Consider the following 140,891-nt stretch of genomic DNA (forward strand, 5'->3'; position numbering starts at 1 on the left):
TATTACACAAATATACAAAGCTTGAAGATGGAAAACATGACATTACTGCATCATCCACTTCCTCCATAAAGGTGTATGAGCTTCCCTCACAGAGACAGGATGATGAAGTTGTTATAACTTTTTTAAAAAGCTGTTGAGAACTTCACCTTGATGAGATGAAAGCATGTTTAATTCAGTTTAAAGAAAGCCCTTGGATGAGGAGTGAAGACATGTTATATATGCCTCCCCTACCCAAGATGACAGCTTTATTTATTATTAGACCTTGGTTAGCTAATGTTTCAGACTCGAGCCTGAAATGCTGGGGCGGGGCCTGAAGAGAGCGGTGTATAAACGAAACCCCGCAAACCTCAATGAAATAAAGCACTTTTGTAAAGAAGAGTGGGCTGAAATTCTACACAAGTAGAGGGAAGACTTATAAACTCATATAGAACAATTGTTTCAGATTTTACTGTGTGTAAATGCCTTTGACCTGCCAGGGTGGCAGATTACAATTGGTTTGGTAACATCTTATATATTTGCATGTTTGTTCTGCATTTGTACCTTTTCGAATAAGATCAATATTAAATCTATGGTCAAAGGAAACAACGTAGACTGAGTTAATTTTGATTTTCTGATGTTTTCCAAAGAAAAAGTCATCCCATCAAAAAGTGTGAAAGCTGCTACACAACACATCTCATTATATATAGCTTATGTACTTGCTCTTTATGAGTGAAACTCATAACAGAAAAATTGAAGATGAGATTTGCAACAATGCTTTAAAAGTCTCAGTTCCTAGAAAAGACACTGAAAAAGATGAAGATGAAGATTTATTTCCTATATAATGTATCTTGAAAAATCTACTGTGAGCCCTGTTCTGAGTTTAATGCCTCTTTTTCTGAGCTGAACTCGTTAACAACAGTTTCAAGAAAGGAAAATTCAATAGACGAGGAGGCTTTATTTCGCCTTTGCTTCCTGCGAGGTTGCGAAAACCCATAACGTAATTCCTTTGACAGCAGAACGCCACAGGCAGCCCAGCAGGGGAAACACGACAGAACAGTTCAAGAGCGTATGGATGAAATTTAATCCACACTCTTCACTTCCTCCAGTATGCAGGCTGATTTACAGCCAAGTGCACTTGGCTACAGTCTCCGGAGGAAGTGCAGTAAACCAAGCTGGAGAACACACTAGCATCCAAACAGTGTTTCAGTGGCTTTGCTTCTGTCCTGCACATTTTTAAGTGACCACTCAGGGAAAAGTTTAATGCTTTGCTCAGCAGGTTTTGGGAAGCTGCTGCTGGTGGTCTTTTGAGAAATGACCTCTAAGAGATGATGACAAATGTGACTAATATGTTCATTCAGATGGGGAAACCTTGAGCAGCTGGCCATGAAGAAAAAAGTCTTTGTTGGAATTAAGATGACAAAGTTTGAAAGTTATTAGGACACACAAATCTGATGCCTCACTGTGAAGAGAAAAGATTAAGCATTATGAAAGACTAAAAATACTTCTTTATTTTTGATTTCCCCATTGCTGTATATTTATGAATTAAGTAGGTACTTTATAGAACTTTGGGTTTGTTTCTTAGAGAATTGCCTAAAGGAGTGATTCCTACTTCCCGTTATGCATCTTAATAGCATTTTTCTCTTCATTACTACCTACTAAAACCCCACATCAATCAAACTCTGTGAGACTGTCCTAGTTTTAAAACATTTCTGCAACACTTCCAGGACTTGTCTTTAGATTTATGAAGTTTTATGTTAAAATAATTCAAAGTAAGAATGTTAAGAAGGTTTTGAAACTTTTCCAACTTCACTATACCGGCAAACATCATATCCTGTCACCTGTCAATCTGCTGGACACAAACGCCATCCTTTTGACCTGCTAGTCCTTTTACCTAAGTACTCCATATATATTGAAAAAGGGTATTTCACTAGCTGGGCCCACGTCCTCATTTTAGTTTTGACAGCGTTTTAGTAGGTAAAAGTGAATGCTTTGACATGAATTGAGCTGCGGTTTGGGGAAGGCCTCGAAGGGGACTGGCGATGGCTCCCGGGCCTGGCAGATCCACATGTACTAAATAGAAGTGAAGAAGTTGAAGAATGGAGAAGAAGGAGGGAGGGAAGGTGGGGCACATAAACGAGAATGATCGGCTTGCAGAACTGGGGGAACCTATATACATAACAGCCGGAAGGAGCGTGTTTGGAGACGTGGTCCTGCTCCTGAAATTCATACATTCATAATCTCCAATCTGTCACTAGAATGTATGTTTGTGTTACACTACACCATGTATTGCTATCTTTAAAGAAATGTTAATACTGAGATGGTGGTGCATTAGTGACATAAGTTGATGTTATCATAAATTAGTGAATCCTTTCAGAAGCATGAATGTAGTGTAATATGATTTTTTTTCAAACAGTATTTTAAAAAACCCATTTTTTGTTTTGTTAGTCCTTTTTGTGCGATTTCTCCCATTTCTCTGTATTTTACTGGTATGCAAAGTCCTCTGCTTTAGCCAAGGTGTAATCTATCAGAAGCATCTTCAATCCACTGGGATTCTGGAGGCTCTGTTGCTAAAATAAATAGTAATAATCATTAATTTAAAATATATATATATGATTAAAATATATATATAATTTTGGGGGGTATTCATATGGAAAAATAAAAAAGCCAATCTTTGTGTCAGTTTAAATAATCTCTTTTGGACACAGTTGGAATTATAACATTATCTCCTCACATATTTAAACTGTGGCACAGCAAAAAAGCCACAAAACCACATTAATTTTTGGCTCAATGTGTAAGAGAGCATCAATTCTCGTAATTCGTTTTTTTTAGCCAGAAAATAAATTCGACATGTAAACTTGCAAAGAGTTTGAAAATATTTTGCATCATCCAAACTCATGATGAGAATTCTCTTGAAAACGTCCTTGAAGAACTGAGCCATTAAGTCAGTGTGAACAAAGAAAATGAAAATCTCTACTGTATATCTGAGATGTTTTGTTAAAACATATGACTGGCCACTCTGTTAGGTACACCTGTTCAGCTGCTCCTTAACTTAGATATAATCAGCTAAATATGCATTTAGGCATGTAGCCATGGTCAAGATGAATTACTGGAGCTGAAACAGAGTAAAAAAAAGCTTTTCTGATGACAGAGGAGAATGGCCAGACTGTGTCCAGACTCAATCCAAAAAACATTTTCTGGATTGAGTCTGGATTTCTGCTGTGATGGTCTCGTTGTTAGGGTCATAATTTAGTGTAAACAACACAAAAGTGTGGATCCATCCCATCTTGTAGCACCAGTTTGCAGGTGGTGGTCAGGGCTGGACTGGGACAAAAAATCGGCCCGGGCATTTTGACTAGAGACCGGCCCACCAGGTATTATGGGAAAAACCATAAAGCCTTTAAATGAAAACAAACGTCGTTGTGACAGTGATGTACACTGTCTTGTTGGTATATATGTATCAATCTAGAACTTAATTTAAACCTACACCATCCTCCCTATTCTGGTATTCTAAACAGTACTTAGCCGAAACCCAAAGACTGCTTGGTCGAGTTAACCTCCTGAACTATCTACAACACATGGAGGAAACCTGAAATTAAGACAGAGAAGACTAGAGGTGAGACGTGACCATTATTGAATATTAAAAATAATAAATGACAGATTTAGTGATATTTTCATAAACTATTTATCTACCACATCAATAAACAGCATGGCAGGGCAAAATATTTTTTCTAACATGGCAACCTTTAAAAAGTGAAAGGAGACAGAAAGAAAGGTGAGAAAGAATAAAACTTCCTCACTCAAAACTTACCATCAAAACTTAATTTTGATGGTATTTTACACACAGTACTGGTACAGAATCTAGAAAATGTGGGAAAATACTGGTATCATATACAGTACTTACTTCTGAAGAAATTATATTGGGACCCTGAAAAAATTACAATATGTACAATAATGGATTTCTATACATTTGACAGCAGATGAAAACTTTGGTTGTATGATTCAGATAATTATTTGTTAAAAGCTAGAAATTTTAAATGAGAATAAGAAAGAAACATATTTTTGTGCCCCCTTTCCCTGTTAATGCCCTACCTGGCCCCCTGGCATAACTTTGCTAGACCCGCCCCTGCACACACACTCAGAAATTAAAGTACAGAAATGTACCTATAGGGGTACAATGGCTTGTCACTGGGGTGGTACCCTCTAAGGTACCGTTCTGTACCCTAAACTGTGGGTACTGATTTGTACCCTTGTAATTTGTACTTTTTACACGTCAAACCTGTACTTTAAAGGACAAAGTTGTACCCTTAGTATAAAGTACAAAAAGAACCCCTAAAAGGAGTACAAAAATGTCTTTCTAAAGGTTCAGTATCTACACACAGATTTCTATATTTTTCCTCTCAAGATTTGAAAAATTGAAGATACAAAGTCAAAAATACTTGTCACATTTATTACCTTCTTAAATACAGACTGTTATCAACAGAGTATGTGTCATAAGCTGCAACATCAATTTCCTGTCCAGGTTTTAGCAACGTCCATTCACTATCAACTCTAACACTGTATGAATGAAAATGGTTGTCATATAACAGAGGAATGAGAATTTTTCCACAAAAGACCCACATTGTGTCAATATTAAATATGTACTTAATTTGCCAGAACAGAGGAATCTTCTCTGAATGCAGTACATCAATGACAAACACATCTCTTACACAGTATTTGACACTGTTCACAATTACTTCTGACACACGCTGGAAAGCTTTCTTAGGTCTTAGCACTATCAACTTCAGAAAAGCCACAATAGACTGTCAGTGCTTGTTGCAGTTCCAGTGGTAATGACAAAAATGGTGTAGTCACACTTTTTCCAAAAACATTTTCAAATTCACCAAGTAAACTTTTGTTAGAAAACTCCCAGCACTGTCTGAACTGATGTCTGTTGCTCAAAGTTGTAGCAATGTTCATAAAATTTCTACAATTATGGACAACATTTTGAAATACTGGTGCTTACTTTCAAATCTCATACACCATAACAAACGAGAGGGCCGAACATTTCAATCAGTCTTGCATAGTGGATTAAATAATGACACTCTGGTGTAACAGAAGAACAGCAGTCACTGAGTCCACAAGTTATATCAAAATTGGCATCATGGGAATGAATAAGTCCTATGTGCTGAATAAGCTTTATCAAACTAAAGGTTCTTCTGCCACATTTGGAGCACTGATATGGCTGCTGAGGCATGGTGGTCAATACAGAAGATTTATTTGTCTGGTGACTGTGATTGGCAGAGGCCGGTCCTCACCCTCATCTATTTTCACAATGTACTTTTTGGAGAAAAATCAGGGTGTTCTTCAGATGTTTTGGGTAAGCAAGGTTGAAGACAAAATACAAGCAGAAAGAAGAGATGATTCCTTCAAAAATACACGAGGTTCTGCACACTTCACTGCCATCCAACTTCACAATGTTTGAGCGCTTCTGGAGAACACTGGTTTCAGTCTTCATGAAGTAGCTGAACAGTTGGATAGGGGGTTTTAGGATGAACCTTTGAAGTCAAAAGAGAAGGTAGAGGAAAGCAATATCTTAGTCTCTTAACAAAAGATACATTTGTTTTCCTTTATATAGACTAAATATTTTAATACACACACCTCTCCAAGTATGACAAAGAGATCCAGTTTCTCCTTGAAGACGTATGGCAGGAATAAAAGTGCAGCCCTGTGTCAAGATCTGCCAAAAAAAAAACAAAACCCCCACAATATCACCCATGCATTTTATCTGGCATTTCCAGTTACCTATAAAATTATATAAAATGGAAGCCTTGAAGTTAAAAAAAAAAGCAAATACCTGGTAGGTCATCAGTGAGAGCCTCCTCTCTTGCATCAAGGTAGAGCTGGTAGAGTGGGGTTTTCCTCGTGTAAGGTCAATCACCTTTGCTGCAACACATGAGAGCCCTTCACGAAATCGCTGGCTTACATTACCCGTTGTTGGTTGGATCCACCCGAGTTCGTTGCACAGCTACAGAAAAAATTCATTTTCAGTACAAAATAACAGTGTATGAAAATGAAATAATCTAAAGTTGATATTAATTATGTATGGTGCTGCATAATTATTTTTTATAGAATTTAACAACAATACTGTAAGAAGTTACATGAACATACACAAAAAAAGGAAAGAGGGACAGATGAAGAAAGCAAGGTCAAGGGCAAATAAAATTTACTACTATAAACATGTTAAATGTGACAGCTATTTCCAAGTTCAATTCAGCTTTCTGACTTACACCAGTAGGCATCCCTAAGAAGGGGTACTTCTTCAACACATCCTCCACAGGCATACCATCTGCAATTTCTTTTTGCCGCTAAGCAAACGTTTGCTGCATACGGTTATGAACCACCATGGTATCTGGTTGCATCTTCTGATATTGGCACTGTAAGACCTTTAAGTGGGCGTCTATGGATAATAAATCCTCTCCTTGGACGCATGGTCCCTTGAAAGAAAGCAAGAGTGAGAAGAGAAAGTCAAAAAGATTAGAAACCCAACATAAGACTAAATATACAATTAGAGCTGACACGATCTGTGCATCACAAAGAACTTGTATCGGTTAAAGTTAACCGATACCATGAACCAATATTTAAAATATGGAAACTCTGAAATAATTTCACATAAAATCTTAATTGTTAACTTGAAATTTTAGTTTTGAGTCATATTTAAAAAATTTTTTTTATTTTTTTAGTCTAGTTCACCCTCTTTAGCGCCTTCCAATTAATAATTTTTTTGTGAGGTAGAAGTATTAGCACTGGTACTTTGTATTAGCAAGTGCTCTAATCCAAGTATTGGTATTGTTTCGGTTTGAAAAAGGGGTACAGTTGCATCCCTAATCCTTAGTTTTAGATGTAATAACAGATGCAAGAACATTTTATAGCTCAAGATGTCCCTCACACCAACCTGACAAACATTTCTCTGACTTGTTCGTTGACATTTATTAGGCTGCCCTCTCCTCGTAGAACCAAACTTCTCCTTACCACTGTCGACTAGTGGTGCCCGCTCTGATTTGAATTTACGCCTCAAAGACATATGCCATGTGTGCTTGTTGAACAGAAACATAAGTTACTGTAAAACAATCTACACAAAATACACCCAACAAAGAATCAGTAAACATACTTCATACAAACCTACTGAGAGGCTACAGATTGTCTTACTAACAAAACAAGATCGAAAAAAGCTTCACTTTACTTTGTAATCTTGAAGGAACCTTGTGCAAATTTTAAATTTAACTTACATAACCATTTCCCTCACGATCCTTGAGGAAAGGATACTTCATTACCAGCGTCTTCACAGCTTGCACATATTCAGAATTTGTGGGATACCTGTAATATCAGAAGAAACATAAGTGTTAGAGCAACTGCTGACAAACAAACTTTATCAAGTGTCAGTTATTGTTTCTTAGTAATGTAGCGTTTATTTTCAATATGACAGATTCAGCTTTTTCTAAAGCAACAAGCTAACATTACCCTGATTAACTTACATAGTATACTGTGCCACAGCTTCATATAGAACTCTGATTATTGTGTGTCTGTCCCTTGGATTTTTATGGCACGGTTCTTTGTTGTCCAGTTTTAGTTGCAGATTTTTGGGAAATCTTGGAATTTCAAAAGAGGCTGGCAGTCTCAAAGTATTTTCATTGCTGTGAAAACAGTTAAGTGTTTGATTTATTGCATGAATTGAAGTATAAAACACTACAGTAACAATACATATGGTAGAAACAATGATCATATTAACTAAATCCTAAAAGTGCATAACGGCCAACATGTATGCTTCAGACATACTAACTTCATTATAAATAAGAAAATACCTTATTGAAGTTGGCGAAGTAGATGGTTGCCAGTCTTCTGGAGAGACAGTCTGTAGAGTCAGCGTCACTGAAGATTCCTTCATCCTTGACACAAATTGGTTGAATTTAACCTGCTTTTTGAAGGATCCTTGGAAAAGGTATGCAACCATAGTCTCAGTAAGACCGCAGTCAACTGTGTCACCATCAACCTCATTGTCTGCAAGATAAATGGTAGTACAAACTCTAAATTCCATGTAAGGATATTTATCACCACATTTTTACATGGGTAAAAACCGTATATCACACACATTAAAACCTTTTGTACAACTTCTTTCAGTTCAAAGAAATATTCATTAAAAAAAAAATCAGTAAATTAAATAAAATAAACCAAATTTTTAGAGTGAATCCTCTCGATATGCAAAGTTTTCATTTTTAAATTTAGATGTTTGTTTGGGACTACTGGACACAGGAGAGCAGAGTCTGAGCATGCTTTTGTGCCCTTTCAAGTTTGGAAGAAAAAAAAGACTAGAATGCTGTAATTTGTTAATATTCACTACTAAGGTGACTCCTTTCTCCAGATTTCCGACAGTTTCTGCCGTCTGTTCTTTCAGACCGATTACTTATAGCGATAACACCCGCAGGACTGTATTACAAGCTCAGATTACATGCTGAAAAAGTTCCCACATTGCTTAAAACGCGACTATCAAACCCCAGCTGCGACACCCTTGTTATATTTTAAACAAATGCGGCGTCAAGATATTTCCTTTAAACGTTATATTCTGCCGCCCATGTGTGTTGATGGCCTTGGAATGGATGTAAAAACGTGATTTTATTAAACCATTAATACACTAACGGTAAACTGCATTCAGCTACAGACTGTGGCCGAACCACATATATAAGTTCAAACTTATACAAATACTATGTGTACACATTTTTCATTTTTCAGAACTGTGTCCTCAACTTTACACATGAAACGTTTGTAAAAAGACATAATTTGAGCTAAGAGAGTGCCGAAACTAGCTAAATTGCTAATATACGTTAAGCTAGGCTAAACCAATAATTAGTAATTACGCTACATTTTTCTTTAAATAAAACTTACCTCTGAAACGCTGAGCTTCAGCTTCGGTGACATCTAAGCCCCACTCTTGTATTTTTGTTAAGAGTTCCTCGGTTGAAAGTGAACAGAGCACACCAGGACTTGCAAGTTCGTAATCCATCTCCGTCCGTTGATAAAACAAAAATGGCACCTGCTGCATTTTACAGAAAGTTCTAGAATCCACCAGCTATTCGTTGAGTTTCTTCTTCTACTTTTTGTTTGATGTTGTGAGGATGGGCTCAACTCGCACTCAGAGTTCAATTAGGGTGCTTTTTTGCAATTCATCCAAATAGTTATACTTTAAAAAAATCACTCTTAAAAAAAATGTTTAAATGCATTTTTACTTTTTTTCTTTCAAATAAATTCATTGTTCTTAAAGCAGCTTTAAAAAATAAAGGGGTTCAGGGAATACAAAAACAACAACAGCAATGAAAATAATAAAAATAAAATAAAACACTAAAATATATGCTTAAATCAATACAGTTGCAAATAAATTACTGTCAAAAAGAATTTAAAAAAAAACCTCTAATCAAAAAAGAGCTTAATCAACCTGTACTTTATCTTTTGAAAGAATGGGTACAAATAAGTACTTTTCACAATTAAGGAACATGTATGTACCTTTCAGACGCTAAAAAAGGTACAGATAGTTACCCCGAGGTCCAATATTTGTCCTTAGACTGTCTTAATGTCATTTTTGTACCTTGGGGCACAGTAATGTACCCCTTCCGTACCCCTATTTCTGACTGTGCAGTTACCAGCTGTCAGCTACATAGAAGAAGGATCCTGGTGTTATTTGTCTCTCAGAAACAGTTCATAACTTCCCTTCAACCCTTCATCCTTCCAGCAAACATCAGCTGATACTAGAAATTAATATTAAATAAATTCTAACAACAGCTCATCAAGTTTGAAGGTGCTTCTGTTGTTTAACGCGACCTCCGCAGGTTTGCTCTTTCTGACGCAGAGAGAAAAGCCGATCAGCTGATCGGGACAAATCGCGTTGCTTTTCACCTCAACTTTAAAGTTCGACCTCCTCGGCTGTAGTCGGTCCAGCCCAGAGTCGATCATGACCAACTGGCCAATACACCACTATTCATTTATACCGTTGAAAAAAATAAAAGAAATAAAACCCCATCGGCCCATAAAAACGAAAAATCACGAGCGGCCCACCGGGCAAATGCCCGGTATGCCCGATGGCCAGTCCAGCTATGGTGGTGGTGGTGCACTATTTAAACACCACACCTGGGTGTTGTTGCTGACAATCTTCATGCCTTTATGACCACACTGAACCCATCTCCTGGACTCTACTTCCTGCAGGATAACACACCATGTTACAGAGGTCAAATCATCTCAAACTGGTTTCTTGAGCATGACAATGAGCTCAGTAAAGCAGTTTGAAATGGCCTCCACAGCCACTAGATCTCAATCAAACAGAGCAACATGGTGGAACAGGATATTCAGGATGTCAATATGAACCAAACTCACTGAAGAATGTTTCCAGCACCTCGTTGAACTGCAATGAAAAATCATCAGTGGGTGTATATGTGGCTCTGTCATTGTCTGAGGTTTATAGAGAAAAAAACTGTTAAGTTCAAATAAAAGTTAAATTGGATTTAAAGCATCTTGAAACCTACATTTATATTGATTTAAGCTATTTATTTCAATTTCCATTCATTGAGCTCTTCCCTCTTTTTATTTTCTATTAAACTGAGATTTTTCTTTAATGTCATTTTTTAACTTTCAGAGCTTGTTCCTTTCGAGTAATTGTTTTCATTTTATTGAAAAAAGCTGCTGTAATTATGATTTCCCAACTTCTAGAAAAAATAATGTATTTCTTTTTTTGTTTGTTTGTTTAGAAATGAGGAAGATTTCTGGAACTCTTATTGCTAGAAGAATTTAATGCATCACTTTTCAGCACCAACCAATAAATAAATAAAATAAAATAATACACCTGCTTATTGTGTGAGGCAGCAGGCAGCTGTGGGCCCCTCATACACACCTCCGTGTTCCTGTGTCGCAGCAGGCCTTTGATCAGGTAATTGCCCCTCGGCCGGAGTTTGCATCCCCCATATGTCTCTATGGCGACCACCTCTTCAGCATCCATCTGTGAGCCGCCTTCACACCTCTTTTAAGATGGACTTATATGTTATGAAGCCACAAGTGAAGTAACGCCTTTTCCACTTAAGCTGCAACCTATTTGTGAAATCTTACATATGATGATTGGTGTGTGTTTATTTTTTGTCTCCTCTTTCTGTGGGTTTCTCCATACATCCGGCACATGCAAAAGCTCTCACACACACACACACACACACAAACACACACACACACACACAATGGTGAAATACATTTTTTCAGACTGCAATAGGGAGGCTTTTGTTTCATTCTGAACGCTTTGATGTAACACCCATACATGCATGACATGACATGATCAGAATGCAGGTAACGCTCATAAGGAGCCATCTGATGACTAAGGAGTCTGTGTGAAGATGCTATGCGGAGGGTGACATGTTTCACATGGAATGGATTAAATCCTGTAAGGAAGTGAGGTGTTTTTTAGATAGATTTAAATGCACAGCTGAGATTTGACCCTTTAAATATTCATTTTTAAGACCACTTTCCTCTTTAATGCCTGCAGGATCACATTTCATTTCTATCCATTCCTGCTCTTGTAGAAAGAAATTCTCTAATTAGAGACACCCTTTCGTCAATTAAAATATTCTCATTATATTTAGCATTAATTTTTGGCCACATTTCCCAGAAATTCAGTTTCATCTATCTAATTTCCTGTGGGATTGATGTTAATAAAGTATTCTCATTCTGATTTAAGATTTTTTTTTTTTATTTAATAAACACCAAATTTGCATGACTCTGTAATGAGTCAGCCTCCAATTGGTCAGCAATGGATGCAGAGGTAATTTAGTCACATTAGTCACAGACAGATGGATTTTAAAAAAAATCTATTCCACATGTGGAAGCTGCAAAGTCACATCCTTAACTGTTGACAGCTTCTGCTGGGAAAAGTGTCTCGTTATGCATCTTGCTTCAGGGCACTGCAGTAGATATTTTATGCCCTCATTTGCATGCGCATGCATAGGTAGTTTGCAGAAGCTGGGTGACAGTTATCACCAGAGACAATGAAAATCCTTCAGAAGTTGAAAGTTATGTTAATGTGACCAAATCCCTTTCTGTTTTGCTAATTGCCACATCATTGCATCCATTATTAAAGTATGTAATTACGGTGTAGCAGAGCAACATCATAGATAAATTTCATTGTCCCTAATTTAATGTCCAAAAATAGTTGTTGTATTTTTAATTTTTTTTTTTTTACATTTTCTGAAATATATTTTTTTTAATTTATTTAACAGACCCCACAAAAAGCTTCATATTCTTCTTCTTTCTTCTTTTTTTTTATACAGCAACAAATTACAAAAACCATCCACTTAATGTTGTAATATAAACCATCGGATTCAAATAGCCCTGAAATTTCGACCGGCACCTGAGGAAAGCATCAAATTTCTAAAAGCTGGAATCACTATATTATTGATTTTTTTATGCCTATTTGTTAATTTTCAATATCCACAGCTTAGCTACTGGAAAAGTGGATTCACATTTTCCCATCAATTCAATAAATTCTTCCTGGCCCAGAATTTAAAAGTGTTAAAATAACGACTTCGTGGGGGGAAGTATTTAAAAAAATGTTTTTTTTAATTGGACATCAAAGAACAGGATGAGCAACATGGAGCTTGAATCAAACGATCAGAGCTTTATCTATGCATAGGCTACAGACATCTCTGGAGATATTTAACGATGGTGATGAGCGGCAATAATCATTGTGAGCCCTCAGTTCTTGTTTCAGAACAATCTGTTCCCAGGCTGTTGGTCTCTTTTCACCTGGATGTCTCCAGATCAGCCCTCAGGGATCCGATGAGTCTACGGTGGTGTCCCGGGCGCACACGCACGCGCAAACTTGAACCATCACGGTCTGCAAAAGTGACACTTGATGATTTTCTTGAAAGCGCTCTGAAAGTCTTTGTTGAAGTACGCATAAATGATGGGGTTGAGTAAGGAGTTGGAGTAGCCCAGCCAGTTAATGACATCCTCCAGCCAGCGGGGCATGTAGCACGACTCCTGGCAGAAAGGCATGACCAGGGCGACGATGAAGAAAGGCAACCAGCAGAGGATGAACGTGCCCATGATGATGCCCAGAGTCTTCACCGTTTTGCGCTCCCGTGCCAGCGCTATCTTCCTCTTCGCTTCCGTCGCCTTCTCATGCCTGCTCTCGAAGAGCGGCACGGAGCTCGGAGTGTTGGGCAGCGGCAGGTTGCCTTTAGAGTTGCTGTGAACTTCGATGATCTCCAGAGACTCGCCGTCTTCCGCGTGTCTCACCGCGCCGTTGACGCTCGGCAGCGGCCGGGGCTCCACACTCCTTTTCCAGCTCTTGGCCTGCGTATCTCCTTGGACCTTCTTATGGAACAAGGCGGGAGAGAGCGCCAGGCAGGAGTCGGACACTTTCTTCTTCTCCGTTTTACGCACCGTCCTCCTGATGCGGAACCGGGCCGCTTTGAATATCCGCCCGTATAAAACCAACATCAGAGTTAGTGGGATGTAAAAAGCCCCGAATGTGGAGTATATTGTGTACCAGGGGTCTTGCCTTATCTTACACTGCTTGGGGTTCGCCCTGTCCTCTGCCATGCTGCTGGGTTGTGAGCGCATGATCAGCATAGGCGGCACGGAGATGGAGAACCCTACCAGCCAAGTGACGCTTATGAGGACTGCGGCTCTCCTCGGGGTCCTCTTCTTCATATAGTCTATGGGCTCTGTTATGGCCCAGTATCTGTCCAGAGCGATGGCGCACAGGTGCAGGATGGACGACGTGCAGCAGAGCACATCCAGTGAGATGAAGATGTCGCACGGAATCTGCCCGAGAGTCCACCGATTCAAGACCTGGTAGAGCGCCGCCATGGGCAGCACCAGCACCGACACCATCAGGTCCGTGACGGCAAGAGAGCCGATCAGATAATTGGCGACATTCTGGAGAGAGCGCTCCAGCGCGATGGCTGCAACCACGCACGCGTTCCCAAATATTGCGCACAGGATGAGCGCGCCGAGCAGGAAGGATGTGACCACTTGATAGCTGAGTTTCACCTCCTCGTCTTCTTGTTGTGGAGCTTTGTTTGAAGAGTTGTCGAGTTGAAGCCAGGCGGTCGTGTTGTTTGTGCCCTCCATTGTTGGGCCACTTCGATGCCACTGGAGAAGTTTTATTCTGCAGAGCGCACGGCACGGGAAGACCGTGTAGAGCGCATAGCGGTCAGCTGAACTGCCGAGAAGTGCAGAGAGGCTGTAAACTGTGAGTGTCGGCTCCTGGCGAAGAATGATGCTGTGGTTTTATACCGGTGATGGAAAATGCGTCATTTCTGTGTGAGGCTGTAACAGAGGCATGGCTATGTCTGTTTAGTCCACAGCGCAGGCAGTGAAGGTGTAGGAGCAGTGAAACAAACACAGTGAACACTTTAATAGTTTCATTTTATTCCGTGGTCTCTAGACTGCAAGTGGATTAAGTGTTTTTTGTTTATTAAAGTTGTACTGAAAAAAGTGGATTTGCTCATTTTTGCAAGGTCTAAAATTAAAATAAAATTTTAAAAATTTAAATCCATTTCAGTTATTGTTTCAATTCGATATGAGTTGATATGAAATATGTTTTTCTTCTTGTTTAATTCATTCGTATTTGGCCGTCGTCTGCTTTCAGCACCACGATCAGCGCAATACAGTCAACCTAAGATGTCACACTGCCACCGGGCGTAGACTCACTGTCACAACACATAAACACTTATGACATTTTATTATCTTGAGCTTCGGACGCCTTCAACATAAAATAAAATAAGATTGTTGTATTAATATGACATTATATTATTTTCATTCAGTAGCTCAATGTTGAGAATGGAAAATATGGATACGTCAACAATATAACAAGTACTGCTTTGCTGCAGCTCCTCGACCTTTAATGACAGCCTAAAATCTTTGAGTAATTCCATAATATTTCCTTTATTTGAGTTGGGGAAAAATATGCCATTAAGTTAAATAAATATTTACAAGTCATGAACATTTAGCTGGATCTTTGACAGACATAAACATTGGACAGCCAAATTCACTTTAACAGGGGAGCATTTTCCCTATAAATCACTTTGCTGTTCAATTAAAGGCAAAATTAAAAATTAAAGGCTTTTGTGTGTCCTGTTGAACTTACACACTTTGTCCACAAATCAGAGGTTATAAACTCAGATGCCCAACAGCAAAACTACATGCAAAACTGAGTGCAGTTCCTGTATAATTAATAAACTCATACAATGTGTCACTTTCACAGGTTACACAACATCAAGTAAACAAGAATAAACATCCTGCTTTTAACCATAAATGGCCTGCATTAGTATACAACCATTTGCACTCACTGGCCATTTTATTAGGAACACACATGGCAGGAACAATGCTTTTACCCATGCAGACATGGTCAAGGTGACCACCTGAAGATCAAACTGAGCATCAGAATGGCCCATAAATGCAATTTAAGTGACTGTGAATTGTGGAAACGGTGTTTCTTAGGTGTACTAAGCTTGATCTGGTTGGTTTTGAGTTTTGTGGGTTTATGATTCTTTGGGGGTTTGAGTATTGATTTATGATCAAGCTTTCTATCATTTTTTCTTTTGAATTTGTTGTTATTGCTTCTTGCTTTTGAGTTTCTTTTTTTAGGCTTCTAGTTCTTTGTTAATCGCTTGATGTGATGTTAGGTCTCTTTTGTGCCCATTCTGTCTCTGTGTTTTGTCCTTATTGTGTGTCACATGAAGTCAGCTTTGTCTCTTTGTTTACCTTTCTGTCTTTGTGTCAGGTTTTGTGGTTTGAGTCCGTGTCTCAGCATCAGCTTCTGTTTGATTTTGATAATCTCTTGTGATTTGTATTTAGTTCTTCTTCACTTGTCTCTTCTTCTGTGGATTAGCATCAGCTGTGCTCCCACCTGTTTCCTCTTACCTCATTACCTGGTGTGTAGCGTGTGAGTCTCCCCTTATCCTTTCTTACATCCTCCCTCTATGCTGTATGCTTCGGTTCCCTGTATTTTCAAGTTTTCCATGTGTTTTGCTCCGGCATTGCTCCATGTATGCCCCATTTCTAGGGTTTACAGGGAATGGTTCAAAAAAGAGAAAATGCTTTGTTCATGCAAGAGATTGAAGAAGAATGGCCAAATTGCTTCAAGCTGATAAGAAAAAAAACAATAACTCATGTAACCACAGTATGCAGAAGAGTGTCTCTGAATCCACTCAAAGCTTGAACCGGATGAGCTACAGCAGTGGCCAGCTAAGGACAGGAAAGTGAGGCTTTAAAACTGGAACGTGTTGCATCACCTGCTCTGTTGAGTCTTCTGCTGGGACATTCACAGGGTAGGTCAGAATTTTGCATCAACAACATGAAAGCATGAATCCATGCTGCCTTCTATTACAGCTCCGCGCTGGAGATGATGATGTATTTTCTCAGCATAATTTGGGCACTTATGAAAAATAAGAGGGTAGCATAGTATGCAAAGGAGAGAGATTTTTTCATTGTGCACAAGTGGATTAATGAAGTCACCACATACGAGAACAGTTGGAGTCACAGACCAAGTGCAGAAATTCACAGAAATTTCCTTTTTTTTTTTTTTTTAAATCAAAAAAGGAAACTAGTATTTCTCAAAATCTGATTTCCATAATTGGCATCCTCAGTCACACTCTTTTCCTCTATTGCTGCTGCTGGACTAAGCTTGATCGTTGTGTGCACTGTAGTGTGGTCATCACCAAACGTAAGAATCCCTATTTTTTTTTACTCATGTAAAAACATATTAGTTGATTTCATCTCAAGGCACGCAATGACCTTACTGGACTCCCAAGACCAACCCATAAAAGAAACATAACACTGTATTTAGCTATTAAACACAATCAGTTTTGTTTTTTTGATTTACAAATTAAATAAATTGTTAAAGAATAAATTAACATCCTGCAAGTCTGGTAACTGCTTATTTTTTCCTCAGGCTCAGAGTACAGGTATTACAATAATAACACCACTTTTGAAAGTGTGTCATAATATAATAAACGTCCAGAGTCTCAGTAAACTTGTCTTTCAGTGACTCAGGCAACTAGTAATATTTTTTAACGAAACTAAAAGATACTTCAACTAAAGATCTGTCCTCTGTATTTTCTGTTTTTCTTATTTTTTTTTTTAGGTTTCCAAGTTCTCAGTTAATTTTATTCAAGTCTAGTATTTATTTGTACAGTATTTAACTAATCGTTCTTTTCACACGTGTTTTTTGTTTTTAGTTTAGTTTTAGTTAACTACAATAACTTTGCTCAAGCTTAATAAACACTGAAGTTGAAGCGACAGCAGAGACCTGCTGTGCTTTTCTTTACGGTCCTTTTTGGCCCAATAGACGTCCCGTTGAGCGCTTTTCATGACGTCACCGAGCTATTTAAACTCCGAAAGCTGAGAAATACTTTAATTTGTTTTCGTAGCGTACCCGTGTTTACCGAACAAAGATGTCCATCTTAAAGGTAAGCTTAGTTTATAACAGTTGTCGAAATGTTCTTCGTTGTATTTAATCCGAAGCCGCTGTCGGTTAATACGGCTCAGTAGCTAACTAGCGGCACATTTTGTTGTTTTATTTGAATTTTTTACTTTATATGTTGCTCCTATGTCACTGAAACTGTTAACTTTAAAGCGAACGTTAAGCGAAAAGAGAAATAACCCGTAATGTCACCCTCGTAGTTTAAACATCGATGGTGAGAAGTTTGGGTGTCCCAGGCTGACTGGTGATCTTTGTGTTGCCGTTCACAGACCCGTTATTTTCATGTGTGTTGTGCACGCCAGCGTGCTTGTAGAGTATCCTTTCTTCTTTTAGCGACTATTTAAAGGTTCTTTGGAGCCGCAAAACACATGTAAGCGTTGAAAAATAACGTTCAATAAGAAATACTTACTACCACTAAAGTTTGGAAATTGCTGTGGTACAGCAGCCAAAACATAAAAAAGCCATGGCTCAATATAGCAAACATTATAACAGAGCTACATAAAATAAAAAAAATAAAATAAAAAATACACTAAAGGTCATTTATACACAGTGTTGGGAAGGTTACTTTTAAAATGTATTCCGTTACGTTACTCAATGAGAGTATTCTGAATACTTTGGATTACTTAATATATTATCATGCTGTTTACAACTACCTGAATGTACTATTGCTGTGATTTATTACTGTTACTGAAGGTCCGCGGCTCCGAACAGTAGTAAAGGGACCTCGGGCTAATACAGTGGGTTCCGTGTGGGCTGGTAGCCGAAAACTAGCTTTACTTTGTTGTCTGGGTCAACTTTGCTTGCCAGAGACAGAGAGAGGCGTTGAAAGGCTGCTCCAACGGAACTTATTTTTTCCGGAGGAAAACACGAACACAGTGTACAGTTGAGTCTTAATAGCTTACTTACAAATGGGCTCGTCAGGCACTCTTCTTGGCTGCAGTGGTTATTATTATATTTACATGCTTCCAGCTCCCGTTTTTGCTCCGTGACAGCTCGGACTTTTCCTTTCTCTCCCTCCCTCGCTCACAGACACATAACGTGTATGGCAGTCCATTCTCGCTGCAGCACGGACTACACTGCCCATCAGGCTACATTCTTTAGGGCCATGCCTGTAGCATTCTGCCTTTTAGCTTAGCACAACAACAACAACAAAAAAGCGCTCTCTCACCCAGGAAACACGCAGAGAGAGAGCGTAACCTTGTAACTATGACAACCGTAACGCTGGCCTGGAACAACAGAACGTAGCTGTCAAACAAACCCAAACAATCCTGACCCGCGACAATATGAAACAGGAAAGTACCGCCGTGTAATCCATTTATTTCAACAAAGTAACTGTATTCTGAATACCACCTTTTTAAACGGTAACTGTAACGAAATACAGTTACTCATATTTTGTATTCTAAATACGTAACGGCGGTACATGTATTCCGTTACTCCCCAACACTGTTTATACAAGAGCTAAATAAACACCTCTAAATAAGACACAATAAGGAGCTAAAATCTAGCATAAGCAGCAGTTATTGTGCTATGAGGTGGTAAAGATACTTTCTGTAGTTTTCAACTTCATGTCCAGTAGGTGGTGTAGAGGTGGTGTAGGTTATTAGAATCAATAGCTGTTCATCACCACACCCACACATTATTTTTTATCATCAAAATGAAACGGCTGTGGACCAGATGTAAAGCCTATATCTATTTGCATGTGTAGGCTACTTCCAAAGGGAGTAGCTTTCAATTGATTTGAGCCACTTCAGATCTTATCTGGATCCACATCAGCAAGCGATTGAACTAACTGATTTCCAGCCTCCAACTTTTGACCCAGAAATCTCTGTACATGTGGTTTTCCTAATGCCTATAGAGCATCTGGAGGAGAGATGGGAGAAGGACTCATCAAACAACCAATTGTTTGTATTCACAGCTGATTATTCCAGCTGACTGTCAGTTTGAATGTCCAAATATTTTTGTCATTAGTTTTGTTTTGGGTTTTTTGTCCTTTATTTGAGAGCCAGAACCAGTGCTGGGGAGTTCATCATTGTGTATTGACAGCCTTTGTCACCATGAACAGATGGAGGACCCGCTGCAGGAAAGTATGGAGAGATCCGTGCTGCGCTGCAGGAAGTGTCGGAAAAGCGTCATAGACTCAACATGTTTGTTCACGGTAACAGTTCATTTTTCAATCCTGAATGTGTTTTCTTTCAGTAACTTGATAGTTTACTTTTGGAGATGTTTCATGGTATTTGGTTGGGAAATTAATGTGTGATGGAAGCTAAAACAAAAGGCATAAAAAAGCAAATTTGGCCCTCTTTAATGCTGCTTCAGTTTATTGAGGGTTATGGACAAGACCTCAGACTAATAGAGCTCTAGTCCACAGATGTACAGAGGAGTTCATGGTTGACTCAATAACTGCAAGGTGCTCAGGTCTGCTAAACAAGTTAAGTCATCACCTCCTCTATCACTGGACTGTAGAAAGTCGTGTGAAAACATCCTTTCTCACATGGCACTAACTGGTTATCAGTACCTGATAAGCTGTTTTTTCATGGAAACTGTCTCAGCTGTGTGTGTTTTTGGTTTTTTGGTTTTTGCTTTGGAGCAGATTCCAGCCGCAGATGAAGCCTCTGCTGATGTTTGCAGTATTTGGCACCTCGATGTTGACACACTGCCAGAGTGGATTTTGACCTCAGTTCACCAAGTAAGTGTGACCAGTGTGAACAAGGATAATGTGTCAACAGTTTTGTAAAGTTGCGTTCACTGTTAGTACTGGAAGAGAAGCAAGAAACTAAAAAAAGTTAATCATTAAGCTTTGTTCCTTTGGTGTTCCCAGACCCAGTGGACTGCTGGGAAACTAAACTGCCAGAATTGTAGAGCTCGCCTGGGTGGCTTCAACTTCATTAATCACAGTCAGTGTCCCTGTGGCACTGACGCCTCCATTCACTTCAGCAAAAGCCGCCTGGATTACGACCACAAGCACTCCATCCTGATCGTCCAGCCTTTAAGGCCGAGGCTCAACGGGGGACAGATGGATGTTTCTCAGAATCACCAGGAGATGGCTGACTTTAACACGACTACACTGGATAGATTTCAGGATAACTGTGCTGCTGCATTGCCTCTTGAGAGTCCTATTCAGGCCTCAAATCCACAAACTGATGCAAGAACTCCTGTAGAAAGAGAAAATTCTCTCTGGGAGAGTGTGCCAGCTTCCGGTGGTCGTGATTTTTACCCTGTTGTCGTCTCACATCCTGCAAGCCAGCAGCTTCACACAGATGGTGAAGCCTCATCTGTTTCTGAGGGTACGCAGCCGCCTCTGGATCAGCAGCTCCTGCAAACTGAGGAGGATGTCGAGTCTTCTGGAGAGACTGCAGCTCTCTGCGACGAGGTTTCTGATCCTACTCTGTTTCTCAGAAGGAGATGGATCTCTGACAGTGTCTCTGATCATGATGAAGAACCAGTGGTATGTTCTCTCTCTTTTTTTTTTTTTTTTTTTTTTTTTTTTCTTTGTTGATTTATTGTAAACAGTCTTTAACCTGCTAGACCACATGATGTCTGATTACGAGTGAGTAGAGAGTAGTAAAAGTAATGGTCAAGTGAATTCTCCACGATTCTTTTAGTGATTTTCATCCCAAAACCACACTTAGTATTTCCAGTGTTCAGAATGCATCTGAATTTGGGAGGGGGGAGCGAAACCTTGCCATGTTTATTTCCCATTTTCAGTCTAACCTAGCAGCCAAGAGAGTGTAAGGGCACGGTTAACCTCATTCTCATACAGCAATGTATGCTGTAGCCTACCATAGCTGGTGGGCAGATATCTACCAAACTGGGCAGCACACTGGTCCAATAGGTTTGTCACCTACAGCAAGAAGGTCCTGGTTTCAAATCCACTGATTGGGACCTCTGTGTGAGGTTTGCATGATTTCCCCATGTCTGTGTGCTCTGGCTTCCTCCCACACTCCATAGACCGGCACGTTGGGTTAAACTGTGATCCTAACTTGGCTGTAAGTGAATGTGAGTGCAACTGGTTGTTTTTCTCTCAGAGTTAGCTCTGTGACAGATTGATGACCCTGTGTTCCCAACATCTTGTCCCATGATAGCTTGAAAAGGCTCCAGCCCAAACTTGTGGTTAAAGTGTCTGCTTGCATACCAGTGAAGAAACATTTCAGTAGCTGGTAGATTTTGTTTGAGCTGCTAAATAAGTGACATATGTGTGTTATTTTCTCAGCCTCCAACCTCTGTGGGCTCCCCACCCTCAAACAGCCTTAGCAAAAGAGAGAAGAATCATCTGAAGAGTATGAGGCGGAAACAAAGGAGGAGAGAGAGATGGCTGCAACACCAGAAGGAGAAAGCACTGGTGAGAGAGCAAAGTTCACACTGAGTTAGTGTCAGTATGAAGGATGCAATCAAGTGGCAGCTGCTGTGGCTGAAAAAGGAAGCCAACATAGAAATGCTGAAAACTGCAGCTTCTCCAATGATTCCTTGATTTTAGCTCAAAAAGCAAGACAGTCACCATTATCATGATAAAATCCCTCAAAACGTTACAGCATTAAAAATATATTTGGCACAGAAAGGGGACTTTGGCCTCTGTGGGTAGTTTTCCCTTCGTGACAACTCTATTTTAAGACTGAAACTTGAGTTTGTGGCTGCTTTATCTTATTTTATTGTATTTTTTTTTTTACTTTTTATTTTGTACTTTTTTCCAAATTTATAGTACATACAAACAAAAATAAGAGAAAGGAACACAAAAGAAACAAACAAACAGAATGAAACAAACATAATCTGTGGGGTGAAGAAAAAACAAATTATACACATGTAAAGAGAGGGGGGACTCCTGCCAGCCGGGGTATGCCCAAAGTACCGTCCAATCGATCCCATCCCAAAAACACCATCCACCCCGCCCCTTACATCCACACAAAGACAGCACGACAGGGCCCGATGTCTGGTCCTCTCCGCGACAGGTCCAGTTCCATCCGCAGTCATAACATATTTGAACCCAGAGCGGGAAATATCAGGGCCCCGTTCTCTCAGGGCCCATGTGGCTGCTTTATTTGATGAGGCTGTAAGCTGTCAGCGGGGTTTCAACTCTGTGTTTGTATGTTGACTTTTAGAAGCGTTTTAATAAAATGATCTGATTTGGCTTGCTGTGTACAGATGGAAGGCCAAATGCATGAAGGCTGTGCTTCAGTTGTGGTTAGCAAAACTCTGGTTTCCCTGTGATCTGCAAAAGTCTGTGAACTGAAGCGACATGGTAAAGAAGAGTGTGCCAAAATTCCTCCACAATGATGTGAGAGACTGAGTCATCCAGAAAGTCATTACTTAAAGTTCCTTTTAAAGGTAGTTCTAGATTGCTGTTGAATCATGGGGTGTAGTTTTTCAAGTGACTGTCTGGAGTCCTGTGAAAACTTCAAACATAACTGTATCCGTAAGTGTAGAAAAGCACTATATAAGAACCAGTGCAGTTACATATGCATGTATTTTAAATAATGAGCAGGACTTAAATTATTATAGATAGAAGATCCAAAATGTAATTTGGGGAGTTTCTCCTCCAAAAGTATGCTTTTAGAAGCATTTTTTCCCTCCGCTGTTTGGGACCAGAAAATAAAAACTCTTTATGTCCAGGCTGAACGTGTGAGAGTTTTGCTGCTGGATGATGAGGACGATGAGGAGGAGGTGCACCAGGAGGACAGGGAGAACCTCACCTGTGCCGTCTGTCTAGATGTCTACTTCAGTCCTCACAGAAGTCAGGCCTGTGGTCACATATTCTGCGAGCCATGTCTTCGCGCGCACGCCATGAACTGCGGAAAGGACAAGACCACCTGCCCTCTCTGCCGGGATGTCATCTTATACACCAACTTACAAACCGGTGTGTTAATTAGCTGGATCTTTCTGATCAGAATAGCAAACATTTTCTTCAAACATGTTCTTTATTTGTCCCCTGTTCTGTTGTCTTCTTCAGAGCTTGATCAAAGGGCAAAAACCCTTTTCCCAAAACTTTACAAGGCTCGCAAGCGTGAATTTGAGGCTTCCCCATGTGCGTCATGGCCTCTGCCTGAAGGTGAGAAGCTTTGCTGTTTAGTTTCATTTGTTTCTATTTGACTAGGAAGTGTTTCCATTGTAATATTGTGACAGAAAAGTCTGGATTATCCCGTTTCTGTGAAGGGTGACAAAAGCAAAAATCTCCTTGCTTTAGTGTCTGTAGGGTATTTTTTTTTTTTTTTCCTTTACACAGCTGTTTGTAAACTGCTAAAACGATAACTGAAACTGGAGTTAAAATCAATATAGTTTGCAACACAGGCAGAGCATTCTTCCACTTAAAAGCTTTTAGTCTCTTACTGTGGATTGATAATTCAATTCAGTTTTATTTATACAGCACCAAATCACAACAGCAGTCACCCCAAGCTGCTACATATTGTAAAACAGACCCTACAATAATACTGCCTGTGATAACTGTGTTCAATCGGTGTGCTTTTGACAACCAGAGAAAGAAGCATCAGAACTTAACGTTTTGGAATGGGACCACTTTTGATTTGACAACAGATATTTATGTCTTTGGGAAATATATTTTCTTATTTCTTCAAATGTAACATACTTATGTACACTTAGGAGGAGACGACACAAACTGAACAGTGTGTGGAGCAGTCTGAAGCCTGAGCCTCTGGTTTCTCGATCGGGGCATAAAACCATAATTTTGTTTGTTTTGAGATCACGATTCTTTACTACTGTTATGCTCTTCTTTTTTTTTTTCTTTTTTTTTTCCCCCTTGAGCTTTAATTAAAATTTAAATGAAATCTCAAAACTTCAATAAATAAATGAACTAAACCTTTCACAGCAGCCTGGCAGCGAGTAAATCTGGACTTTCATGGAGAAGCGAGTAAAAGAAAAGTTTGCTGAAAGACAAAAGGAGTAAATTATTGAACAGAATACAGTTCGGTTCAGTCATGTTGTTTTAATACTTGTTATAAGTCCAAATTAATTACTCGGATAACCTCTGTTATTTTTGAATATTCAGACATGCCATGTCTAATGTGAGTATCTAACACTGCAACAGTAATATAACCTAAAATAAGGAAAAAACCTGAGTCCCATTTTTAAAAAAAAAGAAAAAAAAAAAGAAAGACCTTGAATCCTTTATGTAGAGCTCCTTATGTTATTACAGATCAAAAGTAAAGGAAATGAACTCATGAGGGAACTCGTCACAACTGAAAGTTGTGAATAGACTCATGCAGAATTGCTGGATGAAGGTTTCTGGCTGAGGAAACGATGAGTAGTGTGTTTATCTGCCAACTGAATTGCATATTTTCATATGTTTGTGGTCATCTAAAAGCTAATCATTGTTTTACAGGTTTAATGTTCTTCCACTTTAAAATTTCCCTCGGGATGAATAAAGTATGATCAATCAATCAAATTCTGCTCTTACCAAAGGTTTTCATGTGTTTGGAGTAGTTTTGATTTAAAAAATGTAACACTTTGGAAAATATGAAACTTGTCTTTCTGTTGTTTAAAAGAATAACATTTCGAACCTCTGCACAAATGACATTACACACAAATTTTGATTGGTCACTAAACGTGGAACATTTCATGTCTTCCTCATTAGGTGTCAGCGACGAAGATTTTCCCGTGCTTCATTTTTACGGAGCGCAATCGGACCACATTTCGTTCAAGATATTTTTTGTTATCAGCTACATCCTGTGCTGTTTCCTGGTTCTAGCGTTCCTCTGGTTTGTCCTATTCTTCTACTGTTTTAGACCTTATGGTCCAATTCCATCATGTTTTGCAGGTTACGCCTGTTGAATCGCATGTCTGATGTTAATACTGTCTGGGAATACCTCGGAAACAACAGAGGGCATGTGAGACATTTGTGATTAGGGATTAATAACTACCTAATTACTTTAAAAATGTTCAGTCTGATGATATTTCTTTGTTTGTTTTTTTTGTTTTTGTTTTTTGGTCCTGCTAACACAACAAAGCACAGAACTGCAAAACTGAGCTTCTTGTGCCATGTTCACTAAGGTCCCTTGACAGCTATTTGAATTTTGAATGCCATATTTCTTAAATCCAAAGGTGAGGCATCACCTGAAGTCGACCGTATCAATGTTTTTATTTTTTTCAAACATCTGCTGAAAATTCAGTTTCATAGGTCTTTAATTTCTGTCCGTCATGTTTCACAACAAATGCTTGTATGGATGTGAAAAAATGGAATGTAAGTACATATCCTAGCTGTGTGTTTGCACCTTGACTTATGTACACTTCATCCAAACTGTGAAGCACTTTGTGTTTTCAAAAGTGCCATCCAAAGATCTTGCTACTGTTCTGTTTTCTGTATTAAATGTACAGAGACGCGCTGCTTCTGTTAAATGCAATCCATACCAGGAGTCTCAATAAAGGCATGCTGGCTGGTTTTTGGTTGAAAATTTGTTTTTATTTTTGGTTTTAAACTTATTGGAAAATGCTAAACTATAATAACTCTGCTTGGCACACCTGATTTGGGCAGTTTCTCTCATTCTTCTCAGAACCTCTCAAGCTCTGTCAGGTTGGACAGGGAACGCTGGTGCACAGCCGTTTTCAGATTTTTACAGAGTTGTTCAATCGAGTTATTCTGGGCTCTGACTGGGCCACTTAGGAGTGTTCACAGAGCCCTCCTTTGTCTCTCTTTACCCAGCTAAATCAGCAAACACCTGGTCAGGAGCAGGTTTTAAATTGTGGTTGAAAAATGGCTGAAGCACCATGTAAATAAATTATTAAAATTCTCTTCTGTCACAATGTCGTCCTTTAGTAAAACCACTATATAAAGCACTATACAAAGCAAATTAATGCATGCAACTAAGCATTGCGTACATGTTCTTATACTTTACTTTGTCAGCAGATACTGATTTAGATTAGAGTCAAGTCCTAAATCACCAGATTAATCCTTTTTTGTCCCAGTAGACTCTTATTTGCAACACATCTGCATTTTACTATCACATTTGTTTTATTCATTACAGATTTTTACCGTCATCCAATTGTGAGCCTGATTGGTGTAGGCAGTACTCTGAGAGCATTTTGGTGAGAAGTCACATGACCTTGATATTTGAGGATACATGGCGCCTGCAGCAGAGAGCCTGGTTTAACAGAAAAAGTTGATAACCACCATAATGATGCCAGTTATTTCAGACTGGGGTCTGAGGTTGCGTAGAGCTAGCTTAAAGCACAGGAAGCTGTAATCTAGCCATCAAGTGTCTGTATTTTGAAGCCTAGTTTCTTTACATACACTGACATAGCAGCACAAAAAATGGATGAAGTTACATGATTAATTGGTTTTGTAAGTCATAATTTCAAGCCTTAAGATGCATTTATGCTGACAAGGTCTTGGTTTCTTAAAGAAAAGGAGTTACCGATTTTCTGATGTTGCTGTTATTTCCAGCACTCCTTTTTTATTAGGGTGGCAAACTGGGGACTAAAATGAACATAGCTTTGTACTTTACACAAGTTTTCAAGTGTTGTTTTGTAGTGAATATCTTCATTTAAACCAGGGATGTCAAACCAACTTAATGCCATAGGCCACATGCAACAAACTTCTGTGACCAGACCAGTGAAAGGGAGATGGGCTGCTGCCACCACAGTCCACTTCGCACACGCCCCTGACTGATATGCATAAGTAGGTAATGAGTTTAAATATCGTGCATCTCGTGGAAGAAATCATATCGTTTGTCCTGTATGCACAGAAACGGTTAATTTTCAGTCGGAGGGTGACGACTTGTTTTGCCGTTGGCTCTCTCTGTATCCTCCGCACACGTGAGCGTGGGGCGGAAGACTGAGGAGCCTCCCTGTCGGCCTTCAGGAGGGGCTGAAGGTGACTCTCCGCTCGGCTGGGATGCGGAGGGAGCTGCTGGGGGATCTTTTCTGATCCTGTTCCGGGGAACAGTCACGCACCGCTGCGGGAGGAGGCTTTAGGCATTAAGCGGGGAGAAAAAAAGAAAAGCCCACACCCAGCAGCGTCTGCGTGTCGTCTTCTTCTCCACAGAGGACACAGCAGCCACCAGAAAAGAGAGAGCATCCCTCGCTGCGTCTGGCTCGGCTCCGGTGGTGGGTGTGCATGCATGTGTTCTGCACCGTACGGGCGGAAAAAACGCCCAAGATCCACAGGGAGCATCTTTCCGCTCGGTAAAGCGGCGCAGACGGAGACGGATCGCCGGGAGAGCACTGAGGGGGCTGTGGACGACAGCAGGATGGTGGGTATGAAATAAGGATCGTAATCATGTCTGTTAGTGATTAACTTGAGCTCAGCTCTGCACCAAAGGACCGATTCATGCGTGTAAATCCGACTTTTTCACGTGCAGCGGCATTGGCGCATAATGGATAAAAAGCGTCGCGATGAGCCGCATTAAGACTGTTTGTTGTATTTGAAATCACACACAGTAATATCGTGTCCTTCCTGATCGCGTGATGGTTTGTTTTCCTTAAGACTGTGCAGGAATTCAACACCCTCGTAGCGCTGTACCGGGAGCAGGTCATCTCCGTCGGGGAGATCTCCGCCGACTGTCCTTCTCTGCGGGCTCAGATGCACCACACACGGTCCAAAGGATGCTCCATGGCCCGGGCTGCGCACCAGGACCTCGCCGTCATCTCTGTTTCGGGGTTAGACAGAAGTTTGGATGATAATATTTTTAAGAAGAAACTGTGGCTCCCTCATTTATTGAATTTGTTCTTGTCTTTGTTTTTAAGTTTATTAGCTAAAGTTTTTTCAGGTAGAACAGATGAGCATCAAAGAGTATTTTAAATTAAATCAGTAAAGCAACAATTTTGGAAAAAGGAGTCAATGATAGATTTTATCCACTGTCATACATATAGACATATTTTTTTTTTATTAAGTGAAGGTTAAATATGCTAGATACTAGGTGTTCCCAATCAGGGATACATACTAGAGAGATACTAGTCAATCAGTTAGGTAAACGACTACAACTGATGAGTTAGCTTTGAGCAAAAAAAGGTTACAGTTAATGCAAAATAAGACTTAGAATATAGACAAAATAAATTAATTTGTGACTGAAATAGACAAATAATGACCAAAATCTGAATAAAAGGTTGAAAAACCATGATTAGAAAAATATTACATGCATTAAACATTAGTTTAGCATAAAGTTAACAACAGAAGAACTTGTCTAAATTATGAAGGAAAAGTTATAGATGATTCTTGATATGAGACCACAAAAAGCTGCAAAAAACCCAAATAAATTGTTAAAATACAGTAAAATATAAGCAGAACTTATTTAGCTAAAAGTTTGTCTAGCAGTTTAGTTATTACCTATTGGTGTGGAATAACAGTTGAAACTATTGACTATGAGTGTCTGATTCTACTCTCCTTAATACTGCAGTCCAGAGGACGGGGAGATCCATCCCGAGATCTGTCGGCTCTTCATCCAGCTGCAGTGCTGCCTGGAGATGTTCATAACGGAGATGCTCAAGTCGATGTGCCTGCTGGGGGTGCTGCAGCTACACAGAAAAAGTACAGTGACAGTAGTGAACACACAGTGTGGTGATGCCGAATTGCTGAGTAAAGATAAAAAATAAAAGCTGCCTGTGGCCAGGTGTTTGATCGTCTGCAAGGTAGTATTTAAAAGCTTTAAAAATCAAGTGTTACTCCAAACTGATTTTCACATTTCACTTTCAGATAACAAGAATATTATTATTGTTGTTTTAACCACTTTCCAAGTGCAATATGCTGCTACCATGAATATTATGGGGGTTTTTTTTGTTTTGGCTGTGTTTGTATACTAGATGAAATTGGATATATATGCCCAATAAAACAGCTCGATGAGATGCAGACTTTATAACCCAAAATCCAAAAAAGATCTGAGTGGATGTTTGTGGTTCGACTTATAAATATTTCTGACATATATGGAGGAAAAAGTTCAGTGTTTTCCAGGCAGTTGTGCAGCATGTCTTGCATTTTGTGCTAATGGCTCAGTCACACGAGAGTAAGAGTAGAACACCGGCCTCCTTGTGACTAGTATATCGCCAGGTGGTTGCTTGGTGATTGCAGTGACTATTCTTCACTTTCATCAACCAGTTGCAAGTCGTTGCTTGTCCAGAGGTGACACATTCACCTTCTGGGGGACCACTTTCGTGCACAGGTCACCTCGTGGGAGCTGCTGTCTCCAACCAATCTCAGTCCGATTTCTGAATGATCACTGTGTAACAGCAGCTTTGATCAGACCCTTTGTCACTGTGCAGTTAAGTTGCCATCCTGCAGCAACTACATCACTACTTGTACACTACAGTGAATTTCTGCACCCGATATGCTTTGAAGACAGCAGTCACTGTGAGTGGTTGCAGATGTGGTCCTCATCTATGAAGCAAAGGCAGCTAGCTCAAGCTCATTGCCCACATTGTTAAGCTAATTTGTTTGTGCTGCAGACTCCAGCTGCTGTTTTCTATAGGGTGACTGCATCATAAGAGAAAATCCTTTTGAAAAAATATTATTTGGTAAATTATTAAAATTGAATGCAGTTCATTTACATTTAGTCAGGAATTCAGATTGACCTGCTGTACTGGACCCTCATCTAGGAATATTTTCTTGTGATCTGTCATTCATTTCTAGTTCACTTGGTAATTGGTTCAAACTGCATTAATTCTTTGTCCAAAAGTGCTGTTTTCTGCTTAAAACACATTTGCAGAATACTTGTTTTGTTTGCTTATAGTTATTAAAACTAATTATGCTGAACATCAGTAGTTGATAGCTAAGGGCATAATGCAGTAAAATATATCATATACTATTTTTATATACACAGTTTTCCCCAGCTCACTGGGGCTTTAGGGGTGACTGCACAGGTTTTGTCCAAGTACAATAAATCTTCCTGTTACTTCTAAAAACTGTTTGGCTTAATGAAAAACTAATTAAAACTCTAAAAGTTCATTTACTGAAACCTCACTGTTGGGCACCAGAAATTCTTATATGCAGGAAAACTCCTGATGTATTTAAATGTTATATGTAAATAGCTGTTGAATAAACGTCACAACTTTCCCATTTGAGATTGCAGTGAAGCTGTCATTTTGTGTTTAAACAGTAGGGGGCAGCAGAGTGCTGTATTCACATTCATTACATTTTAAAAACAGAATTTAAAGAAAATGTTAAAAGGAAGAAATCATTTTTGTTAAACATTAAAACTAAAATATTAAATTTTCTTGAAATCATGAATTGCTTTCAGATGTAAGTGTTTTATAGTGTGTCAGGTTTCTTTGTCAATCGTGTTTGAGTGCCGCTGTATTTCTGCGTTTCTGAAGGAACAGACTCGGAGCCAAAGCTGGATTTCAGACTGGACGAGAGCTCAGATGTTCCCATCCTGGAGGACCGATCCTCCTCTCCCATCGACTTTCCTCAGGAGCTGTGGCTGGTGGGAAATGATATTGAAAACATAGAGAGGTACACTCACGGCACTTGCTTTTAAATTTCTATTCTGAAAATGTTTTACCAGTATAAACTCTATTGTTGTGCAGGATTATCTAAACTACTCATAAAACACTGCTGGTTCTTTGTGTGCAGAGATATGCGAGAGATGCGAAATCTACTCAGCAAACTCAGGGAGACGATGCCCTTGCCACTGAAAAATCAAGGTATGTAACATTTGTTATAGGTAAAATATATGTAATAGAGTTGATAAAGAAGAATGGAAATCAGAAAAGTCCTTAAAAACGTTTCTCCAGAAGGCATTTGGCTTGTCTATGTGGGCAGCTGCAACTTTCAGAAGGTGGAGATTTTGGAGCAGGGTAGCTTCTTGTTTTTGGTCGGCACCCTCTCAGTCCATGGTGATGTAAAACTAGCTTCACTGTGGACAGTGACTCTGGTGTTCTAGCAAATTTCAGTTCATGGTAAGTTTGAGCCTTGTTGGTTCCTGGGTTTTTTTTAAAATGTTGGTTCCTAGTTGTTTAGAAAAGGTTCCAGATACCTGGGAACTTGGATATGACATCACTCCTGGGCTAGCACCTACAACTGGTAGTTTCTCTAGAAACTAGAAGAATGAGGGCAAACAGGAGATGTTTTGGGCCTTAGCAAGGTAGAGCCATTCAGGTATCACTAGCAATACAACATAATATTTGTGGTTTTGCACTGCTCCAGCAAAATCAGCAGCAGCAATTTTTGGAAGCTTGGTCAGCTTTGATAGCCTGGTCAGTGTTCCTGTGTCAGTGCTCTGTGAGGGAGGGAGGGAGGGAGGGAGTCATAAATAAACAACAGTGGCAGTACAGATCAAAGGTCTTCTTTTCTTGGAGGGCAACTCAGGGTTGCCGGGGGTTACTTCGACTTTCCAAGTGGGAAATGCGAGTTGGTGTTCTAGATTCAAATACCAACTGGCAACTTTGAAATTCTGACTTATTCAGGAATGCAGAACAAGAGACTTTGCCAAGTTGTGTAAGTCTACAGTTCTCTTTCTTAGATAGTCATTGAATCCCTTGGACTTTCCCAATCAATACTCTCTTGATTAAGTATTGGTCAATCAAGAGAGTGCTGTCCTTTTTATGCTGGCAAAGAGAAACTACCAGTTGTAGTCGGTCATGATCACTGACTGACTGACTGATAACTAAGAATTTGTTACCCAACACTGTAAATAAACAACAGTCGACTTTCGACGACAGCAATCAATACTCTTGATTAAGTATTGGTCAATCAAGAGAGTGCTGTTTTATGCTGGCAAAGAGAAACTACCAGTTGTAGTCGGTCATGATCACTGACTGACTGACTGATAGAAGTTGTCCTACGACGACAGCTTTCAGACACCTGTAATGCCGTGCTGAGATGCATTCCCAGGTGATTTAACCGCCATTCAAACACTGAACCATGTGACCATACCAACATAATGGGAGGGTTGGGCACCAACTCAGAAATTTCCTGACAATATGCAAACATGCCCTGACATGTTTGGGTATGTAGGAGTGACCTCCAAGGTGACAGTCGGACTACAGTTTGAAGTTGGAATTTTTGAGTTCCCAACCAACCCCAACTTAACAATCCAAGCTGGTGCAGAGCATGTAAACAGTAGTAAAACTGTAAAAATTGTAATCTGTACTGTTACTGTCATGTATCTATGATTTGCCACATGGAGAGCATTGACCAGGCAAAATAAATCCTGTGTTTTCTTTTTTGTGATGTAACTCACAAGTTCTGATATTTAGGAGGTGACCTCTGATGGTGGACTTTCTCTGGCTGTGATGGAAACAAGATAACATGTTTGTTTGTTGCAGATGACAGCAGCTTGTTGAATTTGACTCCTCACCCACTGATAAGACAGAGGAAGAGACGCTTCCCTGGACTCTGCTGCATGGTGTCCGGCTAAGAGTTTGACAGTAAAGGACTTTGATTTCAATTTGCTTTATTCAATAATGTCTATTTATTTAGAGGCACTCTAAAATTATTTAATCCCATCCTTCATTTTTTTAACCAATATCTGAAATTGTAATCTTGCAGTATGTGTTACCAGGCTCTATTTGTCCTCGTCATCTTGATATTTACTGTTTCAGACTTCTCAGCTCATGTGTTCAGGCAGCTTTGGTGCTTAAAGTTTCAGGATTGATTTTTCAAATGTATCTTATTAAGACATTTATCTTCTAAGCTCTATATATCTGAGACTGGGTAGGCTAACTGTTGGTAATATTGCTTTGCCATTCTCAGATTCAGGTTCCATCTTGTTGGGCTTTAAATACAGAGATATTTTTCTGGTTCTTTTTAAAGGTGCTATTTATGACATACAGAACCACTGGGTGATGTATTAGAGCACCAGCAGGTCAGCCCAAAACAAAGGGCCCACCGTCAGCCACACCCTGCTCCGTTTAGATTTTTTTTAACAACCTGAAAGTGTGCACTTGAAAAAAAAAACAGAAAGGAAATCAGCAACAGCCACTATCAGATGCTAACAAGGTAAAATACACAGATGAAATAGAGAAAATACACAGGAACTCTGTGTTTCTGTTTCACTAACACCGCACAGAGCAGAGGAGAAAGCAGAAAAAACATGTCCTAAATTTAGTAAATGTCATGAATAAAATCTTTTTTTTTAGTTATTTGGTTTATTAGAGCACTTAATACTGCACTTTGGTCAGTATTCACCTTGTGCTGCCATCAGAGTGTTGGCAAATTAATAACTTAAAGATTGTTGCATAGAATCAATTTACACTTGCTAAATATCGTGTACGTTATTTTTCAGTTCTTAAAATATAGCATGATGGCATGCTGAAAGGCTTTAAAACAGTTTCATGCTGTACAGTTATTTTTATAATTAGTGTTGTAGAATTAAAGAAGTATTTTCCTGGGGATAAAGTACAAAATTGAAACTTTAGTTATCTACTATAAGCCCAAAATTTGGAAATTGTTTTAACCCCTTTTTATTTTTGTAATAATGGTAATAATGTGGAAACCATTAAAGGTAACACAGGATATGAACCCTTATCACCCAGATGAAAGTCCCTTAATTGACCTAGCTGGCTAAAAGTGCACTAGTTCTCCTAAAAAAGACCCATGATTGGCCAAAGTCATCAATGGTTAGACTTTCTAAAGCCTGCAATTAGAGTCCAGAGTAGGTGAAGAAGCCTAGTTCCCCCTCAGACCATTTGAATTACAATATAAAGAAAGTTTATTATGGATTGTGTTATTACTGGGGTCCAACATGTTGTCTACCAAAGCTTAAAAGTGGGACATCTTTGATTTTTGTGTTTTGTTTGTTTGTTTTTTGGGAATTTTCTTCCCAATCTTTGTGTTTTTACATAGCGAAAGCTAACAAATGTACATATTCAGGCTATGCACAGGCAAAGTCAGTTTTCAGCTATCTCTTGTGTGCTTGTGTCAAACTGCCATGGTTGAATGTGTCACAGTGTGAGACTGGTGAGTCTCTGTATACCTGTGTGGTGTAGGTTAAACAATTCATCTACAGTCTTATGGCGCATAAACATAACTAGCTCCTACAATATTTGCATTCCTCCTACTGTAGAAGCTAAAGGATTTAGAATTTATTCAACTATGTGTATGTAGGCTTAAAATAAGCTTTAGATCAGGAAAGAATGAGCTGTTTAGCACACAACCTGAATTTTGCCTTGTAGATTTCATCAGCCTCTTTGTTTTTTTTCCCCCAATGTGTGTATATATGTTGACGCTGACAGTGTTTTTCTAGGTGAGTAACTTCCAGCAGATGATGGTTTTATATTGGCTTTGGTGGTGTTTTCAGCAGGGGCAAGTCAAATGTTCCATAGACAAACACTTTAAAGCTGCCATAATGGTTACTCAAGACCCTGGAAGATGAATACTAATAATTTTCCTGACTTTATCACTGTTTTCAGTTTTACAGTTACATTAATATCAAGAAAAAGCCCAAATCAAACATATTAAAATGTACAAACTATCTAAATGGGAAGCACGCAACAAGAAATGTTATGTTTGGAAGCGTGTCCAGGGAATAAAGCCAGTTGATGTCCATGAACTTTTGTCTAGCCCCATTCTCTGGCAAAGTCACTATTACCCTATAGTAACACTGTAAAATTAGAACAAAGTGTTACTCTAGTTTCAAGAAAATCCATCCATCTGTTTTCTGACACTTATCTGTGTTTGGGTCAGGGGAGCAGCGTTATAAGCAGAGATGATAAGACTTCCGTCTCTCCAGCTACTTCCTTCAGCTTTTCTGAGGGGACACAGATTCATTCCCAAGCTGGAAGAGACATCTCTCCAACATGTCCTCAGTATTGCCCTGGGCAAGGGTAGGGACGTAAATCAGCCAGGAAATAAACAGCTTTGCTTTCAAAGTAAAGAAATACATCATAAAATAAAAAATTAAAAGTAAATCATTTTGTCATTTTGCCCTTCATCCTAGTAAAACAACAAGACTACTGAATCCAGTTTTGTCTAAGAATAATGTCTTTTAATATCTTGAAAAAATATCAACCTTCCCTTCATAATATTATAGTTATTTTCCTAGCTGTTGCACTAAGCTAAGCTAAGCTGTCAAGGATGTATTTCATTCAGTAATCTGGGATGTTATGCACACCGAAGCCTCTAGGGGACACTAGCATTATCAGTCTTAAAGAATATTTTTGACGGGAAGAAAATATTAAAAAAGCCGCACACACAAACACGCAGACAAAATCCATATGAAGCATTTTACTACAGCCATTTTCCTCGCTGAATGTAACGGTCATATGTGTTGTAAATTAGTGTTTGTGCTATTTATTACTTTAATGTAACATTGGTGGTGTTTCAATTGAGGAATGCGTCGTTTTATTTTTGTCAGGCATGTGTTTGACTTGTGTGTATTTACCGTGTCCTGCAATGTAGAGAAACACAGCTAAACCTATGTACAGCCAATAGGACATTTTATAATATGAATAAAGTTTTATATACAAGATGCTTTTCTGTTTATTTTTTAACCTAAAATGTTTTAATATTTTGGGCAGCAGACCAGTTTGCTTTTTTTCTATGAATGAGACGATGAGGTGGTAAGTATGACTCCAAGTTCTTAGATTACCTACAAGCTGAAATCCAGATGTGCTTAGCTTAGTTTGGCATAAAGAAACTTGCTAACATAAGAAAATATGTGTCTAGATGTTTGTCAGTGAGCCAATTATCAATTTTTTATCAGTTTACTACACCAGTAAAAATCTCCTTCTGAACCACCTCTAACAGTGCGAGAGAACAGGCTAAAGGGTCTTCAGCCAGGAGCCACCTCTCCCTGCTGGTTCGCTCCATACCGTTCATTTCATTGACTAAGATCATTGTCCCACAACTTATCATTCCTCTGGATCCAGAGCCTAAAACTCCCCTGCTCTGCCTCCTACACGATATCTTGAATAGCTCGTCTCCTACTCTTGCGACCAGGGCTGGACTGGGACAAAAAATTGGCCCGGGCATTTTGACTAGAGACCGGCCCACCAGGTATTATGGGAAAAACCATAAAGCCTTTAAATGAAAACAAACGTCGTTGTGACAGTGATGTACACTGTCTTGTTGGTATATATGTATCAATCTAGAACTTAATTTAAACCTACACCATCCTCCCTATTCTGGTATTCTAAACAGTACTTAGCCGAAACCCAAAGACTGCTTGGTCGAGTTAACCTCCTGAACTATCTACAACACATGGAGGAAACCTGAAATTAAGACAGAGAAGACTAGAGGTGAGATGTGACCATTATTGAATATTAAAAATAATAAATGACAGATTTAGTGATATTTTCATAAACTATTTATCTACCACATCAATAAACAGCATGGCAGGGCAAAATATTTTTTCTAACATGGCAACCTTTAAAAAGTGAAAGGAGACAGAAAGAAAGGTGAGAAAGAATAAAACTTCCTCACTCAAAACTTACCATCAAAACTTAATTTTGATGGTATTTTACACAGTACTGGTACAGAATCTAGAAAATGTGGGAAAATACTGGTATCATATACAGTACTTACTTCTGAAGAAATTATATTGGGACCCTGAAAAAAAATTACAATATGTACAATAATGGATTTCTATACATTTGACAGCAGATGAAAACTTTGGTTGTATGATTCAGATAATTATTTGTTAAAAGCTAGAAATTTTAAATGAGAATAAGAAAGAAACATATTTTTTGTGCCCCCCTTTCCCTGTTAATGCCCTACCTGGCCCCTGGCATAACTTTGCTAGACCGCCCCTGCACAGTTACCAGCTGTCAGCTACATAGAAGAAGGATCCTGGTGTTATTTGTCTCTCAGAAACAGTTCATAACTTCCTTCAACCCTTCATCCTTCCAGCAAACATCAGCTGATACTAGAAATTAATATTAAATAAATTCTAACAACAGCTCATCAAGTTTGAAGGTGCTTCTGTTGTTTAACGCGACCTCCGCAGGTTTGCTCTTTCTGACGCAGAGAGAAAAGCCGATCAGCTGATCGGGACAAATCGCGTTGCTTTTCACCTCAACTTTAAAGTTCGACCTCCTCGGCTGTAGTCGGTCCAGCCCAGAGTCGATCATGACCAACTGGCCAATACACCACTATTCATTTATACCGTTGAAAAAAATAAAAGAAATAAAACCCCATCGGCCCATAAAAACGAAAAATCACGAGCGGCCCACCGGGCAAATGCCCGGTATGCCCGATGGCCAGTCCAGCTATGCTTGCGACCCGTGACTCCAAGAGATTTCAGGAACTTCTGTGTGGATCTTCCAATGAAACGTCTCCATCCATCTTCCACCGGGAAGATCAATGCTCTCCACTCTGCTTGTTAGCTTGTTGCCAGGAGCTCTTCTCTCAAAAGCTGCCTCTTACAGAAAACTCAGCTGTGCCACGGACCAAACCATGATGTCTGGATGCAATGATGTTATGGTGATCTCTCTGGGGAACTTCAGCTGGCTGCCAAGGGCTGCTGTCATTTGCCAATGACCTCCAAATGACAGAAAGGACCTTAACCCTAGAACACTATCGCTGGGTGATTTACACCCGGGCAAATACATTTACATGATTTCTCTCTCCTGCAGCTGTTTGCGTGTGGAGGAGCATGTGCCTTCACCAGGGAAGTCTCAAATTTCCCAGGAATGGGTGGACCAAAGACCAGCTTTCCAGAGTCATTATTTTGTTTTAGGAGGGTTTTTTTTTTCATTTTGTTAGACATGGCACAGTTGAAAGTAAAAGAAGAACACTCTAATTTGTTATGTGTTGTCATATTTTGATATATTTGATTACTTTTTATTGGTTATATTATATCGGGTAAAAATCACCAGGCATTAGTGATTGTGTTACTATTTATTAGAGATGGACCGATCCGATATTACGTATCGGTCGGATACTGACCTAAATTACTGGATCGGATATCGGTGAAAAATAAAAAATGTAATCCGATCCATTAAATATCAAAAAAGCATCTCACAAAACTTGCAACACAGCGTAACTCGGCTCATAACCGTAGCACGTTGCAGCAGTATGCGTCATGTGATAGAGCAGCTGTGTGTATTTGTAGCCTCCTACCAAACCAGCATTTCATCTCCGAGGAAGTTATCCCAGAGAGAAGTAAAGCAAGTGTGTAAGTTCATCTCTGAATGTTTGTAAAGCATTCCTACGTTAAGCTTAACAACCGATATATGGAGCAACTGCCTCTCTCTCTCTCTCCCTCTCCTGCCGCTACTTCAATCATGAAACTGCTTAATGATCAGCTGATCGGCTTTTCTGTTGCGTCCGTCTCTCTTCTTTGTTTTTGGCCCACTTTGCACCAGAAAGAGGAAACCAGCGGCTGAACAACAGCAGCACGTTTAAGCTTGATAAGCTTTATTTAATATTACTTTCTACACCTGGATCCTTTTCTATGTAGCTGACGGCTGGTAACTGTGCAGGGGCGGATCTAGCAAAGTTTAGCCAGGGGGGCCGATAGGGCATGAACAGGGAAAAGGGGGCACAAAGACATACTTTTCTTTCTTATTCTCATTTAAAATACGTAGCTTTTAATAAATAATTATCTGAATCTTACACCCAAAGTTTTAATCTGATGTAAAATGTATAGAAGTCCATTACTATATATAGTAACTCTTAAGTCTATATACCCTAGTAAGCTATAGTACTTTTTCCTTTGGGAAGGTACCATCTGTGAATTCTGCAATTCTGTTGGAGAAAGATGTTGAATCTATTTAATTATTCTTGAAAAATAATTTGTTTCTGTGCATTTTTTTTTCACCCTGCATCAAATTAAAGTTGATTACATCGATTAAGCATCATGAGGTGGAGGGTGGGTGGTTCCCTGTTTTTTTTTTTTTTGCTGGGAGTTTGCAACCCTATTAGTTAGTTTGCTTAATATTTCTGCTAAGTACTCTTTAAAATACCAGAATAGGGAGGATGGAGTAGGTTTAAGTTAGGTTTTAAGTTAGGTAAGGTTTATTAGATTGATCAGTGTTGCTGAACTATGAAATATTTTGGGTGCAGTGTATTTTTTACACACAGGTATAACAGAATAGCTTTAGTGTTGTTGTTTATTTAAACTTGAGTATGAACTTATACAAAATGCAGCAAGATATTAAAAAAAAAACAGTTTTTCCACCAGTCAAGTCTGTCCCGTATTCAGCAAGTGAAAATAAAATAAACAATAAAAGGTGAATCAAATGGACCATTACGGCAAGGCTGGGATGGTCCATTTGGTAAAGTAAACCGTTGGGCATCTTTCTTCGCCTTTTAGACAATAATTCTGATGGCAAAAGAACCAAACGGGACAGGTTTAAAAAAAAAAAAAAAAAAAAACAAAAAAAAAAAAAACAGTTTTATTGATTAAAAAACACACAATATCGGATTCATATCGGTATCGGCAGATATCCAAATTTATGATATCGGTATCGGTATCGGACATAAAAAAGTGGTATCCGATCCAGTAATTTAGGTCAGTATCGGACCGATACCGATACGTAATATCGGATCGGTCCATCTCTACTCCTGATGCAGTTTCTTATTCACACATTATGTCCTTAGACAGCACTCTGCATTTAATCATTAAATATTATTATTAATGATAACTAATTAAGTAATTGGCCCTTTGATAGTATGTTTTTTGTCCTCTGCCCCAACCGGCCATGACAGATGGCCGCCCCTCCATGAGCCTAGTTCTGCTGGAGGTTTCTTCCTGAAAGAAAGGAAGTTTTATCTTTCCCACTTTTGCCAAGTGCTTCCTCAAAGGGTTTCAGGTCAATGCTGGGGTTTTTCTCTCCATTAATGTACTGCCTTTACCTTACAGTACAAGGCACCTTTAGGTAACTGCTGTTGTGATTTGAGGCTATATAAATAAAACGGAGTTTGTAGTTTTTAGAGTTTGTAGACACATTAATTTTATTTTAAATTGTTCAGTTATCTCAGCTAAAAAACAACAGTATAGCCCAATAACTGAGTGGCACAACTGGGGCAAATACTTCACAGTGCTGTACACAATGCAATAATAATAATGGTATCTTATCAGATTATCTAAGGTTGTGTGATGAGGCAGTTTGAGGATGTCCTTGCTGACACTGGGTGCGAGGTGGGTACATCAAGGAAAAGTCGCCAGCCCATTGCAGGCCTAACAAGGAGAAGGAGAGAGAAACTACCCAGTATAGGTGTCTTTAGACTGTGGGAGAAAATCAAAGTACCCAGAAGAAACCCACATTGGAAAAAGGAGCACATGCAAACTCCACGATGAAAGGCCCCTGCCATCAAGCACTGCATCATCATAGTGCCCAAAACCCACCACATATGAAGAAAGAGTTAATTTGCATATTAACAATTTTAACAGTTAATTTAGTCTTTTTTTTCCTGTTATATCAGAAATTTTACTTTGTTGGCCGAGGATTCAATCCCAGTTTTTCCCTGTGCACATTTAGTAATACCTTTTCATTGTAATGAATTAAACTTCTCCAATTATACAGCTGAAAAAAATGTATAAAGTTCTGTTGTTGCATTTTGGTTTCTCTTATAGTGTTGCACAAGAACTATGTTTGGTACCAGATTGTGAAAACACTTGGACAACTAAAGAAAGTGTGGGAAGACAAGCGTACTCCCCCCTTCGCTATCTATATCTGTCGAGTGTCAAGCACCGAACATCTGGTTTATGTCTGAGCAGCTGGGAAACTCCAGAGCTTTTTACTTCCCGTAACAATGAGGACTTTATGTGCGCTGATTATTGTGGTTATTTTTTTAAGTAGTTTAAAGTTTTTGAGCTCTGATTGGTCAAAGTAAGTCCAAATATCGAGCAGGGAGGTTTTGGGGGGTTTTTTTATTCCTGCTTTCAGGACCCTCAGAGTCACATTCAGCTCTGCCTGCAGTGCAGAGAACATTTATTCCACTTACACTTAACTTTACCTAAACATTCAGCCAAACAGGTACTCTACAGAATTGCACTTGCTGAACAGGACATCAGTGGTGAGTCTGATTTTTTTTTTCATGTTTTTAAAGAAATGCATTTTTAAAAAAAGGGAAACTACATTCTGCTGAAAGCTCGCAATTCACCAATTCACACCTGCTTGCTTTGTTCTTTTATTTCTTTATAGTTTTCACTTACTTCAGTCTTATGTTATATTCATATAATGTGTAAACCACTGTGTATAAAATATGATAAAGCATGCATTTTCCTACAAGAAAAAAAGCTTCTCACTTGCATTAAAAAGGAATTTTGTGCAATTGCAAAACACCACAAATGCTATTTACCTGAATGAATAAAAGGAGATTGGGGGCTTTCAATAATGAGCTGGGAATTACATTATCTTCAGTGGAGGTGAAACCACTTTGAGTTCCCATGATGGCTCCCTCCAGCAGCTTGACCCTGCTGCTGCTCCTGAGCTGCATATCAACTGGTCTGGGCTGTTTCTGCGACCGATACTCCTGGAGCTCCTGGTCTGCATGCTCCAGCACCTGCAACCATGGCACACAGAACAGAGTGAGGTGAGAAACCAGAAACACGAGCGTGCTAGCACACAGAGCCCAGACAGTTAAACCGATATAGACGCAGGCGATAGGTGAGAAAAATGTATGATGCTGAGAAGAAACGCAGGTGAGATGCAGCATAGATAAACAGGTGGGACACTCTACAGAGCGCATATGTAATGCCTATTTAATACAGAATGGATAAAATGGCATGCACAAGTGGCCTTTTTAGGATTTTTTTCAGAAGTTTTGCTTTTTCTTGTTTGCTGTTAAAGCCAAAGTAATTGTGCAACACTGTAAATCAAAAATGAATCCCTTTCCTCTCCCATTTTCAACTGCTGTAGTGAAATGCACATGATGCCAGCAGATGCTGCATCTAAAAGGATTTCATACTTTTTTGACAGGCAGTTTCAGCATGACGAATATTTCTGGAAGAGCAGCTGCTTTCAGTTATGTCAGCAATACGACAGCAGAGCTTGCAACCAGCACGCCTGTCCAATCAACTGCCTGCTCACTGATTTCGGGCCGTGGTCCGACTGCTCGCCCTGTGCCAAGAAACAGGCAAGGAACACACAATCACGGTGTAAAACAGTGACTCTCCTCTTAACTCCACATTTTCTCCACAAATTTCTAAACAGCCACATTATTGTCCACATAAGGAGGAGTAATGCTATATAAATGATGAAATGAGCACTTGCTAATGCCTTACTAATACCTTGATAATGTGTAATAGTGTGACATTTTTATAAAGTGCTGATTTGAGAGTTAGATGGGAGAAACAAATTCATTTATAATGGAGGAAACTTAAAATCTAATCTAATATGACCACAATGATCACCGGCCTCATTCTCGTGTCACTGGCACAGTTTCGGACCCGGTCCGTCCAGAGGCCGGCTCAGTTCGGTGGATCTGACTGCAGCCCCGAGCTGACAGAGGAGAGGCAATGCTATCCATCCACAGAGTGCAGGATAGAGTCTGTCAACTGCAGGGACAACTTCAAGTGTGATAACGGTTAGTGGTATATTAACATAAATGATATCTATACATAAATGTTTCACAGTAACAGAAACAGCTTTACACTCTTCCTGCTGCAGGGCGCTGCATTAACTCGACACTGACGTGCAACAGACAGAACGACTGCGGGGATAACTCCGACGAGAGGGACTGCGGCGAGTTCACTGTTGTGTGTCCTGTAGAGAAGAGAGTGGCTCCGGGATCTGACCTGGTGGGGAACGGGTAAGCTAAAGGTCAAAAGGTCACGACTGAGATCCTGACTCATGTCTGTCCTCTTGCATTCCTCCCTCCTGTGTTCATATATTATGTTCCTCCTCCTCAGTGCTCCAGTCGTATTTCTACTTGTAAACAGATAATTACTGTTTTGTTTGTGAGGTTTAGAGGCTGATATCAAGCTATGAAAGCAATTCAAATATGAAAACAAAACATCTGATGACTTGAATTTTTTGGTTCATACATAATATAGAAGCATAATATTTAAAAAAATATTACAGATAAATAAAATCCTTGAAGACTAAATGTTTAAATCTTCATGATAATAGTGAATATCATAAAAACATTTATAAACACAAGACTCTGACATAAATATGCAGACAATGCTTTCAGTGCTTTTTATTACACTTTATTCCAGTTTATTTATTCAGAAATTTCAACATAAGCCAATAATGACAACGGCCTGTGGATGTACTGTTAGACTTTAAAATGTAATTTTTTCTTACAGGTGAATTAGATTTGACTTTTCCCCGATTTGTGTTTGTGAAGGTTTGATGTTCTGGCCCAGGAGCCGAGGGGAGCAGTGCTGGATAACATGTTCATGGGAGGAACCTGCGTCATTGAGAGGCCTCCGAGCACGTTACTCTACCACCGAGTTCCTCACAACTTTGAAACTTTGAAGATCAAGGTAGGTCTTGGTATTGGAGTCTCGCATTCATATGGAGCTGTTGTCACTTGCATGTAAACAATCACCAATGACAGTCTTTATAAAGTCATTTTACTTGTGTCACTAAAGTGGATGCAATAGAGTCACATCCTACCCAACTGGCACGTAATGCAAACCAGCAGCAGCCTGATCAAGCTAACATAAGCACTGCCAGCTGCATCAGGCAGCCACCTTAAGACAACAGCATTGTCAATGTAATCTTTCAAAAGTGGAAAAGCTGAAGTGTTCCCAGCAACTTCCACACTTGTTAGCACCTAAGGAAGCTCACATTGAGTTGTACACAACACTGCTTGACATACTTTTATATATACTACTTGTGCTGCATATTGTCATGATATGACGAACGACCATTGAGCAGCAAGGCTAGCAAGGCTTCAATCACTGCAGCCAGACACACGAGTTAATGCAGCCTGTTCTTGTATTTTATTAATCAAAGCTTTAATTTACTAAGCTAAACCCAGCAGTTCTGTGGAGCATTAGTGACATATGCCAGTAGCCCTATCTGGGTAATTGGTAGCCCTTTATACCGTGCTGCTGATGAGCCACACTTTTCTCAAAACCTTCAGGGGTGTTTCCACACTCCAAAAAGGCAGTTAAGCCACACAACCATTTGTTTATATATGATTTTTAATTAAAGCTATCACCCAAAAGTATCCATAATAAATACATTTGCATTAAAACTGTATAACCCTAGAAATCCCAAGTAACACCTAAAACCCCCATGTGACTCTCCCACCAAACTTCCTACTTGAACTTTACCAGAACCTTTAAATAGTGTTCAGACCCCCGGGGACACATTTGCTCAAACACATTGCAGAAGGCAGAGGAGCAAACAGGTGAGTGACCGCTGCACCACAAATCCGCTTACACTAAGATCCACATTCATAATAATTGCACAAATGCAGTACCCACACTTTTCTAAACTACATAATAATCAACTACATTTGTGACAAATACTGTCTCTTTAACTTACAGCATCTGTCCACCGTACGCCAAGTAGCTGCTCAAGTGCCACAGACAGAATCACACAAATCATTAAAATGTTCAATAAATAATCAGTAAATATTTAAGATCTCTAATGTGTACGTAAGTTTCTTGATGTGCAAATGGTTTCCTAAAGTGAAGAGTGCTAACTAAAATGCAAATTACCCCCAAAAGGCATCTGCTAATCTCTAAAACAAAAAGTATAAATTATTCTAGACAAATAACGAAACGCCTCTTTATTACATGTAGACATTATAAATGATGTACAGTATTTTTTGGCACTTATTAAAAAGCACTTTTTGTTTAAACATTGTTTGAAACATTCAATCAAACCACCGCTGTGCTGAGCCCCACGAAAACATAACAAAATGTGTTTTAAATGGAAAGGATGGTGCATTGAACACCCTGCTATGTTACCCAAGAGTTGCACCAGTGCACCGCCTGTTTTATATGGCAGGGTTTGAAAAGTCCCAGATAACAGATGTAGTTGTGGTTGTTTAGGTTGGAGAGCCAGAGGACTTCAACACTGAGCCTCAGCCGCTGCACACCGAGTCCATCGATTTGAAAACCTCCCAATCGACGCCTGGCAGCAGCACGCAATCTCAAGACTCGTTTTTCTTCCCAATCTTTTTCTTCACTGCATCGTCTAAGTCGCACTCCAGTTCTAAAAGTGAAGCTTTTGAAGCTTCAAAGAAGAAGGTGAGTCCAGCAAACACTGGATGCACTCACAAATTTGATGTCACATTCACATTATGTTTTCCCTCATTTTCTAATCATAGATGTAACATTAGAAGGAGAAAGAAAAGACACGATGTTTACATTGTATAAAAAATGTCTGCATTGGTAGGGTCTGAAACACAGTCCCCACAAAGATAAACAGGTCAACATATATTTCTTTCTTTATCTCTATTTTTTTCCTCATGATCTTTTCTTCTTATATATTTCCTGGATGTTCTTCTCTAGGACTCCAAGTTTATCAGAGTAAACCAAGTCCTTCCTGTGTCAACATTCAAGATTCGGGACCCGGGGGACCTCGTCCTGTCACAGCCTTTCTTACAGTTCCTTCACGCCCTTCCTCTCGACTACAACTACGCCCTCTACAGGGAAATCTTTCAGCGCTTCGGGACACACTACTACAGCTCAGGGACACTGGGAGGCCACTATGATCTGCTGTACCAGTACAGCAGAGAGGAGCTCAAGAGTTCAGGTACAACAGCACAGCCTGGTGGACAAAATGGAAAATGCAGCACTGGGCACATGCAGTAAACTGAAAATTTAGATAAACACTAAAAACTGGAAAGAAAAAAAATGAAGGAAACATTCAAACAACACACTATAACACAAAGTCAGTTAAAGTTCAGGGATATCAGATCTGTCCAATTAGAAAGCATAAACCACTGTGAGGACATTTCACCTTCGGTGCAACAATGAGACATGACATGTCCTTGTAATTTCGGGTAGCTTGTGTCAGTATCTTCAGCCTATTCAGCTTGTCCAGCTCTTCCGAGATGACAGGTGTTAGGTTTGGTTTCTCCCAGCACAGTCTCAAAAGTGTCGAGGAGATACCTGTAGAGCACCGATGAAAGACCAGGACCAATATCTGCTCCTTTGTGCAAACAGGAGCAGGAGGAACACAACCAGAGCTTGACACAATGACTTCCACGTGGTTATTTGTGAATTTTTCTGACCAGTCTGTCAGAAACATCCTTCGATGGATCCTGTGCTCACAGCCCAGCACCGTACCTCTTGACAGGCATTTGCCAGAGAATGCCAGAAGCATTTTTGAGCAAGTCTGTTTTTTTATGTCTGGTTAAACGAGGCTGAGCAATTCCTCCAGTTTTACTTCACTTCCATCCTGACCTTTGTCTTTATATTCTCAACATATAGGGGAATGGGGGAAATACGCTTTGACCTGTTAATAGAATAGAATAGAATGCCTTTATTGTCACTATACAGTTGTACAATGAGATACAGTTAACTCCTCAGAAACACTTTGGATGTTGACTTTGACGTTGTATATCATATCATATCAACTTAACTCGTCCAAAGATGATCATCCAGAGGTTTGGTTCAGAAACTGAGGGTCTACAACATAAAATACACAACAGCTTGTTTTCATTTCCTGCATTTCTGCATTTCTTGCTCTTTTTCTCTCATGCAGGTGTAACTGAGGAGAGCGTGATAGACTGCCTGGGCCGAGAGACCACCTGGACTATCATCCTCTACACAGAACACAGGCGTGAAAACCGATGCTCTAACAACCGGATGACTCAGAAATATGAAGGTAACATTAATACTATATTTCTGCCTCACGGCCTCAAAGGAGAGCATTGATTTAGTTTCTACTGTGTTATCTTCTTCACTCTTTCCCTACACATTTCTTTTGTCCAGGCTCATATGTTCAGGCATCGGAGAAGTCTTTCTCCATGGTGAAAGGAGGTCGAGCTAGAGAGGCAGCAGCTCTGGCCTGGGAGAGGCAGGGCGCCACTCCGGATAAAATATCCTTCAAGAACTGGGCGAAGTCTGTCCTCGAAAACCCCGCTGTCGTCGATTACAAGGTTAACTGTAGTATTCTTTCTTCTATCTCAGAAATAACCTTCTACAAAAAATCTTGCACTTACGTCTGAGTCGGTTTGTCCAGCTGCTTCCCCTCATAGATCTGGTTCGAGGAATTCCTTGCGCTGCCACAAAAAGGAGGCACCTGAGGAAGGCCCTGCAGCAGTACATGCAGGAGTTTGATCCCTGCAAGTGCGCTCCCTGTCCCAACAATGCCAGGCCTGTTCTGTCGGGCACAGAGTGCAAGTGCGTTTGCCAGACTGGCACCTATGGAGCCAACTGTGAAATACGGGCTCCTGATTACACTTCAGGTATATCTGGTGCTCACCTGGTTCACGTTATAAAAACACAGTTCCTGTGTGATGTGGAAATACTCTGAATTTAAAGTGTCCTTAATGATATAGCATTGATATAACAGTGGGTTATTTCATAGTGTTCATTAAAGTGAAAGCCTGGGGGAGGAACTGCCTCTGTGGCGGCTGGTTTTCATAAACAGTGTTCTGTAGCGCTTGCCTGAAGGCAGCAGTTTGAACAATTTGGGATGATCTGAACCGATGGGCCTCTCTGCAGACTTGATTGTCCATTGCAGTCTGGCTGTGTCCTGCTTCGTGACAGAGCCGAACCAGACAGTGACTGATGTGCACAGGACAGACTGGATGATGGCAGTGTAGAAGATGACCAGCTCCTCCTGTGGCAAGTTGAACTTCTTGAGTTGCTGCAGGAGGTACAACCTCTGGTGGGCCTTCTTCCAGATAGTCTATATATGAGGACCACTTCAAATCCAGTGAAAAGATGGAGTCTAGGAATCTGAAGTGGTCGGAGTAGGTGCTGTATTATTCCGAAAGTCCACCGTCATGTCCACAGTCTTGAGCGAGTTCAGCTCCAGGTGGTTCTCAATGCATCACTGGACCAGGTGGTCTAATGCGGATTGCTCTGGACATCCAGGACTTTAGGAGTTTCACAGATGGTCCTTCTGAGGTGCAGGGATTAGTGTAGATTTAATAGATTTGTATAGTCAGTGCTTAAACTCTGTAAAATAAAACTCTATGGGATGTATGGATAAATGAAGCTTATAAGCTAAAACGCTTTGAGAGGTTAGTGAGACTAGAAAAGCACGGTGTGACTGCCTGTCCAGTCCACAACATGACAAAGATCCTGATCAGTAACGGGGCTAAAAATTAGGACTTTTTTTTGTTTCTGGTTTTTATTTGTAGACCAAGTTCTGCTAGTCAGTCACATTTTTTTCAGGCACAAGGTTTCTTGTAGCTACCCTTTTGATTTTATTAAGTCCTGGATATCTATTCTAATAAGCCCCTCATTTTCTTAGGATCAACTTCTTATTGTGAAGTTTGAATAATAGTTCAGGAACTGCTAGCGAGTCTCAAAACCTTGAAGCAAACACAGTTCAGATGAAACACAGATTCTAATCAGGTTTTACTAATATTCACACTGGAAACATTATCTGCTTTGCTACATCCACAGAGGCGGTGGATGGTTTGTGGAGCTGCTGGGGCTCGTGGAGCAGCTGCGGAGCCTCCATGAAGAGACATCGGACGAGGCGGTGCAATAACCCCGCCCCTCTCAAAGGAGGGCAGCCCTGCAGTGGTCCAGACAGACAGGAGGAGGCCTGTCACATCTCCATCTTCACAAAGTACTATTTTTATTTTATATTTCAGTATAAGGAAATTCAAAGTTCTGTCAGCCTTATATTTTCACTGGTTTTACCCTGGTGCATATGAGGATACACTGCTGCTCCTGTACAACAGCTGATTGTTTTATTTTGACTATTTAGAATTACTGGTGGCTCTGATTTGTGTCTCTCGTTCAGACAGGAGACCTGTGACAATGATGACGACTTCACGATAGGCTGGAGGGACGAGCTGCCGCCTGGTGTGCAGGGATGTCTGCGGCCAAAGAGCCCTGAGAACAGCTTCCTCCGGGTAAAACCCGACACACAAGCTGAAATGTGTCAGATTATGACATATGCTCTATATAGATGCTCATAACTGCATTACATTGTTTTGTGACAGAAAGCGAAGCAGTATTATACCTTTGGTGAGGACGAGGAGTTTGAGTGTTTCACTGGGTTCGATCTCGACGGTTTTCAGTACATCAACTGCCTTCCTGATGGAAGCTGGAGTCAAATAAGTGGGAGATGCATCAGTAAGTCTGTTTTCCCATTAAACCAGTCCACAGTTATCTTGGTGGTTCGCCACAATTGTCCTTAATGCACAAAAAAGTGACGAACTGCGTAAGGATTAGCTGCGCCTGACATCTATGTCATCCTGTAACCTTTAGGGAAGATTTGCCTTCCCCCTGACATCCCTGATGACACAAGTCTGTCTCCCAGCAAAGATGAGTACAGAGTGGGTGAAGTGGTGCGTTTGAATTGCAATGAGGCGGGACTGCAGCCGCTGCCGCGAGGTTCCTACAAGTGTGGCGACAGTCTCACCTGGGAGCCCCCGATACCTGCTGAACTGCGCTGCACTAATGGTACACTACACTGCTGGAGAAAACAGTGACCCTACTGGTCAAATTCTGATTTCTGACCTGCACCTTTTATTCATGTGTATTATTCATTAGATAAAACTCTGACTGGTTGGAGATACTCACCAGTCACTGAGAGCAGGTGGAGATGGTTTTAATGAATAAAATGGCAGCTAAAGCTAAAGCTTCTGAAGCTTTAGCTATTTGACAAGATTTCATTAAAAAACAAAACAAGTTCCAGGAAGCGGCCTTTAAAAGTAAAAAATGTTATCTGATTTGAGTTTGGCAGAGGTTCCATTCAAGATCAGCTTCTCAGTTTTGTGCACCCACAGTGAAAAGCACAATGTTCAGTAGTAAACAATGAAAAAACTGGAGGTTTTCCATTATTTAATGGAATACCAACAATTCTATTGTTCAGATTATTAACTTACTTTGGCATACATAGAGAAACAGTGATTAAAGGCTGTAAAACCAACAGAAATACAGTTAAACATCCAGAATTTATGCCCTCCTCCTCTGCAATTTTTACATTTTCCAAAACCACCCAATCAGATAGATTGGAAACTTTGGCAGGATATTCCCAATGTAAATAAATGGTCAGAAGATTGTGCCATAAACTGATTTTCAGTATTTGTCTAAAACTGACTGTCAAACATATCTCTCATGAATTATATAAAGACATTTTGAGCCAGAAAGAACATGCCAAACACAAGGTAGAAGTTGTAATGAGTTTTTGGCAAGGTGAATTTTATTTAGCTATCCTTTATTTATCCATGTCTGGAGGCTCATTGAAAACATTGGAGGAATTCCAGGCAATTAGCTACAAACCGCAGCAGCGCTGGTGTCCATCTGGTCATTTCCCAGAGGAGAACCTTGAACAGCAAATTGGCTAAATTTAAAGATTTTGGATTTTTGTGGACCTGTTATCAGAACTTTTTATCTCAGATTTCAAATGAGAAACACATGTGTAAATGAGCAGTTTTGTTAAAAATCTGGCATATTTACATCATAATTTTTACACTTTGGTCCTTCTTGTTTTTACTTCAGAATAGTTTAATCTGCTATAAATGATCATATCCATTAACCTGCTGACAGTTTCTGTGGACAATACTTTGTTTCTGCTGTTTGTGTGTATGTGCTGTGTGTAGAGGAACCATTTGTTCCTGATGTTCAGTGTGGTCCAGGACAGGTGCTACAGAACTCACGCTGTGTCTGTGTCCCACGGGAGAGCTGCCTGTAAGTATTTATGAATGAACTGGTCACATTTGAATGGATTTTTCCATATTTAATGTTTAGGTCTTCTTAATTTTTGAATGTTATGTACTTTTACTTTTACAACAATCCTCTTTGAATGTTTGAAATGTGATTGACAGCACTGTGTGTGTGTGTGTGTGTGTGTGTGTGTGTGTGTGTGTGTGTGTGTGTGTGTGTGTGTGTGTGTGTGTGTAGGTCACAGCCGGAGAATCTCTGCATCCTGAACGTAGACCTCGGCGTCGCAGTGTCAATGTCGCTATGCTCCTTCCAAGCTGGTCGTTGCCACGGTGACCCACTGTTCTTCGTCAGCAAAGCTGCGTGCAACGCGGGCACTTTGGACAAATTACAGTGGGCCATGTTTAGGGCCAACATGTCCTCTAAGAGCTCTGTTCAGGAGCCTTGTGAACTTGACACTTGTTATGAGTGGGAGACCTGCTCTGGTGAGTTCACCTCACAGGGCTTTTAGTTTAACAGTATGTGGAAGCCTCTAGAGCACAAATAACTGACCTAACGTTAACTCACGTCTGTCCCGCAGTGTTTCAGAAGTGTGAGTGCAGAGCTGCTCGGGAGTGCCCCAGAGTGAAAAAGCACATGTTCTGCATAAAGCTGACCCGGCTCCAGAGGACTCGCAGCATGGACCTTTGCTCTATGGCCGCGCTCAAATGCTCAAAGTACGAGTTTGAAATTCTCAATGAAGGCCAATGTGAGTCGTGATGATGCTGTCAAAGCTTTTCTGCTGCATTATACTCAGCAGCATGAGTCATCTAACACTGAATGCTGTGTTTAAAACTGCATTCAGCACATATAGTTTTAGACCTTGTTGAGCAACACAAACATCAATTTAAAGACATAATAAACAACCACATGGTGCAAACTTTGACATAAAAATGATTTTCAAAAAATAAAGAATATTACACAGTTACAACATTTATATCTGGTAAAAGTAAAAAAGTGAAACTCCATTTCCAGGAAATGTTTATGAGGTTAAGTGCTTTTAAGGCTTGCATCATCATAACTTCCTGGTTGAAAAATATCTACTTCTTCAGTTTAAACATTGAGTGAACATGCCTGTGAAGTGTGAACACAAAATTTAGGGGGGGAAGTTAACAACATCTTCCAAAGGGGACCAATAGACTAGGCTGACCTGCTATCTGCAGGTTAGAGTGAAAAACACAGCGAGTTGCTATAATGCCCTCCGAGTTGCACGCCTCTCATTAGCCTGTGAATCTCAATAGCCTCACTTTAGTGATATTCTATAATGAATGAAGCAGTTTAAAAAACATCTGACTTATGTGTGAAGGAGGAAGAAAGCAGCAGCAGCCTGTCAGTCAAATCTAAATCCAGGTATTTTTACCCTTGCTAAATGTGCTTCACGTTCAAAAATAAAAACATAAAATTGTAACTTTGTTTGTTTTTATTTTTTTCCAGCAGTACTTTCTCATCCCTTGCCTTTTTTACACTGTACACACACTGCTCATTAATGTGAATATATCAAATGGCAGCAATTCCGTGCACTTAGGCATTCAGACATGCTGAGGTATCAGAATAACTATCAAAATCAGGAAGAATGTCGAATTAAGTGACTTTGAAAGTGGCTCAGACATGCAAGGATTTATAGAGAATAATAAAAAAAGATAGAAAATAGTTAGTGAAAAAAAAATGACTTGATGATGTCAGAGGTCAGAGGAGAATGGGCAGACTGTTTTGAGCTGAGAGGAAGTAACAGTAACTGAAATAACCGTTCACTGCAACGAAGGTATGAACAAGAGGATGTCTGCATGCACAACATGTCCAGCCTTCAATAAGCCACAGAAGACCACACCAGGTACCACTCCTGTCAGGTAAGAACAGGAAACTGAGGCTACAGTTCCACCAAAATTAGACAATAAAAGATAGAAAAAACTAGAGATGGCACGATACCACTTTTTTATGTCCGATACCAATATCATAAATTTGGATATCTGCCGATACCGATATGAATCCGATATTGTGTGTTTTTTAATCAATAAAACTGTTTTTTTAAAATATCTTGCTGCATTTTGTATAAGTTCATACTCAAGTTTAAATAAACAACAACACTAAAGCTATTCTGTTATACCTGTGTGTAAAAAATACACTGCACCCAAAATATTTCATAGTTCAGCAACACTGATCAATCTAATAAACCTTACCTAACTTAAAACCTAACTTAAACCTACTCCATCCTCCCTATTCTGGTATTTTAAAGAGTACTTAGCAGAAATATTAAGCAAACTAACTAATAGGGTTGCAAACTCCCAGCAAAAAAAAAAAAAAAAAAATAGGGAACCACCCCCCACCCTCCACCTCATGATGCTTAATCGATGTAATCAACTTTAATTTGATGCAGGGTGAAAAAAAAAATGCACAGAAACAAATTATTTTTCAAGAATAATTAAATAGATTCAACATCTTTCTCCAACAGAATTGCAGAATTCACAGATGGTACCTTCCCAAAGGAAAAAGTACTATAGCTTACTAGGGTATATTAGACTTAACAGTTACTATATGCAGTAATGGACTTCTATACATTTTACATCAGATTAAAACTTTGGGTGTAAGATTCAGATAATTATTTATTAAAAGCTAGACATTTTAAATGAGAATAAGAAAGAAAAGTATGTCTTTGTGCCCCCTTTTCCCTGTTAATGCCCTATCGGCCCCCCTGGCTAAACTTTGCTGGATCCGCCCCTGCACAGTTACCAGCTGTCAGCTACGTAGAAAAGGATCCTGGTGTAGAAAGTAATATTAAATAAATTCTAACAACAGCTTATCAAGGTTAAACGTGCTGCTGTTGTTCAGCCGCTGGTTTCTTCTTTCTGGTGCAAAGTGGGCCAAAAACAAAGAAGAGAGACGGACTTGTGACAGAAAAGCCGATCAGCTGATCATTAAGCAGTTTCACGATTGAAGTAGCGGCAGGAAGGGGAGGGAGAGAGAGAGGCAGTCGCTCCATATATCGGTTGTTAAGCTTAACGTGGGAATGCTTTACAAACATTCAGAGATGAACTTACACACTTGCTTTACTTCTCTCTGGGATAACTTCCTCGGAGATGAAATGCTGGTTTGGTAGCGAGGCTACAAATACACACAGCCGCTCTATCACATGAGGCATACTGCTGCAACGTGCTACGGTTATGAGCCGAGTTACGCTGTGTTGCAAGTTTTGTGAGATGCTTTTTTGATATTTAATGGATCGGATTACATTTTTTATTTTTCGCTGATATCCGATCCAGTAATTTAGGTCAGTATCGGACTGATACCGATACGTAATATCGGATCGGTCCATCTCTAGAAAAAACACAGCCTGATCTGATGAGTCTCGATTTCTGCTGAGACATTTGGATGGCTGGTTCAGAATTATGTGTAATGGCTCCACCAACAGCAAAAATAAGTCCTTTGATTGTATGACACAGTAACAAAAAAGTTTTATTAACTTTCCATATGTAACTAAAACAAGCTATTAGCTTACAACATTTCTGTGTATGTACAATGTCAAAGTGTTCAGAGATAAAAAGCCAAAAGCAGCATCTTTATTATTGGCAGGGATCAATCCTGATCACGGTGACCTGCTCTCCAGCACATCGCCTGGACCCCGCCTCACATTCAGTCATAGTCACGTTAACTCTGCCGTCACCAGAGGTGACGCAGAGTGGAGCAGAGTCTTTGGGGCATTCTGTTGCGTTCTTGCACACGCATTTTCTCTCTGATTCTGCAAATGAAAAGCACAATGGTTATATACAACATCCCGGTGCAGTCACATATATTCTTCTGTTTTTGGCTTTTATTTTGAGAAAAAAAACAACAACTTTTCTAGAGGAGACTCACCATGACAGATTGTTCCCGGCTGGCAGTCCTCGCAGGATGTAAACCTCTTCTCTGGCCACCGGCAGTTGCTGTCGCTAGTCAACACAAAGTTCTGGCCCATACACTGCAGAGCTCCGAGCTTACAGACATCTAGCACCATATTACGGTTTCCACGAAGTGTGGCACACAGCTGCAGAGAAGTCCTAAAAGAAGACAATACACAGAAACGGACAGAATTAAAATGAGGTTTTATAAATAGATGGAGTATTTCCAATTTGCTAAATACAGAAATTGACATCAACTTACGTGCACTGATTCGGCATTTTACAGACACACTCGTTCTTTCCCAGAGTCTCCCATAGTTTACATGTTAGGCCAGAAGGAGGAGAGGGAGCTGTGGGGGCTGAGGAAAGCATACAAAAAGCAGGATTCAACCATATATTAAAGGAGATATAACGTGACGTGACAAAAGGGTCCTAAAAATTGACTGCACCTTACCAGCCCACCACCAAAATGCAGCCAGAAAAAGTTATTGAGTAGAAAATACTGAACATATAACAGCTAGAGAGATAGAAGTCACCCTTAGAGAACAAATAAAGAAGAGCAAGATGAAATGTATTTTACCTGCTGTACAATGAGCATCGGCAGGAGAAGGAGACCACTGCAGACTGGGAGTGCAGATGATCTCCGACACCTCTCTGTCCATCATCGAGCCCTTGGGGCAGGACAGGGACACACTGTCTCCAATCTCATAGGCTTGTTTGGTTGGTGTGGCTACAACTAAACTGTTGAGGGAGGGAATCCCACATGTGGAACCTGGAACGGGAGGAGAAAGCTTTTGAGCATTAGGGAATGATAAATACAACAACACTGTACTTCCGAATTAGTTACTAACAATGGAAAAACTTAAAATATGGAGATCTTCAAGGTTTCACTCAGTTCTGGGACTTAATTTTACTCCATCTTACGAGGCTGTGTAGGATTTATGATCCTGCTGTGTGCCCTGTTCAGCAGGTAACTATGTCCAAAATTCAAGTGGATATAAAGCAGCAAGAGGGAGGTGTTAGAAATGAGGTAAAACCTGCTGGTTCCCACAAACTGTACATAAAAGATGGGCATCGCCACCAAAGATGTCACCCGTTTTTCTACTATGAAGCTTCCAACCACGGTTAAGGAGCATCTCTGACTGTTAGACTGCATGCTCACACGTTAACAAGTACTCTCATGACCTGGATTATCCTCCTTTCTGGCCCTAGAAATAACGATCATTTACAAAATGAACTTCCCCTTTTATTCAGTAAGACCTGAAAATAGCAACTGAGTCCTCGCAGTCATTAAACAAAAGTTTGCCTGTTTGCAACCAGAGGAGTCGCCCCCCGCTGGCCATTACAAAACAATGCAGGCTTCAGACGCTTCATTAATGTTGACAGCAATTTCCAAAATGTAATTCAATTATCAACGTCTTATTTGAATGATTACCCTCATTACAGATGAGAGAGAGAGAAAAAGATAGAGACTTGGGTGAGCTACAACTTTTCTGAACAGAAACCACCTGAGCCTGTCTGATGTTTTGTTCTGTAGGTTTTTTACTTTCAGTGGAAGTAGTTGCATTAAGTGACTTCATCCTCACTCTGAATGCCTGACTCCCAATCTGTCCAGCCAGAAACTCAAGGACTATTATTACTTAAAAAAAACACGGCACCTACAGCAGAATATAAAACAACAAAATGAAAGGAAAGTTTCTTTACTCTTTTCTGAGCAACCTTTGATTCATGACGAGCTGCTCAGATTTCACAGATATGTGTCACTGTGAAATGGGCTGCTACAATAGGAAAGAAAAGAAAGAAAAGACATCTGGTCGTATATTTATTTTGATAACTGACAAAAACGCCTAAGAAAATAATGGATGGACCAGTTGTTGAAGTGAGTGGACCCAGGTCCCTTTGAACCACGCACAACACCAATAATTTCTGACTCTTTTATCATCTAATCAGATATCAAGAAATATTCATCTGAAGAAAATATCGTGGTGTCTCAACCAACAGATAAGGCAAAGCTTTGACTTGGAAATCACCTCTGCATTATCTCAGTAAGTAACAAAGCTGGGTGTAGCCCTATAGGTAATATCCAGTTCCCTCTTTTGCTTTCTCACAGACTGTTTACCTTAGTGCATCCTGCCTAATTGTGACTATTGAAATAAATTTAATCTGACTACAAAAAGAAGCCTCAAAGCTCCAGAAATTTCTGCACAGGAGCACAAAATGCTCATGTGCCAAGGTGTGAAGTAATGAAGTACAAATATGTTGTTGCTATACTTAAGTGGAATTGTCAGGTACCTGAACTTTACTTTTTGCCACCTCTGCTCATGTGAAGGAATCCATTCATAAATACTGAAGAATTCCCTCTGGACCAGAGCACTCATAAATGACCACATGGCACACAAAAATCACTCCATGACTCCAGACTCCTGAGTCCTGGCTTCTTAGCCAGTGGCTACATTTACACAGCAGTTTCTGGGATAACCTGATAGCAAAGGAAACAACGATACACAAAAAAACCACAAAACATACTTTTACAAACCCTCGGTCCTGTAGTCCACTTTTGGTTTTCGGCACATGTTTCAACTGCATTTCCACTGAGGTAATACCAGTCCACACAGGAGTACTCCACCGTGTTTCCAACCAGGTAAAAATCTCTGGGATTCTAGAAAAAAAAATGACAGGAAAGCTCAATCATCCTTAGCCTGATGGACTTAAAGAAGATTCACAGTTCAAACACCAGAGGTTCAGCAGCCTTAACAGCTGTAGCCTCACCTGAACAAATCCATTCCTGAGGTTTGGAGGAGGCCCACAGGTTTTTGGTGGAGTTACAGAAAGACTGAAGCACTGGGGCTCCATCATCCTGAGAGCAAACAGTTTGCAGTTAGACGACTCTGATACTCCTAAATGAATGTCACCGGAGTGAATGAGTTTGGAATATCAAAATCACAACTTGTGGATCCAAATCATTAAGGACATTGCAAATAACCTTTAAAACCTTGAGAATTAAATGAATGAAAACCTTTGATTTTGCTTTTTAAACTGTTATATTTTATGTATTTGTTTGCGTAATATTGATTAAGTTACATTTACCAGACTAATAGTTAAATAAAATGATCCTTACTGTAAATATTGGATGTCTGGGTCTTCACAGGGCTTCTGTTCCACCTGCAGTCCAGTGCAATGTTGTCCACCTCTGCTGGGGGCGGGGTTATTGCAGCTTCGGGTTCTTGACCTTTGACCTCCAGAACACGCTCCCCAGGAAGACCAACAGCTCCAGCTGCCATGGATCACCCCTGAAGGAAATTAGGAGATCTTTAGTTTCCAGTTCTGTCTTGTTGGAAAGGTGTTTGGATGGCACAATAAAACTATTAACAGTTTTAATAGTTTTGTATCAAATCAGCTCCAAACATCACTAAGTTCTGACCCCTCTGTGTTTTATGGCTGGTTACCTGGTTGTTCTCCAATCACAGCCCCGTTCTCGCACGCTCGTCCTGAGGTTCCCGGGCGGCAGACACAGCGACATTCGGAGCCCGTCAGCAGCGGCTGGCCGTTGTTCTGACACGGCCGGCAGTGACAGGGATGCTCCTCCGCCAGGTACTCCTCTATGGCCCTTTTCAGGTGGAGCTTCTTCAGTCCTGCACACTGCACTTCCTTAACTAGCTCATACAGAGGGCGCAGCTGAAAAACCCCACAGGTTATATAGGACTTAAAAACTTTTAAAACAAATACACATAATCTGTCATCAAGGAAGGTTATTTATTATGTAAAGAAACCAAATTGTATCTTTTTAAGTGCAAATGCGTAGCTGACAGAGAAAGAGTCACTTAACCTGGATGAAGCAGACAATAGAAAGAAAGCATATAGAGTTATCTCTGTTATACCTTCTGGTTTATGACTTCAGGGAAGTCTTTGACAGATGAAGCCCAGTTATCGTAAACTTGTCCATTAGCTTCTGGGTTTTCCAGATCCAGAACGCTCAGAGCACCAATGAGTCCTATATCTCCTCCAAACACATTGACCTTAATGGGCATCTTGTTAACACTGCTTCCTGTAGAAAGTAAGCTGAGGTTAAATCATTTATTTGGTGTCTTTGACCCTCTATGGGCCACTGTGTATGGTTCAAAAGTCTTGATACAAAAACCTTTCACCCACCGTGGCTGCTTGATAAAGATTTTGTCAGTTTTTCACAGACTGTTTTGACTTTTTTCCTGAAGAAACGGCGCTTAACTTTCCTCCAACACCTCTGGTAATCTATATCTGTCGTACCTTTACAGAAAACAAGCCAGGATCAAACAGATTATCTCTAACGTGTGTGGATTATTTTAAATTGACTAAAATGTCTGGTATCATTGATACCAAATATTCTTACTGGTAGATGCGAGTGCCTGACGGTCTAACTCCAGCAAGGCTTGGTATTCGCCTCCAAGTGAGCCCTCGGAAAGGTAGTGCGTGCCGTACTTCTGGAGCACCTGACGGTAGGCCGAGTAGTCATACGTGAGGGGCAGTGAGGACAAGGCTTTCCAGAAGCCTTCGGACAGAGTCAGATACTGGGGGGCAGAGTTTTGAAACTGGGCCAGCTCCACTTTATTCTTCAGGATTATAAGTCGGTAGGCCTGGATGACAGATGTGGAAGGAAAAACTTGAGCAAGGTGCTGACAGAGCCGACTGATCTGAGCCTAGTTACTGTTTGTTAATCTCATTGGAATTAAAGAAAAGACATAAACAGTATTTGTGTATGCACACCTTCTTGTTAGTAACCTCCTTGTGAAACGTGCGCCGGTCGTGCACCAGAAAGGCATTGCCCTGGATGTGCTGAACGTAGGACCAAGAGCTCTCGTAGGATTCGTCGCTCTCATCATTGTCTACTGTCACCTGCAGCACAAACAAAGACATCAGAGTTCAGCATTTCCTAAAATCAAACGGCAGCTTGTCACATCAGCTCCATGTTGTTCAGGCTGTCAGTCAGCTCACAACTCAACAACTTCAGGCTGGATTTCAAGGGAAATTTCTGCAAACGTTTATTATCCCAACAGCTGGACAAATCCAACTGAGTTTTCCTCAAAAGGCCATCATCCAGAGCAAATTTGTCACTTTGAGTGAACTTTTACCTGCAACTACTTGAGCATGTATTTATTATCTTACTGGGTTATTCATAGGAGTCAGCTCACCAACTTTATTTTGCATGAAAACTACAGGCTCCTGTTCGACTCACCTCAAAGTTATATCTGAGGATGTTATGTGGCAGTCTGTACAAGACTTTATGGTCACCACTGAACACCTTCCTACACTGCCCTCCAAAGCTCCGAGTGTTGATCACATCTGCTCTCAGTTTCCCTGTTAGGATATCGTACCTGCACAACATAACACACACACACACACACACACACACACACACACACACACACACACACACACACACACACACACACACAACCATCAGTTTTACACCAAACTGCAGTCTCATTGGCTGAAAGGCTAGCATGGAGACAAATTGTTGAGTCCAAAACTTAAAGGAGACCCCACTGAGGTTATGCAGTCTACATTCTAGACACATAAGTTAAATATTCTCCTTCCCAAAAATCATATCCTGATCTGCAATCACATTCCTGGTGTTGGGAGCTGTAGCTACTTACCCTCGACCTGTGAAGTCAGAGTTTGGAGGTGTTTTGTCAAGGTCACACACGGCCAGGCTGTTGTCTTCGCCGCAGTTTCGCTCGTCCAGACCGTCCTCACAGTCCTGGTCTCCATTACACACCAGAGACTGGCTGATACACTGACCTGCATGATGGTTTCAGTAAAGAGGTTTATCCACAGATTGCAAAAAAAAAATGCTGTCGAAGGCATTTGAATTATTTGTGATATTTTTGTTTACACTGCAATTTACCAGAGGTGCAGCGAAACCTGTCTCCACAGCCTGCTTCCAGTGGACATCTTTTCTGTGGGACACATGTTTGTGTTTGAGTGGCGTCTCCTGAGCACGGCACACCGCCAAACTGGGCGTACACTTCCACGTGTCGAGTTCGTACCTGTGAACAAAGTGATTCAAAACATTAATACTGCTTTTGCACTCTAATACTGCTATTGAAGCTTAATTGCCTACAATTGTTGTTTATCAGTACACTGCTTTGCAACCCACTTCCATCCCAGTTCTTCCTTTTAGCTAGTATCTGACTTCAAAAACGTCAAATCCTTGGTCACTCACTCCTGCTCTGTTTGGTCATGGACTTGATTCGGCTGAAATAGAAGTATTACTCCTCTTTTGACTGCAGGGGCTCTGACTAAACTGTAGCCATGCAAGTGTAATGAATAAATGGAGGGCTCTCACTGTGTTTCCTCTCACAGTCTTGAGGCCTACTGTTTCTGTTGGCCTGAGGATTACACAAAGTGCAAATCTGAGTCTGCGTAATGGACTGTGGGGATCAGGCATCATTGAATATGTGGCTGCTGTGTAAACAATTTGTGTGTCTGCTATATTCATTACATCACAGCAAAGGGACAAACTGTGCAGAAATAATGCACATCTCGGGACAAAACACTGGTCTCCAAAACATTATACTTTAATAAGGCTCGGCTTTAAAGTGAAGATCAGAAGAGGCAGAACAAAAAAAAACAAACTTGCAGGGTGATCTTTGCCTATGCCTCACCAAACAGTTTTTGCTTTATCTAACAGTTTGTTTAAACTGGGGGTCAAGTCTTTGTGAAATTCTGTGCCAAAACGAATCTTTAAATAATGTTCAGGCAATAAGCCAATGCTTATTTTGCTTTTGCTGTTGTTCGTGTCCTCCCCTTGTACCAAAGAAAAACATAGACCTTAAATATAGACATTTAGCAAGAACAGAATTGATGTGGCAAAGCAAATCCACAGTGCTGGTAATTTGATAGAATTCACCAACTTTGATACTGGCCTACACTTATATTCAAAACCAATGTAAAGTTCCTAAAGATATTATTCAAAAAGTGGGGCCAAATTACCCATACAGCAAGATCCATGTGTAAAAATTAGATTTCGCTTCTAGTTCTCAAAGTAAAGCTAAAGTGGAAGTGCCATAAAGCTGCATCTTTCTAACGGCCAGCAGGGGGCGACTCTGGTATCTTTTATTGTATAGAATCTATGTGAAGAAACAGGCCTAGGCTGTAAAAAGTTTCTGTATCATCTCAATAACTAGTTTTAAGCCCTATTTAATACAACATGACACTATTATTTTAAATTATCACTCCATTTAGAGCTTCTCTTCAGTATGAAGTGCTTCATAAATGCTACTCTTCAAAGGACGGAAGGGCAATTGCTGTTCGACATTTACACACATCTTATTTCTGACTCCATTTTTGTTTATGACTATTTCTGGCATGTGTGATTGTCAGCTTCCCCGGTCAAGTCTGGGGGTGTAGCTTTTCTCCCAGTGCCAATTTTCTCTGCAGTGCCAATTTCAAAATTGCAGTTTCGTGTTCAGCTTGAGGTTTCACAACAGGACTTCTCAAATCAATAGTTGATGTTTGATCCCATGTTTTATATACAGTCTATGGGTTTAAATTGTGATTAGAGCTGACTGGAGTGTCGATTCCGAGGGACTCCTTGTGCTTAAGTGTCCTTGATCAGGAGTAGAAGCACAATGGCTTGTTAGAATTTACCGTAGATCAGGCTAAAAGGCACTCTATTTACGTGCAAAGGATTTAGCTAGATGTTCCTGCTACATGTAAGTGAATGCTGAAGCAGTTCTAATGTACCTTTGTACTTGTGCAGCCATCACACTCAGACCAGTCTCCATAAGGCCCCCATCTGCAGTTTACAGCCTGCTGAGAACTGAGGATGAGGATGGGACAGTGTATTCATTGCAAAACAGTTATGTTATATTATATTATTTAAAATGTGCAGATAGTAGAAAAACTTTTGAGAATGAAAAAAAATTCAAAACTAAGGTTTTGACAAACAGAGTACCAGAGATATGTTTACCAGCCGACAGTGTCAAAGATTTGTACATGTGTGCACCTACCAAACAGGAGAGATGAAGGCAAGTGACAATGCCAAAGCAGCAGCCAAATTCAGCTGTGAAAAAAAGGCAGGGAGAGGGTTCATTTAATGTAAAAACTCCTCATTTTTCATTATTTACCATTAACAAACTAGTTATGCTCGATTAGCCAAAAATACCTCCCAATTATTTTTAGATATAATTTAAATTTGATAAGTGCTTACCTTCATGATGTGCTCCTCAGAGTTCAGCCGTCTCCTCTGGACTAGCACAATAGCACTCAGGCTCATATAACCAGCTGGGGAGGGTTGGAGGAGGGTTGAGCATTGGTGGTTTTTACTCATTAGAGTTCAGGAATTCCCACACTGAAGAAACATCCACAATTCATGAGCCATGAACGGAGACTCGGCGTTCTTTTCCACAGCTTCCATTTTTTTGCCAAACTAACTGTAGTTTTTAACCGTGTGTTTGTTTCCAGTAAAAATATGTGATAATCCTGTTTGCCTTGGGAACAACAAGAACGGTGTGCTCTTTTTTGTCCTTTTTTCATTGTAGGAGAACAGCAGCAGCTACGTCACAGCTGTTTATCCTGGCTAAGGCTTCCACAAGCTGAGTCAGCGTGATTTAGCCAAAGGTCACGTTAGACCAATATTTGAAAACATTAGATTTTTTTGTTGCACAATTCATGTAGAAAGGTGCCAGGTATTAAATCCAGGTATAAAAACAAGTCCAGTTACCTTCATTTCAGGTACTTAAAACTCCAGACAGTGGTAGAACTTATACAGGCAGACTGGATTATAGCCCAGCAGTGGTCTGTCATTATGCAACAAATAGCTACAAGAAATAGTTCAAGTCTTTGGAATTAACCAGGATTTGTATATTAATTGGTGCTAAAATGTGGTCTAAACATAATGTGTAAGGCATGATTGAGAAAGCAGAAATTCTTTTCTCCTGGTGTGTAAAATCAGTAGATTAAGAAGGTATTATGTGTGAAACTGAAAAAATAAAAAGAAAGATTACACCCAAAAAATGTAAAAGTTTGCTTATGATGTTTAAAAGCACAGTAGCCTCTATTTTTGTCAGCCTAATGAAGCATAATAATAGAAGCTGTAGTTCTATTGTGCTTCTGCCTGTGTGCACACTTGTTCCTCTAGAGGGCACTGGTTACCACTGTGAGAGTAACATAAACCTGTGCTGTAGTGGTGCGTGTTGGATGCTCAGGACACAAGACTATAAATTCTTGCTTATGCCTTTTGTTTGTTTGTTTTTAGTATTGCAGTTCTGGTGATTATATTTTGAATAATAATATAACTCTAGCATCAAATGTCTTAGAAGATATTTCTTTCCCTAAACCTTGTCAAAGTAACATGAATTTATGGATTTTACACACATGATACATAAGTGAACACTCACACTTGTACAAACAGGATATTCACTATAGGCCACACAACACAGCACAGACTCATTTTGCAAAGCAGACACACTCCACCTAAAGAACTACACACGGAAACCAGTTTCCCATGACTCCTTTCAGGGGGTGACTTCCAGGTAAAATCCAGGTAACAGTTTAGTAAAATAAGAAGTCATGTATGCAACAATAAACAAAACAAAACACTACTATAGAGATCATTGTTAAATATTTTGGGGACGTCTTTATTGAACCTCTGTAAGTTATGCCCAATATTCCTTCTTCTTTTTCTTCTTCTTCTGCATCTTCCTTTGCTACACCAACCCTCTGCACGTCCTCCTTCGCCACATCCATGAACCTCCTCTGCGGCCTTTTCTTTTCCTTTTGAATATATCCGCCGTCCTTCCCCTGCACATGTCTAAACCATCTCTATTGGAATAAATTCAGGATTCTTACTTAAAAATACATCAACATATGAAAATAAAAACAACCTATTCAATGCATCTTGGTAAAGTTTCAACCACACCTGCTCTTCATCAGACCAAAAACAAAGCAGCTCCAAATCATGATGATACTGATGATAATGATTTTTATGAGATTCTTTGAGTTACTGTGATTGAACTGTGAGACCAGTCTAAGTATATACCTGGTGAAAATTTCGACATATTAAGATAACAGGGTGTTCTGTGATTTTGTATCCTCTTCCCCTGAGAGTCTAATATCACTAACAGCAGGCTTCTTTTATAACCATAACTTTTCACCTATATTGACCGAGTTTGCGTCCTATCTCAAATATCAAAACTGCAGAATATGTGTGTGTCTCTCTGTGTGCTATGCAGAGCATGTGGAGAGTGCGTGGGTGGTTTGAGGGGTGGTCTGAGGACAGGGTCAAAAACAAGCTGTAGCTGACATATGATTGGGTAAGGACTCACATGTACTGCTGAATGGAAAAGCACTGAAATGTGACTCCACAGGCTGGGAGGCATTCGCTCTGTTAGTCCACATGTAGAGTCCAAGCTGAAGCTGAGCTTTTTTCAGCCATTTGTTGAGTTGATCACAGTTTCTCTCAGCACCCACGGCAGCTACCAATCAGCTGTAAGAGCTTTATTAAAAAGGTTGACTAATGCGCTTAATCACATAAATATATTGAATTGTTTAGATGATACTGTGTTATCCATTTTTTCCAGAGCAATTTCAACATTTCACAGAAAAATATTGACATTTTTTACTTGATCTGAGAGTTCTGGTTACTGTGTGCAGGTTTTATAAAACAAATAAAGACACATGCACATGACACACTTAGTATGAGTATTATTAAGGACAAAAGGTGAGAGTGAAAAAATACAATAAGAATCTGTAGCAGACTAAGAAAATACTAAAATGTTTAGTTTTCTTTTGTTTTTAGTTTTTTTCTTGTAAATTTACAAGAAAAAATGATTAAATTTGGAAGAAATAAGGCAAATCTTTTGGAAAAAAATTGGTAAATTATAGGGAAAAATAAAGATCTAGCAAATTCACATGGAAGGATTCACATGAAAAAATATGAATTTGGTCATATTCAGGAGACAAAAAGTGTCATAGCTAGGAGAAACTGAGAAACACAAAAACAGCAAATTGAGAAAAAATGTGGCAATTTTTTGCATTTTGCAAGAAAAAATTGTCAATATTGTCAAATATTGACAAAATTGAATTAATGAGAACAAATGCAGATTTATTGTTAAATATGTGACAAAGTAAATAGAAAAACCTAAAAATTAAAAAAAAAAAAAAAACTCGGTACACTTAGGCATGTAGAAATGGTCAAGAGGGGCAGGCTGCTGTGTGTATTTCAGAAACTACTGATCTAGTTTTCCCACATAACCATCTCTCGAATTTACAGAGAATACACCCAGTAAGCGTCAGTTCTTTGGGTCACAAGTCTTTTCCTCTGGGTGAAAAGGACTCATTGATGATGAGTTCACAGGAAAATGGCCAGACTGCTTTGACAGCAAGATATGAGAAACTCAAATAACCTGTCATTACAAAGTGTGCAGACGAGCATCACATGAGGTTCTCATTCAAAACTTTGAGGCAGATGGGCTACAGCAGCAGAAGACCACACCAGGTGCCACTCTTGTCTGCTACGAACAGGAAACTGAAGCTACAATCCACACAGGCTAACCAAAATAGATTTCTGCTGTGACATTTGGATGGAAGGCTCAGAATTTGGCATAAACAACATGGATCCCTGGATCATTTACCAGCACAGCCTACCTGAGTATTGTTGCTGACCATGCCCATCCCTTTATGAGCACAAAGGATAACGCACCACGTTTCAAACAGGTTACATGGACATGAAAATGACTTCACTGTGCGTAAATGGCCTCCACAGCCACCACATCTAAATCCCACAGAGCCATGAAGACAGATAGGAGCAAGGTATACCTAATAAAGTGTCCGGTAAGTGCCTTCTCACTGTTTTCCTGCTGTTCTCAGACTCCACCGGTAGATGGCGCCACTCTTTGCTTCTCCACAGCGTAAACACATCACAGCTGCTGCTGACGGACACATAGCGAGGCGTTCTTCGACAGCGCTGCCAGCTCATCCCGCACTCTGTGAACAAATACAAAAATAAAAGTAACATAAAAAATCTTCAGGGCTGTGCTGCAGAGACAATCCGGAGGTCATTTTTTCCTGAGCGAATTAAGAGTTTTAGTGTTTTTTTTTTCCTTCTTGCGTGTGTTCGCCTTTGCTGCAGCTTTATCCAGGACAGCAGTGAGACCTCCAGGACAGAGCACACTGGGGTGAGTTAATTCTCTCACGTTCAGATGTGTGTTGTAACCCACGTGGATCTAAAAGCCACCAGTGGATCTGGGAATCCCACACGCAGTAGATTAAGCCTTGCTTGTGTTGTGTGCGATACTGTCAGAGCTTCTCGTTCACGTTTTAATGAGGTAAGACTGAAGAGGGGAACTGACACAACTCCGACTGTGTAAACAAACCAAGAAGTCATGATTCTGGGACTAAACGGGGTTTGTAAGGGTGCTGCCACCTGCTCATTACTTTTGTTTAGAACTACTTTAATACTAATTTAATTTTTACGTTGGTTATTTATTATTATTATTTTGGAATAATACAAATTAATCAATTAAGGTATGTAATGTTTCCAAGCAAAGATTCTCTAGTCATGTGGATTTCTTTTCATGTGTCTTTTCGTGAGGATTTTCTCCTTTCCTTCGTCTTAAATGAGTAAACTGAACAATTTTTAGGTTTTAGATCTTTATGAAACCTAAAAAAGTTTACTTTTTGGATTGTCACACAAAACAGAACTTTGTGTGTGTGTGTGTGTGTGTGTGTGTGTGTGTGTGTGTGTGTGTGTGGCGGGGGGATACATAATAAGAAGATGCACATATTAATCAATTCGTTGATTACTGGAAAAGTAATTAAAAATAATCAAATAATTGGCAATGACACTACTTGTAATTTGAAAACCTAAAAATGTTATACTCCAAATACCTCCTGGAAAATGATTAACTCCTACAATATGATGAATTGCAGCGCTGCATTCCATTTTTAATATCTTCAGCTAACAAGTAGTGAAAATATATTTTGATAATATGAAAGTTAGCAATGAGGGGTGACTCAAAACTTTGGCACAGAACTATGTGATTATATGACTCTGAATGCAAAGTGGCATCGGATGCATCTTGTTTGAAACAGTAATTTTTGAAAATGCATCTAGAACCTGTCTAGGCTCCTCTCGTGGCAACCTTAAGGGACTAGACATAATAGTTTAGAGACATTCAAAAGTGTGCATTAAAGCTCCTGTAATTAATGCTGCATGTCAGGACAAAAACCGTTAAAACCTGCGGCAAGGTGCAAATCAGGGAGAGGGTATGAAACCTTTTCTAAAGCTCTGAGGGTTCCTGTGAACACATTAGCCTCGATAACTCAGAAACTAAAGATAAAGTAACTAGGGCCTCAAAATAGCCTGGGATCCCTCTACCACTCTAACAGAGCTTTAGTGGTCCTCTGGAGTACTTGCTGTGCTGGAGGACTCTTGGATTTCCAGGAAGAAGATTCTCTAACTGAATGAGTCAAAAACTGAATCATCTGGGGAGAATGCTAAGAACTAAAGTTGACAATGTCTCTGTATTTTACCAGGAAAATAGGAAGTAGGTGCAGAGATTTATTGAAACATGCAAACGCAATAATTCCTGTAGTTTCTTTATGTAGTTTTCAGGGCTACTTCTCTGGGTTTCTCAAGCTATGTTCAGAGCTCTTTGCTCAGTTCCATGGTCCGCTATCTTTTCTATCCAGGTACGCTTTTACTGCACTGGCAGTGTGTTTGAGATCACTGTCATGCTGAAAAATTAAGCCAATCAGATGCCTTCCAGATGGAATCAGAATGGTAGATCAAAATCTTACTGTACTTCCTTCATTCATAATTTCCTAATCAACTTTAACAATATCCCCAACACTGCAAATTCAGCCCCAAACCATGACAGAGCCTCAACGTCATGACATGCAATCTTGTTCCTCTTTTCTGAACTCCATGACAACAATTTGAACTATAAATTTTAAATTTGGATTCATAAGACCTATTGCCACTGTTTTTCATTCCAGTTCTTGTATATTGTGGCATACTTCAGTATTTTCTCCCTGTTTCCGTTGGAATGGCTTCTTGATAACCAACCTTTCACTGAGACAATTTCTGAGGAGCTTCAGTGAACAGTGGATGGATCTGCTGAGGACACAGATGTGTCTTTCGGGTCCTGTGTCAGGTCTTGCTGGAATTTTTTCCTATTTCTTTAGGGCATGACTTTTAAATAGGGCTGGGCCATATTATACCGTTCACGGTAATACCGGTACAATGTTAGGCAACGATAAGAAAATGAAATATCGCGATAGAATATGGGTAAAACGCGCATGCGCTGTACCTTTGTTTTCATATGCACATGGCCGAAAAAGCACGGCGGCAACGGAGAATGAGAAGGGGGAAAGCGGATTGTTGAGTAAAAAGGATGAACCAGAATTGGTTTGTAAAAATCGTGAAACTTCAGTGATGTGGAACTGGTTTGGTGTTTGTCCGTCAGATACACAACAAAGCACATTTTTTTTGTAGAACATGCAAGCGGGCTGTCGTTATTGCCGTATTTGTCGGACTAAGGTGCTCGTAAATCTGGGAGTAATCTGGGTCCTAAACTCCGTCCTCTTCAGGTCCCAAAGTCAAACGAACACTGCAGCATCATTGAGAGTTAAAAACTGTCTAAATTCTTTCATCTTTAATAAAACGATCAGCATTGCTGCTTTACCAGGTGTAACTATGAAGTTTAACATCCAGGCATCCATGAAAACCGAATTTATTACATTTAACTGAGTTAGAAGTTAGCAGGAAGTTGGCGGAAGTTAACTCGATAGTTTCGCTAGTTACCTAAGCATGATATAGCATGTTCTGACTGAGAGATTTCTGAAAAAATTAAAACGTACAGCTCTGCTATCACTTCCAACATAAATGAAGACGGGAAACTAAACAGCAGTGACGTTTGTAGGGTTACTGAAGTTGGGCTAGCTGGTATATAATGATGTGCTAGCGACACAGCTATGTTAGCATAACATAAACGGTGAAGCTGGAGGATGAACTCTAACACTTTTCCACTCGATAAAAGTTAACGTGAAGGTTCCTGATGGTTAGAGACAAACGCAATCGCATGGCAGGATGCTGTAAACGGACCAAACTTCAGTCAGGAGAACAACTGAGATACTCCATCCACAATATGAGGTTAGTCATTAATATACTGCAACAACATGGGAATAGAATAGAATAGAATAGAATAGAATAGAATAATCCTTTAATTGTCCCACAAGGGGAAATTTGGTTGTAACAGCAGCCAGAAAGACAGCTGTGATAGAATACAGCATTAATGAATCAATGGTACAGAAGTGGAAGAAGCAAGCAGAATGAGTTGAATAAAGTTTGATTCATCTGTCTGCTTTGTTTCACTTAATGTGCCTTATAATCCCGTGCACCTTATGGTCCGAAAAATACGTATTTGACTTCTTTTATTTTTCACACACACTGCAGTTTAATGTTGCAAAGCACCTCTTTTTAACTTCAGTGGATATTATACATGATTATGCTCAGGATGTGTCAGCCCATTTCTACTGGAAATGCCTTTTGGTTAAACTTTCAGCAAGGAATCTGCATTTGCACTGTTAAATTTTTATATAGCTTTAATGCACATAAAAAACAGCTGCTTGTTTAAGTGAAAATAAATGGATGGGGTTTTTTTTGCGCTTGTAAAGTTGTGGAATTGTATTTTGTCTTGCAGAAATTGTATCGTCAGTTATGTCGTTATTGCAAATTTTGAAATATATGTCGTGATATATATTTTTGGCCATATCGATTTTTAAAAACTGTTTAAACAAACAAACAAATAAAACAAAATTCCTCTGAAAATGATCAAGTACAAAAACTGCACTGAAAGTGAGTGAAATCCTGGAGCACTATTCCTCAGACCAGTTTAAAGAATTAGAAGAAAGTCTGGCTTTTGAAAACAAAATATGAAGAAATAAATGGTGGGTGGAGCTTGAGATGATGTGCTGAGAAGAACGTCTTCCCAAAACATCTCGAAGCTGAAGGGAAAAACAGACTTCCATGAAATATTGAACTAAGAGGCTTTTCTTAATGAGAAAATTCTCTTCTTATTTGCAGGAATAAAATTTCGTCTGAACGTGGCTGAATGTTTTGTGAAGTAACTGAGTACAAAGCTTTAAAGTCTTAAACCTAAGGTGGAATTCCCCTGCCTGTCACGGTGTTAAGTTTCCTGTTTTCATAAAATCTGACACCGCTGTCCTAGTTAAAAAAAAAAAAAAAAAATGAAAAACAAGTCTCACCCAAAAGATATTTTACCGTTTTGTTTTTGGTTTTGAGAAAATATAATAAAAACATAATTTGAAGACAAATATGAGTTGTTTTAAAAAGGCTGGAAAATGAAGTTAAAGCTATGCTTACAAATTGTGGAACAGTTTTAGTTCTTCAGTATAAAATTACCAAGGTTTTAATATCTCATCATCCACAGTGCATGATGCCATTAAAAGAATTATCTAAGAATTTGTATTATCACAAACAGGTTGGATGTATTTGCCAACTTGACCTATTCAATCTCAGAGTGATGGCAGGCTGACTCTGTCTGTGGGCAACACTTTTTAGTGACAGCGTTGGTGAGCAAAATCAAAACTTGACATGAGATAATTTAATCTTATTAGATAAAACAGATACTGACAAAATGTAACTTTGAGGGGAAAAACATGATAAATCGCAGTATATGTTAGCATATACATATAATATATCACACAGTGTTAGAAATTGCAATCATATCAGATTCTGTTATAGAATTTCAAGCTATTTTTTTTACTTTGTCATTATTGGGTAGTGTGTGTGGAATTTTGAGGTGAAAAAGGCATTTAATCCATTTTGGAATAAGGCTGTAACATGAAAAAATGTGGAACAAGTGAAACACTGAGAATACTTTGTGTATTTCCTCCTTTGTCCCCATTATAATTACTGCTGCTGCTTGACACAGGGCAATCAAGCCTGATCATTAGACATAACTAAGGCTCATAAAGATGAAGAAAACCAAAATGATGTCTGTTTATGAAAACACCCGTACAACGGGGCCCTGAATACATGTTAATAAGTTATGATAAGATTCTCTAAAACTTGGTATTGGCCTTGAACATGGGAGCGGAGCCCAGGTGTGTTTATTTAACAGGCTCTGACCTCTGCAGCTGTGAGCGAAGTTTAGTCTGAAAGAGCACAAGTAAAAAAGAAAAAACTCAAAAAAACTACACATGTAAGAAGCCGCTTTCTTAACTCCATGTAAACAAACAGAGGTAAACACTAACTTACACTACTGTGTGCATTTTGACTCCACTTTATAAGCTAAAGGTTATGTGTGCTTTACCTACAGAAGTGTGGTATCTGCAGGTCTCCAAATCTGCTGTCAGTGATCGTATATCGAAACATTTTAGGGCCAATCTGTGTTAACTGGAGCTCCTGAGAGTCTGTTTTCTCAGAACAATACTGTGAGATATTTATCCTAAAAAAGTTAAGCTCAAGGACTTTAGATAATGGGATTTCAAATGGGCCCTCTGAAAACGATGCTAGAAAATCATCTAAAAACAGCTCTGCCTGTAGAAAACTAACCACAGTAGAGACCTGAAATTTTGCATAATTCCTGATAAATGCAGCTTTCGTGTTTTTCAGGCAAATCCAAGATTGTCAGGCAGGAGGAATTCGATACACTGACATCGAATAACCCTGATATAAATGTGTGCAACTAACTGATGCATTTATCAGTCATTTTTTTCATTTTTAATGATGTTCTGTATAAAATGAGTTTGAAAAAAAGGAAGAAAGTTATCAGTGCTGTAAACCAAACAAGTGTCTAATTCTGATAAATATTTAAAGTTAAAAAGAATACAAAAAATACATATGTACCTAAATCCTGATATCATTCAGTAAACCTTTAGTAAATTCATATTGGATGATTTGTAAATCAAGTCTAAGAAAGTCAATGCTCCAAAGTGAGCTTAGTTGAAGAAAGAAATATGACCTTGCTGCACATCTTTGAAAAGCACTGCAACAAGTAGCAGTGAATATATTAGAGAGGAGACAGTAAACTGGCAAGACAGCAGACGTCAGAGAAACATTCATATAGATCGAAGCTAAAGAACAGGCTTAGAACAACATGAATGAGTTTGCATCAGAAGGTCTCTGCCTCTTCTAATGGAGATCAAACCACATCTTTGTTGATATATTCTGAGGCAGGGATCACAAACATGAGGCCCGGGGTCCAAAATTTTGCACATTCATGTCTTACAAGCTGAACCCAAGAAGTCATGCTGACACATTTCATCCATTTACTAGAGCAATATTTTTTTTATCATGTATAAACACTGAGACATGCTGTTTAAATTGCACTTCTTTTTCTTATTTTAGGATATGTCAGGGATTACATTTGTAGTTACATTTTGGTTCACTGGCGAAAAGAGGACTTTCACTGGTCCAGCCCACTTAAGCAGTATGTGGCCCCTGGTGTTAAATGAGTTTGACATCCCTGATCTGAGGTGTGAAAACTCATCATTATGCGCACAAGATCCTTATTTGGGAAAGAGTTAAATTATTAAAAGATAAGCGTTTTAAAAGCACTGAAAGTGTTTTCTGAGTTGTATGTGGTGCAGCGTCATTGACAAAGCCTACAACAAATACTGCCTCCATCCTAACATATATGTCCTTTCGCGTTTTCTTTCATTTTTGAAAATTCCTTGGCACAAATTTATAAGCTCCAACAGTCTCCTGATAGGTGCTAAGTTATCAAATTTTATAATAAGTATTTGTGAGAAATATTTATACAAAAAGACCTTTATTATCATCCCTCATTAACACCTCTAATCAAAGCTCACAGAACTGACTGAGTTCTGGGTAGATTCATTTGGCACTGAAAAAATGGCAACTGATGTCAGCAAACAAGGGCTACACAAAGCCCAGAGAAGTAGTAAGGTTGGATTTCACAAGAGCTGGCAGAAATCCAGCACCACTGGCTGGATGTCACGTTCAGAACAAGTCTGTTTAGTATTTCGAAATATGCCTTTCCAAGAAAGATGGATTGTGTATGAATACCAAGAAGCATAATGAAAAAAAACATTTCTTAACCTGCTCGTCCTTGCTGCTTTCGAATAACTGGTGTTTTCTCATTCATCCCCATCTTTGTGTAACAAAAAAAGATAATAAAAACATGTCATTAAACAGGTTGCAGTTTTGAAAAACAGCTGCTAAAATACTACTATGGATATGCACTTACTGGCCACTTTGTTAGGTATACCTGCTCAGCTGCTTTTTAATGCATATCTGCTAAGCCTGCATTAGACCTGCTGAAGTTCAGACTGAGCATTGAAATGGGGGAAAAGGGGACTGAAGTGACTTTGAACGTGGCATTGTTGTTGGTGCCAGACGGGCTGGTCTGATTATTTCAGGAACTGCTGATCTGAAGGGATTTTCCCACTCAACCAACAAATCTGCAGCAACTGCACGATGTTATCACCATGTTGGCACCTTGTTTAATCTATGCAGTGGAGAATTAAGGCAGTTTTTCAAAGGAAAAAAGGGTGTCCAAGTCACCACTAGCAAGGTGTACCTAATTAAAGTGCTGGTGAGTGTAACTGTCTCACTGCTTCATCATTTCGTTGCGTTAAGAAGCTGCAGTTTCTGCTTCTGCTGCAATTGCAGAGAAGAAGTGCTTTCTTTGTGCACTCTGAGCTTCATATAATAGAGTGATTTGAAGTGTGGATGAATGAGATTTATTCTTTTCTTGAGTTTAACGCAGGTAACAAGAAATGCATCCATTAAATTATGACACGCTCAAGATGTAGCACGTAGTGGTGTCTGGAAAAACAAGCAACATGCAACTAGCTTAAAATGGACACTGGGCTAGCTTGTTAGCTCAGAAATGTCTTAGACATGCGAATGACGGACGAATCTGAAAATGTCACTTACTCTTAAACTGAAAGCTTAACCATAAAGAATTTTACCAGCCAGTTTCCCAAACATGGATAAAACCTAAAAGACTAAAAGGAAAAAAATCTGTGACAACTCCACTGAAAAAAGGTTTAGTCCAGGATGAGGCTTAATCCATTTTGGGGGAATTGAGCCATGTATTTAACAAAGGCCTCATTCATACAGCGAGCCCCCAGCAACCACTGGTTGCTAGTGAAAAATGTGTATTCCCTAACCGGCTGGCGGGTGCTTGTTAGCTTCCAGCAACCACTCAACCAATCAAAAACCGTGAGTCAACTTCTTCCAACAAGTTCTGTGTTCTTATTGCAACACCTGTACTAATGTTTCTACCTCTGGATAAGAATTAATAAATAACTAAAGCTGCTAAACAGAAACAAGCAAACAAACTGAAACTAAACTGAATTAAAGGCAAAATGTCAAAAATAAATAAAAATAAAAACTAATCAGAAAAGATTTTTAGGGTGCTCAGGAACTCCCAAAACCATAGTACCCCTAAAAATAATAGCAACAATAGTTTAGCATTTTTGTATTATTTTCCAACTTCTAACGCTAACCCAGAAGGAAGATGAAGAGGTAATCTGATGACACAAATCAGTGGTGCAGATTTAAAACACGTCTTACCTGAAGTGTTAGCAGGCAAAAGTGCAAATTGTTGTGATGATCAAGGGTGATTAAAGTGACTTTAAGTTTCTTAAAAAGCTTATGCATATTTGCTGTTTAAATAGCGTCAAAAACACTGGCTGGCTAATTTTAACCTTCAGTGTTTGTTTACAGTATAGGACAGGTACAGATCCAGGTATGAACAAGTGAAAAGAATGTTACCTGTCCATTGCCAGCAGCAGCCCATATTTATTTAGAATATTGTTATGACTTTATTGTTATAAATTCTGTTTCACTGTTACCTTGGCACAGAGACGGAGAGAGGAAGATAGAGAGGGGGAGGACAGAGATTTCTGGGATATATAATATTTGTGTTTTCTTGTTTTCATTATAGCTGGTCTTCTACTGGTCTTCTACATGCATTAAGCACTATGTTGTTATATATTATTTTAGAATCTTTACTCAAGTCATTGATTTTTTTTTGTCAGTTATTGTGCAGAAAAAATGCAAAAGAATGCAAATGTGCAAAGTAAAATAAAGTTAATAAAAATCCACTTATAAGCAAGCTGAAACTATAAACATACAGAGATTGTTACTAATGTATAGCACCTGCAGCAGTGTGGCAGTAGTAGAAGTAGTCTGTGCCTTAAATAACAGTGCCTCAGCAGAGGTTTAGGTCTAGTTACGCCCCCAGTGGGAGCGTACTGGTTTAATGGTGGTAGTGGGCTGGGCCTTCGTGGGCTGTGTGGTTCAGCTGGGTGGACTGCCCTGAGAAGCTTAACATTACCCACATGTCTCCTCCACAGCTCCACACCATGGCTCCCACTGTCACCATGCTCCTCTTCGTGCTTCACATCCTCACTGCTTCGGTGCTGCAGTCGGCCTCAGAACCAGGTATGATTTTGAACATTTATTTCAATAAATCAGCATGCATGTTTGTGAAGCTGTGGAAGACCTGATTCAGGTTTGAAAGCACAGTCATTAAATTACATTTACTTATGCCTTTGGTTGTGTTTTGCAACTCTACTGCTATGACATCTGGTACCTTCTACTATCCAGATTTTCAGATGCTGTTGAACTGTTTTGTGGGAATAAAAATTGAGCAACACCATAATAACTGGAGAACTATTAACAGAGATCGGGGTGCTTTTAATGGTCACAGGAGACTTTGAGCCTAGTGTAATGTAAATACTAATAGTTGCATACTTACTGAGCTGGTTTGGCTTTAAAATGAACATGAAATGGGTTGCATAACACATTCACAGAGAGCCTCGGTGAGCAGAGAGCAGATTTCTAGTGAAGTGGCTTCCCAGGAATTCTGAACAGAGAGCACTCGGCTGTTGTTAAACAATGGGAAGCTGTTCAGTTCGTAGAGGCCTGGCTTTCTACCAAACACTCCGCAAATGGAAGTGGAAATGCTGTGTATGTGGACACACAGGCTGTGTTTTATCCACAGTGATAAACTATGTTGTGTGCTGGCCATTTATGTCACACACGGACATCCGGTGCTTTGTTTTGTTACATAATGCTCAGTAAGTTAGCAGAGGTGTGGACAGAGAACATGATCTCCTGCTGTTTGCTGTTATCCTCTTTGTGTTCAGTGCCCTTTAGGTGGGATTTTACAAGGCCGCTGTGTTTTGACAGGAGTGTTTGCTGCTCTAGAAAAAAAATATGAGACTGAGGACAACTTGTTGATTGAAAACAGTGAAGTCTCAAGTAAAAAGAGTTCTTTTTAAAAACAGATTTGGCAACACGCTAGCCAGCTTGTAGTGGCCTGTACATTTCTGACTCACTCCAGTGATCTCAAATGTTGTGGAGGGATTCTTATTGGTTTAGTGTCACCATGGTTAATGGCTGCTTGCCCAGTGGAAGGAATATCTACAGAACCAATATAAACTTCATGATCTAATTGTGTAATATGAGAACCTACTCTGGAATTTTTTAGTGTAGACAAGATTTTCAGAATCAACATAAATTTAAAAAGCCCGAATCATCATCAAAATATAGCCAGAGGCCTTGAAATTGTATTTAGGCAAATGTACACTATATGGACAAAGGTACTGGACCCTCTTTGTAGCTATAACAGCTTCCACTCTTCTGGAAATCCTACAAAATTTTAGAGCCTGTCTGTGGGAGTTTTGCCGATTCATCCAGAGCAGTCATTAGGTGTGACACTGGTGTTGGACAGGAGGGCCGAACTCGCAGTCTTCATTCTGGTTCATCCTGAGGGTGATCAGTGGGGTTGAGGTCAGAGTTTTGTGCAGGCCAGTCAAGTTCTTCCACACAAAACTCCTCCAACCATGCCTTTGTGAGCCTTGCTTTGTGTACTGGGACATAGACACTAAAATTTTACCTCACTATATTTAAGGGGCTTGGGCCAACCCCCGAAAAACCCCATTAGTATTATTCCTCCTCCGCCAAACTTTACAGTTGGTACAGTTGCCCACGACTCCATCCACTATTTGGTGTTGTGCTTTGTGATGTAATGCTTGCGTGCAATTGCCCTGCCATGGAAACCCATGCCATGAAACTTCCACTGCACAATTTCTGTGCTGATGTTAATTCCATAGGAATTTCGAGCTCTGCAGTAGCTGACTCAGCAGATCATTGGCAATGTTTGTGCACTACAGTGGTCCCTCGTTTATCGCAGGAGTTATGTTCTAACAATAACCCGCGATAGGTGAAATCCGCAAAGTAGCCAACTTTATTTTTTTACTATTATTATAGATGTTTTAAGGCTGTAAAACCCCTCACTACACAATTTACACACTTTTCTAAGACAGGCATGAACATTTTCACACTTTTCTCTCTTGTTTAAATACTCTCACAGTTCAAACCTTCGTAGAAAAATAAGTCCAGTATTATAGAATGAAACCAAAGATCAATCCCTTTTTTCAGTTCCAGACCATGGGAATATAGCAGCTGCCAGAGAATTCAACATTAATGAATCAATGGTACAGAGCAGAGGAAGCAAGTAAAATGAGTTGAGTAAAGTTTGACGTATCTGACTGTTTTGTTTCGCTTAATGTGCCTCATAATCCAGTGTGCCTTATGGTCCGACAAATTCGTAACTTCTACCTTCCTTTAGCTTTAACTTTTTGTGCGATGGTTAGCATCTTCCTCTGCCTCTTGGGTGCTACCACAGGTGCCTTTGACGGTGCAAAACGTTTTGTCGACATTTTTGTGTTTGTTGGGGAGAAAACTCACAAACATGCAGTACAGCACTTCAGAGTCACACTGCTTGCGATCGAAGATTTATGTAAATTTGCTGAACGCAGTCTGTACTGTGCAGGAGACACGGCACGAGATTGATTGACAATGGTCTACAGCCAGTCAGGATGCAGAACACAATGTGCTGTAAAGAAAAAAAAGAAAGCATGCAAAATTGCACAAAAAAAATCTGCGAAACAGTGAGGCCGCGAAAGGTGAACCACGTTATAGCAAACGACCACCCATCCAGTAACTTTACTTGGTCTGCCATTGCTGTGGGTCCTAAATGCTTCCACTTTGTGGTAAGACCACTTACAGTTCATTTTAATTATTTAAGAGGAGGTAAATTTCAATTTTTGCTACTCAGTACCAAAAATATGGTGTTTACCTACAGATTCTGCATATTCAGGTATATTTATAGAGTGCTCAGTGTTTTATGTTGTCATGCAGACAGGCTAAAAGCCACTTAAACGTAGAGGCAAACAAAGAAAGGGTGACTATGCAAACTGATTGTATTTTGCTAGTTCTCAGCACCACTTTACTCCTAACCCAACCTCTTACTTATATTATAATGTCCAATGTTAAAAGTTCAGTTTATACACATATTTACAAGATGAATACAAAAGGAAAACCTTCAGTTTTGCTGAACTTTATGGAGCCTTATAACGACAGCCAGATTGATTTCCAAACCGTTTTCATTCTGGCAGATCTTATAATGCAGCTTTTTATTTTCCTCATGTGTCTCTCCATTACACACAAGGTGTCCTTTCACATCACTGCCTCTGAGAGACAACAATTTCCAGGAACAATAGTGGGTGGCTTGAATGCGGGTCATCTACCAATCAGTTCAATCCCTGGCTGCTCCAGTCTCCAGTCTGCATGCCTAAGTAACCTTTGGCCAAGATACCGAACTCCAAGTTGCTCTTCGATGTGTTCATCGGAGTATGACTGTGTGTGAAAGGCCTTAGGTGTAGAAAAAAGTGCTTGTATGAATAGGTGTGAATGGGTGAATGAGGAGTGTTATATAAAGTGCTTTAAGTGCTCGAGTATAAAAGTGCTATATAAGAACCAGTTCATTTACTATTTACAGTCAGGAATCCCTGGCTCACTTTGGGATCGTTTAAACATTTAAAACTTTTTTTTCCTTTTTTTTTTTTTTTTTTTTCCCTTTTAATTCCACTCACTGGTTAGATTTGGCACTGAAAACGACTGCTGAGTTTAGGTAAAATCTGCATGGTTAGGATTAGGAGAGGACTGCTTTGGATTTGATGATGGTGCATCAAGGCAAGATGCAAAAGAACAACTTGTGCCTGTTTTCATCTGCCACACCAGTAGTTTTGACAAAACGGCATTAATTGATGCCCTGGAGATGAGAAAGGGCTGTAACATCTGAGGCAACCAATGAGGCATAAAATACCACACTGAATCTGGCATTTCCGCTAGCATTTTGAAAATGAAACTGTTAAACATAAATGAAATAATTAAGAAATGTAACTGGCTTTCAAAGTTATGTTGATGAAAGCAAAGGAAAAAGTTAGAGGATTTTCAGCTTTAACTGTTTTGTTCTTGTTTCACAATAAAAATCAACATTATCTGTTTCAAGTTTCAAGGTTTTTTTTTCGCCTAAAGGTAACAAAACTTTTACAATAGCTCTGCCACATTGTAAGGGGTGTTTATGCTCTTTCTTCTCTCCTTTCTTGTTCCATTTGGCCACTTATATGCTCATCTGGGTCAAGCTACAGCATTGGAACAAATAGTACATTTCTTTTTAGAGCACACATAGCCAAAAATAACTCCCCTCACTACACTGAAGCACCAGCTGTGGGAGGTACTACTTCTAGGAATTGAGTGGTCTCTGTAGGGGTCAACAAGTGTTTTTCCTCTTTGCTACTAGAGCACCACAGGGGATATTACTTAGAAATCAGGACATTTGCCGTTGATAAAATAGCATTTGCTCTCTTAGGAGGTTATATTGTTGCTTTTTGGCATGAATAAACTGTTTTCCTGCCCATGATTTGCCCATAAAGCTTGTTGGGTTACTAAAAGGCTGCAACTTTAATCACCGATGAAGGCTTCGTGGCTCTTAGCCAAGGAAGGAAATGGCTTTTCTAAATGCAGCACGTAAGGCATTTCCCTCCTGAGAGTGCACTTATTGATGTCTGAGCATGTGAATCTCTAAATCACTGTTTTCGCTGTCTGCTCACAGGAAAGACATTAATGAAGGCTTCCCACCAATATGCTGAGCACAGGGTTAACAGGTGCAATAAGGGGAAAAACATGAACTGATTAATTAGGTGGATTTGGTAAGTGTACGAGGCAGTCCGTTAAAAGGAAATTAATTTATCTGCTATTTCCCTTTAAAATCAGAGCTAAAACGTAACGCATCTTATCAAAACAAATCACACAAGGGTGTTTTGTTTTACTCTGAAATAGGCTGCCAGGAGGCCTCTGAGAAAAAACATGAAGTAAACATGTTTACCCCGTAAGATCGTGGCAGATCTGTAAGAGAAGCCCTGTAATGAGAACAAGCTGTAAGCTGATATTGCCATCTTGGAAACCGTCTGTGTGTTTTGTAGCTCTAATGATATCTGCTGCTCCAGAACTACTGCTCACATGTTTACTTAGACCACAAGTGAACTCTGCTTGGCGGCTGCTAAGCAAACACAGCAGCACTTTGATGCACAAGCACAAAAATGAAGTCTGTCAGTTTGCAAGCCAGTCTAGTTTTTTTAATCACTTCTCTGCCTGCAAATGGCCGCACTATACAACACATGTGTATAATACGCTGTGGCACAATACACTCTTTCCATTTTGTCTTCTTTTTCTCTTTTACTCAGTACTTTAAATACAAGTAAAATAAACCCTGAAAGCACAGAAATGTTGTTAGCAAAAGTGTTTCCAAAATAAAATTACTCTGCTTACCCTTTCATCGTATTATATTTAGTGCTGTCAGTGTTAATCTCATTAAAATGACGTTAACGCCATAACTGCATTAAGGCGGCAAATCTCCGTTAGCCAGTTAGCTTGGATCGCGGCGTGCGTGGGCCTGCACAGCATTAACGCGTTAGCGTAGTTAGCTTGTTAACGCATTAGCGCCGTCCAGCCCCACGCAATTTCATTTTAACGAGATTAACGCTGATAGCACCAATTATATTATATTATTTGGTCGCAACATATCTTAAACTTAACCAAATAACAGTGCAGCATCCCATTTGTTTTTTCCTTCTAAGACCATTATAAGCAGGGAAGCTGTGCTTTTAAAAAAGCAAATCAAATCATAACTATTTCACAGCAATGTTATTGCCATTGACTGAGTAATAATTTCACCTCTTATCATTTTATTGGGCCATAATTAAAGTCGCATTCATTTGAAAGCACTTTATTGTTTTAGCTGGTGGAGCTGAATGAATTACGACTAATTTGTAGCCTGCTGGGCATTCTGACTAATAACATGCCTTATTTAGAAGATATTACATATCCACATAGTGTTACTGATTGACCAGAATGGTCAGCATACTTTCTGCCCATTGAAACAAGAGTATTATTTAACACTTTTCATGGCATCAGTAATCTCCTTTTTTAATTCTAATCATACAGAGACCATATTCAAACCTCTGTGTCATTGTTTTATACAAACTATATTTCCCCAGTCACGTGTCTACATGTCCCTTGAGATCATAGATTATATATGAAGCTAGATAAGATAGATGGTGACACTGGTGGTAGAAACACACTTTGAGTCAGAAACATTCTAGGAAAACCATTTGAGGGCCAACATATGAGATGCTGATAGCTATATTTTGCACAAGGTTAAGATTTTCCATGCTGGCACTACAGCCATGTGAAAAACAGTTTTCACATCACTCTGTGCGACCAAGTGAAAAACTATGTACATCCTTACTGCTTCCATTATTAACAAGCGTGACTAGCTTTTTTGGGGGGGAAAAAAAAAAGGAAAAAAAGAGGTTTTGACGTGTTTGCGGTCTGGAGCATCCAGTTTCAGGTTAACACAATGCCAGAATTTTTCCAGGAATGGATACCCAGCAATTCTACCCCAAGGTCATACTGTGTAATACTCAAAAAACTGTAAAACCTCCCCCGAGCTAAATTCCTAAAATCTGCAGGCCTCAGTTAGCATGTGAAATGTTTGACAGTACAATTAGAGAAAGACTAAACAAGTCTTTCAAACAGTCAAGCTTGTTTGGAAGGGTTTCTAGGAAAAAAGAAAATTCTTCTTTTCTCTAAAAAGAACATGGCAGCATGGTTTAGGTTTGCATCTAAGTTGCATCTGAACAAACCCAAAGGCTTCTGAAACAATGTCCTGCCATAATACATGCACATCACCACACCTCATACCAACTATCAAGCATGGTGGTGCATGGTGGTGGAGGGGTGGTGATTTGGGCATCTTGCAGTCATTGTGTCGACCATGAAGTCCTCTGTATTCAAAAATATTTTAGAGTGTCTGAGTGTAAAAGTGAGTCACTGATCCAAAGTACATCAGCAAATCTGCAAGTTACTGATTTATACAAAAGGTTTCATGGAATATACTGGCACGATAAAACTAAGAGAAATCCTTTGGATCAATTATTTCACTGTGGAATGGTGGTTGTAGAACCCCCCCCACCACACACACACACACACACACACACACACACACACACAATTTTTGTCAATCATTAACATTACAAAGAGATCAAAGTTGAATTTCACTTGACGTTAAGTGCAATTGCATCAGAAAGTTCTTATTTGTTGATTTTTTTTTCCTTTAAAAAGGAAAAAAAGATACCTGCGTTGCTCCGCCTCCCGTCACTGGGGCCCTGCCTACAGTTTAAGAGTAATTAATAATAATTAATATGAAGTAATGATCTCGAACACTCACATTCAAGCGCATACCAACTCAAAGAAATGTTCCAGGTTTTCATTTATCACTAAACTGAGCTACAGGAATCCACCACATAGCTGAGTGTCAAATTAATTATTCTCTTAATCCTGACACAGTTCTAAGGAGGAGCAGGGGATCGAATACACCGGTTATCCTTAACCCATGACGCCTTTTTCTCTGAAGCAAGCCAAAGCTATTCATTTGCTGCCTCTCAGATGTGAAGGAGTCATCTCATTCTCACACTTCTGTCTCGTGTGTTATCCTCTCGGACATGTTGATGTGGTCAGCTGACCGCAGCTACTGCTGTGTTTACCTAACAGCCTGTAAAAAAAGGCTCTCAGCTTTCTGTTTAAAAGGACACCTACTTGACATTTAACAAACATATCCCCATCCTCCCATGCAGACTGCTGTCCATCCACACCCTATTTAGCCAAAACAAGTCACTTTTTTAACCACTCAAGTAAACAAAATACACAGAATAGATAGCCCCAACATACAAGATGTACTTTGCTGTGTCTCCCAGCACAGACTCAAGATTCCAGGAGACGGGTGGTTAATTCTAGGAGCTGGACAAGGCTGTAGAAGGTCCTTAACCCATCAGCAGGATGGTATCTGCTCCTTTGTGGAAGGAGGAACAGGATGAGCACTGTCAGAGCTACAAAATGACCTTCACCAGTCTGCTGTTGTGAATGTCTCTACATGCATAAAGGACGCGGGGTTCATACAGACTACAGAATACAATTTTCATTTGCAATGAAATGTCAGCAAAATGGATTAACCTGCTGCGTATTCTTTACATTTCTATCAAACAATGTAGCGTCCTTTCAAATCTAACACATTGCCCAGTCCATATCAGTGTAGATATCCAGTGTTCCTTTGGATTTTTTGACCAGTGTACAATAAAATAAAATTCAGGAAAATAAAAAAATAATAATAATTAAAAAAAACAAAATATAGTGTAAAAGGTCATGATGGCCACACAAAACTTAACTGTTTTTAAGATGAGATAATACCGGCTTTTATTTGGTTCTCACTTGGAGGGAAAAAAGCCCCAAAAAATCACTCTTCCATCAGCGCTGCTGATTTGTTTTGTGAAAGTCAGGAAAAATCCGCTGAAGCGCCAACATCCTTAATTATAAGTTTTGTGCATATGTGGATTAAAAAGTGCCTTTTTATTTGGCAAAGCTAATTACCTTTTCAGCTATTATTTAGATAAATGAGGTTTTTTTTTAATCCCCACATCCTGGATTTGATATCATCCAAATATTATTAAAAAAGATGAACCCAAATGCAGAGAGGCGGGCTGTTTGATTTATACCTTCATGCATGCCAGATCTCTAACAGCAAGAGTCCAAAACAAAGACAAAATAGAATCCAAAACTAAGTAAACAGGTGGAGGACCACACGACACAACCACAAAAATGAGGACTGGATGCCTTTATACGGAGACACATAAGGGCTAACAAAAAACAGGTGAGACACAAAAACAGCTGAGAACGATCAGAAAACGGCAAGGGTAGGAAGTAAAAGTGCACACAGTTTCTAAAGGAAGCAAACACAGAAAAGAATACAAACACTTAACAAGTGCGACAAGAAAACATACTGAACATGTCTACATAAGAAGACAGGGGCGAGGAGACACTAAAAGACGAAGACAAACAGAGGGAACTAACTAAACACAAACTCCATAAAGACATCAGTTAATAAAGATAACACCTGAAGACTCAAACAACAAAGGTAGAAAAACAAGACACCATAAAGACTGAATAGGGAAGCTCAGAAAATAAACATGTCAAAACTTCTAAACACAAGGCACTAAATTAAAACTGCTCTACAAACAGTAAACTAGAAACACAGAGAATCCAAACCTAAAGATAACCAAACAAAATGCAGCGACCAAGGTGCCTGTGGAGATGATAAATAAATCACAAAGAATATGAACAAAACTGACAACCTTTCATAAGAGAAAAGGAACAAAGTATAAACCACGAGCTCTCAAAACTTGGGTCCAAAACTGTTGCACCAGTTAACAGCATTTTATTTTAAGGTAAAGTCTCTATAATATTGGAGAAAACCAAAATCGTTGCCGATCTCGCTCTGAGCTGTACTTTACGAAGGTGGTGGAGTTTCAGGGATGGGTGGCCATCTGGTGCGACTGGTTGGAGAGCGAGGGAAAAGTGTGAAGTTTAGCAGAGAGAGATGACATTTGGCAGGTTAGAGGCTTCATTAAACACATACTGGGAACACAAAGCTCCGGAAACCAAAACATCTGCAGGAAGGAACAAGAACAAAGCAAGTGGGACTTCAGGGGAGAAGAGACACAAGGTTAATGGTTTATTATCATTATGAAAATACGATGATAAACAAGGACAGAGGGGAATAGGGGTGAGGTGAAAGTCGAGAGGGTACATGCCTCCTGAACCTAAACTGGGAGGTTTTTTTCCACTGGAGAGGGACCTGATAGCTGAAGACTTTGCCTCCCATTCCTCTTTTAGAAACTCTAGGAACCACAAGCAAGCCAGCAGTCTGAGAGAGAATTGCTCCGTTGGGATAATATGATACTATGAGGTCTTTGAGATACGATCGGGTCTGATCCTTAAGAACTTTGTATGTGAGGAGGACTTTAATGTCAAATCTGGATTTAGCAGGCAGCCAATGATAATATGGGAGAAATGTGATCTCTTTCCTAGTCCCTGTAAGTGCTTTCGCTGCAGGATTCTGGATAACCTTTTTTATTCAGTTAAACAGTAACGTAATGTGAATGTTCAGAAAGACTAAGTGGATTTTTAGTTAAAGCTAAATACAGCAGGTAATACTGAAAGTTTCTGGTGTCCCGTGCAACACCTATTTTGTGTCATCTTTGCACTGAAAGTTACTTTAAGGCCTTGGTGTTCACTTTCAGAGCTCGTCATAGTAGGTCAAAGGAGCTTGGAAAGAAGGCGGCTGGACTTAGAACTGAGGAAGCTTCTTGGATGAGAGGTGAAACTTCAGGAAACTTAAAGAAGTCCACTAACTTTCTTTCCTTAGACTACCATGACCTGGATGACTGAGAACCGGCATTTGTTATTTGCTGTTGGGAAGCACTTTGAAATCCCCAGAAAGATTCTATAGGAATACACCTTGAATCTGTCTAAACATTTGCATAACTATAGATTGTGAATGTGAACATATACACAGCATTTTGATATGAGTTCAGCATTTGCAGTAAAATGAAAAACAACGCGTTCGTGCTTTAGGGTTGAAAAAAATCTGCTAATCTTTTTCACATAGTTTTGGAAACCGCCCACATTCAATCAAATTGTCCAAGCCTTGTCCAAACCAATTTTTATGACTACCACAATAAAAGTCCCATGCATATCTTAAAAGAAAAATATCTGAATGCCACAAGAGCGCAGTAGATATTTGGCGTCATCAGTATTGTTTAAACAAATGTTTAAAGTGGTGTTATGTTACTATGTTGCAGAAAGCATTGAATAAAGGGGCAAAATGACCTTATGGTTGAATGTTTTGAGCATGCACATCAGTGCTTGAAGAGAAAAAGAAGCAGTGCTAAATTATTACCTGTATGCACTGAATATTATGCACCACTTAAACATTGGTTTCTGCATTAAATATGTTTTTCTTCATTCTGTACAGAAAAGACAAGTTAAACCACATTATGCTCACATTTTTCACCTTTGCATCGTGATCACAGTTCACACAGACAGAATCTAGGACAGAGTATCGTACAAGGAAACTGCAGAAATGTGCTCTGTGCACACGTGTTTCGAGTTTATTCATGCAGTAAAACAGATTCCCAGTGGTTCTTTCTGTGTAACTGTGTTTCTAGGTAAGGCAAAAGCAAATAACTTGTTCCGTGAGCGTCGTGGCACTGAACTCTCCAGCTGCTGCTTTCTCTTAAAGAGCAATAAAATGACTTCCAGGAAACTGCTGATACTCGCCTTGTGGCTGCGCTCCTCAGTGGAGTTAGATTACCATTATTAGCTTGTCACTCAAGTGTATCTTTGCAATCCTCAAAAGCAACAAGATTTTGTAACACTTGTAACAAGGAAAAGAAAAGAGAAGTAGATATTTACTTTATTAAAGATAATTATGTGTAATCTTCCCCTCTGTTCCTCTCTCCCTGTTTCCTTCAGTTCTCTCTGAGAGACGTCCACACCTCACTAGCTGTGCTTCCCCAGACATGATGACTTTCCGCTGCAGATGGAATGTTGGCCCTTTCCAGAATCTCTCTGATCCCAGAGCTCTCCGCTTATTCTACTTTAGACATGTGTAAGGAGAAAAGATCTCTCATTACTACCAGAGTGCTTTTTTGGGAAAGATTAGGACGGCAAAAAAAATGAGAAAAACATGGGTGATAGGTGCCTGTTTTGAAGCACAGCTTTAAAGAGTTTCTACACGTATGTAGTGTGAGGAAAACGCCAGTTGTTTGCAGCCTTTAAGAATGATTTTAAAGTATTAGAATAGAAGTATTTTTAGCCTGTTAAGTGAGCAAAAACACCGTAGAAACACTTTATGTGTAGATAACCATCATTTAGCTGCTTAGGTCAATCAGGGCCACTGGGTTTATACCCCCAATGTGTAAAATTTAAACTTATGGTGCAGACATTGACTCTGTTGACAAAGCAAAGTCCAGCTTATATTGTAACGTTTAACATGCCTTACTTAGGGCAGTTTACGCTTTATTGCCTTAAATACTCTTTTTAAGTGTACACTTTTTCACACAGGGAAAGTAAATTTTCTAATTGTCAGCAAATGCAATAAAAAGACAAAAGAGGAATAATTAAAATCCCAGTTCCAATCCATCTCCAGTCTATCCCCAGCCATTTCCAAACTGTCTGTTACAGCCCAGTTTGTTTAAATCTAATGATTTTGTTTCATTTCACTATTCCAGTTTCTTTTTATAATACAAATATTTCATGAGAATTTTAATCTAAATGTAAGGATTTTATCCTGTAGAATCTAATAAGAATTAGATTTGGTTCAGTCAGAGAAGTGCATCTAAACCTACAAGTTTATTCCAAAAGATTTTTATAAAGATTTGTAAAAGTTTAAAAGCTGCGACCTTTCAAAATTATATAGTTCTGTCTCTTTAAAAGTGGAACATTTTATAAGGAGTAAGAATTTTAGTTAATTTTTTAAAATTTATTGTTTTATTTATGATATACGACCTCTTGCGGCCGACCTGCACTCCCTTCATGACCCATGAATCCTTTGGCTGTATGTGTTATCAGCTGTGTTGCTTGATTGTGAAGCTACATCGTTTAACTAAATAAATTGCTTGAATTTTACATACATGTCATACTTGATGAGTTCATATAACACAGTTGTTTATTCCTCAAAAATCAAACAGAATATTTAAAAGATTAGTTAATCATACTGCCTCTTTTTTTATCATCTGTAATTCCCCTCAAAATCTGCAGATTACCATGAAATCCCATTTCATGCATACATGGGAACAACCCTTTTTTGTGACCTTGTGATGCTCATGGATTTCTTAACTGACTAATGCACTGATTCCTGTTCCCCACCTCTCAGACCCCCTCCTCTGTCTTCTAAAAATTGGACTGAATGTCCTCACTACAGCACTGAGACGCCAAACGAGTGCTTTTTCGATCAGAACCACACCTCGATCTGGACATATTACAACGTCCAGCTCCGCTCCAGGGATGAGACCATCCTCTATGATGAGAAGGGTTTCTTTGTTAATGACATTGGTGAGTTCATTGCCTCTTTGCGCACACTGAAATTATTATGTTAGAAAAGACTAATAAAAAGATACAGTTGTAAAGTTTTCGCATGTTACACTGTTACCACTTTTTAACTGTCACAGCATCACAAGTACATGAGGTGGCTATATGAAATTTTTAGGGGTGCACAATACTTTTGAGCTCTGCTACAAAATTTTGTTTCTGTTGTATTATCTGTTTCTGATAATTCGCTAGAGAAAACTTCAAAAATGGAATTTTTGGTTAACATAAAGGGTTATGGCCCGAGTTCAGGTCATCCCTCCTATGATTGCCTGTGCAATTATGGATAACATCTCTCATGAGTCTTAGCATTTGCACATTGTTCAGGCTTCATAGGAGCTGCAGAACAAATAAGAGCCTATCTCTCCAGGTTTAACAGAGCTACAGTGGTTTCTAGTGTCCTGCAGAATTGATTATAAAATGCTCTTGCTTGTATATGACACTTGCTTACATGGTCAGGGCCATGCAACATTTCTGATAATCTGTCACTTTACATTATCCTCCACTCCTAAATTGTTACACATCTGGTATTCCTTAAAAAGAAAAACTGGGGATGCAGTTTTTTACCCCTCAGCCTGAAAGGTTTGGGTTATTGTCGTCACCCGCCAGGCGGCATATCTCTCACCTCTTCTCTCTTTGTGTCTGTTTCAATGCTTTATTTATGAAGGACCTATCTGTATTGACGTTTGTAAAGGCCGATAAATGGAGCATTTAAAAAATAGAGAAGAGACATATCTTACAGCTTTTCCTCTTACTGTTCACTTACTGTTGTGACAACATTTAGTTAGGATCTTTATAGCGCACAGAGCACACATGACTTTCATCTACTGATAGTTTGATAACATTTTTCCTTTTTGTCGCTTTTTTTGTATTGTTTAGTCTAAGCCTATTTTTCATAGAAATATCTACAACAATGTGCTTTCAACTTTGTGCCAACTGTTTGGGAAACCTCTTCCTGTTTCAACATGATTAAATCTGAACATTGATGGCGTGCCAAGCCATCAGTGGCTGACTTCACTAATTCTCTCGGGCCGAATGTGACTAAAGGCTTGATGTCAGGTTTTGAAATCTTGCTTCAGGATGACTTGCAGCCAAATTCCAAGAAGAGGCGATCACAGTAGTACATGTATGCCATTTGCTTTGTAAAAACAAGTTCAGCAAGCATATGCAATGTTCTGGTCTTTGCTTGCTTTCATGTAGGCAGTGAAAGAGACAGTCAAGGACAGTGATGTAAGGATTGGTCTGTTATTACTCAACAAATTAATTAGTTCAGTTCAGTGGAAGACTTCCTGACACCAGCCCCCTTACTGATGTAAAAGTGCTCTAAAGTGACTTTCTGTTCCGCAGTCCAACCGGATCCTCCTGTCAGCCTGAACTGGACGCTGCTGAATGTGAGTTTGACTGGCATTCACTATGACATACTGTTGAGCTGGAAGCCTCCTCCAGCTTCAGATGTGGAGACAGGGTGGATGAAGCTGCAGTATGAAGTTCAGCACCGAGACTACAGCTCCAGTGTGTGGGAAATGGTGGGTGTGTCATGAATCTAATACATTGCTCAAAAAAATTAAAGGAACGCTTCAAACATCTGGGGTATTTATCTGGTCAGTTAAGTAACAGAAGGGTTGTTAATCAGTTTCAGCTTCTCTGGTGTTATTGAAACAACAAGTGAACTAGAGGAGCAACAATGAGACAACTCCAATAACAGGAATTGTTTTACAGGTGGAGGCTACTAACAGTTTTACTTCCTATTTTTATGTTTTTGTTTTTTTTACTTGCAATTGTGTTTTTTTGCATTTGGCTAGGGTCAGTGCCACTATTGTTAGCATGCGGCAATACCTGGACCCTAAAGAGGTTGCACAAGTAGTCCAACCTCTGGCAATGGCCATCAATACAAGATGAGCACTGCCGAGGTACAAAATGCACTCCAGCAGGCCACTGGTGTGAATGTCTCTAACCAAACAATCAGAAATATCATGAGGGTAGCCTGTGGGCCTGACACTGATACCGCTGACTGGCCCCGAAATTCGCCTGACCTAAATCCAATAGATATGTTTTAGTCAGTCTGACACTGTCAGGTTGCACCTTCGAGCTCAATGACGTCCAGATATGAGATAAGATCCCCCAGGACACCATCCATCATCTCATTATGATGATAGTGTCAGTCATGCATACAACCACATGGGGGCCATACAAACTACCGGGTATCATTTTGAGTTGCTGCAGTTGAATTTTGGCAAAATGGACTTGCCTACTTTGATTTTGTTGTCTTTGAATTCAGCCCTCTGTAGGTTGATCATTTTCATTTCCATCAAATTATGTGGCATCCTTTCATTCCTAGCACCTTATCCCAGTACATATCAGTACAGATATCCAGCATGATTGGTTTTGGGGTTTTTTTTTACCCATCAAGATCTGATGTGTTTTCAAAAAGTTCAGTTTTTTGGGCGAGTGTATACACTGGCTGATTTGGTAATAATCTTTTTATTGTTGTCAAAGGAAACCTAAATGTCAGACTTTGAAACCTTATTTTTTCCCCACAGGTTGATCCTGTTTCGAGTACACAGTGCTCCCTTTACGGGCTTCAAACTAACATCAATCATGAGATCCGTGTTCGGTGCAAAATGCTCGGTGGGAAAGAGTTTGGAGAATTCAGTGAATCTGTCTTCATTCACATCCCATCAAAAGGTAAACTCACTGTTTGACTCAGTGTTTGAACCGGGTGGAGAAGGTGTTTTAAAGACTTTTCATTTTTGGATCATCTTATCCTTGTCATGAATTAACATTTGAGTACTATTTCACATTGTTTTATGTCAAGTTTAATGTGATTTTTGTGTGTGTGTGTGTGTGTGTGTGTCCATTGTTTTCATCAGTTTCAAGATTCCCCGTTGTGGCTTTGCTCATCTTTGGTGCCTTGTGTTTAGTGGGCATCCTGATGTTGGTTATCATATCACAGCAAGAAAAGTAAGCATTTTAGATTTATTGGGTTTTATGCTAAGCTGAAACTCTTTTGGCTGCTTAACTTTGAAAATCTACCACAGGCTCAGACGTCAATTTTGTTTACTGTTTTCTAATTTCTTCCATGCGTTGTGTGGAATTTACTGTTCTTTTTTTAATTTATTCCTCAAGGTGGATGGTTATCCTTTTGCCTCCTGTTCCTGGACCCAAAATTAAAGGAATTGACTCTGAACTACTCAAGGTGCTTATCCACAGTTGTGACACTTAGAATAGCTTGATTAGCTTCATTACAAAACTGACCAATCCTCTGGTGTTCTGGCTTTTTTTGATGGATTTAGTATTGTTTTCTATCAACTATGATAAAGTTGTACTCACAAATGGCCTAATATACCTGGAAATACTGGTAATATTTCTTTCTTTATTATATATGGCTCATCTTAGTTTTCTCTTATAATTCATTTGGGTAAATTTGAATTTTTATAAGCTGATCTTTTTAGAGATATTTTTGGGATATGTATATAAACACATATTGGTATATTGGTGAAATCACTCTACAGGTTAAAAACAAAACTTCAATTGCAATGATGGCCTCTAAGTGCATTGGTATATTTTCTTTCTCGCAGAGTGGGAAGCTTAGGGAGTTGACATCAATCCTGGGCGGTCCTCCTGATTTGAGGCCGGAGCTCTACAACTCCGACCCCTGGGTGGAATTCATCGATCTGGACATTGAAGAGCAAAGCGACAGAGTGACAGACCTGGACACTGACTGTCTCATGAACCACCACCTGTCTTCTAACTGCTCCCCACTATCACTTGGCTTCAGAGATGACGATTCAGGTCGCGCTAGCTGCTGCGATCCAGATCTCCCATGCGACCCAGAACCATCACCTTTCCTTCCTCTGGTCCCAAATCTTGCCCTCAGTCAGGAGACATTATGTGCAGCAACCTCTGAGCCAAGCTCCCCCATCCAAAGCTGCAACTCTGGGGAGCTTCCTTCATTCGTCACAGGCAGAGACACTCTGTACACCCAGGTGACTGAGGTGAGGTCATCGGGCAAGGTGTTGCTCTTACCTGAGGAACAGACCGAGAGGGAGAAAATGTCTAGTAAAGAGAAGGAAGATGAAATTGTGGTAGAGAAAGAGAAGAAAGAGTTTCAGCTCCTCGTGATGAATGCAGATCACAGAGACTACACTTCAGAGCTCAATGCAGGAAAAACAAGCTCAGAATTATCCACAGGGGACCTGACTGAACCCTGTAAAACATTTCCGTCACCTCACCATGAATCAAACACCACCACGCCCCCACCAATCCCTGCTCCTGTCTACACTGTGGTCGAAGGTGTTGATAGACAGAACAGTCTCTTACTGTCACCAAATTCAGCACCAGCCCCACATCTGATAATTCCAAAGAACATGCCGACACCAGACGGCTACCTGACCGCTGATCTTCTGGGAAGTATCACGCCGTAATTCAGTGTCTAAGTGTGCAAATTAAAAATCTGACTGTTGACTGCATCCTTTGGCAGAGTTTTGTAAAGGACCTGGACAAAAAATGTGTTTTACTCTGATTGTGGAAAAGGGAAGCATTAAAAGGGAAAGCTTGAGCTGAAAACTGCTGCAGTCGAAAACCAGGTCTGCAACAACTTAACTAACGACCTTTGTTAAAGCCGTATTAACCAGTTTTTGACCACTAGGGGTCAGAACATCCCCTGAATAAAATCAAAAGTAAATGTTGATTGCTTATGAAGTGCACCATCCAGTATACATTTATTTATTTTATTTGCATTTATAAGATTTAGTAAAAAATTTGAATTTCCTTTCAGCCCTGGTGGTCCTATTTGTTCAAATCTTTGCTAATGTTTTGTCATTTGGTGCTGTAAGCCAAACAAGGACAAAAATGGATTGCACTTGCACAATTCCCTGCAATATTTTTACAACAACCAACACCTTTCATGCTACAGATTCACATTTTAATCAGTATTAATATTAAAGGCACCACGTCCTTGTGTATATTGTATATATGAAAAGACAATATTTGAAAAGAAACAAATAAATAACCTTGTTTTTGCTTTTTTTTTTAATTACATTTTTTTATCTGTCAGATCAACTTTGCCCCAAACTCTGTTCTGCATTCAGTTCTGTGCTTTTCAAAATGCTCAATGTATTTCAACATATTGATTCCTAAAAAAAAATAAAAAAGCATGATTTATGTGTGACAGGATAAACAGGAGCTCAATGTAAGATGTTAGTTTAATTTTAATATTATCACATATTGTGTTCTTAAAAACTGTCAAAAGTTTTGAGAGCTAAAGCCAAAACGATATGAACTGAAATTATTTTGCTCAGTCAGTATTTGTGTTTATAGTGCATTGATTTTTTTGTTTTTGTTTTTTATTTCTGGTTGGCTTATATGCATTTGATACAAAGTAAAAGCTGAAGGTATATGAACAGTGTTAATTTGTATGGTTATCGCAACAGTCTAAAATTACTGTCAAATAAATGAAATAAAAAAATCTGATTCTGGCTTTATGTGTCTTATTAATAAACTAAAATGTATTTTGTTTTTCTGCATTATTTATGTAAAAACCAATGACTCTACAGTCATTGGTAAAAAAAAAAAAAAAATTTAAAATATCAATAAAATTCTGAATTGGAGACAAGTCATAATTTATTTATTTTTAATTTTAATAATAAAATATAGCATGGTAACAACTGTCACCATATCTAGTTTTTTATGTGAAATTTATATAAACTGCAGATTTTTTTTACTAAATATTAAATCATTATAACACTGCACAGAAACAGTTTTACAGCTAGTAAGCTAGCTGTATGCCCAAACAAGCTGGGGTCTTTGTTAGCGTCAAGTTAATGTCACTTAAGAGGAAGATGATAAAGAAAATACTATACTGACTTGCTCTCGGGCTTAAAATATGACAAAGTTAAACTGCGTTAATCTTGAGAAATTTCTGGAGGAGTTTTGTCAACTAGAACAGGTAAAGTAATTTACATTGCCCTATTAGCCAGCTAACTTGCTAATAGGCTAACTAAATCTGCTATTTACTTTGTCATTTTTTACTTTTTGCCTCCTTGTTACACTAAGAGAATTATCTATGAACTTTTAGAGGAAGGCTTTCAAATGTTTTTATTAATGCCAGTTATTTTTTTTTCTTGTGTTGTTTTTTATTGCTCTTAGTCACTTAAACATTAGAAGGAAACCTAGTAAGTGAAATGGGGATTAGACTGTAAATAAACTTAATCCTAATGAACATACATCATACATATGTAATAAATGTGTATTTTACATTATAATAAACTTTAGACTGTTTGTGCATTATATATATATGTATATGTGTCTTTATGAAATAAAGTATTTTCTCTGGCCTTTACCTTTATTAAATAGAACATAACTGAAGTTAATGGCAGAAACAGCATGTTGGAGATCATGTTCGAGGATGCTAATAGACTGGTGAAGTTTTACCAGACCAAGGAGAAGAGCCTAATTGAAGGTGAGTGTTAAAACTCAAAACCTGTCATTCAGTTTAATACCATCTCCCTCTGCTGGTGGTTTTGCATTCATTGGGCCCTACTGGAGTAGTGATGTATGATTCATACGTAAAAATAATCGTTATTCAGCTTATACTGGCCTTGGTGAAGACCCTCTGTTCGTCCTCTTTATGAAATGAGATGTTATAACTTGTTGATCTCATTATTTGACATTTTAGCCACATTTCATATCAGCATCCAGCATTGTAACTGTACATATGTGATAGAAAAATACCATCTGGCCGATATTAATAACAAGCCGGATTTGGTAACAATTCACTTTACAGAAGAAAAACATTTTAAATATTTGGGGATTTTTTCTGTAAGTTATTAAATGAATTTCTGTTTTATATATGTATTTGGAGCATGAAAGTAGACTTTTTTTCTGAACCTCTTTCAGAAAAAGATAGCCTTCTTGTCACAGTGAACAAACTGCAGCAGACTCTGCAGGAGCAGTGCCACCTCAGAGGTATCTCTAATAACATATCAAACACACATATACATATATACAGCAAAGAAAGTACCCTATGTCAGCTCTTAAGTTTTACGTATCAGGACATAATAATATAATAGTTCTTAGCAGGTCTTAAAATTAGGTATATACATGTGACATACTATATTGTGTTGTTATTTATTTAAGAACTAACCCAGAATGCAGAAACGTTTTGTTAAAGACTAAGTGCACCCTGTGCAGTTTGTAGAACGACTTTTAGCACCAAGAACTTGAAGTAATTGTTTTCTTCTAGGATCACTGCCTTGTTTCAATATCCAGTTTTGGATAGACTTTAGCTGTCGCAGAGATGTCTGCACATTTGATGGTCCTGTATGCTGGAGAGGACAGTGGGTATGAGGTGTTTGTATTGAGATGCTGTGTTTAGTTCTCTCCAAATATGACACTGTGCATCATGGCCAGACATCTTCACTTTGGTCTTGTCTGTCCAAAAAGAGTGTTCCAGAAATCATGTGGTTTGTTCTGGTCCAACTTTGCAAAATTTTTTCTTGGCAACCCTTCCAAACAAGCCATCCTCTTTCAGTCTTTTTCTGATTGTATGTCACAAACTTTAACATTTGAAATGTGAAAATAAGTCTGGGTTGTTTGCAGTTTCTCTGAGCATTGCACGGTCTGATTTGTGGGGGAATTTGCTGGGATGTGCACTAAATAAGGACTAAATACTTTTTATTATGTCTTGATATGCAAAACCTTTATATTTTTATATATTTTTGATAGGGGGGATAATCAGCTGAAAATGACTCCATATCATCTTTTTCATGTTTCAGTGGAGAATGAGAGACTCAAGAATGATATAGCAGATCTGAAACAGCAGAATGAGAGAACAGCAGAGGTAAGAACAGAAGCAGGAGCGAGCAACAGGTGTTTCCTGTATTCACTCTGGCTCCTTAGACCTGAACTGTTAAACTGCAAAGCAAAACTAAAGGGTTTATCAGGTACATAGAGCCTAAAGCTGGAAGGTGGTTGTGTTTCTACCCTAGCTAAATCTCCATAATAACATATGCTGAACACATATCCAGAGTAGGTTTTCAGGTTATGTTCAGAGTTTGGTTTAAAGACCATTGTAAGTTGATACTTTTTTCCCCTACAGATTGTCTTACCACCAATATGCTCTCTGTGTTTGATTTTTCTTTTCAAAGTTTTGAAAATACAAATTTAACAAGAGCAGGTCATGACTTGTTGGGTTGAATCTTTCTTTATCTTATTTATGTGGTGGTGCTCATGTGTTTCAAAAGCAGTCTAGGCTCAGTGATTTCAATACTTTATATAAATTTGGTGGTGCTAGAAACACGAAGACTGACATCAGTGACGTCTGAGCACCTGTTCAGCTGTATATGATGCTTTAATGAGTTAAGGAACTTAAACTGATGAACATCTATCATAGAAATGATGCTAAGCTTTTCCTAGAGTTGGTCAAGTGAGAAACACAGAATTATACCTGCATATTTTACTTTCTCCTCTGCTTTTTTGATCATGTAATGTGGCAGTCTTGTTCGGTCTTGCTGTTGGATGTAGTTGATGCTGCCTCTATGCAAGACACCTTGAGGCAGGAAGGCTGCTTTTTCCTGGATTATATCCAGTATAGATGTTACAGTATGATGTTACCATGTTTGGCTGTCAATCTGTTGTGTTTGGCTAAGCAGAAGTTTGCGGCGGTGTTGTATCCGTTCGGATTGCACAATGTTATCTAAAAGTCATAAATCAATTTTTCTTTTCTTGTCATGAACAGCAGTGCAAACTGCATCCAGCAGGGTGCCAGAAATTTGCAATAGAGCATTTGGCAGATGATGCAGAAAATGCATAAATGTGTTTTCACAGAGGCTTTGGGTTTGTGTCAGATTTAAACGTTGCTTTTGTACAAGTGTTTTAATAATTACTTTTCTTAGAGCCAAGTAGTGTGAAGACATTTCCCATTTAGTGCAACATAATGCTTCAGGTTTGCTATAAAGTCGTGTGCTGTTGTAGCTAATAGCAGACAGGTTAGAGAACTGATCAGTCTATTTTGTCACAGAGAATATTCAATAAAGAAATTACTTTATTACTTCTTAATGGGCAGCCTATGTTGTTAAAAATATCATGATTAAAGTTTAAGAGCTGTAAAGTGAAGCTGTCACTGAGAGTCCACAGAGGGGTAAAATATAATAATAATAATAATAATAATCAAATTGTACAAGATTAGGAGTTTTCTTTCTGCATTATTTGGATCACCAGTGTTTCATTTTGCTGAAACAACTTTTAAAATATTCTCCACATCTCTTTGGAGCCACAGGCTTTCTTTGCCTTCAACAACAGCGCTTATTGATGTTGTTGTTGAAGGCAAAGAAAGCCCGGCTAGGTCACACATGCTTCGTAGTGCACTCTCTTGCCAAGTAGGAAACAAGTGACGCTATGCTTGGATTTACCCACATTTATAACTTCAATGATTAATTATAATAATAATAAATCATGATGTGTCAATGTTACCTAACTACAAAAATATGCCTGCAAGTGACAGAGCTGTCGATCAAAGTCAGTTTCAATATGTTGAGAGGAAATCTTTAGAAGTGAAAACACCTGAGGGGTATGAGCCTGTCGGAGCATGGCAGACGCCTTCATACTGAGATTTAAAAGTGCTTAAACTTTGCTCAGCAGTAATTTCAGCCTTTGTATGTTGTTATCAGGTTGGAAAGGCTGAAGTTCAGCGGCTGGTCAGAGAAATGAGAGCAGAAGAAGGGAGACACAAGAGGGCGCTAGAGGATCTAAGACAGCAGTGTGGCAGGGAGGCGGAGGATGTCCACAGGGAGTATTTTAGTCAGTGTAAGGCCTCACAGAGTGCTCAGTGCACTGAGAAACTGGTTCATTTCCAATGAACCCATTGCACCCTGACATGCTACAACAAATGTATGAGCACAGGTAGATGGAAGAGCTCCAAACACTGTGATAAATGGGATACCTAAATCACATTGCCTGCAGACTCACCAAGACAAAAAAAAAACATTGCCAGCTTGCAAAATCCTTTCATAGTTTATCTTTTTATGATGTGCATTTAGACATTTCAGTGCAGCTTTTATAAAGTCTGCAGAGGGTTTGCTTCTCCCTCTTATTTAGCTACATACTTGCTACTCTGATCAGGAAGCTCTGCAGAAACTGTTAAAGACATCAAACTACTTACAGTTTGCGCACATTTGCAGGAAATCTTTAGTTTTGTTGTTTCTAAAAAATGTTTTTGTGAACACGTGCTCTTGCTTTGTTGATTGATTGCTTTTTATGGTTGTAGACAGAGTGAGACAAAGCATCAAGCAAATTATCTCACAATTTGACAGCCTTGAGCTCTTATATGCATAATGGGAGCACACTCCATTGAGTGCATGAGGGGGTTGTAAGACTCTGAATAAGTGAGAGTGGTGATGTTATGCAATGTTTCAGGGAATACTGACACATTATTTATATAATTTATGGTCCTTGAGTCCTATTGCACAACATGGACAGCTAACAAGAGATCTGTTAAAGTTTCCTTACCTCAGTTTTTTACTGACAAAAACAGAGAAATCTGCCTTTGGTTTGTTTTATTCAGTGGAAGCTAAAGATGCCGAATGTAAGAAGCTGCTGGAGAAAAAGGATCTGGGTCTGGAGGACATGAAGAAGAGACTAAAAGATCAGGAAAAGGAGAGTCAGAACGAGCTACTGAAGTTACAGATGGAGGTAAAATGATATCATTGAAATTGTAACCATCATACTTAATTTGATTAACATAGATCTACATAAATATCTGTCATTGCTTTTAATATATTTATGATGTTTAATAATCAAGTTTAAATTTTGTGTGATTTTAATGAATAGTATTAGGAACATAGGCAGGAGTTTTGGTACAGAAACATGAGCAGGAGTCTAAATCTCTGAAATCAGAATGAACTCTGCTTTGTTTTGAGTGTCTAGTTTCAGTTTCAAGCTCATTGTTTTGCTCTGTGTGTTTTTGGCAGTTTGGTGCAAAGTTAGCCAGAGTTCAGAGTTCAGCCCAGTGGAGCCAACAGCAGCAGCAGCAACATGGCCCCAGCCTTCCTCAGAGTGTCTTTAAAAGGGTAAGCAGCCCACATAGAATCTGTTACACCCCCTTGTTTAAACTGTTGTCAGTGTGTAACTGAGCGTCTTGGTGTGACTTACCGTATTCCAAAAGCACATGTGAGTACAAACCATGTGTGTAACTGTTACTGATGTACTGATGTATCCTTCTCATAGAAACTACAACTGAGAGTAGAGCAAAGTCCATTAAGTCTTAACTAGAAATCTTATCTTGTTAGTCTACACGTTTTAAGTCATCAGGCTACTTCCCGGTATGCTGTGTCAGCTTTATCAGCCTTAGTAATGCTTTAACAGACATAATTTCCCCCTTAAATGGTAGGCTGACTGCCTGTATACGTTGCTTTTCTAGTCTTATTTGACCACTCAGCTTTCAACATGGGCATGTCTTTACCCAGAAAGTGTCAGCTGGATCATTTTTGAAGCATAAATTAAACTGCATAAGTAAAATGGCAACTTTAGGCTCATTGCTATAAATGAACTGCACCACAGTTGATCTTGATGCTGACTGTCACAGACACCTCCTTCAGGTTAACACTAACTGTTGACTTTATTAGGTATACCTTGCTCATACCAGTTTGGTATGAGCAATACTCATCACACCAGGCATTTTTCCAATCTTCCATTGCTCAATTTTGGGGAGCCCCTGTGAACTGTAGCCACAGGTTCCTGTTCTTAGATGGCACCGGTGTCACCTTGTGTCACCGTCCTCCATCTGCATTCAGAGATGCGCTTCTGCATACCTTGGTTGAATACAGAAAATGCACACTAGATATAACCATCAAATATTCAAATTCACTTAAATTACCTTTCTGAGTCATTCTGGTGCTTGGTCTGAACTTAAGGAAGTCATCTTGACTGTGTGTACATTGCTAAAACGCACTGAGGTGCTCCCATGTGCTTGGCACGTTAGATATGTGCAATAACCAGTAGCTGTACTCAGTAAACTAGTCAGTGAGTGTACTTAGCCACTTAGCAAAAACCTTCCTTCAAGTGGGGTACTTGGTTGCTCATTTTATATTACAGAAAAAATGTCTAATGCTTGGGTAATTTTTGGTATCTCATAAATCCCAGACAGGGTTTCGTGTGTTTTGTTGAAAATTGCTAACCAAAATTATTATGATTTAAAAATGTATTTCATTAAGAGGAAAAAACCCTTCCTTCTTATGTGTTTTTTTACATTTTGGGCTTTAAATGATTGAATAAGAAAATAATTTCAAAAGGCATGTAATCATGAACAGCAATGAAAATATCCACCAGCTTCAGCAGTCACTCAGTGCAAAGCACATGGCAGACTAGATTTTTCATCTAAACTCGTTTACCTGGCATTAATCTGAAGAATAGAAGCTATTATTTACAGGGAGTGTTTTATAGGTCAGCGGTGATTTTGTATTTTCAGAAGTGTGTTGTATGTCTTTTTATGTTTTTCTCAGAAGCTGCAGTTTTTCCAGGAGGAAAAGAACAAAGAGATTTTTGCTCTGCGTCAGAGAATCAAAGAGCTGGAAGAGAATCAGCGTGCCAGCAGCATCCTGGACAGCCGTCCTAAGAGAAGAAAGATTTAATTTGTTTAGAGGCTAACGAGCTGCTGACCTGCCAGTGGAGGTGCATGATTCCCATAGAGCATTCTGAAATTTCCAATCATACATATTTAACAGGACATTTACTTGGTGCTTGTGCAGTGTGACTAGATTTGACTGCACATTCAGCTCTTCTCGCAGGTGACCAGTGTGAAGAAAGTACAAACACATGCTGTATTCCTGTCTAAGGATTTAATCCAATTAGACGCCTGCAGGGAAGGATGGAGGGACAGAGGAAGTGTAGATGGAGTAGTGCGATTGTGAATGAATTGGCTGAAAGGGCAGTCTGATTCAAGGATGTAAATCTATTTATCTGTTTTCATTCAAAGAAATCATTAATAGTACTTATTCCCCTTTTTTTCAAGGTTCTTATAATTCACACTGAGTTCTCTTTGTGTTCATATAGATGCAGTCAGTCAGACATTTTCTCTGTGGTTTATTGTTCTGAGCATTATTAATTGACAAAAGTCTTCAACTAGCAGAGTGTCTTGCCAGGAGCTGTATAAGAAAATGTGTAAAGTTGATCCAGTGAAAACATCGGGCGCAGTTCCTCTGTTTGCCAAAAATACCTGAGAAAATTACCTTAATGCCTGTTTTCTCAAGGCTTCAGTGCTCAGTTTCAAATCTTTTCTTCTTTTTCTTTTATAAATTGCAGCTCTGTTTAGAATAAAATAGATGATACAGCAAGTTATACTTAGAAACAATGTATCATTGTGTGAACAGCATGGGTGTTGTCAGTGTGACACATTGTCAGCTTCTTTAAAAAAGAAACCATTAAGTATTAACACAAAGCCAACAACAAAGTTGGTGAAGTGTTTACATGTGGAAACAGTTACAGGTAGGCTACAGTGCTACAAGCCTGTCTGCTCAGCACTGCTTCGATTAATTGCTGGAAATCAAGCTTTGGCTGGTTAGATGGAGATTATTTGCTACTAGCTTTTATGTTAGCCTTACCCCTTACTGTCACATTTCCATCTTTTGCACAGTAAAAATAAAACGTTCATATATCCACTTGCCTGCTGCATCATTTTCACTTTGACTTCCAGGGTGTTTTTGAATTCAGCCCTCTGCAGGCTGATTATTTATCCTTTTATTCCTAACATGTTACCCAGTACATATCAGTATAAATATCCAGCATGATTTTTTTTTTTGGGCAAAGTGTTTCACAATTTTTTTTGAGCAGTGTGTATAGTAATTATGATCTTGTACATTTGCATGGTGTTTGACTGCTGTCTGCTGATTAATGTCCTTCCACTACTCCACACAGGGATGACACACCTGAATGGAGATGCTCATGCCTGCTGAGGCATTGACCTTTCTAATCTCGTTATCTGTGCTGTTCTGTCAACATCTAAAGGGGACAGAGAGCTAATCTCTATGGGAACATTTGCTAATGCTGTTGCATAACATTTCATCTTCACAAAAGCCAAGAGATCAACTTTACGTAGATAGCACATGGATGTCAGTTGCACAGGTGTATTATGTTAGACATGAAATCTGCATTCTGATCATATAAACTCTAAAAACAACTTATTTGTGCATATCTGTTTTATGGCCCCTTTTTTGTTGTTTGAATTGATGTTAGCTGTATGAAAGGACTGGGGCAGACTCAGATTAAAGCAGGATTAGAGGTCATGACATCATCTTAAGCTTTCGTTTCTTGGACATGAAGAGAGGCTGAAGATAAGCAAAGGTGAGGGGTGTGGCCAGAGATGCCCACACTGACTGAACACTTGACTAATCGTTGAGACGCTAACCCTACCACGCTGCCTTGCATGTGCTTTGCCATGAGTGTGTAGTCGTCTGATTTAGAGGACTGAGAAGAGAGTGAGGCCATGACGACGCTGCTCTGAAGGCATTTTTTAGAGTCCTGTTGGGACAAAATAAAACCCTTTTTTAATATCATTTGCAAGCCATGGTTTGATGCAGAAATTTGGTAAGAAAACTTCTCATTGTAGTTATTTGTGTGTGTTACTGTTTTATTGCAGCCATTTCACAAAGCTACAAAACATGTAGAATTAGAAGTTTTAATTAATGTTTTACTTGAGCGATTTGGTTTCAATAAAATAAATGTCGAAACTTAATAGTGGTTCTTTTGGGGAAATTTATAGAGAATATTAGGAATCAAGTAAAAAACAACCCCTTTGTCCCTCTAGTTTACTTTTATATGCTCCTCTGTACTGTAACTTACATAAGACGGACTGTTAATGACTCCACCATTATCTTCAGCCTGCAGCAGAAATGCCTGGAGGCCAGTACCAGGTGGCGAGCGCCAGGCTCCACCACAGCCTCTATAGCCTGACGGACAGCTCTGATGCTGGGCCTGAGGATGAGGAGACAGACAACCTCACTCCCCTGGAGAAGCTCACCAGAGATATGTGCAAGGACGAGCAGACCATCAAGGAGCTGATCATAGGGCGCAGAATTGGATTCTATAAGGTCCGCGGGGAGATCGGCTACGGGACCTTCTCCAGGGTCAAACTGGCTTTTCATGCTCTGACGAGAGGTAGATGGATATTCTGAATCTTCAAGATAATCTTCACTTACACTTTACCTTTGCTTCCTTTGCCTCTGTCTCAGATTCAATCCTCTCAAAGAAGAGGTTGAATAGAGTGTGGCTATGCAAGGCTTAAACTGGTTGCAGCCCTTTGTTGACAACACTTGAAACCCTTTTTTAAAGACTACACACGTCTGATTTTTGACGGGCCTGAAACTGCGAACCAAACACAGCTCACGCAATAATGAGCAATTTTATGCAACACAGTTTCCAAATTTAAAACTCATCTATAAAGCTTCCAATGCACCAGATGCTGATTAGTTGCTCAGTAAAAAGGAGAAATTACTGAAATACTACAGCTGCAACCTGATTCCAAACCTGATGTGCTGAGTAGTTTCAGGACAGGTGGCAGAAATCTGGCCTGAAAAGATCCAATTATTCACATAGCTTGAGATAGCTTCTCTTTGAATGTGTTGTAAAACAGTCCATTACAAACACATTCAACATACAGCAAAGTTAAACTGAGGAGATTTTCACATTTGCGAAGCACAAACAGATTTTATCATTATAAATACCTTCAACATTTGGGCACAAATCCAATGACTTAAAACTGCTAATTCTGGTTGAACCACTAGGACCACAAGAACTGCTAGAGATAACTGCTTGGAGACTCCAGCATGACCAAAATTACTGCAAAATTGTTGCCTTTCAAATGGCCAGGTCTGTGACCACTCGCAGTTAGTTGCCATCTTCAAAGCAACTTGCAATGGGAAGCGATAAGAAGCAAGGGCAATGGGAATAAAACATGGGGTCAAACTGACAATTACATGTAATTTTGTTTGTGATAATACAACATTTAACTGTGAAGATTGCAAATCTGTTGCCGTCTTCATCCACAGAAATTCACATGAATTATTTTGATTCTAGCCAGAATCTCGTAGATTTGAAACAGAGATTCAGATATTTAAACTGCTAAATGGCATAAGTGCTTGGAAAGACCTGCTTTTACATAGGAATATAACCAGACCACAACCAGCTGACAAACAGTTGAGAAAAGTCTGCTATTGCAAAGAGACATGTCGCAGCTGAGTTGCACTTATTGACTCAGACCGACTCATATTGATTGAAACATGTTAGCAAATTTTTTATAAATTAGATGGCAGTTATTTGCAAACCGTCGCCAATCTGTCTGAGACTGATTGCCATCTGTGTTGGTCTGCAAATGTTCAAAGACAGGTTGCTTTCCACTATGCAGCTGGTTAAAATTTTCTATTCCAAGCAGTCAAGTCTGAAAAGCAGCTGATATCTGGTGGTTCATCTGGATAAATTAATTAAGAGGACCAATAAACTGCAGTTGATTATATATTATATAATATAAACATGCTGTTCTGGTGATGCCAGTCCTTTTTCATCTTATCCTGCTATAAGCTAAACAATTTCAAAGATTGGGATTTCAGGTTTACCTTCAGCAAGCTAACCCTTTATTAACTTTTTGATCATTACTTAATAATTAACACCATCTTTTTATATGTTATAAATTTAATAAAAGAATTCTGCTCGCAGTCACTTCTTTAATTAAAGAAATTTATTTTATTTAACTATTTTTTTTTTTTTAGATTCATTGAACTACTCTCTCCATGTATCTCCATGTAATGCAACAGTACTCCTGTCTCTGTGTAAGCTTTCAGTTTCTGTTCGACTTTCAGCCTCTGATGTCATGGACACCTTCTCTGGAGTTATCATGACATAATCGCTCTGTCCAATCTTTCACAGACAAAGTGGCTCTGAAGATCCTGGATAGGACGAGGCTGGATGCTGAAGCCCAGCGTCTTCTCTCCAGGGAGATCAGCAGCATGGAGGCCCTGCACCACCCAAACGTGATCCGTTTGTACGAGGTTGTGGAAACGCCGAGACGCCTCCACCTGGTGCTGGAGTACGCAGGAGGAGGAGACCTCCACAGCAGGATATGCAACGAGGGAAAACTGTCAGACAATACCAGCAAGATCACCTTCGCCCAGATCCTCTCTGCCATCAAATATATGGTCAGTGATGTTGAAAGCTTTCAGTGCAAGATGCTGCTTGTGTTTCCCATCATGCAGTTTAGTTATGTGCTCAGTGAAGTCACACCTTCTCACATGTGAGACACACACAAGACATCATCTCCTTCAGATGTGTCATGGCTGCTGGCAGTCCTGTGTTTGGTTTAAAGGTGAGGGAGCTGCCTGGGTAGAGCGTGCAGGAGGCAGGACCCATGACAGACGCTGGCTCGCTGTGAATAAGCCCGATTATAACCTGCCCTGTTCACACGCAAACTGGATTTTTACTGGGAAGCTGGCAGGTCAGCAATCAGCTAACAGCTAACAGCTAATTTCACCATGTCTGACACAGAACTGTTATAATTTTACCCATTTTAAAAAGTTATTTGAAATTGTATCTTTTCTTTTATTTGGTAAATTTTTAGTGTGGGTTTGCTTGTTTTGGTTAATTTTCATCAGCTTCACGGTTGATTTTAGTTTATCATTATGCATTTATTATATTAGGTATTATAATAAAAACATAACCCCTCATGACATGTATGTATTGTTGTCATAAAAACAACCTGACTGGAAAAACACCAAAAACATCTTGATGTGTTGACATACATCACCACACTAACAAAGGTTAAAAGTCAGGACATTCACTGGGGAAAAACCAGAATGACACAACAAAGATACACACATGAATACACACATGAGGTGGGTAATTATAGATAAAGAACACGGCTGGAAAAATAAAGAGAGGTGGACAGAATCAAACTAATGACATAAAGAGGAATCAAAACTAAACACACAGGAGACAAGAGACTAGCAAAATAAAACGAGAAGTAACCAAACAAAGGAACATCTGACATTGAGAGGGAACTGGGATAACTGTAAAGAAGGCACAAAACTGCAAGAACTACAACAAAGAGTCCAAAGCCAGAAGCGCTGGGTCAAATATCCAGGATCATGACAGTGGCATCAAGTCTGTGCTACCTTACACAAGGAAATGTACTGTTATTTTTGGCCATGAAATACTTGATGCACTTCATGCTTCACTAAATAAAATCCTGCTTAATATTTTTATTTCAGTCTTGGTGATTTTCTTTTGGGGAAAGAATAAAACCTCTTTGGCAAGTCCCAAATTTTTTTCTCTACCGGAAAATCCTGATGAAGTCCTGATGAAGATCCAATATATATCTCATATTTACTCATAAAAGGGTTCTTTCCTTATCCTATTGTATAAGATATTATTTTATTGAGTCACACTCAACTCTTATAGTCAGGTTGCATTAGAAGAATGAAAAAGGGCCTGTTGATGATGATGATGAAATCTTGGAATGGAGCATGGAGACATACACTAAAAATATGCAAAAACATGATTATAAACAAGCCTTTGTGCTGACCCAGATATCTAAACCATTGGAGTGAATATTTTAATTTTCACTTTAGATATTTTCAGAGGGGTGATTGTGGGTTTAGCTGTAACCTGGACAGCTTAGGTGCAGGTCTGCTCAGAGCACTTTTTGTGTTGCAAAACAATGTTAAAGTTGTGTGGTCACTTTACTGGTCACCATTAAAATTACAATTCATTACAGCCGTCCAGCTGTACATCTAAATTCCCAAAAGCCTTTTCACAGATGAGGCTTTAATAGTGAAAGTATAACCTCACATTTACTTTACAGTTTGAAATTCCAACCTTCTCTTTATGTTTTGCTCTGCAGCACAGCATCAACATCATCCACCGGGACTTGAAAGCAGAGAACGTCCTGTTCACCATCGATGGCTGCGTGAAGGTGGCCGACTTTGGATTCAGCACGCAGGTGTCAAACCGCAACAATGCCCTGGACACCTTCTGCGGCTCACCGCCCTACGCAGCCCCAGAGCTCTTCAGGGACGAGTGCTACCTGGGGCCTCCGGTAGATGTCTGGGCAATGGGAGTCCTGCTTTTCTTCATGGTGACCGGCACCATGCCGTTCCGTGCCGAAACCATGGGCAAGCTGCGGCGCTGCGTCATTGAAGGCAATTACACCATCCCCCCCTGGGTGCCAGGCCCCTGTCAGAGGCTCATAAAGGGCATCTTGAGGCTGGTCCCCAGCGAGCGATACGCTATCGACCAGATGCTGGGCTGTGATTGGCTCTTACCTGTGGAGTTCCCCTGGTCGTTTCTCCCTTCCGACTCAGTGACCACCCTGCAGAGCCTGATGGTCTCGGAGAACACCAGCCTGGAGGAGGAAGTGGAGGAGGTCAGAAGCTTGCTGGAGAAGCTCGGCTTTACCGCAGAGCACCTGCAAAACAATCAGCTGAAAGACAGCCGGAGTCCCGTCACCGGGGTCTACCGCATCCTGCTGCACCAGACCCAGAAGAAGAAGGGCTGCGACTCTCCCCCAGTAGTCCGAGGGATGGTGAGAGACCCCAAGAGGGAGGGGCTCCGGGCCTACAGGGGCCTCAGGCACACCTCCAAGTTCTGTGTGCTTTCATAATAAAGCACTGCTTTTGCACAGACTTATTTTATACCAACTTGCAACAAACAGGGACATTTTTAAGTGACTTGTAGCTTCTACCATTTTTAGCTTTTGATAAATTTGTTTCACTCCTCCTAATGCAACTCAGGTGTCAACCTGCAGCAATGCCCCAGACACCTTCTGCACTGTTTGGAATACCCTAAATATTAAATAAACATGGAAGTGCCAAATGAAATTAAACAAAGGTAGTAATCAATGAAGGAATGTGTGTTTTCACTCATTAATTATTACTTTTTAGGAATATTTAAACACTTAAGAGAATGTTTTTTTTCTAAATTCCCGAAGCCCAACAGACAATATAAAAGCTGTAAAAAGAGAGAGAATGGGACTCTATTGCACTGCTCTGTACATTAAATGAGAGAGAACGCTTATACCCTGTTCATGAAAGTGTAAATAAAGTAAGGAGCGGTGCTTGATGCAGATTTCATTTTAAAGGCAGAGCAGGTGGTTCTGCTGCTGCACCCAAACACAGCTGATCTCCGGTCTTTGTGCTGTGTTTACCAAAGTTTCACCAAGTGCCTGCCAGTAAATAATAGTCCCGACAGCAGCTGGCAGGATACCATATGATAGTCAGGACCCCCACCCTCTCTTCTCCCCAAAACCGGCCCAAACCAGCCAGACCTCACTCAGCCCCCCTGCAGCAGTGTACTGACTAACCCCTCCGACTCCTCCCAGCCCTGCCCTGCCCTGCCCGACCCCAACCTGCAGGAAGCAGCAGATGGCGCGGCGTGGCCAGGGAAGACATCTGCGGGCTAGACAATAGGCACTCTGTTTGGACTGCTGGAGCTGACAGGCCAGGAGCCCCGCTATTGTGCTCTGCACCATACATATGCAGATGAAGTCTGGAGGAGGAGGGCCTGAATGTGTTTGCCCCCTCCTCCCTCAGATGTCATGCTGTATTGGTCTCTCCACCCAAAGGGAGTTTAAAGCTTGTGCTAGTTTCAGCCCTCCTCCCTCTAAACACCCCGAACAAGCACAAAAAACAGAGTTTTGCAACTGCAAGTGAAAACACAACGCAAAATTCATCTTTCAAGTTTTATTGAGTATTTTCCACTTACAGCTTTCAATAATGTTTGAAACAGCTGATAAGTTAACACCAAGTTAGTTTCCAGCATTGCTTCAAAAAGATCAAACACATTAAGTCAAATTTTATTTTTTTTTAAACATTTGTTTTACAGGCTACATAGTAAAATATTTATAGGATAATCTAACAAACTCTCATGACGTTAACTTAATTGAGCCATTTTCTAAAGTGAAACCTTTAGAATATAGACATGTTGTTGTTTTCCATATATGTTTTAGAATATTTTGTCATTATTACATTTCTAAAGTGAAACCTTTAGAGAATTAAGACAATTCTGGAAAGTGGGAAACATTTCCGCTGACTGCAACTGATGTCATGTTGCTCAGCAAAGAGGACATCCTTAAAAAGTCCCTTTCTAAGAAGGCCTCTCTCTCAGCACCGCTTCTTCTCCTGCTGCGCGTGCTTCAACGTGCGACATTTGCTCTGTGGAACCACAGGACGCAGAACTCGCTTCTCCTTCCTCTCCAAACCTCATCCGCACAAAGAATGAGGGTCGATGCGTCGCTCTTGTGGCATGCCCGACCTCATTCACATAAAGAATGAGAGTCATCTTGGCATGGACGGGACAAGAGGCGACGGTTCACGGGGGCCCCTCGGGCCGGCACCGTGCTGCCTGGACGGGAATCCTCCTCAGGAGTATCCAGGGATGAGCAGAAACAGGGTCATCCTGTCCATCAGGATGAGTATTTCCAGATAAGAAGCTTTGCAGCATCTGAGCAAGTGAGGAGCAGGTCCCAGATCAGCGCTCGGGGAGGCTGATCTCAGGAACCCAGTCGTTCAGACGCCGGCTCTCCTCACAGAACAGGTGCAGCTTCTCCAGAGCAGGGTCCTCCCAAGACCCGTCAGCCGGGTTCTGTTCAAACAGGAAGAGGAAAGTAGATTTAGTCGCATGTTTCTTTACAGAAAGCACACACAAAAAATCAGCCTTGAAATTCTTCACAGTGATGCTACTGAGCTCTACATACCGTGATGAGGACGCAGTGCGCATCTTCAAACTGCTCCGCCTTGTCCCCAACAATCTCCACCAGACGCTGCATGTCGCTCACTCTGACGATGCTGATGTCGTTGTCGAAGCAGAAGGACTGGATGAGGGTGAAGTGAATCTGGAGGGCGATGTCACACTCAAACTCCTCATCCATGGCCAGGACGCAGAAAGACACACTGTCCGGGTCTCTGTGGGGACATTAAAGAACAAAATCCATGAGATTCTACTCACAACTGAATAAAACAGTGTTTAAATAAGTTTACACGTAGCAAACTTTATTTTTCCAGCAGTCTCATACTTACAGGTTCATAACTTTTGCGCACTCATAGACACCAACGGTGAGGGAGTCATTGTCTTTGGCGGTCACCAGGACCTCCTCGAGGGCAGTGCCGGCGCACTGAGCACGCTCGGCGGGTTTCTGGATCAGGACCTCCTCAAAAGTCATGATGAAGGTTGTGAGGATATTCCGCAGTGGAAAAGCTCAAGAAAGTGTGAAGAGTAAATCCGCAGAGAGAGCAGAGTGCTTTCACAGCCGCAGTCACCCTCTTTTATACCCTGCAGCTCGTGCGGCGCAGCGAAAGCTCTGCGCCCTGATTGGCTAAAGCTGAATGGTGTATTGGTATGATAATGCTATTGTCACACTCCGGCTCGTGGCAGATTGATGGGGGTCATCGAGCCACTCACACCCCCCACTGCACGCACACAGCAGCTTGGCCTGCAAGCTAAAAATAGCTTAATTATATTACAGAAAGCGTTTGATTACTCTGCAGCTCTTTTGTGCAACCCACCCAAAACACAGCATATGATTCAAGTTGCTGTGATACATCATGCACCTGTCTTTTTACATGCACTCATAATAGCTACAAACTGAAGTAAATTGCACATATAGACTCGGAAATCTTTGCAAAGGTTACTTATGGACACTTATAGCCCCACAAACTTCTTTGTGAACTTTACTAAAACATTTTTTGAACTCAAAACAAACTTCTAATGCCGTTTCCTTCATTTTATACTTTTCTGATAGAATCTAAGTAGCAGAATGGAGAAAGTGTGAAGCTCCCCTCCCCCTCTCAGCAGCAGAGAAAGGGCAGGTGGATGATGCCATCTGTGGAGTATAGGCTGGCCATAAAACTGCCCCATTGTAAGCACAGAAGCTCTTCTATTGTCACGGTCTTCTATACAAATGCAAATGATCAGCGCGTGCCAGAACGCAGTGCGGGCTGCACAATCTGCAGTGCTGGCCCACGCGAACCACGTGGCCATCAGCTGGCCCCCAAATCCTACCGTCCTCGGGTTTTATTTATTTACTCTGGGGAGTTCAGGAGCCACGCGAGTTATGCAGAAATAGCCTTAAAAGTTATTTTACTTGGAATTTGGCCCATAGGTCCACTAAATGCTTTCATTTGTGATTTAAGTGGTCCCGACAAACTTTTACGCAGGACTCCATTTCACCTGCTCCACGTGTTAGGCACGTTCAATGTAATATATTGTCATTATCTGGTAATTTTTAGTATCCAGTTCAAACAACCTGACCTCTGTTTGGCTTTATTATTATCCACAACTTCTTTTCACTCCGAAACTTTTACGCACGGTGCTGCCTCATTCGGTTCACTTCTAGTGCCGTTTCTCTTCTACATCTATTCTTATTTGGTGCCATTTCATCTGCATAATAATCCAAAACACATCTTGCATCAGGTCAGACCTGCTGCCATTGCTGCGTAAACTGCGCAGGAGGTTGGAGGTGCAGACACAGGTCGGTGGTGATTGATTCAGCACTATTGTTCTGTGGAAGGCACAGTGGCAGATGGAGAACTGTCGCTATGAGGGGACCCCCTCCCCCAAGCCCCCCTTCTCTTTCTCCTAAACCCAGGTCATCTTCAACCCCAGGGCTTTTTTTTTTTTTTTTTTTTTTTGTCTTTTGTCGACATGTCTCAACATTCGCCAGTCTGTTGTCTGAGTTTTGATTAAATTAGAATACCAAAGACGAGACTTCACAGTCTAAACTTGCAAAATGTAAAAGGCTATCTCCCCAGACATGTAGAGGCAGATAAAAATCACTCTCAGTTTGAGCTGTAAACAGACGAGAATGCCCCAAGTGTTTCGTTTAACAACAAAATGCTTATCTTTGCATTATTGCTTCAAACAGGGTCATTTATTTGTTTTCACTTCAGTCCTCATCTGCGCGTCATCTGGCCCAAAGTTTGATTTGGATCTAGCTGATACAAAATCAAACACTGAGCTCGTAAGCTCGTATCACCACGGGCCAGGCGCGTGCAAATCGATACCGACCCATTGTTGGTGAAGCACATCTGCCAGATGGAGGACTCTCCGGCAGCGCGCGACAGGTGTTGGTGGTCAAAGCTCTTTACTGGTGACCTGCGGCGACTCAACAGATCCCACCCTCTGCGTTATAAAGGAAAATGTCCAAAGCTGGCAGATAATTCAGAAATGTGTTTGCAGAAATGTGTTCTTAGTGTTTGCAGAGATGACTTAGGCTTTGTGAATAAAAACAAAATATTTGTATACATTTTTGCACTGAGAAAATACGTTTTTGAGTTAGAGAGCGACACAAATTACATAACAATCATATTTAGCGTAGACCCACGCATTCTTTCTACATTTCTGCTTGTTTTTTAACACAACTTACAAATATAATCTTTGCAGGAGTGGAAAATTTGTCTATCACGCCCAGCAGGTGCTGCGTGACTTCTTTTGTTCACACTCGCTTTACCTTCCCCCTGGGACAGATGGTATCTCCCGGTTACTATGGAGAGTGATGCAGAGTAGAGAGATAAAGCATGCAGGCATCTCCAGATGCCACGCGCCAGTCTTTACGCATGCAAAGCAGCGGCCCGTGCCATTTCTTAATCTACAACAAACAGTTCATGATGTGAAGCTGGTCACGACATCTAAAAGTCTGCCTGACAGTCAGTACAGTTGGAAGGGTGGATAGTTCTGATTATTTTGACATCAAACATTGGTGAATACCCTGCATTGATGCTGTTTTTAAGGAAAGTTTCTGCTTATTCTTCCAGAAAATTTTCTACGACTTCTTAAAAGGGCCCTCTCCAACGGTGTTCTAATAGTGTTTTAGCTGTTTTGACCACAGCATTAGTAACAATTTGGACATTTCTCACCTATTTACAAATATACATTGTGCATATTTCATAAATTTTTATATCTTTGCATTTTTACACCAGCTGCAGTTTCAGTTAGGAATAAAATATTTAGCTCTTAAGAAACTTCAAAAAGTGGTGAAAGCATGAAAATATCTTACAAGTCTTGAGTAAGTTTACTGATGCATTTGTGTACACAAGACTTTATCTGACTAGCTTATTAAATCAAACTTTTATTTATACAGAAAAATATAACGTCATCATTTGAAAACAAACAAGTTCAACATCTAATGCTCTATGTCTTCAGATTTTAAAGTTCCATCTTTAGATGGGTTTTTAACAGCAGACCAATCAGCCAGTCAGCCACTGCCATCCATTGATTTCCACAAAACGTGAAACTAAAACAGCAAGTCTTTCTCTGTGATTTCAGCTCATTTTAATAAGAGTTGCAGTAGTTTAAGCTAAAAGCGATCTTTATAAGCTGGCTTAGATCTGATCTGAAGTTAACTTTGACATGAATGAATGCAGACAGTCTGAAGACTTGGGTGTTAGGATTCTAACCTTGCAGAAAAGCTTTGTACAGAGCCCAAACTCAGTGGATGAATGGAGTAATACATTTTAAATGGCAAATATGAAATGATCTGGATCAAAAGGATATAGACTTCTTACTGGTTTCACTGGAGCTTTTTATTGCACTGATCCAGGCAGACATCAATTTGCACAAAACAACAGCAACCGTTACATGGAGAACCTTAAGAATGCAAGAATGCAGGAGTTTTCACCAAAGTTACATCCTACTAATGCTCTGTTACTCTTGATGTAATCGAAGATCATTAAAACTAGATGATTGCACAAGAAAGAGCAAGTTTGAAACAGATAGATTTGAAAAGTCTGAAATGAACCTGACAAACACTTTGTTGATGTTCGGTGAGATGCCACAAACACCGGTAAATTTAACTCCATGCAAATGACTGGGTGCATTAAAAAAAAACCCTACAGTACAACATTATGATTTGGAAAGCATGCAGTTGCAATGAGAAATACTTTAGATTTAAATATCCTTTGGCTTCATCGTTTAAGCATTTCAGTGGCGTTATCAGTCGCTTCTTAATCTTGCAAAACTTTGAGGACTTTCACAATAGCAGTCTTGCTGTGTGGTTTCATTATTCTTGTAAGCTGAAATAAGCACTTAAAGGTCAGGCTTTCTACATTTGATCCTTTCAAATGAAGCTGCCCCCAACTTTCTAAGACTTTTCTATGGGCACGCGTGCCTAAGGGTGGGGTGGGGGCTGCTGGCCTCTTGTTACCATTGTGCTCCAATCAGCCAATGAGAGAGTCAGCACGTGCCGGGTCTGCAGTATAAATGCTGGCAATCTCCTGGAAGCAGCACAAACAGCCTTTTCTGGACTTTCTGACCCTGCTTCAGCTGAACTGTGAGATACAAAATAACCATGCAGTCTCCTGGAAAATCTCTGAAGGAAGCTCTGCTGTGTGCTCAAAGCGAGGAGCGACTCACTGTTGGAGTCTATGAGAGTGCCAAAATTATGACTGAGTAAGTAAACTTCATGTGACCTTAGCATCTTCTCTTAACATTAGGGTTAATAAACAGTGAACAGCAGCGCTTAACAGGATGATTTTTGTTTGCCTACAGAGACCCGGACAGTGTGTCTTTCTGCGTCCTGGCCATGGATGAGGAGTTTGAGTGTGACATCGCCCTCCAGATCCACTTCACCCTCATCCAGTCCTTCTGCTTCGACAACGACATCAGCATCGTCAGAGTGAGCGACATGCAGCGTATGGTGGAGATTGTTGGGGACAAGGCGGAGCAGTTTGAAGATGCGCACTGCGTCCTCATCACGGTATGTAGAGCTCAGTAGCATCACTGTGAAGAATTTCAAGGCTGATTTTTTGTGTGTGCTTTCTGTAAAGAAACATGCGACTAAATCTACTTTCCTCTTCCTGTTTGAACAGAACCCGGCTGACGGGTCTTGGGAGGACCCTGCTCTGGAGAAGCTGCACCTGTTCTGTGAGGAGAGCCGGCGTCTGAACGACTGGGTTCCTGAGATCAGCCTCCCCGAGCGCTGATCTGGGACCTGCTCCTCACTTGCTCAGATGCTGCAAAGCTTCTTATCTGGAAATACTCATCCTGATGGACAGGATGACCCTGTTTCTGCTCATCCCTGGATACTCCTGAGGAGGATTCCCGTCCAGGCAGCACGGTGCCGGCCCGAGGGGCCCCCGTGAACCGTCGCCTCTTGTCCCGTCCATGCCAAGATGACTCTCATTCTTTATGTGAATGAGGTCGGGCATGCCACAAGAGCGACGCATCGACCCTCATTCTTTGTGCGGATGAGGTTTGGAGAGGAAGGAGAAGCGAGTTCTGCGTCCTGTGGTTCCACAGAGCAAATGTCGCACGTTGAAGCACAGCGCAGCAGGAGAAGAAGCGGTGCTGAGAGAGGCCTTCTTAGAAAGGGACTTTTTAAGGATGTCCTCTTTGCTGAGCAACATGACATCAGTTGCAGTCAGCGGAAATGTTTCCCACTTTCCAGAATTGTCTTAATTCTCTAAAGGTTTCACTTTAGAAATTTAACAATGACAAAAAAAAAAAAGATTCTGAAAAAAATGATCTAAAGGTTTCACTTTGGATATTAAATACTGAATTAAAAAAAAGTTTAAATGAAAAAAAAAGACTTTAAATCTTGAAGTGTGAAACAAAAACTCTTTCAATTCAACTTCATGGAAAATGAAACTATTTGTGAATTCTTGCATATTTTTTTAACATGAAAAGTTACAAATAAAACATTTGAAAATTCTACTTTGCTTATTAACTATTCTTTAATTTTTTGTCTCAGTTGTCTGAAGTAGAAACACAGTAACACTTGAATGTTTTCCGTGGCAACATTTTGAGCTCCTTTTAGGAAGTTTTACTTTTACTGGAATCACTTAGCAAGGTCTGCAGCTCCTCACGAACAGAAGAAAATATTCAGTCAGCATCATTATACTGAGTGAAATTAAAAAAAAAGTTAAAGAATAGGGCTTTTAGAAAACCATGAGTATAACAATGTGATTGCACAGCTCAGATTCTTGTTATCAGACTAATTTCTTTATGGTAGTAAAGGATCTCTAGAACAATGTGAGGGGTTACGAGATGGATAAAAAAACACAATTAAGTGGGAAAAATAGATGCATAATGGTAGACCTCTAAAAAGTTTCATAGTCACGTGAAACACAGCTAAGACCAATCCATTTACTTCTCCAGAGGAAGTGAGGTGATTTTAATGTTACCTGGCATGGCCAGAGATTAAATCTGCTGTTTTCACTCTACAGTAATGATTACAGCTCAAATAAAGTTTGTCTCTGTGAGCCTGCTGCTTCTCCTGTACTTCAAATGTCAAAATATTTTTTTTCTTTAGTGTGAAAATCTATGACCCTAATAAGGTTAATGAAGATAATGATAAGAGAGATAATGGATGGACGGATAGTGTGAAATTTGAAATTTGTTTTGAAATCTAATCTAATTACCAACACTGAACACAGCTGTCAGGTGACCTTCTAATCTCAAAAATGGATTTAAAAAGTATTTTTTGTATATATTGTTTAACACGCTTTGTCAAGTTGGTACATTAAAAACATAGTGGATTAGCTATTAGCAGCTTGTGTTTGAATACTATAGCCAGAGAGGCCGACTTTGACCTACGAAGGAAAACTTTCAGATTGTGATATTCTAGTTTTTTTTGCTTCCTATTAAATTATTACAAAGTCCTGTTGATGATGAACCTAAACTCGAGTTAAATATAACCAAATAATGAGTGCTAGACGGGCAAACAACATCTGCGTGTATCTCAAAAACTGATGACTTTGACAACATAAACATATTTGACACCTTTAACATAGTTATTTATCCCCTTTTTCACCCTTTATTTTAATTCCATAAAGAATGTCAACAGAAGTGAACTGTTTTTTTAAAAGACTTCACAGAGTCGGCTAAACAGAGGTGGAGTGGTAAATCGTTCCGGAGCCTTGGCGCCACAGACCAAAAGGCTCTATCTGCCCTACAGGCTTCAGTCTTTTACAAAGGACAGCAAACAGATTTTGAGTTTTTGAGCGAAGACACTGAGCAGCAGTGAGTCTAATGTGTCTAAAAAGAAATCGAGATAAATACTCTAAACCGTTTTTAATGTACATAAGTGTGCTATTTTAAAACATATTCTTAAATCAACCCGGAGCTAATGTAAAGAGAATAATGTTAGGGTAATATGCAAATTTGTAAAACTCAGTTCAGACTGGAGGCCTCAGAAGACTTACTGTAGCATCCTTTCAAATGTCCCAGGCCAAAACACTGAATGTGTGGCTGCAAAAACTAGTCACAAAATCCATCCATTAACACATTTAAAGCTTTCTAATTATAGCTGTTCCTAATTACGCGGTAGCATGAATTAGTAATACTATTTTTTTTATTTTATTGTAAAGTACATTGGTTTTAAATGTGCTATATAAAAATAGCTTACATTTATTTATTGTCTGTACAACTTAGAATCTACATTTGCGATATTTTGTGCATAAGCTAACTTTAGCTTGCTATCTGTAGCGACACGTTTAGCAAAGAGTTTCTATCAGTTCTGTTGTCTTTAAGCAACATGATGAAAATGTGTTTTTAAAAGTCATTTTCACACATAAACTGCTAATTTATTGGTAAAAACTCTGTCTAATGTTAGATTGAGCAGATGTGGAAGTACATGGCTAACTGTCTGGAGCATTTCAAGCTAGCAAATGCTCATCAAGCGTTTTGCCTCCAGCACGCTCTATTCAGGCAGCACTCCCAGCCTAATCCATCAAACTTTTCTGATCTGATTCTTTCCAAACTGTTTAAAGTTGAGTCTCCTCATTTAATTGATGGCCAGTTTATTCAGAGGTAAGTTTATGTTTTTTAAAAAAAAGGGTGTTTATAAAACTTTGCAGTGACTGAACCGATGACATTTTCGGAGGGTAGCTCATTTAGTATTGCCAACTCCAAACATTTTAAATTATTTCACTCTTGTCAGCATGCTAACTGTACTTTGTGATGTTTTCTTTAAAAACAAAAAAACCCCATAAAACTCAGCTACACAGAGGTTTCATGGAGGTTAATGGAGGTGATCTTCTGCTCCTGGCACACGCTGCTTTTTTCTTCTCTTTCTCAAATTTACAATTCAGAATGTTTAAGAAGCTTTTGTGTGCTTGGATTCAGATTTTAAAGGCGCTCTGACCTGCATGTTGCCTGCAGTGTGAACTATTGTGGCGTCAACAGCTGCTGCAGGCCCCCCATACCCTAAATGACACACACAAACACACACACAGACACCCATGATTGCTACTTAAGTCCTTACTCTTTCTGCTGATCTGCACCTTTCTAGTGTGATGTTTCAAAAGACTGAAAAATGAAACCAAAGAAGAAGAAAAGTGGTTGATCTAAATCAGTTGCACCTTAAGTAACTTCATCTCTCTGTGTTGCACTCTGGCGTGTGCACGTACGCACACCCAGCAGCCCTTTGTGTCACAAAAAAAAGAGGAAGAAAAAAGGGCCAGGACAGCTGAAACGTAATCAGCCCTTTAAATTTCCACAGCAACCAACCCAACACTCACTCCATCTGCTGTCCAATTTAATGACAGAGAGAGAAAGGGAGAGAGGAGGAGGAGGAGGTGGCCCTGTGCCTGGCACAAGTCTGCTGCCATTCATCCATTCAAAGCCAAATCCTGACTAACAACAACATCCCCCGGCCGAGCAGTCAGCAGAAACACATATGAAGTCTGAGCACAGCAGGACGGAGCGGCCTCTAAAAGTAGTTAAACAGTTTTGAGTATTTTAGAAAAATGTGCTTTTATTTTATTATTATTATTTTTTTATGATACCCTTAATGAGAACCAGTGTCCGCCATGTGCAGGGGATCAGAATTTTATTAGCATAGCTTAGCATCGCTGGAGTCAGAGAGTAACATTAAGGGTGGAAGTGGAAAGGTTTAAAACACACCTGCAAACACCTTTAAGGGTACATTTTCTGTCTGCTTCTCTGAACCCTAAACAAACCCAGCTGCCCTCAGCCTCAACCCGTCCATTAAGAGCTGTGCTGCTGCAGGCGCATGCTGCTTCTCAAGTATCCTTTCAACATAAAAGCTTTCTTCTCCTCCTCCTAAAGTCTTTTCAGTGCTGGAGAGCTGCAGCAGATGGTAATGACGGGCTGCAGGCTCAGTGTGTGTTTCTGTGTTCCCCCGTTTTATTGGCGTTTTGATTGAACAGTCTCAAACCCATTTATATTTCTTGCTTTGCTCGGTTATCAGGTTTTTTTGGTCAATAAAGGCTTTTATGCATCTAAAATCCTAAAATATTTAATAATCTAAGAGCCCTAGCCAAAGCTTTATTGAATTTCAATTAAACTGTTTTTACTTTAGAAAAAACAAAATTGCAGAAATCAGTAGCTGTCTGTCAACAATGCTAATCTTTTTCTCTTTTTTTTTAAACTATGCTAATTTCCTGATTCATCATTTCCATACGCCTGCTGCTGTCGCGCTGCTGGTCAAACGACGCACTTGTGTGCACAGTTACTCAGATGTGTGCACGTGTACATACGGAACAGAAACGCCCACCCTGTTCTCCCGGTCATCAGCTGCTGATGCTAATTTCTGGTTGTGATCTCAATCGCCCAGACCTGCTCCAGCTCGTAATGAGTCTAATCACTAATTACATTAGCAGGCCCCCTGAAGGCTGCGCCGCTCATCGCTGGCCTCAATCCTGCACAAAGATCCGGTGTAAACACGCCACCATCTAAAGAAGTAAACCAAAGCTCGTTTGTATTTGTACCAGAGAAAACTTCAGCATTGTTACAAGTTAATTAGAAATCAGTTAGGAGTGAAAATACATTTGTTTGCATGATGATTTCATCTTTCAGGTAACAAGAGTGTTTATAAGTAAATATGAAGACAAAGAGATTATCTGTTTTGTCCAGCGTTGCAGCTTGTTAAGATAAAGTGGACTCAGAGAGCTGAAGCGCTGCCAGCTGTTGCCAAAACACGGGTCTGTTTCTCCATTGAGCGTTGAGGCCCTCGAGGGCCTGGCTCAGCTGCTGCTGGTTCAACACGGTGAATTGCTGTGTATGCGTTTAGCCTTACAGACAACATGGCAGAATTTCAACACTGAAATGAGTCCAAAGCCACCATAATTTATGTAATAATGTAGATTAGAGGCCAGATTTGAGTGACACAGCAGTGGCCTGTATCCTTGTATGCTGCAGAGGAGGAAGATCAGATGGCTAAATGTGCCTGTGCTGCACCTCCACCCACTGCACACCCCCACCAAACAAAACTCTGGCAAAAAAGAAAAAAAAAAAGCTACAGCCAACACGTCTACGCCCCCATCAATGGACACAAAGAGCAGAAAACGACAGGAGGGGCCCCGAACAAAGGTGCAGCGAGACCTCGGCCCTCTGTCCTCTTTTGTGCTGAAGAATGGCGAGGTCCAGGAGCAGCTGCTGCTGGCTGCATGGGACATTTGAGCCGGTCCTTTTCACCAAAAAACAAAGTCTGGCGCTGTGAGTGGACAGGCTGCACGGCTGGAGGGGTGGAGAAGAGGAGAAGGGAGGAGGCTGTATACAAAACGAAGGGCACACTTTGCCAGATCGACGTAGAGTTGACTCCCCATTGATCCTGCAGATCAGCAGCAGCAGCAGAGGAAGAGGAAGGTGGGGTTTAGCGTGGGGGGCGCTTTTTAAAGTGGGGCCCTTTAAAGTTGATGGGAGTCACATAAGTCACAGCACAAAGGAGGACCCCGAGGTCTGCCATATGGTTGTAGGCACATCATCTGCTCAGGAATCACTAAAAGAAATCCAACCTACAATACAACAGCAAATCTCTAGTTTCTGATTGGCCGATGGGATGTAGTTCTTAAAAGTTCAGCGTCTCAATTACCCAGACAGGTATAGAAGTGAGAGACTTTGTTGTTTTAATACTTCAGGATGATCTGTGTGGTGGATTGATAAGTGCTATTAATATTTTATTTCCTTTTGCACCTGTCAAAATCCATTATTTTGTATACTTTTTAGGACTTTTTGCTCGACTCCTTTTGCCTCAGATGTCCACTGAAACTAATCAGTTAATCACAGGATGAAACAAATACATTAAAAAGCAGTCAGTGCATTTAGCAGCATTAATCAAACCTCAGATTAAGAAATCTTTTTTTTTTTATACAAATTTGAAAGAAACCTAATACTACATATTTGGGCACTAACTCTTATCACATGAATAAATCTTTTTTCTTTCATGAACCAGAACTATTTTAAACAAAAAGAATGAGATATTATTTAGTTTTTCTTCACTTGATTCTTAAATTCCTTGATATCTTGAGTCCAGTGCTGGTGTGAAAGCACAATGTGCACATTTTACAGGCATGTGGCCTAAAATAAATATAACTAGTATTAAAACTGTAATAGTTATTTGAGGTATAGGTCATCTGTAGGTATTTGTTTTATTCCTCTAAACGGACCTGACCTTTGACTCTCTTTCTGCAGTTGTTGCAAATGATTGTGTATCAGAAAAGACAGAAAAGCATGCTGACCCGCAAAATTCAAAATGCAGGCCAGCATGGAACATACAAAATCTTCAGTAAATAGTATGGGAATTTAAATGAACCCATAATTATACATTTATTCAGTATGTCATGTATAATGATGTTAATCAACTGGGTTTATGTGTCAGAAGAAAATTATTTGTATTCATTTTAAAAGCATTTTTCTTGAAACTGCTTATTGCATTAAGTATGCCTGGCTGTAGGAAAGAAAAAAAAGCTGACTTACATATGACATCTTTCATTTAATGGAACCTGGTCAAAATTAATCCATCGGTATACCTTAGTGATTAATTATTTGAAGAAATACACTTTGATTTTAGAAATTTTAGTTGCAGTTTTACTCAAAATTATTGTTTCAAGTGCACGCCTCCACTTGCCTTAAGGCATAGCAGAGGGGACCCGCGTGTTAGGAGATGAAAGACTCGAAAGAAAAGGGTAAAAAATAAAAAATCTAATACATTTAACTGGACTCCCTCCTAATCTTTATTTAGGAGGGGAATGAAATCATAGCGGTGAAACGGACGAGCACAGTGTTTTTGCGAGGCGCCACAAATATAAAAAGCGCTCATAAATATTGAACAGTTCTTTTAATGAGACTTCTTTGTATTTCTTCAAATGTAACACGTTATTCTGAAAGACGAACACAGCTGACAGGTGGAGTAGGACCATAAAACATGGCGTAAAACGGACATAAACTAATGCACGTTACACTAACTGGTAAATAGTTTAGGTTGGGTTTACAGCTAAAGATATAATGGACCTGTCTTCTTCTGTCAGCCTGTAGCATCACAGTGGCACTACAGCTATCACCGCTCTCCTCCAGTCGGCGTATTGAACGAAGAGAAATACCTCCACCTAGTGGTTAAAAAGGGTTCCTGCATAACAGTGCAGCATGTCGTGCAGCCTGGTCTTAAGTCCATTATGGATAAAAATGACCGTAAAAAACATGTCAATTAGATTCAGATGATAAAATAAAGAAGCTGAAAGTTTCTTTATTTGTTGCAATAAATCTGTTAAAATGATAAAATAACACAAATGATCATTGCACTTAAATTCTATTTCTTATCTAACATTTTATTATTAATCATGATAATTAACTAACTATCATTCATAATTATTTTATATTTCACTCTCCATTGTGATTATTATTGTTATTCTAAGAGGATTCTTTACTTTGAAATCCCTTTTAGCTGGATCTGGATCTGTAGTGGAATTATCTAAAGGATGTTATGGCTTGTTGTGTGGTTCAGAGAGGCCCGGACACTTGTGCTCCAGTTTTGCTGATTGAAAGTCTAATACATCATTGGCCTGCTACCTAGCACTGTGCAGTGGATAAGTACAGTTTATAGTTACACCTTTGCTAATTAGGCTTGCTTATATTAGCTGACAATTTAGCACTCCACACTACTGTGCAAAAGGCTTGGCCCACCCCTCATTTTGCTTTCAGTGAACCAAACTTTCTAACTTTTTTAAAGCTATTTTTAAAAAGGTGTCTTAATCAACAGTTCTCCAGGTCTTTCAAAGTTTTTCTCTGACCACTGGCTGCTTTTTTTAATCCATTTTCAGTCCTTGTACCTGACCATCACTGACCTATTAATCATTCAAGCATAAAAAGGCACCTAAACTCAAGGGAAAAGCAAACAGAAAACATAGCAATGTTTTGCTATGTCACAAAAAACAAAACTTATTCCCATTTCTATAGTTAAATCTACAAGAAATACCAAAGATAACAGTGTGTGTGCTGTGTGTCCGTAACAATATCAAAGTCATGTCCAAGAATTAGGGAGAAAGAAATCCAGCAAAGACCTGATGCACGACCCGAAAGAGCTTTTCAAAATCGATGAAATTTTGAATACAGAAAAGTGCTGTCTGATTTTTATCCACCATGCAATACCATCTGGAAAGCATGTGATCAACAACAGCTTGATTTTTTAGCACGACAAAGATCCCAAACACAATAACAATGCAGTAAAAGAATAGAAAAGGTTGGAAGAAACACACAGCGGAACAAAATCAGTCATGGTGCCCAGACATCAACAGCATTGAAGCAGTGTGGGATCATCTTGACAGAGAGTGAACCAAAAGGCCGACAACATCCAAAGAAGAGCTTTAAATCTCCTTCAAGAAGCCTGGAGAACTATTAATGTAAGCTAATTAAAGAAATGACAGCTTTCCTAAGAGAAACATATATTTCCATGTATATTTGCACCTTTCAATAAATCTTTGCACATATTTCTCATTTTCCAGGCAAAATATGAATAAATGAAGGATGATTTGACACTTTTGCACAGTATTGTAAATTTTCTCCTATTAGAATTTGATAGCTTGAAAAGCAGCCAGTGTGACGACCTCTGGGTTGAGTATATCAAGCACAGCCACAGCACTGGGTGGGTGGTGCCGCCGGGTCAAGATTAGGTTAAGATTAGGTGTGTCGTGCAATGAAGTAGAGTCGGTCTGTCGGGTCTCCAAGCTGCAGATGGGACCCCTTCTCCTCTGGAAAGTCCCCTTCCCACAGGCACCTGTTGGGTGGAGTCTGGTGATAAGGTTAATTGGTAGCAGTCAACCATTCCATCTCTCGTCCACATTGCTTGGCTTTGCTGTGTTTTGTTTGCGCTTGGGAGGTCCATTTTTCCTAATAGTTTTGTAGAATTATCTTTTTGTTATAGCTTATTTAAAATCTCAGTGGATTTGATAAAGGTCCGCTAGATTTACCAAAGCTTTAATTACGCTGTTGCGTCAGCCGGAGGGTTAAAATACTCTGAGGAGCCTAAAAAGAAAATCATGAAGTGCATATCACAACTTCTGTGTTTCTAGTCCTCTTTTTCTCCATAATGCACATTTAGATGGTGATGACAGCTGCTGCTTGGATCTGCATCCCAAAAATCAGACCACCCAGTCGTGAAGCTAAAGCAAAGTTTTGAGCAAGTGTTTTTTCAGTCACCAGAGAGTCTGTGTGTGTGTGGTCACTGTGCTGGAACTACATCCACACGTCCTCGTGGCAGATCAGCAGTATGGAAACAGGCTACAGGCAGCAACATGTTTAAGCTCAGCACTTCATGTCCAGTCCTTTAAACTGGAGGCGGACAGTTGAGATCACAAGTCTCTGCTGACTTACAGCAACTATTTGCCTGACTGGAGAAACACAGTGTCAGACGGGGAAGTCAGTAGTCCGGCAGCTTTTCTTTTAATTGGCTCTCAGCTGCTGGAAAACAGACGTTCACTTACACATGAACACAAACACTATGGGTCAGCACATGTGACTTCATTACTATGGGAATAACACAAGCAAACACACGCCTATTCTGGTGCAGCACTGACCAGAATAGCCAAGTTTTAGAGCTCTAATGTAGCTTCTTGAGGGGTTAAGTTCCAAAGATCAGAGGGTTTTTCCCCCTTTTTTTTCTGGATTAAATCAAATAGAAGAACCTGAACGTACTATCAAGGGAAGTGTGGTAAGAACACCTCCTCAGGCTCTAAAGTTTGAGTGTTTTATCAAACATGAATCTGTCATTAGCAGCAGATATAGGCACACTGGAATCCATCTACAGACTGCTTTTGTATATGAGACAACACAAAAAGGACACAACTAATATTCAGGGCAATATTTTGCTCCAGTCCGGCTATAACTGCTGCTAAATTTGCTATCATCCCATGTCTGAATCATCTCATCCACTCAGTTTCTAGCCGTCCAAAACATTTCAGTCTTATTGCACTCGCTAAAAAACACTCGACTTTATTGTACCCTCCTCACTTTTCAAAGATATGCCATTATATTTAAACACTTTTGCCTCCATTCTGTCTTAATATTAGAACTGATACTTGAGCAATTTGAATACTTCTGCTCAGCCTTCTGTCTGGTTCCTCCCCCGTTTTCTCTGATTCTCCCCAGCTTCCTCTTTTAATCTGTCTCCCCCTTCCCGTCTCTCTGTCCCAGGGTGCGCACACAACAGACTGGAAGTCATTTCAGAAAGAAATTAACACAGGAGTCTAATACTCTAATGCTCCCACACAGCAAATTGGATTCGTGCGCTTCACTGACTCTGGGTATCAGTTTTTTGCAGGACACAAAGCCTCCCGCTGCAAGCCAGAAACATAGACTCTGGGGGGAGACGCTGTTGCTTCGACACTGCTAAACACTTGCAGACTGAAAACTTACAACCCACGAACAAAAGTATGTGGACACCCCATCATTTAAACAGTGGCCTTTTCTGCTGCTGTAACAGCCTCCATCACTCTGGTTTCAGGCATTTCTGCACAACATAAGGAGCAGATATACTGCAGAGACTCGCTCCCACTCAGCCGTGAGAGATTAGCGAGGTTGACACTGATGCTGGGTGATAATACCTGGATCAGGTGAGCTGTAAAGGACTGTGAGCTGGTTAGGATGAGAAACACAGTGTGGTTTTTGAAGGAAAACGGTTTTATTTTAAACAAAAAGTCAAATCATAGTTCTGGGCCTTTTTGTAAGAGGAAAAAAAAACAAAACCTAAACCCAATCAAAGTAACACATAAAAATTACTCAGAGGAAATCCAACCCAAGCTCACTGACTGACAGGGGGAGCTTAAACACACTCTAACATATCTTATAACTAAGACACAAAACCAACAGTTATTTCAATAGTTACTTAAACCTATCAGCATTTAAAACGTCATATTCCTCAACAATCAAATGAAACAAGCAACATGTTTAAAGTAGACCATCACCCCTCCATTATGAAGCAAAACGTGGTATGATCCAAACAAAACTTTCTGTATTTTTAACACTCCTGCATGCAAAGGCCTATCACAAGTAAAGCCATAGAAAGAACAAATAAATAAAGCCAGTGTATTTTAAACACATAACAAAAAAACCATGCTTATTAAATTAAATTCATGATTCATTTACACATAACTGGTTTGCTTTATTAGGAACACTTGTTCACCTGCTTCATAATGCAAATGTCTAATCAGCCAATCACATGGGGCCAAGACGTGGTCAAGTCGACTTGCTGAAGTTCAAGCAGAGTGTTTGCGTGGCCAAGAAAGGTAATTTAAGTCACTTTGAATATGACATGATTGTTGGCAACAAGATGAATGGATACCGAGGAGACCTGAGATTGGCTGTGGAATTGTTTGTGGAGGTGGTGTCGGACGTGGAGGCGGAGTCGGACCTTGAGGCCTTTCCCAGTGAGACACAACTGTTGTGACTGATTGCTGTGATGGATGATTCTAGAGCATTTTTAAATGCCCCTGGGCTTGCTTTATCATAAATAAATCACATGTTCTGTATTTACACTCCTTGTCTTTGTTCATCTTCTGGTTGCCACAAAATTAGAAGGACACTTAAAAAAATCACTAAAAGCTTTAAAATATTTTTCTTTACTGGAACAATGTGATGCTTTTTCTAGGTAGCATTTGTTGCCTTGAACTTTGCAAACTGTGAAATGCTCTGTATAATGAAAACATATGCTCATTTAAAGTTTTATAAAAAAGCAATTATTTATTTCTAATGAAAACAAACTAATTTTAAAATTGTTTCCAATTTTAAACAGCGGCGCACAAACAAATAAAAATCTATTATAAGTATTTAATTGCATGACTGCAAGTTTATTTTAACCTTTAGTAAAAAGAAAAGCAGAACCTTTATTTTCATTACTGGTTTTTCAGTTTAGAGAGAGTGTGTGTGTGTGTGTGTGTGTGTGTGTGTGTGTGTGTGTGTGTGTGTGTGTGTGTGTGTGTGTGTGTGTGTGTGTGTGTGTGTGTGTGTGTGTGTGTGTGTGTGTGTTTGCTGGGTGGGGTTTGTGACTCTGACTGCCAATTTGGTGTAAAACCGGCTTTCATAAAGTCTCCCTTCGGGTCAAAAAGCCTGTTCCATGTAATCCTAAATCAGCAGCTTGTTCCTCATTTCTCCACCTACTTTGCTGTTATATTATGTTTCATTACTTTGCTGTCCTGAAGCACCAGCGTTAATTACGTTTGTTCGAAAATCTGTCCGTCTGCCACGCTCTAAATTACAAAAGCTGTTGCCTCTTCAAATTCTCTTTCATCCTACGTGCTTCAGGAGTGAGGCGCTGGAGCTGAACTTTGATCCCTGTGTAGTGTAAAAAGAAAAAAAAAAAAACAGGGTCACTGATCTAAAGGCTAGTTCTACTTTAGAAAGAGCACTTCCAGTGATTACAGAGAGGATGTTCTCAGTGAAGGTAAAAAGTTCCAAATCCATTAGAAATGGCTACAAAGTTAAAAAGTTTCTTCTGTGCTTGAATTTAAATGTCTCATGGGAAAAGTTTCTTCACACCGATGTCTTTGGTCAGAAAGCTGCATCCATGAAAGGAGAGGAAAAAACTGAGCCCTTAACCAAAGACAGACCTGGGGTAAAGTTGTCTACACGCTATGGTCCACACTGTGTAACCTGGATGTAACTGGCAGCTTTGTTGCTTGAATACCAAGCATCTGCTGCTACAGCTCCAATTTGTTTGCATGTTTAACCCACAGACAAGTCAGTGAGCATAACCTAGATAATCCTCCTTTTCTGACTCCACAAATGATCATAGTTTACAAAATGCACTTAATGATCTACTGAATGCACAACACAGGAATTACAATACAGACATTTGTGACCAATTTCACAAACTTAATGTTTACTTAAATCAAAAAAACAAAGGAGCTGAAGGCTCTTCTTCAACAGACTTCTATACAACCAGAGGGTTTGTTGTAGGTATCGCCCTCTGTTGGCCATTAAAAGGATAGCAGACTTTAGGCTGTGTCCATCTTTTAAACTGTCTGTGGCAGGAGTGTAAGACATAAGTCCCAGGGTCCAAAATTGGCCTGGCAAAGAGTCTAATTCAGTCCACTGGACAGCTTTGAAAAAAAGTGAACAAGGGCTTAAAATTTTGACTTTCAGTTTTAGTTTTACAGCTTTTCCTACTAATAAAGACTTGTGAAGCTCCCCCATGATCATTCATACTGCACTAAACTAATGAATTAATAGGTAAACAATTCAACGGCAGAAAGGTTCCTGTTTTTCACTGTCTGCCACAGGATTTTCTGTTTTTTTTGCAATTTAAAAAAAGGACTTTTTGTGATATAGCAAAACGTTTCTGTTTTATAATTACAGGGCAGTCTGGGCAGTGAGCTACTAGAACCTTTTTTCTGTCATTTTAAAGAGTGTTTAAAAAGTTATGCTGTCAGATTTCTTTGTACTGTTGAAATTGCACTTCTCCTTTTTCTTATATTAAGATATTTCAGGGATTAAATGTGCAGATAAACTTCTTCACATTAACGGGAAGGGGGAGTTTCACCGGTCCAGCCCATTTAAGATCAAACTGGGATCTAAGTGGCGCGTGATAGAAAATGAGTGTAACATCCCTGATCTATGGGTTTAGATGGGGTGACATGGTGACCTGAAGTGGATAAACAAAAGTGGGTGAATGGATGTATGGAGATTTGCTGTTATGCTTATGTATATAATTAGTGGTTAACACAACCATCTCACACATGAAAGCTCCCCACTTCAAGATGGAGAGGAGATACAAATTCAGCCTCAGGTGTCAGTCCCATGCCTGGATAAAGGGAAAGGTTGTGTCAGGAAAGGCATTTGGTACAAAATCTGTGCCAAACCACATCCTTTGATGATCCCTCGAATAAAACAGGAGCAGCAGAAAGTTCCTTCTTCCTGTTATTGGGTAGTTGGCAGATGTAGGTTAGCCACTGTCACATCATGAGATAGTCATGCTAAATGTTTGACACTGCCAGAATTTTGTCCCAGACTGGTCATTGTGACCAGCTTTGGATTTCTCCCACTTAGATCTGTCCTCAAAACTCAAAAAAGGTCTCTATTCCAGTCCACTTTGAAAAAACCAGCCCAAAGCCACAACCCAACACTGATAAAAAGAAATAAAGAGACTGATTTTTGATCATTAATGTTTTGCACTTTTTATGAAAGGTTCATTTCAACCCAAAACCACTGGGTCACCCTTGGGTGTACGGACATATATCTATGTTTCACATTTAAAGGAGGGCCTTCAAATCCAAAGACAAAGAGGAGTTGAAAAGGGTGCAGAGAGAGCTGAGGGGACTGATAAGGAATGGGAAGGACAGCTACAGGCAGAAGATGGAGAACCAGCTTCAGCATAACAACGTTGGTGAAGTCTGGAGAGGCCTCAGAACCATCTCGGGCCACAAACATCAGAACTCTCTGCCTGGGAGGGATGTGAGGTGGGCAAATGAACTGAATCATTTCTTCAACAGATTTGATTCATCCATGATGAATCAAATCTGATGGGGACGACAAGGAGTACAGAGGACTAACCCAAGACTTTGTGGACTGGTGCCAACTGAACTACCTCCAGATCAATGCCAGTAAAACCAAGGAGCTGGTAATAGACTTCCGCAGGCACAAACATCCTCCACTGCAACCACTGAACATCCAAGGTATGGATATCGAGGCTGTGGACAGCTACAGGTACCTTGGTGTTCATCTGAACAACAAACTGGACTGGACTCATAACTCAGACGCCCTCTACAGGAAAGGGCGGAGCAGGCTGTACCTGCTGCGGAGACTCAGGTCGTTTGGAGTGGAGGGCCCACTCCTGAAGACCTTCTATGACTCTGTGTTGGCCTCAGCCATCTTTTACGGTGTGGTCTGCTGGGGTGGCAACATCTCTGTTGGGGACAGGAAGCGACTGAACAGGCTGATCCGCAGGGCCAGCTCTGTTCTAGGATGCCCTCTGGACCCAGTGGAGGTGGTGAGTGACAGGAGAATGGCGGCTAAGCTGTCATCCCAGTTGGACAACATCTCCCACCCCATGCAGGAGACTGTGACAGCACTGAGCAGCTCCTTCAGTGGCAGGCTGCGGCACCCACGGTGTGGGACGGAGAGATTTCGCAGGTCTTTCCTCCCCACTGCTGTCAGACTCCACAACAAAGACTTTAACTGATCAAACACACACATCCACAAATGTGCAATAATACTAATGTGCAATAATCTTTTCTGGCATCGTTGTATTTTTACTCAGTTCTATAAAGCATTTGCATTCTATTTTTATCTTATTGTATATTTTATTCTATTTATTCTACTGTATATAGTATTTTATTTTATTCTATTCTGTACAGTTGTGTACAGTATTTTATTCTTATTGTATTCTAATTTTGCTATATAACTTTTGTACTGTCCACTTCCTGCTGTGACAAAACAAATTTCCCACGTGTGGGACTAATAAAAGTTATCTTGTCTTATCTTATCTTAAATATTAGAATTTCTCGTACCAAAACTAAAGCACAGACTTCTTGGGTGGTCTGTACATCACAGTACGTCTTAGTGTTTTGTTAGATATATCAAGTAAAATTGCTCAAAAGGACACCAACAACAGATCTTCTTAGCATACAGCTTCCTGTGTTGGGACACCTGTTAATGAAGACGTCATAAAGCTGTTACGAGGGGGGAAACTTTCCATAGAGGCCACAATCTTGCTTCTGATCCTCTAAAGTTGATCATTTTAACATGGGAGTCTATGGGGACTGACTCACGTTTGGAGCCAGTCTTAGAGTGAGCACTTCCATGTTTGCTTTATTTTCCTGTCTCAGAGGCAGCTGCCTGTGTTTAATGCATTATATCTCATTTTTAAGTCTGCACAAAAACCAAATAGTGTCTTTCTGGGGGCTATTTCTTTCATATTGCCAACAATAAGCTCGTCAGACACCCAGCACAAACTCCAACTAGCTGTGCTCTTTCTGTCCTACTCCTTTCAAATCTAAGGATAAACCTCTTGAGATTTAGTGTTTGTCTACAGAATGTCAACTGATGACCTCGTCCTTTCTTACGACCAACGGTGGGATTTACAGAGGAGGGAGCGATCCTTCTCCCGATATTAAACCATGAAAGTCAAAGAGTGGATTTACGAGGTTTTGGTAGGACGGCAGTGATCTGCAGGCATGACGGACACATTATGAACAGCGGCTGCATCGCTGCACTTCTCCTCAGAGCTCCTTAAACAATTTCCCCACAGCTCATTTTTAACCTGCCACACAGCCGTCATCACTTAGCTCCATAATTCCCAAAATTCACGCATAATCAAACAAATTAGCCTTTATGCTAATTTCTTATGACTCAATTATGTTAAAAGCCCAGCTTGAATGACAGTCATAATTACAGCCATAATGCTGGCAGAGATATTACCGGCGAATAATACGGTAATGGATATCAAAGGAGCAAGCTTCATCTGCCATAGAGAGACGCTGCTGAGTGGGTTAGCAGGAGTAAATAAACTCTGATGTGTTTGCTGATGAGCTGTTTTTTGGTCTACAGCACTGCTGAGACTCCACAGAGGTCAGAGCCATGAACACACTGATGGATGGAAGGAGACCCAAACGTTTTTAGGGAGTTGACTTGATTTCAGCTCTCTGGCCTTATTTACCTTTAATCTCTTTCTAAGGTTTTGAGTGTGATGTTAAAGAGTTTACAGAGAAGTTCTTTGCCATGTGTGTGACTTCTCACTCATCCACTGACTTTGTTAAAGACTAGTTTATTCCAAGCATGTGGACTTGAGTGCATTATGTGGAAACTCTAAGCTTTTCTGGTGGTTGAGGCTTTGATGCATACAGTACTGTGCAATACTCTTGAGCCAGCCTTCATTTCTTTACATTTTAAGGAAAAAGAGGAATTGTTACAGCAATTTATTGAAATGGGGAAACACACAGGGACGATATATTATGTTATATTAAGCAAGAACTGAGTTTAAAAGTCAATATTTGGTAAGACCACATGTATTCTTCCACACAGTCTAAACTCTCTTAGGCTGTTTCCTTGTCATTTCTTTAACTTGTCTTCAGGAATACTTCTCCAGGCTTCTTGAAGGATATTCAAAGCTCTTCTTTGGATTTTCACAGCCTTTTGTTCCATTCTACATGGAGATGATCCCACATTGCTTTAATAACATTGAACTACGGGCACTTGGGAGGCCAGTCCATGACTGATGGTGTTTCATTGTGTGCATTGGCAGTCTGTTTAGCATCATTGTCATGCTGAGAAATTAAGTCATTCTCAATCAGATGTTTTCCAGATGGTACTACATGGTTGATAAAAATCTGACGGTACTTTTCTGTGTTCATAATTCCATCAATTCTGAGAAGAAATCCAACATTACTGAATGAAATGTAGCCCCAAACCATGACAGAAGCTCTGCCAGGTTTTACAGATGGTTGTACACACTCATCGTTGTACCTTCCCTCTCTCCTCCCACTCCTCTATACATACTGATGAAGATTTCACCCTATAATGTCAAATTTGGATTTATCAATCCATAATTCCAATCGCCAATGATTTTCAGCTTAGTTCTGGTGTATTTTGGCATTCCTAAACCTTTTTTTGTTTCCCGGTCTCCATTCCTTAAGGATGGCTTCTTGACAATCACTCTTCCACTGAGATGTCTGATGAAATTAGATCCAACAGTAGATGGATCACCTGAAGGGACAGATTCATCTTTCAGATCATATCCTTGCTGAGGGTTTTTCCCCCTCTTTCTTAAGCACATGACTTCCAGATACTTTTTATCTGTTGTAGGTGGTTTTTATCCCTGCCACATCTTTCCAGCCTGATCAGGAGGTTCAAACCAGGACCCTTCTTGCTATGAGGCAACAGTGATAGTCACAATGCCTCAATAGAAAATAAGAAATAGATAAGTAAGGTGACTCACTGTCATATTTTTATTATTTGTATTTTTATTAAATATAATGTAGCAAACATAACAGCCTGCTATGACACAACATATAACCTTTCCTCCTGCAAACCCAGAGCTTCCCACACATATAATATAAAAAACATTCATTTTAATTACTATTAGCAGCTTATACAGTAAGCCTAACAATGTCTGCACTTCATTTATGAAGAAGGAGAAAAACTGTGGAAATACATCAAACAGCCCCATCACACACACTCATCATCAATCCACACCAGCCTGTGACCAAATAATAAAATCTCTCGTCCCACTTGTTCAGCGGTGTAGTCTGGATGGCCCCTGACATTTAAATGTGACCCATATCATAAGTGGATCTTCTACACAACAGTGTAAAATGTTTGTCCTCTCTCTTTTTTAGATTATTGTTATTTAACAATAATCTTTTTTTTCTTATTATTTTCGTGTCCCCCTCTCTATATTTCACCCTGTGGTGTGAATTTTATTTTAATTGAACATCAGTAGAAAATGAGAACAGAGGGACTTTTTGTTTTATTTGAAATATTAAATATTCAGAGCATTTCAAAATCAGCACTAATCTTTTTGAAAAGAGTTACAAGGTTATGTTCAAGTGGAGGTATTGTTACTTCCCTCCTACAGTTCGTTATGTAAATGCTTACAAAAGTACTTGTTTTTAATAAAATAAAATGAAAACTACTATGATTTGAATGAATCTGAAATACCGCTGAAAAACTATTTAAGTGATCACTTCCACTGAGATGTTCAGTGATTAATGATGCCACTAATGTACCTATAATAGATGTAATATTAAAAAGAAAATGTTTGAGGAGCAATGACCTAGAAAAAGCTGCTCAACTGCGGCAGAGTAGATAAAGACCACATTCCTGTCGGTCCCCACACTTGTCATGGAGCGAGAGGTTAACTCCACATGGATTCACACGTGTGCCTGTGGAGCAGTCTCTTAATTAAGGCCCAAAACAGGAGCTTACCATCACATGAACATATGAGTCAAATAGTTTAATGTCAATAACTTGAAGATTAAAGACTGATCTGTTTCAATATATAATACAGGTTTTTATTAAAATATTATTTTCTACTTTGTTGGTATTTATCTTAGAAATTTAGAAGAAAAAGAAATAATAACTTGAACTATTTAGCACTGTGACCAGTCAGGGATCTGAGGGGGTAAAAAGTGCAAGTCCCAGATATACACAGTGAACTAGTTTGGCTCACAAAAGGACAATGTCTAGGGTGAATGCTTCATTCGGGACTAAGATGATGTCAGTATAATGTCAGTTAGATGAGCAATCATAAAAAACATTCATAAGGGAATACATGTACCTCCCAAAAGCAGGCAAAATCATCTTTAAACCCAAATAAGTCAACAGAACGTCCATCCATAAATCATCTTAACTCCCTATCCAACTTATGATCATTAGCCCACGGTAACAATCATGTAGCCCAGACCTTCCCAAAGTGTGGGGCCCGCCCCCTAGGGGGGGCGCAAAGCCATTGCAGGGGGTATAAAAAGGAAAAAACAAACCAAAAAAAAAAAAAACCAAACAAACGCTTGGACACTGCTAGCACGGGGCGCCTCCACAAACGCAAATCAGGAGATGAAGCATAGCTGAATATGTTTCCAAACCAACTTCATTCTAAGCCAAAGACTAGAAAATATGGTGAAGCATATCTTCCCTTTGGTTTCACCTGCACAAGTGCCAAGGGTCTCCCCTGCATAATTGGTTTTCCCTGCGTCGGGAGCACGCGCTGGGCTCTCCAAATCACGGACAAACAGTATCCCACATTCTTGATTTTTAGTTCACAAACACTTGTTGTAATGACTAACTACTGGCATTTTGGAGATATTAGCTCTTTATACAGTAAAGTTACAGTGGGATGCAAATAACATCAGGCTGATCCTGCCACAATTTGTTCCCCCTGTTCAAATCACGGACAAACAGCATCCAACAGTTGTTTATGTTTTTGAACCCATTTTGCAGAGGGATTGAAAAATGTATTGATAGCAATGTTGAACATTATTACACAGGAAAAAAACAACTACATGTAAAATAATTACACCGTGACTCCTTTGCCTTTCTAAATGGAGGGACAGTAGTTGTGTGTGTATATGTAAGTTGTAAAACCTGCAGATAGTCAGATTAACAGTATTTTGTCTCTATCTGCTATTCTGCAATTCATCTCATGTAAACAATAACGTGGCGCACAGCGTGACGTGAAAAAAGGCACATACCTTTGATGTGACAAACTCTGTATTCCTCGTCCACACGTAAACGCAAAAAAGGAGTTTTAAAAAAATCTCCGTTTTCGGTGATTCGAAATGCCGTTTACGTGTTGACGAAACAGCTGCGTTTTCAAAAATACCCGTGTAGGTGCGGACGTAGCATAAAAGAGTTAGTAGTTTATTTTCTTACTACCTGTAATTTGTTGCAGATTACTTGTATTTGCTTAATTGTTTACTAAATGTTTGAGGTGTGAAATAAACCGCAATGGAGCAAAATATGGGTGTGTGTGGTTGGAGGCTGTGTTCGTGCGTGCGCTGCGCGCGAGGGGGGGGGGGCGCGAACATTTTTCTTGTAAAACAAAGGGGGGCCCAGCAAAAAAAGTTTGGGAACCACTGATGTAGCCTATCACTACTATAGTGGGACTAAGGGAGTGCATCCTGTGCAGGCTGCAAGCTTTATCACAGGGCCAACATGGAAATGCAAAGAACCACACACTGTCCAACCTGATGTCCCAACCCAAAGCTTATAATAGACACACCGGTCCAACTTGTCCATTTCTTTGGCTCTCGAAAACGTGAAATGGGAATGCAAGCCATAAGCTGCAGTAACAGCACAGCGAGATATTTTATTTTAAGGCATGCAGTAATGCAACTTTCTGCATGCATGTCCATTTCACGTTTTGGAGAGGCAAAGCGTGAAATGGACACGGTGGATCAGAGTTCAATTACACGTTTTGCACTGTCACATCCACATCTACAGCCAGAAGCACTAATTAACCTGATATGCATGTCTTCGGACTGTGGGAGAAACCCAAAGTACCTGGAGAGCATGTGAATGCTCCAGAAATCACCAGCCTGATTAGGAGGTTTGAACCAGGAACCTTCTTTCTATGAGGCAACAGTGCTAACCACCACATCACCATGCTGCCCACTTACCTCTTCCTCCTTAAGAACTGTGGACTCAGTAGTTGTTTTTAAAAAACAACTCACAACTCACTTTTTTAAAATTGCTTTTGATTAATTTTTGCCTGTTTTATATTGTCTGATTTACCTTTTTATTATTTGTTATCTTATGTGCAGTGCTTTGTGACTCTGTCTAGAAAGGTGCTGTATAAATAAAATTGTATTTTATTTATTTATTCATTCAAGTGTCTGTAAATATACACTGCAAGGCCTTTGACTGCTATTGGCATGTGCCAGTGCATTTAAAAGGGCATGTACATACAGAGTAAGGAATGGTTTAAAAATATGCACAAATCTACAGTTTTCTTTGTTTTCTTTTGGCTGCTTCCTGTAGGGGATGCCACAGCAGATCATCTCCCTCCATCTCACTGGGTCCCTAGTATACAGTATTTACATTACAAAAAACAAAACATGTGACAGGTTTCCACAGGAATTCTTTTGCCCAAACACTCTGGGAGACTAGTGAAGAGACAGAGGTGACTTTGCATGAGTGATGGGATTGTCCTGTCATTTATTTTGAGTCAAATTTTAGCAATAATCAGTCAAACATTAAGCAATATGTCTTTTTCTTAATTCATAGATAAACAAGGGGGAAAAGGTCTATATCCCTCCTGTGAACATGTGACTTGGCTGTGCTACAACAATCAAATAAACAATGAATAAAAAAGTCTGTTCAAACACGTTGTGTGTTTATTGTGCCGAGGTTCTGTAATGTTTCTGTCTTATGAAAAACGTCTACCATAGGCCAGGAAAATCCTGATAAATCTGCATGTTAAAGTTCAAATTTGGCCACTATAAAAATACTAATAGTATATATGCAGAACAAATAAGGCAACAATGAGCACATTGGTAATTTTTATTTGCATTCATTCATGAATTAACATTCATTAAATCTGGAAATACCACAGAAGCAGTTAAAGGATAACTCAGTGATTAAAAACTATTAACAGGTATATGAAATTACTGCAGCTTAAATCAAAACCCCATCATCTTTTTTTTAACCTTTTTTCACCAAAGTCAGTCAGTTGGGTTTGTTACTGGGGCAACTCTTCTGAGCTTAAAACTCAAAAGTAATTTTTGCAAGTGTGCACACTTTCCTCTGCACATCTGAGGTGTTGGTTGAGGTTAGCAAGCCTGTCGACCGAGGGCTTTATAACCCATTCTCATTTCAGACTAGTTGGTTTGGAATGGCTGTTAGTGATCTTGGAATGCCATCCTTCAACATCCAGCATCCCACGTGCAGTTCGAATGTGATCTTTTACTTGAACAGAGCTTTATTTTTGACATACAAATTGCCAAGGTATTACAGACGCTATCTCAAGCAGAACTGGAAAAAGTCACCCATGCTTTCATCTCATCATGTTTGCACTAATGTAATTCCTTCTACTTGGGCCACAGCCAAAAAGTCCATCTCCCACTTTCAGCTCATTCAAAACTCAGCTGCAACTCTTAACAATTTCAGAAAGGCATAACCACATCACTCTTAACCTTGCTACACTACCTGTTAGCTACAGAGGTTATTTTAACTTTTAATTGTTCTTACAAGTTCTTTCTTACAGCTATATAATGGATTTATTTAGGCCTTATAAGCCAAACCCTATGGTGGCCCTGAGAGGCCAAACGGACTGCAACTTGAGAAAACACCAGCAATAAGAAAAACGCTGCAAAAGCACACAAAACACAACAGAAATAGGAAAAACGACAACGGAAATAGGAAAAAACACAAAGGAAGTGTTTCTGGGAAGACAATAACCGGACGGATCAGTTGCAACCCAAAACATGGTAGCCGTGTTACATTCCCATTTCCTTTTCATTTGTGTTTTGTGTGCTTTTGCAGTGTTTTTCTTATTGCTGGTGTTTTCTTAAGTTGCAGTCCGTTTGGCCTCTCAGGGCCACCGTAAAACCCTTCTGGAGGGACAGGCATGGTTCTGGCATGGTTCTGGCCTGGTTCTATGAAGAACTATGCAGACTATGTTATACATGGTGTTTCTGTGTATAGTCACCAGGGGGCAGTGTAAAAAAACATGTGGGACCACTAGTACTGTGGACTACAATTGTTTATGGTTGTACTGCTGTCGGTCCACTAGCTTGACGAGAAACAGAAAGCAATGAACTTTTGCTCTTGTAATTATTTTTTCTATTTCTTCCAGTTCATGGTAAACTCCACTCTCTTTCCTCCTCAAGCAACCTTTTCAACTCATCAGACTTCCATCCTTGCAAAGGATGTACAGCTTTTTGGAGGACTGAACTCAAGCACATCTGGGTTGACTCCATACCCAAAAATCCTTCAACATGGTAGCCAAATACATAAACAAATGGACGCAAAAACTGTGGAACTCTACCAGAGGAAACGTAGTTAGCAAACTATGTTTCTGCTTTTAAATCACTCCTCAAAATTTACTTTTACAGGACAGCTGTTTTCTTCTTTTCTTGAATCTGTTTTATTTCTCTACCGCCGCTTATTTAGTTGATTTGTTATATTATTCACATTTGTTCATGTTTTATGGTTTGTTTCTCAAGTTTCTTTTTTTTTTTTTTTTGACTTTGGGCTGTTTTACCATCTTCCGTAAATCACTTTGTAACTATGTTTTGAAACTAAATGAATTACTATTATTAATGTGGGGTGACATTCTGGTACCGGACTAGAACTGGGCCTTTCCACCTCTCTCTTACACACAAAGAAATCTCAGCTAATCACAGCCTTTATTTTTCATTCCTGCAGAGGAGCAAACATGTCATTATGTGAATATTTTTTAAATCATGTTCCTGTGAATCTTTGGAATTTGGTTCCAAGAAATTTGGTATACAACCTCCCCTTTGGAATCAGGACAGACAGCAATAAAATGATGAAAATTGTGGCGGTTTCTTAAGAGATGACAGAAGCCAAAAGTTCATGTTGACAAAATAGTAAGACATTAAGAGACCTGGACATTAGAATTTCTTATTGGACTGGCTTTTGTGTTTATGATAGATTGATTGCAGGTTGTAAGGCATTCACTCCCAGGCTCCTTATCGTTGTGGTCAGAGGTCAACCTGAGCACTTGGCTCTTCACAGTCAATGGATTTTGCAATTCCTGCTTTCTTCCACCTCCACTGTAAGTTGCTGTTATGGATCAGATCTTCCTCTTGGTCAACAAAAGAACGCACCAAGGGTCTATAATGTTCTATCCTTTAACTGCTGCGTTGATAAAAACACTGCCTCTTGTAGGCGAATTGCTGTGCATTGTGATAGATGGATCCTCAGCAACTTGCAGAGTAATTGCATATTTTAGGGCC

The 140,891-nt window shown here is 39.7% G+C and overlaps 10 protein-coding genes and 1 long non-coding RNA gene across 19 annotated transcripts; 7 read left to right on the forward strand and 4 right to left on the reverse strand.

The window, feature by feature from the left end:
* Nucleotides 1-5,863: 5,863 nt before the first annotated feature.
* On the reverse strand, nucleotides 5,864-7,830 carry LOC120441252. Of its 2 annotated transcripts, XR_005613920.1 has the most exons (5): nucleotides 7,818-7,830; nucleotides 7,491-7,649; nucleotides 7,245-7,332; nucleotides 6,246-6,452; nucleotides 5,864-5,983 (listed from the first exon to the last, which is right to left on the reverse strand). It is a non-coding gene; the product is annotated as an uncharacterized LOC120441252 (long non-coding RNA). The 2 variants fall into 2 exon arrangements; XR_005613921.1 differs by lacking the exons at nucleotides 7,245-7,332; nucleotides 7,491-7,649; nucleotides 7,818-7,830 and adding an exon at nucleotides 6,911-7,027.
* A 4,705-nt stretch (nucleotides 7,831-12,535) lies between these two features.
* Nucleotides 12,536-15,880, reverse strand: htr1ab (5-hydroxytryptamine (serotonin) receptor 1A b). Its single transcript, XM_031745718.2, has 2 exons — nucleotides 15,751-15,880; nucleotides 12,536-14,313 (listed from the first exon to the last, which is right to left on the reverse strand). Exon 2 carries the CDS (start codon nucleotides 14,113-14,115, stop codon nucleotides 12,865-12,867), a length of 1,251 nt encoding a protein of 416 aa, XP_031601578.1. The 5' UTR covers nucleotides 14,116-14,313; nucleotides 15,751-15,880; the 3' UTR covers nucleotides 12,536-12,864.
* Nucleotides 15,881-15,893: 13 nt separating this feature from the next.
* rnf180 (ring finger protein 180) lies at nucleotides 15,894-25,854 on the forward strand. Of its 4 annotated transcripts, none has more exons than XM_039615588.1 (8): nucleotides 15,894-15,931; nucleotides 19,533-19,625; nucleotides 20,061-20,156; nucleotides 20,289-20,915; nucleotides 21,681-21,809; nucleotides 23,075-23,318; nucleotides 23,412-23,510; nucleotides 25,050-25,854. In XM_039615588.1, the coding sequence occupies exons 2-8, from the start codon at nucleotides 19,533-19,535 to the stop codon at nucleotides 25,244-25,246; spliced, it is 1,485 nt and encodes a 494-aa protein (XP_039471522.1). In that variant the 5' UTR covers nucleotides 15,894-15,931; the 3' UTR covers nucleotides 25,247-25,854. The 4 variants fall into 4 exon arrangements, with proteins under 4 accessions (XP_039471522.1, XP_031601560.2, XP_031601559.2 ...); XM_031745700.2 differs by lacking the exon at nucleotides 15,894-15,931 and adding an exon at nucleotides 15,948-16,316; XM_031745699.2 differs by lacking the exon at nucleotides 15,894-15,931 and adding an exon at nucleotides 17,321-17,456.
* A 1,027-nt stretch (nucleotides 25,855-26,881) lies between these two features.
* Nucleotides 26,882-35,811, forward strand: LOC120441145 (regulator of G-protein signaling 7-binding protein B-like). Its single transcript, XM_039615045.1, has 6 exons — nucleotides 26,882-27,663; nucleotides 27,897-28,069; nucleotides 28,807-28,937; nucleotides 30,716-30,854; nucleotides 30,975-31,045; nucleotides 32,669-35,811. The coding sequence occupies exons 1-6, from the start codon at nucleotides 27,532-27,534 to the stop codon at nucleotides 32,758-32,760; spliced, it is 738 nt and encodes a 245-aa protein (XP_039470979.1). The 5' UTR covers nucleotides 26,882-27,531; the 3' UTR covers nucleotides 32,761-35,811.
* A 5,169-nt stretch (nucleotides 35,812-40,980) lies between these two features.
* On the forward strand, nucleotides 40,981-52,441 carry c6 (complement component 6). Its single transcript, XM_031745657.2, has 18 exons — nucleotides 40,981-41,303; nucleotides 41,651-41,822; nucleotides 42,209-42,365; nucleotides 42,671-42,815; nucleotides 42,899-43,040; nucleotides 43,581-43,719; nucleotides 45,244-45,441; nucleotides 45,706-45,949; nucleotides 46,904-47,026; nucleotides 47,134-47,300; nucleotides 47,384-47,609; nucleotides 48,781-48,949; nucleotides 49,127-49,238; nucleotides 49,329-49,461; nucleotides 49,597-49,791; nucleotides 50,934-51,021; nucleotides 51,235-51,479; nucleotides 51,575-52,441. Exons 2-18 carry the CDS (start codon nucleotides 41,677-41,679, stop codon nucleotides 51,751-51,753), a joined length of 2,808 nt encoding a protein of 935 aa, XP_031601517.1. The 5' UTR covers nucleotides 40,981-41,303; nucleotides 41,651-41,676; the 3' UTR covers nucleotides 51,754-52,441.
* Nucleotides 52,442-54,464: 2,023 nt separating this feature from the next.
* c7b (complement component 7b) lies at nucleotides 54,465-63,248 on the reverse strand. Its single transcript, XM_031745716.2, has 18 exons — nucleotides 63,094-63,248; nucleotides 62,894-62,946; nucleotides 62,628-62,703; nucleotides 60,787-60,928; nucleotides 60,536-60,680; nucleotides 60,115-60,253; nucleotides 59,646-59,774; nucleotides 59,272-59,515; nucleotides 59,055-59,168; nucleotides 58,784-58,950; nucleotides 58,352-58,580; nucleotides 58,024-58,195; nucleotides 57,675-57,762; nucleotides 57,432-57,564; nucleotides 55,486-55,677; nucleotides 55,168-55,264; nucleotides 54,883-55,064; nucleotides 54,465-54,766 (listed from the first exon to the last, which is right to left on the reverse strand). The coding sequence occupies exons 1-18, from the start codon at nucleotides 63,211-63,213 to the stop codon at nucleotides 54,591-54,593; spliced, it is 2,598 nt and encodes an 865-aa protein (XP_031601576.1). The 5' UTR covers nucleotides 63,214-63,248; the 3' UTR covers nucleotides 54,465-54,590.
* Nucleotides 63,249-66,822: 3,574 nt separating this feature from the next.
* Nucleotides 66,823-94,752, forward strand: ghrb (growth hormone receptor b). 3 transcript variants are annotated; one of them, XM_031745712.2, is made up of 9 exons: nucleotides 66,823-67,060; nucleotides 76,242-76,329; nucleotides 87,667-87,802; nucleotides 89,069-89,247; nucleotides 90,628-90,806; nucleotides 91,821-91,965; nucleotides 92,151-92,241; nucleotides 92,407-92,476; nucleotides 92,859-94,752. In XM_031745712.2, the coding sequence occupies exons 2-9, from the start codon at nucleotides 76,251-76,253 to the stop codon at nucleotides 93,702-93,704; spliced, it is 1,725 nt and encodes a 574-aa protein (XP_031601572.1). In that variant the 5' UTR covers nucleotides 66,823-67,060; nucleotides 76,242-76,250; the 3' UTR covers nucleotides 93,705-94,752. The 3 variants fall into 3 exon arrangements, with proteins under 3 accessions (XP_031601572.1, XP_031601571.1, XP_039470793.1); XM_031745711.2 differs by lacking the exon at nucleotides 66,823-67,060 and adding an exon at nucleotides 67,068-67,210; XM_039614859.1 differs by lacking the exons at nucleotides 66,823-67,060; nucleotides 87,667-87,802; nucleotides 89,069-89,247 and adding an exon at nucleotides 67,068-67,210.
* Nucleotides 94,753-95,020: 268 nt separating this feature from the next.
* On the forward strand, nucleotides 95,021-102,265 carry LOC116324924 (coiled-coil domain-containing protein 152). 2 transcript variants are annotated; one of them, XM_031745710.2, is made up of 8 exons: nucleotides 95,021-95,227; nucleotides 95,635-95,740; nucleotides 96,178-96,246; nucleotides 97,056-97,120; nucleotides 98,949-99,078; nucleotides 99,842-99,969; nucleotides 100,248-100,346; nucleotides 101,778-102,265. In XM_031745710.2, the coding sequence occupies exons 1-8, from the start codon at nucleotides 95,165-95,167 to the stop codon at nucleotides 101,904-101,906; spliced, it is 789 nt and encodes a 262-aa protein (XP_031601570.1). In that variant the 5' UTR covers nucleotides 95,021-95,164; the 3' UTR covers nucleotides 101,907-102,265. The 2 variants fall into 2 exon arrangements, with proteins under 2 accessions (XP_031601570.1, XP_031601569.1); XM_031745709.2 differs by having other exon boundaries at nucleotides 95,024-95,227; nucleotides 98,949-99,084.
* Nucleotides 102,266-102,412: 147 nt separating this feature from the next.
* Nucleotides 102,413-109,372, forward strand: nim1kb (NIM1 serine/threonine protein kinase). Of its 2 annotated transcripts, none has more exons than XM_031745647.2 (4): nucleotides 102,413-103,857; nucleotides 104,151-104,427; nucleotides 106,192-106,460; nucleotides 108,161-109,372. In XM_031745647.2, the coding sequence occupies exons 2-4, from the start codon at nucleotides 104,163-104,165 to the stop codon at nucleotides 108,917-108,919; spliced, it is 1,293 nt and encodes a 430-aa protein (XP_031601507.1). In that variant the 5' UTR covers nucleotides 102,413-103,857; nucleotides 104,151-104,162; the 3' UTR covers nucleotides 108,920-109,372. The 2 variants fall into 2 exon arrangements, with proteins under 2 accessions (XP_031601507.1, XP_031601508.1); XM_031745648.2 differs by having other exon boundaries at nucleotides 102,413-103,614.
* A 610-nt stretch (nucleotides 109,373-109,982) lies between these two features.
* Nucleotides 109,983-111,536, reverse strand: gadd45gb.1 (growth arrest and DNA-damage-inducible, gamma b, tandem duplicate 1). The gene is made up of 3 exons (XM_031745688.2): nucleotides 111,333-111,536; nucleotides 111,011-111,218; nucleotides 109,983-110,898 (listed from the first exon to the last, which is right to left on the reverse strand). Exons 1-3 carry the CDS (start codon nucleotides 111,473-111,475, stop codon nucleotides 110,785-110,787), a joined length of 465 nt encoding a protein of 154 aa, XP_031601548.1. The 5' UTR covers nucleotides 111,476-111,536; the 3' UTR covers nucleotides 109,983-110,784.
* A 3,769-nt stretch (nucleotides 111,537-115,305) lies between these two features.
* LOC116324900 (growth arrest and DNA damage-inducible protein GADD45 gamma-like) lies at nucleotides 115,306-116,555 on the forward strand. Its single transcript, XM_031745676.2, has 3 exons — nucleotides 115,306-115,698; nucleotides 115,798-116,005; nucleotides 116,118-116,555. The coding sequence occupies exons 1-3, from the start codon at nucleotides 115,598-115,600 to the stop codon at nucleotides 116,229-116,231; spliced, it is 423 nt and encodes a 140-aa protein (XP_031601536.1). The 5' UTR covers nucleotides 115,306-115,597; the 3' UTR covers nucleotides 116,232-116,555.
* Nucleotides 116,556-140,891: the final 24,336 nt, after the last annotated feature.

The sequence above is a fragment of the Oreochromis aureus genome, linkage group 7 (assembly GCF_013358895.1).
Source record: "Oreochromis aureus strain Israel breed Guangdong linkage group 7, ZZ_aureus, whole genome shotgun sequence".
Lineage (NCBI taxonomy): Eukaryota > Metazoa > Chordata > Actinopteri > Cichliformes > Cichlidae > Oreochromis > Oreochromis aureus.

Coding starts and splice junctions, on each gene's coding strand:
- htr1ab (XM_031745718.2), bottom strand. CDS start 14,115: ATGGAGGGCACAAACAACACGACCGCCTGGCTTCAACTCGACAACTCT.
- rnf180 (XM_031745699.2), top strand. Junction 23,319..23,411: donor ATACACCAACTTACAAACCG/GTGTGTTAATTA, acceptor TGTCTTCTTCAG/AGCTTGATCAAAGGGCAAAA. Junction 23,511..25,049: donor GTCATGGCCTCTGCCTGAAG/GTGAGAAGCTTT, acceptor CTTCCTCATTAG/GTGTCAGCGACGAAGATTTT.
- LOC120441145 (XM_039615045.1), top strand. CDS start 27,532: ATGTGTTCTGCACCGTACGGGCGGAAAAAACGCCCAAGATCCACAGGG. Junction 27,664..27,896: donor CTGTGGACGACAGCAGGATG/GTGGGTATGAAA, acceptor GTTTTCCTTAAG/ACTGTGCAGGAATTCAACAC. Junction 28,070..28,806: donor GCCGTCATCTCTGTTTCGGG/GTTAGACAGAAG, acceptor TTAATACTGCAG/TCCAGAGGACGGGGAGATCC.
- c6 (XM_031745657.2), top strand. CDS start 41,677: ATGATGGCTCCCTCCAGCAGCTTGACCCTGCTGCTGCTCCTGAGCTGC. Junction 47,301..47,383: donor CCGCTGTCGTCGATTACAAG/GTTAACTGTAGT, acceptor CGGTTTGTCCAG/CTGCTTCCCCTCATAGATCT. Junction 47,610..48,780: donor GGCTCCTGATTACACTTCAG/GTATATCTGGTG, acceptor CTACATCCACAG/AGGCGGTGGATGGTTTGTGG.
- c7b (XM_031745716.2), bottom strand. CDS start 63,213: ATGAGTAAAAACCACCAATGCTCAACCCTCCTCCAACCCTCCCCAGCT. Junction 55,678..57,431: donor AGGACCGAGGGTTTGTAAAA/GTATGTTTTGTG, acceptor CTCCCGTTCCAG/GTTCCACATGTGGGATTCCC. Junction 55,065..55,167: donor AAAATGCCGAATCAGTGCAC/GTAAGTTGATGT, acceptor GTCTTCTTTTAG/GACTTCTCTGCAGCTGTGTG.
- ghrb (XM_031745711.2), top strand. CDS start 67,085: ATGTGTGTTGTAACCCACGTGGATCTAAAAGCCACCAGTGGATCTGGG. Junction 76,330..87,666: donor GCAGTCGGCCTCAGAACCAG/GTATGATTTTGA, acceptor TGTTTCCTTCAG/TTCTCTCTGAGAGACGTCCA. Junction 92,242..92,406: donor ATCATATCACAGCAAGAAAA/GTAAGCATTTTA, acceptor TTATTCCTCAAG/GTGGATGGTTATCCTTTTGC.
- LOC116324924 (XM_031745709.2), top strand. CDS start 95,165: ATGACAAAGTTAAACTGCGTTAATCTTGAGAAATTTCTGGAGGAGTTT. Junction 95,228..95,634: donor AGTTTTGTCAACTAGAACAG/GTAAAGTAATTT, acceptor TTTATTAAATAG/AACATAACTGAAGTTAATGG. Junction 99,970..100,247: donor TACTGAAGTTACAGATGGAG/GTAAAATGATAT, acceptor TGTTTTTGGCAG/TTTGGTGCAAAGTTAGCCAG.
- nim1kb (XM_031745647.2), top strand. CDS start 104,163: ATGCCTGGAGGCCAGTACCAGGTGGCGAGCGCCAGGCTCCACCACAGC. Junction 104,428..106,191: donor TTTTCATGCTCTGACGAGAG/GTAGATGGATAT, acceptor AATCTTTCACAG/ACAAAGTGGCTCTGAAGATC. Junction 106,461..108,160: donor TCTCTGCCATCAAATATATG/GTCAGTGATGTT, acceptor TTTGCTCTGCAG/CACAGCATCAACATCATCCA.
- gadd45gb.1 (XM_031745688.2), bottom strand. CDS start 111,475: ATGACTTTTGAGGAGGTCCTGATCCAGAAACCCGCCGAGCGTGCTCAG. Junction 111,219..111,332: donor TGCGCAAAAGTTATGAACCT/GTAAGTATGAGA, acceptor ATGTCCCCACAG/AGACCCGGACAGTGTGTCTT. Junction 110,899..111,010: donor CGCACTGCGTCCTCATCACG/GTATGTAGAGCT, acceptor CTGTTTGAACAG/AACCCGGCTGACGGGTCTTG.
- LOC116324900 (XM_031745676.2), top strand. CDS start 115,598: ATGCAGTCTCCTGGAAAATCTCTGAAGGAAGCTCTGCTGTGTGCTCAA. Junction 115,699..115,797: donor AGTGCCAAAATTATGACTGA/GTAAGTAAACTT, acceptor GTTTGCCTACAG/AGACCCGGACAGTGTGTCTT. Junction 116,006..116,117: donor CGCACTGCGTCCTCATCACG/GTATGTAGAGCT, acceptor CTGTTTGAACAG/AACCCGGCTGACGGGTCTTG.